At 30.9% G+C, this 133,242-nt stretch overlaps 7 protein-coding genes and 1 long non-coding RNA gene across 9 annotated transcripts; 1 reads left to right on the top strand and 7 right to left on the bottom strand.

Annotated features, from left to right (window-relative positions):
- Positions 1-1,507: 1,507 nt before the first annotated feature.
- On the bottom strand, positions 1,508-2,847 carry LOC145306045 (uncharacterized). The gene has a single exon (XM_080147976.1). The coding sequence runs from the start codon at positions 2,650-2,652 to the stop codon at positions 1,633-1,635; it is 1,020 nt and encodes a 339-aa protein (XP_080004102.1). The 5' UTR covers positions 2,653-2,847; the 3' UTR covers positions 1,508-1,632.
- Positions 2,848-24,212: 21,365 nt separating this feature from the next.
- On the top strand, positions 24,213-25,281 carry LOC145306096 (uncharacterized). Its single transcript, XM_080148041.1, has one exon. The coding sequence runs from the start codon at positions 24,273-24,275 to the stop codon at positions 25,158-25,160; it is 888 nt and encodes a 295-aa protein (XP_080004167.1). The 5' UTR covers positions 24,213-24,272; the 3' UTR covers positions 25,161-25,281.
- Positions 25,282-47,955: 22,674 nt separating this feature from the next.
- Positions 47,956-49,686, bottom strand: LOC145305769 (uncharacterized). Its single transcript, XM_080147562.1, has one exon. It carries the CDS (start codon positions 49,493-49,495, stop codon positions 48,299-48,301), a length of 1,197 nt encoding a protein of 398 aa, XP_080003688.1. The 5' UTR covers positions 49,496-49,686; the 3' UTR covers positions 47,956-48,298.
- Positions 49,687-83,054: 33,368 nt separating this feature from the next.
- On the bottom strand, positions 83,055-99,790 carry LOC145306455 (uncharacterized). Of its 2 annotated transcripts, none has more exons than XM_080148552.1 (8): positions 99,675-99,790; positions 86,856-86,923; positions 85,963-86,003; positions 85,532-85,680; positions 85,003-85,266; positions 84,153-84,521; positions 83,341-83,414; positions 83,055-83,240 (listed from the first exon to the last, which is right to left on the bottom strand). In XM_080148552.1, exons 1-8 carry the CDS (start codon positions 99,775-99,777, stop codon positions 83,163-83,165), a joined length of 1,146 nt encoding a protein of 381 aa, XP_080004678.1. In that variant the 5' UTR covers positions 99,778-99,790; the 3' UTR covers positions 83,055-83,162. The 2 variants fall into 2 exon arrangements, with proteins under 2 accessions (XP_080004678.1, XP_080004677.1); XM_080148551.1 differs by lacking the exon at positions 99,675-99,790 and adding an exon at positions 87,458-87,588.
- On the bottom strand, positions 87,654-96,055 carry LOC145306454 (oplophorus-luciferin 2-monooxygenase non-catalytic subunit-like). Its single transcript, XM_080148550.1, has 11 exons — positions 95,827-96,055; positions 95,327-95,400; positions 94,578-95,088; positions 93,966-94,058; positions 93,625-93,693; positions 93,084-93,123; positions 90,409-90,557; positions 89,672-89,950; positions 88,739-89,107; positions 88,155-88,228; positions 87,654-88,024 (listed from the first exon to the last, which is right to left on the bottom strand). The coding sequence occupies exons 3-11, from the start codon at positions 94,585-94,587 to the stop codon at positions 87,947-87,949; spliced, it is 1,161 nt and encodes a 386-aa protein (XP_080004676.1). The 5' UTR covers positions 94,588-95,088; positions 95,327-95,400; positions 95,827-96,055; the 3' UTR covers positions 87,654-87,946.
- Positions 99,785-107,622, bottom strand: LOC145306453 (uncharacterized). The gene is made up of 8 exons (XM_080148549.1): positions 107,509-107,622; positions 106,360-106,427; positions 105,942-105,982; positions 105,501-105,649; positions 104,564-104,848; positions 101,217-101,585; positions 100,660-100,733; positions 99,785-100,339 (listed from the first exon to the last, which is right to left on the bottom strand). The coding sequence occupies exons 1-8, from the start codon at positions 107,609-107,611 to the stop codon at positions 100,262-100,264; spliced, it is 1,167 nt and encodes a 388-aa protein (XP_080004675.1). The 5' UTR covers positions 107,612-107,622; the 3' UTR covers positions 99,785-100,261.
- Positions 107,619-111,778, bottom strand: LOC145306456 (oplophorus-luciferin 2-monooxygenase non-catalytic subunit-like). The gene is made up of 6 exons (XM_080148554.1): positions 111,745-111,778; positions 111,276-111,418; positions 110,059-110,337; positions 108,450-108,821; positions 108,152-108,225; positions 107,619-108,035 (listed from the first exon to the last, which is right to left on the bottom strand). The coding sequence occupies exons 3-6, from the start codon at positions 110,324-110,326 to the stop codon at positions 107,958-107,960; spliced, it is 792 nt and encodes a 263-aa protein (XP_080004680.1). The 5' UTR covers positions 110,327-110,337; positions 111,276-111,418; positions 111,745-111,778; the 3' UTR covers positions 107,619-107,957.
- A 455-nt stretch (positions 111,779-112,233) lies between these two features.
- Positions 112,234-113,192, bottom strand: LOC145306452 (uncharacterized). The gene is made up of 2 exons (XR_013875004.1): positions 113,079-113,192; positions 112,234-112,368 (listed from the first exon to the last, which is right to left on the bottom strand). It is a non-coding gene; the product is annotated as an uncharacterized LOC145306452 (long non-coding RNA).
- Between the last annotated feature and the right edge of the window lie 20,050 nt (positions 113,193-133,242).

The raw sequence follows: 133,242 nt of genomic DNA, 5'->3' as shown, positions 1-133,242 counted from the left end.
AAAAGTCTGTCTCTGTATAGATTTCATCACACCTGTACTCAATAAAAATATGAATAGTCAGTGTTCATACAAAATGTAAGTATATTTAAAAATATTTTTTTACAAAAATTAAAACAAAATTTTAAACCTTATAAATGTAATAATGATACCTAATGATATATGTTACTTTAGCTCTCTTTCTCTCTGACTCTTTCTATCTTCTTTTTTTCCCTGTCACTCTCCCATTATCTCTCATTCTCACTCCCTCTACCTATCTCTCTCTTTCTCTCACTTTATATATATCATTTTTTTCTCTCCTTTATTCATTATTTCGATTTATCTTTTTCTCTCTATCTAATTTCTATTTCTCTACCATTATCAATATAATTAATACATTAAAAAAGTTTTATTGCAAATACAAGAAGTCATTTCGATAAAGAAACCTTAGTTAAACAGTAGCTATTCTTCTAACAAATAAATAATTTCTTTATATTTGCTAATGTAGATTATAAGCAATAATGTATGAACTCAATTATATAGTAATTAATCCATACATATTCAGAACATATCAATTTTAATAAAACTCAATTCCCTACATCACTTAACCCCTCCCTCCCCCCAAAACTTATGATTAACCCTCAAGGGAGGAGTGGAGAGGCTCTCTGGCGCCCCCCAAATAAAAGTTAGACGCCAGTTTTGTTGCTACTAAAGATGATGACGCCTTTTTATATCAGAGGTCAAAATTCATATTTAATAAATTTGCAAATATTAAGACTTAGTAGAAAAGATTTGATATAATATGACGATTTTAACTTGCCTTGTCTTGAAATTTGTAAATTGACTTATTTCCATATTTTAAAATTCACGCAACCTCATATATTGTAATAAATGTTTTTATTTTAACTTATATTTCCATAAAAGCTTTAATTATGCTATTTGGAAAAAAATAAAGGTTAAGAAATACACTTTTTTTGCCACTAACTTTTTTCGACAGTCAAATATACGGTCCATAGCATCGTGTATTTGGAAATTTAACTTAAAACTTAAATACTTCCAAAAGAAAAGAAGTATATTTTTATGCTTTTATAAAAACAATATCAAGTATTTGTAAGAAAATCCTCTTAATCAATTAACTAACCCCAGTAAAAACTCAAGCTATTTCATTTCTATATTTATTGAAGGATTGCTCTATACTGTTAAACATCTTGTAGTTTTTTTTTCAAGATTGAATTTAAACTTTTTTCAAAACATAGAATAAATTTGAACAGATTTCTATGTCAAAATCTTTAATTTATTGATAAATTTCATAACCAACAAGGATGACAATATTCACAAAAGCAAAGCTCAAACAACTAGAAAGTCAAACAAACTAACTTATTTAAATAAAAAGTAAACGATTTTTAGATTTAATTTTATCAAAAATCGATATCAATAGTTTGTTTAATTGCCGTTTAAGGACGTACGGACGTTCGGGCGGACTGTTCCTAATTGCAGAAACTTTTAAAAATTTTATATAAAAAAGAAGATGTTTTATTATTGATAACATATCAAATTCAAATTTATTAAACATAAAAATATGACAAAAATACAATAATATAATGATAATCACAGAAGAGAAAAATAATAAACAAAAATCAAAATAAAATACAAAAATTAATAAGAATAATATTGCTGTTGATAATTATAGAAATTATAATAATTATTGTAAAAATTATTATTCGCCTGGCTGGCAAAGTCAGGGCTCGAATTTTGGGATAAAGTTTCAGTTCCTGGGAGGATATTGAGCTTACTTTCAGCTTTGGACTGCTTTCTTTTGCGGGTCTGTAGGCTTTCTTTCTTCAAGGTTATGGGACGGGGTTGGTTGTGCACTTTCTCGTACAAGCCGCACGCATTACAGACCGTTTTGCCGTTACCGGTACGTCTCCATAGGGTGGTGGTTGCAGTATTGCAGTTCTGGCAGGTTGTACCTTCCAATTTTGAAGTTGCTGCTACTCTGGTTTGAGATGGCTTGACAATCGGCCTGTTGACGCCGTTTGATTTGTGATAAAGGCCGCAGGCATTACAAAGATAATTGCCCATGGGGTCTCTCCGCCAGAGGGGCGTGCTGGACACGCCACAGTTGATGCATTCGTGGCCGGTTTTGGCAGTTGTGGCTGATGAGCTGTTGCTAGATGAAGTGCTGGAGGCACTTGGCGAGGTTGCTGAATCATTTTTCATCAGTGAAAAATCTCTGAAGGAGAAAAAGCTACCTGAACCGGTGCTTGAGGGCCGTGAAGCGGTGGGGGAGTAGGAATTGTCAGAGAAGCCGCCCATTGATCCTGTACTGCTGGAGGTAGGGCTGGGGGTGGTCGGGTACACGTCCATATTGCTGCTCATGTCCAGGCCGCTGGGCATTGTCTGCTGAAGGGGTTGGTAGCCGCCGGAGGCGGCTGTGTTATAGCTGCTATTGTCAACATTACTATAACTGTTGCTGTAAAAAGAACTGTTGTAGGTATTTGTAGCAGCGGCTGTGTTGCTGTAGGTGTTCATCTGCTGACATCCATAGCTGCTGGTGTTGTAGCCGCCGCTAGCAGCTGCTGTCTGGCCGCTGCTTCCATAGCTGTTGTCATAAAAACTTTTCTGATCATCTTGTTGGTAGCCGTATGGGTAGAATTCGTTTGTAAAGCCGTCCATAATTGTTGGCTTTTTGTTTCAAGACGTAAAAAAATCACTAAGTATTTTTTTATTATCAGCTAAAAAATCTTTAAGATTTAAAACTGATAAAGCTAAAAAAATGTGCAAGTATTTTTTAGCTTTAAAATCCGCAAAAAATGCTTATTAGTGGTGGTGGAAAGTTTGAGATCTTTACAAGATGAGATTCAAACAATAACTGATTGTTAACTATTGGAAATGTCAGGCAAGATTTTGAGATAATAAAAATTTCTAAAGGGTCAATTTCTAAGGGGGAGGGGGGGATTGGAAGAGACCTAAGGTGGCTAATAAGGTGGTTGGTTATAATACACCTGGAAAGGGGAAAGTATAATAAAGAAGGGGTGGGGGTGATTGATTGATTTTATGAAACAAAAGAGGGAAGGCAAATTATTAGAGCTAAATTATTATATTGACTAATAAAGAAAGGGAGGGGTTTTGAGGGTAGCTGTAAGGTGGTCTTATATAATTGCTTCAACCTCATTGGTTTAAATAAATGACCAATCATAATCTTAATTAGTGGTAAAGTCATAAAAATCACCAAATTTTTTATATAGCAAAAAATCAATGTTTTAAGTAATATTGTGTTTACAAAAAGGAAGGATTAAAAAGCAGCCACCTTCTTTCCTTCTATCTATCCTTTCATTTTCTCTCTATCTATCTATCTCTATATCAGCAAAATTATTTAGTGAAAATACCATATTTACATCTGCCCCCCCCCCCCTCTGTTGGCCTTAAAAAACTTCATTGACACAGAATTGCTTTCGGGAAAGAAAAGTTATTCATTGTATCGTGTTATAGACAGTTTTCCGTGGATAACAAAATAAAAATAAATGCCCAGAGGGGCCGTAAACTGGTATAGTTTTAGGATTTTTTAAATTTAAATATTAGCGGAAAATTTCTGTAATAGAATGCTATACCTGATTTTTCAGTGTGGCTGGATTCAGTTCTAATCCAGCGAATATTGATCGGTATCGAAGCCCTACTGGAATATGCAACCTAACATAAAATGTCACATTTTTTTCTATTTACAAAATGTCAAATTTAGTGATTTGTTGACAATACCTCCAAAATATTAAACCATCAATTACGTTGTTAGTTTGTTTTTCCTATATACACTACTTAAGAAAATATAAGTACAATTGTCATCAATTTGGGTTGCTAACATGGACAACACATATTGGTTAGTTCGTTCATCCAGTAGAAGGGAAGGGATTGGATACATATTTATTTTAGCCAGCTACAATTATCATATTATTAGTGTACATGATAATCTAGTGTAAGGTCCAAGTTATAATACATCCATTTATTTAACACAAATTGATAATTTTTTCTTTTGAATACTTATTTATTTTAATAACCATTTGGACCTTAAAGTTTTAAGATTTGCAGTGCTGATAAAAATTTTGATTCTGCTGATAATTTTTATCTTCAAATCTCACCCCCTTCAACCCACCTACAGCCACCAGGGAGGGAGGGGACATTGGACTGTAAATTATACTGGTACCAAAAGTTCTCTCAAACACTGGCTAAAACTGTCTGTACTTTTATTGGATCTCGCTTAGTTCGTTCAACTTGCAGTGTCCAAACTTTTTAACCAATAATTTTAATCTACAGTAATGGTAATTTTGTTTGTCATGAACATCAATTTATCATCCATTGTCTAATCCATTAAGATCCCTGACCTACAAGCCACACCTGCCCACACGTAGTTATTGTTAGGGGTAGAAAAATGGTAATGCTGGAAAAAAGACCAATTAATGTTAATTACCCTTTGAAAAATACAATTTAAAGGTTTATTTCGACTATATGAAATTAAATAAGAGTGGTAATAATTGCTGGCATAATACCAAAATGCAATACATACGAAAATTTTGATATATATTAATAGCAAGCCAAAAATCTTATTTTTTTATAAAAAAAAATTAAACAAAAAAATTAAAAGGCAATTTATTGCAACATACAATAATAAACATCAGTTGGTACTAATTCTATAGATAAAAATTCTATAAAAATTACAATTAGATAATTATTGATATTTTATTTTGTAGTACTGTGACTTGCTATGGTTCTTTGAACCACCTATAAGTAAGGAATTAAGATTATAAGCCATTATCTGTAGTATATTTAGAGCATTTTTTACTCTGGATTATCAAATTCTTGTTTGTTTTTTATTATCATGATCATTATTATTACAGCGATAAGCCATCAATAATAAAATGGTTTTGGGGTTTAAATGTTAAATCTTATAGGTATTTTTTTTTTTGAGCTAGCCGGTTCTTTTAGTAAGTAGTAGATGTAAAATTTTTCATAGAATTCAGATATGCAATCGTTTTTTTTGTAGACCTCTTATTTTTTAAGTAATTTAAGTTTAAAAAAAAAAAAATTAAGTCGATTTTAAGGTACTAAAATGCAACAAAAAAAGAAAGAAAATGGCCATTATGAACAAAAATAGTAAGATCTTTAATTTGACACCTTACTTTTTCAATTCTGTCAGGTAATTATTGAAAAAATCTATTTTTTTAAACCCACGAGAATAAAAACTTTAAACTTAATTTTATCATTTCACAGGTAAAAAAATATGGGTTCATATATACCTTTAGAATCAGAAAAATATTACAAATCCATTGTTAGCAAAATTGAAAAAAAAAAGTTTACAATATAGTATATAAACTACAATAAAAGGAATTATATGAAATTATCATATTATATTATACAGGCAACGTCTTAATTCTTGAATTGAGTATAAAAATGGGAAGGGGGTAAAGAGGTGGTAAAAAAGGGAAGACGAAAGTGTTGCCTGAACAAAAAATATAATTGGCCATTTGTTTATTTTTTATTTTTTTACTTTTTTTCAATTTTGCTTACAATGGATTCGTAATATTTTTCTGATTCTAAAGGTATATATGAACAGGGGCATCCAAGCTTTTTATTTTGGGGGGGGTAAAAAATTTTTAGGGGGGGGGTAATTCGTGTTTGGGGGGGGTAAAATGGCGCGCGAAGCAAATTTTTTTTACCCCCCCCAAAATTTTTACCCCGGGGGTAAAATTTGCTTGGGGGGGGGTAATTACCCCCCCCTGAAATCTGTTGGCAGGGGTATTTTTGTGGGGGGTAATTTAAATTTTATTAAATATATAGTATTAAAAATGCGCGCGAAGCGCGCAAAAATTTTTTTTATTAGAGATTTTTTATTTTGGGGGGGGTATTTACCCCCCCAAAATTGTTTGGGGGGGGTAAATACCCCCTCCTAAATGGTTGGGGGTGCCTACGACACCCCCAGGGTAGGGGTAAATTTTGAATGGGGGGGGTAAAGTGAAAAAAATTTTGGGGGTGCCTACGGCATCCCCAAAATCGTTTGGGGGGGGGTAATCGCCCCATTACCCCCCCCCTTGGACGCCTATGTATATGAACCCATATTTTTTTACCTGTGAAATGATAAAATTAAGTTCAAAGTTTTTATTCTCGTGGGTTTAAAAAAATCAATTTTTTCAATAATTACCTGACAAAATTCAAAAAGTAAGGTGTCAATTTAAGATCTTACTATTTTTGTACATAATGGACATTTTCTTATCGATTGCATATCTGAATTCTATGAAAAATTTTACATCTACTACTTACTAAAAGAACCGGCTAGCTATAAAAAAAAAGTTGATACACCTTCTTTGAAAACAAAACATTTATGAACAAGGATGACAACATACATTCACGGACTGACTGAAATTTACTTTTTTATTAATGACAAAATGTAGTTTTACTAACAAAATATCTCCTAATCCTATGGTTTTAGGCTATTTGCTGCACACCACTTTCTTTTTCGAATACAATATGTACATGATTTTAATATATTTTTTTAGTAGCGCGGCTACTCTCTAAGTCAAAACTTTTTGTACGTCTGTCTGTAATGCCTTCCAGTATAAATACTTTTACTTCATCATACCAACTTAGTATCCCACGTTAACCTTTTCTCTCTACATTTAAAAGTAAAGCTTACAATTTTATTTCATACAGCCTTTTTTAATTTATACATCCTTGTGTGAAAATTATGTTCATAGATTTTTTTCCTATATCCCCTCTAAAAAAGCCTAACAAACTGAATTATATAACACAATTGAAATCGGAAATAAGCTTTTTGAAATGAGAGAGAGAGAGAGATAGAGAGAGAAGAAGGATAAGAAAATGAAAAAAAAAAGATAAGAAAAAATAGAGAAAGAACTTCTTTAAAACGTTTAGAAAGGATAGAATTGAATAAAAAGCAGAATTAATTAATGTTTCATAAACACATTCTCTCATTTGTTGGCGTTAAAAACCTGGAGTACTTTTATATTCATTGTGTTTTCTACTTAATAATGATAACCTATAAATTTAATCTAAGAATAGTTATTTCTCGCATCGTATTATAAACAGCTTTCCATGGATATAGAATGTACAATTATAAGATTAAAACCAGTTTTTTAGTCCCGAGGTGCCGAAGGCACGGGCTAAAAAACTGGTTTTAATTTTATGATTGTACATTTTTATATTTGTAGAAAGCTGGATATAATACGATGTCAGACATAGTTTTTTCGTATGGATGAGAACCGGTTCTTATCCACCGGATTCGAATGAATACGAGAATGGAGTATCTTTTATCATTATAGGGGGTGTACATAGATTTATCGTCCATTGTCTTATTCCTCAAGATATCTGATTAAAAGTCGCAATTAATTATAGAATATCGCTAATTAAACGTTTGAAATAAAATATTTGTCTACCCAGGGAACAATAAATACTTAATTAAAATATTTCTCATTAAATAATTCTTAATTATATCTTTTCTAAATGTTTTTACAAATTTAAGATTGATTTATTTGAAAATTGGGTTTTATACATCTAGTAACAGTTTATCGAAAAGACTTAATTATATAGATGGTGCGCTTATTATATTATGTCTTATTATCCTAGGAATTAATAATCTAAACGTCAAGGAATGAATTATTCCAGTATGGCTTAGATTAGAACCGGTTCTCATCATATTTATAGCATCTTATTACAGACAATTTTCAACGAATGTTAAAATTTAAAAATCAAAACTAGTTTTAATCGTATAATTTTTTATTTTCCTATCCCCGGAAAGCTGACTATAATACGATGCGATAATTTACTATTCTTATATCATATAAAAAAAATATTCAAATGTTTATAATGGACATAATGACTTACTTAAAGGTATTATTTTTAGAGTTGCTACGCATTTTAAATTGTACTTAACTATTACAGGAATCATTGTTTAAAGTCGGACTTATGGATAACCTTTATAAATTGTTTTAATGTTTTAAGTTTTTAATGGCAAGGGTACAATAAATAGTTAATTAAAACATTTTTCTTAAAATAATTAAATTACTAATTACATCTTTCTTAAATATTTTCAAGTGACAATTTAAGATTGATCTATTTTGAATTAACTTAATGGGAAAATGTTTATGGGAAAATAGATGTTTTTTTCAGATAATTATAATATAGAATCACTCTGTTTGATTCAAACCTTAATTTTATGTGTGTTTTTTTTAAACTTAATAATAAATCTAAATGATAAAATGTTTCTTTTTAATCTTTAGCTGCGTTAATATAAAAATTTCCAGGTGATCTAAAGAGATAAAACAATGGTTGATAAATGTCCAATGATTATACACAAAATTGTCTCTTCTGTAGATTACAATTATTGTTTGAAACGTTTGGACACTCAACCAAAATTTGATAGTCCCCAAAAATGTTTTTGCCATTGAATAAGAAAACGTAATTATAAAACTTTGGGGACTAGTGTAATCAACAGCCCTATGTCTCCTCCCTCCCTGAAATTTTCCCCACGTTGCTAAGAACCATAAATTATGGTATAACATGGAAGAAATTTGAAAATCAATTTGTGCGACAACATTTTTCATTCCGTTTTGTATGTGTGGGAATATATGTAAATAAGTTCAAACACATCTATAGAATAAGACAATGGCCGATGAATTCACGAATAAATCCCCAATGATGATACACAAAATTACTCATTCTCTGGATTACAATTACTAGTTGAAACGTTTGGACGCTCAACATAATGAAGCAACCAATCAAAATTTAAGAAAAGTCATCAAAAATGATGAACCAACGAATAAAAAGACGTAATAATGAAACTTTAGGGACTAGTGTAAAAAACAGCTCATTATCCCCTCCCTCCCTGCAACATTTTTAATTCTGATGTATTTGTAGGAATATATGTTAATAAGTTCAAACATCTTTTTGTTGTGTTATTTAAAATTCTATTCCGAAAAGAGCTACGTACGAATCTGTTTTCCTTCTGGTGGATTTAAACCATATTTGAGCCATGCTGATAAATCGTGTATCGTATTAAGGATAGTTTTCCATGAAAAATGAAATATGATCACAGAAATGATACACATTTTGTTGTTCCAGGATTTGGCCTCTCTCGGCTAACAAAGCCGAAGCGAAACCGATAATTTTACATTTTCTTATCCACAGAAAACTGTCTAGAAATGCGTTTTAGTTGGATAAAACCGGTTCCGAGACTTTTAAAGAAATATTTAAACATTGTTTTCCCTGCGTGTCGTAATTTTATTGTTTTTACTGCGAAATTTCCAATTTTTCCATGTATAATTTTACCAGGGATCTTAAGAGATAAGACAATGGAATATATATATTGTTGTCATTATCACCCATGTCAAAGATGTTGGCAAAATAAGATTATAACCAGTTTGTAGTGGTTAATCTATGATTTTTCATTTAAATATTCGTAGAATATTGTCTGTAATACATGATTTTTCAGCATGGCTGATTCTAATCCATCCAATATTAATCGTTTTCGAGACCATACTAGAAAAGTGGTCACAGATGACATAATAGCGATATATTACTTTTGACATTATGACTACACATAACTATGTTTGCAGTATGGCTATGAAACCGATTAATATCCGCTGTAATAGAACCGGTTCTCAGGCATTACAAATGGTTTCAAAATTATGATTTTTGATTTTAATCTCCGTGGAAAGCTGTCTATAATCTGAGATAAATAACCAATTTATGAGTGAGATTGTGTCATTTTATGTTAATAAAAAGAAAATATTTAACAGGTTACTGAAACTTTATTTAAAAAGTCAGATTGAAAAGAAAGGACGTACCTACCATTGTGATGCTAATTATAGATTAGCCACGCTTGTAATAATAATAGTTTCTGTAACGAATTTTACCAAAACAAAGATTAGATTTAGTATTTATGGCACGCGTCTCCCCTCCCCCCCTCCCCTTGAAAAAAAACTATCCTTGGATAGAGACAATGTTTCTTTAAAACAGGACAGACAAACGTATACATCTTAAGATTGACATAAAAATATGTAAGGGATTTGGTTATGGTTGTCATTCCCTGTACCAATGCGCATCTAGCATATCGTCAGTCAGTTCGGACAAGATTTTTATAAAGATTTTTCTTTGGTAACTAAAAAAATTAGCGAAGTAAGGTATGTTGATTAATTTGATGTTGTGAGTATTGGTGTAAAAAATATGACGTAACAAAAAAAATTAGCCAATGAGAGTCCACTATAAATTTTACCATTGGTCAATAACGGCCTCTCATTGGCTAATTTTTTTTGTTACGTCATATTTTTTGCACCAATACTCACAGCATCGATTAATTTCACCTTCATGATGATGTTTGATGTATGTATTTTGTCCATAATTACAGAACTGAAATTCCCGATCCCAATCAGGGATTAAAATCCCTTAAATTGTCCCAGCCCCCCCCCCCCCCACAACAATTATTTTTTTATGTGACATTAAATTTTAAACAAGGATCATCTGAATCAGAGCATGGGAGATTAAAATGTATTCATTTCTTGCAGAATTTGTAAGACAGTTTATCAGAAGAAAAAAGAAAAACTATCGTTGTTAGCTCCAAGTGGCCAAATGCATTTTTTATATACGTTTTCGTAGACATTGTATATTAAAACAGGGTTGTATCCAGTGAAAATAAATCGAATCGGTATGTGTATTTTAATATTTTTTTCTAGTATATATATTTTTTTTTACAGGCATGGTAAGTTAAAAAAAAGCTACGCTTTTCTAATAAAGTATGTAGGTTGAAATAAACATGTAAAATTCTACATAACTTTCCTATTGTTAGCCTTATTGTTCGTTTATTTCTGCTATTTTGAAAAGCGAAGCTTTTCTAAAATTATAGACTATACGTTACTTAAAGGAAACTGTTTTTAAAAAAACATTATCATTTACCAAAAACTAAATTTTAATGTTTCGCTCATGGATTTATGTTTATATTGTCAACAAAAAGAATGTTACATTTAAATGTGGTTTAATATTAAACAGATATTTTATAATAATTAAGTCAACCAGTTTAAAATCTATCCCATTTTATGGCATTGACTTTGTCATCCTTGTTTATATAGTTTCGGAGATGGACTCTAAAGATTTGAAAATCTGCACAATAAAACTAAAAATCAGATAGTTTTATAAATAGAAAACTTTTGTTTTTAGGTTTTTAAAATGTTAATTAACATTTTTAGATAATCCTTTTCAAAACTATTTTCATCCATGTCCTAAACTTTTCTTTAACTGAAAAACTGAAAAATATTCTTTCTGTTTTTAGTTTTTTTAAAGGGATTAGAAAGGGGCAGAAAAAAAGGCCTAAAACCATCTCAAGGTTTGAATCTAAAATTAGAATAGACAAAAGCTATCATTAAACCTAATTAAATTTTCCCGAAAAGGAGAACTCAATCAGTTCAGTAGTTATTGAAATTTTAGCTTCATAGAACCTTACTACTGAACTATACACTTTCTTGTATACTAGCGGCTACGCCCCTAGAGGCCTCTTGGGGCACTTAAGGTAGGAGGGGGAAAAGTCGACCTCATTCCATTTTAAATTTGAGTTTCAAGAGTAAAAAAAAATATTTTTTTGTGGGTAGGGGGGGTGAAGACACCCTCCCCAAAAATAGTTTAAAACATTCCTAGGACCTATAAGAAGCTTCACTGTAAAGAAGAACAATGTCGGTTCAGCGGTTAGCGAGATCCTTCGTGACAGACAAAAAAAGCTTACTACTTTATATAATAGGATGGGCCAAAATTACAATATTTTTTTATTGGAGATGAATGGGTTGATGGGGTCGAATCTTGGCCCAAACCGCGTTATAACAAATGCCATTAAAAGATTAAAACACGACATGAAATTAAGGTTGGCGCAAAAATCACAATTAAGACTTTCATACAAAGGTAATTTAATCAAAAGGCTGGTTGTCTGTGATAGTTAGTATAACACACATTATTAAACAAATCTAACTAGAAAATCGACGCTTTGATAGCATAACCATTATCTGGAAGTCCTAACTGTGCATGGGTATGAGTTGCGCGTCTTTTTAATGATCTAGTCATCACTTTATAATCATTACTAGCGGCTACGCCCCTAGAAGCCTCTAGGGGCACTTAATGTAGGAGGGGGAAAAGTCAACCTCATCCCATTTTAAATTTGAAATTTAAAAGAGTAAAAAAAATTTTTTTGGTGGGGGAAGGGGGATGAAGACACTCTCCCCAAAATAGTTTAAAACCTTCCCAGGACATATAAGAAGCTTCACTGTAAAGGAGAACAATATCGGTTCAGTGGTTAGCGAGATCCTTCGGGACAGACAAAAAACGCTTACTACTTTATATAATAGGATATACTATTATAGTCACGCCTAAGACATACCTGCTTTAGCGTGCGTTACAATTTAAGCCAAAGTCAATTTTACAGATATTAATTCTTATTTTGACCATTTAAATCAATAAGATTTAAGACAAATAAGTCAAAAATCAAATAGTTTTAATCTTTTTGAATCTTGAAGAAAGCTTTGCTTAACTCTATCTACTATATCTTATTAAAGATAAAGTAAATTGTAAACCCTTGATAAGTTAGAAAGACACTCTTTTTCTTACCTACTTTGTCTGTCATATTTGAAATTCAGGCAAACTATTGGACACGGCTGGTTTTAACCAAACAATCAAGATTTTAATGAAAGTACCCAAAGTTTTTATCCAACGATCAAGAGATTATGTTTTTAAAACATTGGGTACCAAATTAATTTACAGTCCAATGTCCCTTATCTTTAAGAATAAAAGATATACCTCTAAATAAAAGTGAAGAACTAGTTTTGGCTATAATGAAATTTTTTTAAAAATACCATTAGTTTTTAAAAAGCGTAGTTTACCTTTATCGCGGTTTTGTTCTATAAGATTACATCATCCTAGAAGAGAGATCTTGTAAGTAGATTTTTAAATCTTGACTTTTCTATATGTCTATCCGTTTGTTCGTCTGTCAGTAGTGTATAGATCTGTTAGTTCATGAATGTTAGAATAGTCCTACTTATTTAATCCTTTTATACAACTAAGCCTATTATATAACTAACCTTTATTGTTAAAATGGTGATTTTTAGAACAGTTTTGCAAATTACAATATGCGAACCAATTCTCCTAATCTATCCTTTTTTTTCTACTGCATTTAAGAAATTTGCAATAAATAAAATTTTTTAAATCAGACTTCTAAACAATATTATGATGACCCTTCCATAGGCGTCCAAGGGGGGGGGGTAATGGGGCGATTACCCCCCCCCCCATTCAAAATTTACCCCTCCCCAACCATTTAGGAGGGGGTATTTACCCCCCCCCCCAACAATTTTGGGGGGGTAAATACCCCCCCCAAAATATAAAATCTCTAATAAAAAAAAATTTTTGCGCGCTTCGCGCGCATTTTTAATACTATATATTTAATAAAATTTAAATTACCCCCTCCAAAAATTTTACCCCGGGGGTAAATTTTGGGGGGGGTAAACTAGATTTACCCCTGCCAACAGATCTCAGGGGGGGTAATTACCCCCCCCAAGCAAATTTTACCCCTGGGGTTAAAAAATTTTTTTGGGGGGGGGTAAAAAAAATTTGCGGCGCGCTTCGCGCGCCATTTCCCCCCCCCCCAAAATAAAAAGCTTGGACGCCCCTGACTCAAGGTTTTATTGTTCGTTTCTTTTAGATTTGTGGAGCTCAGCTTCTTTGGATGTTGTCATACTTGTTAAAGTTAAGTTCACCATCCATTCGATGATATAGAATAGATTTATTCTGAACAAGTAAGAGAAAACCAACAATAGCGAATATATTAATAGTTATTTATCGCATCGTATTATAAACGGCTTTCTGCGGATATAGAATGTACAAGTAAAAGATTAAAACTAGTTTTTTTTAGCCCCGAGGTGCCGAAGAAAAGCTGGACATGCTAGACATAGTTTTTTCGTATGGATGAGAACCGTTTCCTATCTACTAGATTCGAATGAATACGAGAAAATAGGTTCTTAATGATATGGTTGTACTGTACTTAAAGACATGTTTATAACAATAATCCTAATCGTTATTAGAATTAAAGTTGACTAGACAACTTTATCAACTTCGTGTACTGAAGTTGCTACGCTGTTGGATCTATCAAATATAAGAAATTGCAAAGAGGAGATTTATTCTCCATTGTCATATTCTTTGAAATCCTAACTAACCCCCTATAACAATGCCTTAACGACGCGTTTAAAGATGATCTCGATTATTTCAATGGTATCTACTCTTACAATCAATACACAGGATGGTTAAGGGATAAGACAAGGGATAATAAATTGATTTATATTCCCAATTATGATAAACAAATCTATTCATTCTGTAGTTTAGGACCAAGCAATCAAAATTAGATTAAAGTACCCAAAGTTTTTTAGCCAATGAATACCCAGGGATAGTAAGGGATAAGACAATGGGTGATAAATTGATTTATATTCCCAATTATGATTAACAAAAGTACCCAAAGTTTTTTAGCCAATGATTACCCAGGGATATTTTGGGATGAGACAAAGACAATGTATGTTTATTAAAATTAAAACTTTGGGTACCAGTGTAATTTACAGTTCATTGTCCCCTGCCTCCCTGATCAAAACCACTTTCTGACACCTTCCCATTAATGAGTTCTAGAGTTGCTACGACACAGGCGTATAACAGTACATTTTAGAAATCAGTGCTGCCAAACCAAAAATGCTTGTTGTTTGTTTTTATAAACAATGTTTTGTTCTCATTTGAACTACTGATAGAAATATTTGGTTAAATTATGTTTTCTTTAAAAAATCATAATTACAGAGGCATGCAGAAGTGTTTGTAGGGGGATGTATCCACCCATCTCGCAAAATTAAGGGGAGTGGATACAGGTCCGGATACTAAGTGTCAACTTTTCTTCACCTCTCTACAACCTCCCCCCTTGATGATGGTCTACACTACATCTTCAAATGTGTCATGTAGTCAGGGTAAAAAAGGAACACCACAATTAAAATTGAGGGAGGTTTAAGAAACAAAAAATTAAATAAATGAAAATAGATCCTTTAAATTTGTGTTCTATACATGTATAAGGTGAAATTTATGGCTCTTATATTTTTAAAAAATATTTCGACTTATTACTGTGACACAAGTATATTGTATAACTTAAGAAACCACCATCCCTTCCGTCTATCTGTTTACTTGATCGTTACAAAAATCTTCGTTATGAACATATCTTTACATCAGAGAATAAGTTAATGCAAAATAATATCTTCACATTGCATTGGAGAGGGAGAAGCATTATGAAAAGACAATGGACGATAAATTGATGTACATCCTTAATAACACTAATCAAAACTATCCCTTCTGTAGATTAAAATTTTCAGTTTAACCAAAGTTTTTGAGCTTATTAATTAGATAACGTGGTTTGGATACCAGTATACTTTACAGTCCAATTTCCTCTCTCTCCCTGCTGGTTGAACCAACCAATCAAATGTAATAAAAGTTTCCAAAGTTTTGAAAACTACATTGAAATCTATGTTCCAAAAATATTTTCAAAACTATCTGACTGTTATTGAAATCAACATACAAAATTTGAAATCGATGAGTTAGATATAAAGTGTCTAAACTAATAATCAGAGCTTTATTCTTAACCATAAATATTCCAAATTATCAACACATTCCTGTTAATTTTTCTTCAGAACAACCCTCCCTTCTAACAAATATTGTGGTCATGTTTTTCAAGAAAATCCTTGCAAAATCTTAAAAATGATCAGTAAATGAATTTGGATTGTGTGTGTTCGTGCGAAATCACGAAAAACTGTCTAAAAATAGCCTAAAAAATGTAATAAATAATACACCAACCTAATAATTTTTAAAGCGACTAAAATTATTTTTTAAAAGCGATCGAAGCTTTTAAATGACTATGGTTTGTACGTTCGTTTATTTACGCTTGTTAAAGTTGTCCTATCGATTTAAAACTTAAGACTGTGATTCTTTTAACATTTAGGTAAAATTTAGAAAGCACAGTCAGCAAGTCCATTTGAAACATGCAGATTTTTAACTTTAAAAAATCAATTTTCTGTTTCAAAAAGATAGGATGGTTCTTTTGCTGTTTTTTAAGCACAATCATTAGAATCTGATTCTGCATCTTGGGAAAATACCCAGGGCAGAGCAAATGTTAATCCTAGAGTTGCTCTACTCCTAGTATAACAGTAGAATTAGTATGTAAGCTGGTATGATAGTGTACTGTTATATTTATGATGCATGGTGACTTTAGTGTTAAGGTTGGACCATCTGACCGATCATCAGAGTGATAAAGATACATGTCACACTAGAGATATTAAAGACTGTTCTTTGCCATATTTTTTGTAGCATGGCTTTACTTCTTAAACTTTATATACCTATATGCTGAGAGCCAAACATGTAAGAGCTCTAAAAGATTGTATTCAAATTTAAACCATCCCAAGACATAAATATAAAAGTTAAAAAGCCAATTAGCCCAAAACCATACCAGGATCCATATAAAGTTTCGATAAAAAGGAGAACTCAATAGGTTCAGTAGTTATCAAAATCTTATGCTACAAAAAAAATCATTTTAATAGCATAGCAGTTTTGCCCTTATTATTTAATGTGAGAAGGCAGTAATTTAGCCTAAACCCATTCCAAGACTTTAATAAAAAAAAAACTAAAAGAACTCTAGTGTATCACTTATGAAGTTTCTTCAACCAATGGGTTCAGTGGTTTAAATTGCGAGATCTTAACAGACAAACAAAAATAGATATATAGAACAATGAAATAACATTTGAAGAATAATAATTGCAATTTACTGTACTTAAAAATATTTGTGATAGGTCTATTAAATATAACTCTAAATGATATGTATTTACATCTAAACTCATAAGTTGACCTCATATGGTGATATTCAGGAAGGGGGAGGAGCCTAGGCTGATATTCAGGAAGGGGGAGGAGCCTAGGCTGGTTACATTCTTCATATGGTGATATTCAGGAAGGGGGAGGTGCCTAGGCTGGTTACATTCTTTCATATCTTATTGCAGAGTATAGACAGACGTACAGATTTTTAAGAACTAGAAGATGCACTCCAAATAGAAAAAAATCTATAATTTTTTATTTATATTATCAATATTTATAATTTATTTGACAGCTTTATCTATTGTTAATACCTCTTACATCATAATTTTTATTTCATTGGTTTAATCCTGACTTAAAAATAACACGATGTTGGTCTGTTTGTAGCCTAAAATCTCACTTACTGCTAGACCCAAATAATTCCTCTTTACAGTGAAGCTTCCAATAGGTTTATGAAAGGTTTTAACTATCAACCCATTCAAAGAGATATCGTCCCAGAAAAAATGAACTCCACCAAGAAAATTTGTAAATCTTTTTTTTAAAATTAAAATTAAAAAAGGTAAGGCCGACTTAATGATCATCCTTCCCTTCAAACAAGAGTCTAAATTAAAGAAGGTCAATTACAGAATTGAGAATTATAAATCCACGAAAACAATACCAACCTAACCAAAAAACTAAAATCTAAAAAATCTAGGAAATATATTTTGAAAATTAGGTGGGTGTTTTGTTAGGGGAGGGAGGGGTAGGGAGGGGGGGAGGGGTTGTCCACCCATGAAAATATTATTGACGTGTGCCTGAGTTGCCACTAGATCCATAGATAACACCATTCTAACCGCGGGGGGTTAACACATGACCCCCCCCCCACACCCCCCACCAACCCACATCCCATCAAGATGGTAGATGTTGTTGGCGATGGTGAGATTTTGGGGAGGGAGGGACGACCCACCTGAATATTTATGTACCCCCCTTCTTAAAAAATGAATGGTTTGGCGAACAGTTGGAGTTTTCAAACTTTGTTTTTTTCTATCTAAATAAGGACAACTAAGTATTTTTGAAAACAAATATTAGAAAATAACACAGACTAAGATAAAAGCTTAAAATAACTTTAAGGAAATAAATTCATTTTGGAATTATATTTTTGTAGCTGCGATGGCTGAAACAATTTCGGTTATGATTCCAAATTTTTAATAGTCTTTTTGTAAAATTATTATATTAGTTTTTATAAACTTATCAATATTCTTTCATATGAAATACTATAAGGACAGCAAAAAAATTAACAAAAAATTTTGATAATGTTTTTGGTATATACTGATTCTTTTTTGTATTTGAGTCCATTTTGTATCAATATAAACAAAGGTTATATAATTAAATATATATCTTCTTATGGGATAAATTATGCCGTTTAACATGCCAAGGCATGACAAATACTTGTACTATTAATGTCAAATACCCAAGTTTCAATGATATAATCATCCTACTTATTTTATAAAGAAATAGTGATTCCTACGATAATAAATTACAACGTTATAAGTGATATCTAAATATATCCTTAAATAGTATCCATTACTTAATCAGTCTGCAACAAATTGACTTACAATTTTTTTTCAGACTGAAAAATTGATATTCTGCTGAAACAGCGAATAATGTCGAATAAAAATAACGTCATACTGTAACTGTACAAATGCCCAATGATAGGCCAGGATACAATTAACCATTTGTCAATTAAAATGTATACTGGCCTATCATTGTTAATTTGTATTATATGACGTCATTTTTCATTAGAGACTCTACGCTGTATCTATTATGCTTATTCAGTTCTGACACTCTAATGTTAATGTTAATGATCGTTAGTCCTACCAAATTCAAGGCTTAGCTTTTATGGATGTTGTCATCCTTGTTTATGAGAAATTTGAAAATGTTGTGCATATTGAGCCCTGTTTTGAAAAAGTTTGGATAAAAATCTTGGTAAATATGTATCTCCAAAGATAGTAGCAATGATAGGAGGGGCTCCCATACATACCCCTTAGCCCCCCCGCAGAGACACTAAAAATCATTAGGGGGGCTCCTATCTCCTTCCTCTACCCTTCCCGTGGTGGTTATATCCCATTCTTGTACACATATACATATATTTCCAGAAAAAAGGGGGTTTTGACTTTGAAGGAAAGTCTTTTAATTGGAAATATTGTATTACCTAATTTTAAAAAAGGCATTTCTAAAACATTTATAGACAACACAAGCACGATAAGTATGCAAAAAAAACAATAAAAATTTTGTTTCAAAAAAAAAAATGCACTAGGTCTTTGACTAAGGTCAAGAAAATATCTTAAAACCTCACCAAAACATTCATAAAGGTTCTTTCAAACATACAACCAATTTGATACTAGCGGCTACGTCCCTAACATTTAGGGTAGCTATATTCTAGAGGGTAGAGAAGGACTAGAAAAATAGCTTAAAACCACCCCAAGACTAAAATCTAAAAACAAAATACCCAAAACCATCACAGTATTTATGTGAAGCTTTTCTAAAACAGAAAACCTAATCAGTTCAATAGATACTAAGATCTTAAGCTTCAGACAAAAAAAACTTACTACTTTATATATCTATCTTTTGGAGATTCCTTTAAGTTAAGGGTGTATGTTATTTATTTGCCAGAAATATTTAGATCTCTCCCATCGATGTTATTTTCAACTGATTTGGGTGGGGGTGTTATTTTTTAGATTCACTTCAAATTATAGGGGGGTGGGCCTGGGGGTGTCTTATTTTTTAAGGGGGTAAAAACAATGGGGGGTAGGAAGTTATTCATTACCTTAATTATCCCCCACTTGTCAAAATAGTAAGAATAATTGGCAATTTAAGTAATTTTTTTTTGGTTTTTATAGATATTTATAATCATAATATGAATAAGCAAGGATGGATACATTTGTTTTGTTTGAACTAAGCTTGAAAACTTAATTTAAAAGCTGTATATGGTATATACTTATCCTAGTATATAAAGTAGTAAGCTTTTTTGTCTGTAGCGAAGGATCTCGCTAACCGCTGAACCAATAATGTTCTCCTTTGCAGTGAAGCTTGTTTGTTTATATAGCTTCAACTCTTACTGTCCAAGCATATAAAGTAACTAAGTAATTTGTCTTTTAAGATCTCGCTAACAAATGAACCAATTGAGCGTCATTTTAGGAAGATTTTCCTAGGTTTTGGGATGGTTTTAGGCAATTTTATTGCACCTAACTCCCCCCCCCCCCCTTCAAATGCAGAGCCCTTAAAAGCTATGGGCGCAGTTGCAAGCATATATGATATCAAATCAATAGCAAGTAAAACTTTTGTTTTTATAATTATGTACAGACGAGATGAACCCAGTAAAAGTGTCTGACTATGACGTCAGAAAAAATTTACAATTAACCAATGAGAGACCGCTATATATTTTACCATTGGTCAATTACAGTGAATACTGGCTTCTCATTAGTTAATTGTTATTTTTTTCTGACGTCATAGTTCGACACTTTTACGAGGGTTAGACGAGATGCCCTATTTATAGAAAAGCTACGCTTGTTTGAAACCAGAATGGTTTGTCATTTGGGTTTTGGGGTAATTAAAATTGGTTAATTGAGTAATATTGTTTTATTTTGATTAATTAGTTAGATTTATGTCAATTATTATGCTTTGTTTAAACAGGAATGACAACATCCATAACAAAAACAATGGGCAATAATACAGGGATCTAAAGGGATAAGACAATGGCCTATAAATTGATGTACATCCCAGGTGATGATACACAAAATTACAACTTCGGTAGACTAAAAATAGTAGTTTAAACGTTTGAACACTTAATTTAATGAATCAACCAATCAATATTCACAAAAGTCCCCTCTCTCTCTCTCGTAATATAATATAATCATAACTTATTCTAAAAACTCAAAAAATATTAAATAATAAAACCTTTTTGCCTCTTGAACATATTTAACTTAAGTTTAAGAAGCCAAAACCCATTTTGGTTAAATTTAGTTTATTTTTAACTTTCAGTAAGAATACTAGGCTCGTTAAGAAATCGACATTTCAACAGATTTTATACAAATTTCCTAACATATAAAGTAGTGTTTTTTGTCTGAAGCTTAAGATCTCAATAACTACTAAACCGATTGAGTTCTCTATTTTAGGTAAGCTTCGCATAGGTTCAGTGATGGTTTTATGCTATTTTATTTTCAGATTAAGCCTTGGGGTGGTATTAATCTATATTTCTTAAAGTTTCTCTTTATAATTAGATAATGTACGAGCAGCTACCTCTAAAGGCTTTAACGGGAGACAATAATATAGCCTAAAACCATCTAATATATAAGGCTTTCTCAAACAGCAATAATATTTATTATTGCACCTCTAGCATCCATAGGCTTTGTGTTTAAAATAAGAAAAATATTTTAAAATTAAAACTTTCCAGGTTCCCTAACATTAAGAACTTAATCGGTTGAATGTTTAACATGACAAAAATAACCTTACTACTTTATATAATCGGATGGTTAGATTTGTTCTAAGCCTAATCTTAATGTCCAGAACAGTAAAATGTCCCAAAACAAAAATGATAAAATCCAAAAGTTACGAAAAGTTACTTTTGCTAGAGATTTGGAATAATCTTTTGATCCATATACATATATTTGTTTTAGTGTAAGCCATTCAAATAGTTGCTAATGGTTATTATCTATGTAGATCATTTTAAATTAACAACCAAAAAGGAGAACCTTTGTCTCAATGTCCCAACTTTGTTTAGTAAATATATACCTGTATTATGCCAATACATTCTCATTCATTCATTTTATTAACGTTTTGGTTATGTTGCGGTAACGCAAATAGCCAATAGAATAGCTAAAGGTACATACGGAAAAGATAAACTATTTAGTAGCTGCGAAACTAAAACCACGAAAGCCCCAGGAAAGGGCGAAGATAAAAATCAACCAATAATTTTTCAAGACCAAAAAAAGACTGACAAAAGTCACAGAAATGGGTTCATTTTCGTTTTAAAAAAAGATTTTGGCCCACTTTTTATTTTGAATTGTTTTAATTCAAAGCTTTTATAAAATCAACTCATGGTTATAGCAAAAAAAAAAGAATTATTAGTATGGTATGAAAAAATTTTAGGACCTGCTCTAAAATTAAAACCTTAATCGGTTCGGTGGTTAATTTGGCATAATGAATTATTGACAAAATGTCGCCATAAAAATGTAAATTACTGAAAGTACATTATGTCGATATTATTTCAGTAATGGCTACATTTTTTTTTCAATGTAGTATAGACGTTATATATTTTTAAATTATCATTTTGAAGCTTCCCTAAAAATCACAACCCAATCAAACTTGTTATTTCAGAGAACATTCGCTTTTAATTGTATAAAACACCAATTTATACTTTAGGTTTGTATCAGAGAGGTTGGGTGAATTCTGAAATGAGAGGGGTTTAAAACAAATAATATGGGATTTACATTTTGAGACAAAAATTTTACTGTTAAAGGCGAAATGGTGAAAAATCAAGGAAAATGAAAAGTATTTAAAATAAATAAAAAGATCATTAAATAAAAAAAGTTCTTTTTATAGATTGAGTTCTTTATTTATGGTTAGCTTATTAAGGTCTCGAGATGGTTTTGGGCTATTTTATTTCCTTACCGTTTCTAGATTGCAGTAGTACATTTGTAGTATGATTTTTCATTAATATAATTCCCATTGGAGATAAACAAAATTATTTTATGTATTGAATAATTTGTTTAAAAGATTGGACACTGTTAGTTTGGGCTAACCAATCAAGATTTAATCAAAGTACCCAAAGTTTTTAAACAAACAAAAAGTTTAGACACTATTGTAATTTATAGTCCAATGTCCTCTCCCTCCCTTGCAGGGTGAATAAATAGATAGATAGAAATAAATTTCAAAGACATTTTCCTAAAAATTCTTGACAAAAAATTGTTCCTTCAGTTCGAGTTCAGCCAGTCATCAATTCTCAAACAAAAAAAAAAAAATATTTTTATTTTATTTTTTGTAAGTTTTTTAGTATTTGTATTTAAACTTCATGTGAAGTTTATTTCAGCATTTATTTTTTGATTAAAAAAACCTACTCAATATTTTAATTAAAAACATTTTGTTTTATATGTAAAAATAAAGGATTTGTTCCAGTAAAAATATATGTTTTTTGTCTATTATTGTACAATTGAATTGTACTATCGATATTTACGTTTTATTTATATTATTAACAAGGATGGCAACATCCATAATATCGAAGCTCTAAAATCAGTCGGAAGGATATACGAACATTAACATTTATAGAGTATCAGAACCTAATAAGCAGAATATTAATTCATAAGTATAAATAAAATTGTTTATAAATTTGTAAAATCTAAAAATCATTGGTGAAACTCAATAAAATAATGTATGACTGACCTAATATAATAAGGATTTTTTATGTATACTTATGTGAGAGATAGATACACCTATGATTCTACCTGTATCCTTTATTATAAAATCTAAGATTTTACATATAATGAAAAATATCTCGGTAATGTTTAGTTAGGAAGCTTTATTTGTGTCTTTAGATACTTTTCTATCCTAAAGTTTAATCTTACTAGTAGCTTCGCACCATGTTTCTAGGGAAGGACAAATTAGATCAGAAAATAGCCTAATACCACCCAAGGATTCCATAAAAAGTACAATTAATTCGGATTATCAGTATTCGAGATTTTTAGCTTCAGACAAAAAACTTACTACTTTATATTATCTAATCTAATTATGATGGGAAAATTGTACACAAGATCAGAAATAAAAACGAGAAACCTCGAACCGAATTTCCCTACAGAAAAAAAATAATAATTCCCCTTCTCATAATAAATCCCTTATACAGCAACTTTATAAGGGCTTTTGGTTCTGAAGGGAGGGGGGGGGGGAATTCCCCCCATGGTGTGTTACAGAAAAGGGAAATGTCCTATAGGGGGGAAGGGAATGGGGTATTAGTTGGATGGATGTTAGAACTGAATAGATAAGATTTTATCAAACTATTCTACCATTCTTAACACTACATATCTATCTTATCAACCTTACAACACCAAAACTCCTACATCAGATTATTTTTAGAGAACATATCATCATATAATAATCATAAAAAGGTTAAAAAATGCTTGTTTAAGCCAAAGATTGCGCTAATTATTAATTGACCAATAGCGTACATGGTGTCCTCCCCTCGCACTAGGGGGTGGGCTTACCAGGGGAGGGGAGGGGATTAGGGGATAGCTCAAAATTTTGGGATAAATACGAGGGGTTCAGCTTTAGATCCTTAGTTCTTTACTTACAATCAGATCATCAAGATCTACTAGAAAAATAATTTTAACATTAGTTAAAAAATAAAAATATTCATTATGGAATATAACAGCCAAATTTCAGCAAACAATTACCAAAATTATCTCCCCCCTCCAGCATATAGCAGCTCAGCTGCTAACTTTGACCAAATGTACGGCAGCTATTATGGTCAGACTATGTATAACAGCTATGCTAGCAGCAGTGGCATGTACAGCCCTGGAGCTTCCAGCAGCTGCCAAAGCAGCAGTGGCACTCCCAGCCCTCCACCAAGACCATCAAGCATTGATGATAACATCAAGGCCGAGCCCAACTTTTCCTTCAACAACTTTTCAACCTCCAACTTATCCATCGTTGATCCCGCCGCCATTTCTCCCGTTAAAGACAACCGCCAGTGTGTGAACTGCGGCGTGACCAACACTCCTCTATGGCGTCGTGACCCCGCTGGTAATTACCTATGCAATGCCTGCGGCCTCTACCATAAAATGAACGGCACCAACCGTCCCCTGGTGAAGCCTAAGAACACCCGTGTGTCAACCAGCAAGCGTGATGGCACCAGCTGCCACAACTGTGCCACAACAACAACAACCCTCTGGAGACGCACACCAACCGGCGAAGTTGTCTGCAATGCCTGTGGCTTGTACGCCAAAGTTCACGGACAACCAAGACCAATTTCTTTGAAAAAAGAAACTTTGTTAACCCGCAAGCGCAAGCAAAACAAATCATCATCCCAGCTGTTTGCCTCATATCTGCCAACTGATAATTATTTCTACCCCCAAAGTTCCATGACCATGACCAGTGGTATGCCCGCTATGACCAGCAGCAACCCCTTCATGACCAGCTCCATGAGCGCAGCCGCTATGACCGCACCCAACAAAGTCTGGATGGATTCATACTACTCCAATCTGCAATATTATAACCAACTTCAAAATTCTCAATTCTCCTATTAATTAGAAAATCAAAATTTTTCCAATTTTTAAGCTCCAATCTGTGATATTTTTATAAAATTTTATTGATATTATTATGTATTATATTTATGAATTATGAAAATAAAAATATAAATCAATTAAATACTTAACTTGTTTTATTCATTTTTATTTTTTTGATATGTGCTTAATCAAAAATTGGTATTGATATTCAATTTAATGGTCTTTAGAAAAAAAAGTCAACCTGAATTTTTAAACAACCATGATATTAAAATCGTCGCTATTATCCATTTTGAATTTCGAATTAATAAAAATAAAGTATTTCTTCATACTAATAATATTTTTTCGAACTTGAATGCAATAGCGTGACAGAAAGCTTAACTTTATAAATAACTCACAAAACCTTTCTTATTTTCTATTTATGTACAAAGAATATTTAATTTTCTAAGTCTCTAATAGTTTGGTTTCTATACTTTTTTTCTCTCTCTCTCTCTCTCTCTCTAACTTTCTCTCTCTCTCTCTCTCTCTCTCTCTCTCTCTCTCTCTCTCTCTCTCTCTCTCTCTCTCTCTCTCTCTCTCTCTCTCTCTCTCTCTCTCTCTCTCTCTCTCTCTCTCTCAGACTTCCTTCCTTTCTTTCCCTAAATTGAAATCCTTATCTTGATTTAAATTTTAAGTTTAATTGATAAAAACCACTATTTTGTATATTTCCTAAGGGTGAAAAAACATTCCTCTACATTTTGACAGGGATCTAAAGGGATAAGACAATGGCAGATGAATTGATGTACATCCCCATTTATGATACGCATAGTTACCCCTTCTGTAGCAAAAACTTTGGGGACTAGTGTAATAAACAGCCCAAATGTCCGCTCCCTCTCTGACATATTTATAACATTAGGTCAAAAGCATAGACGTGTTTTCAGGAATTTTAACTCGGCCGATGGTTACAGGTTCGAGCCTGGGTTCAATAAAATATTGAAATTTACTAATTATCACGGAATCTTAAGGGATAAGACAAAATTGATTTACCTTATAATCATGATACACAAGATTACCCCTTCTTCAGACTAAAGTTATTGGTAAAAAAGTTTTTACACAATGATAGTTTGCACCAACCAATAAAGATAATTATAGGAATACCCACAAATGAGACAACATGTTTCTAAAACATTGGGTAACAGTGCATTTTTACAGCCTAATTTAATTGATATACATGCAAAACTACAAGATAAATGTAGTGTAATCAACGGGCCAAAGATATGTTTCTAGGTCAAATTTTGGAACCTTTTTTCTTGAAGAAATGGCGCTTTCCATGATATTAAAAGCCAAAGTGGCATATTCCATTTGATACATATTTTCATTTTTTCTCTCAATCAATTAAAGTGACCATGAACATATTTTCACTAAAAGATCTTTTTTTTTATATTTTACGCATAACAAAACAGTAGCATCAATTATTTTATTGTCTTTAGTATAATATAACCATGATTTTGTTGCGATTAAAGAAATGAAAAAATCCCTCTTTTATCGAGACTTTTAAAAAAATATGCTAAAAAAGTTTAAAAATTGTTCACGAACACTTTAATTGAAAGGTGTCTGTCCATATAATGATCGGTAGCTCTGATAAAACCAAGAAAATAGGGGAAAGATATATTTTAGGCATATAAAAGATATTAAAATCCACTATGTTAGACCACAAACATTATTAGTAAGAGAGAATGTATTAGCCTTTAAACAGACAAAATAAATATAAAGATAATATTCTAATAAAAAACTTGAACAAAACCTTTCCCCAATAAAAGTAGCACCTTCATAACATTTTCTGCGTTGATAACATTTTAGCATGATATTTTTCAGAACAACAAAATGCAGAAAAATAATGCACATTGTTCTAATAATGATTATTCTTAGTACACAATTTTACAATTCCTTTCCCCGATGGATAAGAGTAAGATAAAGAAAAATGTATCAAACCTTTCAAAATGTTTTTATCCTAAAAATGCCAAGAATTTCATTCAATTACTAAAGGTTGGGCCGTTAAGACTTTATTTTAGTCGCAAAGCTTCTGTACAAGTTTTATGATCATAGGAATCAATACTAATAAAACCTAGTTAGTTTTATCATGTAAGCAAGGATAAAAGCGAAGCTCTGAAATGGAAGGACAAACAAACATTAACACTTAAAAAGTGTCAAAACTGAGTAAGCAGTATTTCAATGCGTAAGTCCAAACAAAATTTAAAGTAAATTTGTTGCAAAGCTGCTTAAATATATGATACTGATTAAGGCCATACCTACATTTTTAGGACTTGATTATAGAGATGCTTTGCCTATAATATTGTGCCTTGTTGTAATAGGAATCAGTATTCAAAAAATCATATGAATCGGATAATTCTAAAAAACAATTTTGTCAAAAAAGTAAAAAAATAGCATGTTTTAAATGGGTGTACGGACTTTCTGGTAACGATTATAGAGTTGCTGCGCATTCTAAGTCGTACCTAACTGTTATAGGAATCATCATGCAAAGTTTGAAATCGATTTAAATTAACGAAAAGAGTTAACCGTTAAGGACGTACTGACGGACCTATCCCAATTATAGAAAAGCTATGCTTTTAAAAAAACCGTCAAATTATCACAAATGTTTAATATGAACTTATGGACTTGCGAGTAGAGTTGCTACACTTATAAAATTGTACTTAATTGTTACATGAATCATCATAACAAGTTTAAATTTCATAGGGAAATTCTAACATGCCTAAAATAACAATCAAAGCCAAATTTAACGGATTTTAAATTTTGAAAAGGATAGCTTAAAATTAGCATGAAATTTGACATATTCTGAAATCAGATATATGTTAAGAAGCTTCCTTGTAATATTTTAATCCATTTATTTAAAACCTACATGACCCCTAGTGGATCTTTTGTTTAGCCAGCTATTTACAATATAATCTGGTTGTCTTATGGGTGTCTTGTACGTGCAGGGATAGGGGAAGTAATTCTTCTTTTAAAAATTGATAGAACGCATCTTGCAACTCAAAAAACGTTTTCCTATTATAAAAGTGGTAAGGTGGTTTTAGGATGGTTTTAGGTTATTATATTTTGAAATCTTTGTTTTATGTTGTTTTTATGGCCATCTACACGTCTTTTATGAGGGATAGCTCTGAAGTTGATTTAGGCATCTTAAAATAGTCAATGAAAACTAATCCAGAAAATTCTCGTATCTATTAGGTTGAAGCCAAAAGCGACATGGCATACTAGATAAAAGCGTAGCATTTTTATAACTATCTTTTGCGAATGTTGCTATCCTTGTTTTTATTAAAACTTATCCCAATCCATAGACGGCACCAATTATTGTATTTAATTGATTACATATGACTATTTTATCTTCTTAATACTACTCATTTCTATACTTCAGTTATTAAGGGAATTATAACTCAAAATTAGACATCAATTATGTCTATAAATTTTGAAGATTTTCTGCTACTATTTTATCAAGATGTAGAAGATTTGGAAAAAAATTTTAACATCATTTGAAAGATTTAAGTTTTCATATTTTTATTTATTTTAGAAATTACATTCGTTTCTCTATTACTGGAACAAACAAATGTTATCATTCATTTAAGCATGTTAAAATTGCCCTATCGATTTGAATTTTGGCATAATGATTCCTATATCCATTTCGTACAACTTAGAAAGTGTAGTAACCCTTAATTATCAGAAAAAGTCTTTTTAGAATATGATGATTTATATTTTATATACATTGTTATTAAAAAAGTACAACATTTTCGGCCCAAAATTTCCGAGATATTAAGCTTCAGACCAAAAAAAACATTATATTATGGAAATATAAATATTCTGTCAAAGATTTACTAATCGATATATTATTACTTGGATGTTGCACCAGATTTTCATGGTTCAGATAAAGTGATGCAGCTAGCTGAAATAACGAACCCTCCATCCACCCTCTTTACCTCATCCTCTCCTCTCCTTCTGGATGAACGAACTGACCAATAATTAAGGTTCATATTAACAAGCTAAATTGACGACAAATTTTCCCCTGTCAATATAATATATCCACTAATATCCTATATCCATAGTTTTACTTGATCTACAAAAGTAAAGGATTATTTTTGAAAAGAAGAGGATAAATAAAGGTATAGATTTATCCCAGGGAGGGAGGGGACATTGGGCTGTTTATTACACTAGTCCCACGTTTCTTATTTGTTTGCTTAACAACTTTGGGGACTTAGATTAAATTTTGATTGGTTGGTTCGTTAAGTTGAGTGTACAAACTTTTCAACACCTAATTGTAATCTACTGAAGGGATAATTTTGTGTAAGCGCATAGGGAATGTACCTCAACTTATTGGCTTTTCTCTTATCCCTTTAGATCCCTGAGAGATTTATCCAAATATAGGCAGACTTTAGCAGGGGTCAGTTGGATGGATTATAGTGTTCCATTTAACCAGGGATCTTTAGGGAATAGACAAGGGATGATAAATTGATGCACATCCCTAATTTTGGAGAACAAAAGCTTGAAAAGTTTTTGTATACATAGATGTTTAAAATAATTCAGTAGGTAATGAACAGAACCTTCAATGTCCCTACCACTTAGGAGCTTTGTATTTATATAGCCTAAAACCATCCTGGGACCTTTTTTGATATTTCCTTAAAATTGCAAATTAAAATTGCGATGAGTGGGGGGGATAGTTCACACTCGCCATTTTCAATTTAATTTTCAAAAAGAAAAAGGAAAAAATACACTCCCTCAAAATAGTTTACGACCTTTTCTAGACCTATAAAAAGCATCAAAGTAAAGGAGAACCATATCGTTCCAGTTGTTAGCGAGATCCTTCGGCACAGAAACAAAATGGAAATCCTGTTACCTTTATAAAAGGATAAATGAAACGCTCCATAAGAAAAAAGGGTAAGTAAATCCTTTAATTCTAAACAATTTTCCAGTATTTAAAGGCAAAACTAGAGTTAGTAAAAATATAGTACTACAATAATATTACAGCCTTAGCAAGCTACAATAGCCATCAAGGAGTGAGGGGACATTGTGCTGTTTTTTTTTCACTAATCCCCAAAGTTTTATAAAAATGTTTTCTTACTCGTAGGCTTAACAACTTTGGGGACTTTTATTGAATTTTGATTGGTTGGTTTATAAAGGTAAGTGTCCAAACATTTTTAACGACTAAATGTAATCTACAGTAGGATTAATTTTGTTTAATACCAATGGGGATTTACATCTTAAGGGATTTTCATTGTCTTATTCTTTAAGATACCAGTAATGTCATACTTATGTAATGCAATGTTAGATAGACTGTAGTTTATATCTAGATGCCATTATAGTTATTTATAGCATTATATTATAGACAAGTTTCCACGTATATCAAAATGTTAATTTAGAAGATTTAAACCAGTTTTGTTAGACCCGAGTGGCCAGGTTAGTCACAAATTAATTCAAAAGAAATTTAAAACATCCATCTTAAATAGTTTCCATGAAACGTTTCATACTTTTGAATAAACATACGGACATGACATTTTGGGTGAATGAGTAGCTTCGCTACTAAAAAAATGCCTATGAATTATATTCTCCAATGAAAACAATTTAATCTCTCATGTTGATCAATATAGATGAACTAATTTTTATAACCCTAAACAATCGATATATTATTACATGGATGTTGCACCAGATTTCATGTACTCTGATAAACGGATGCTCGCATATGGATAAAATAACGATACAATCTTCCATCCCTTTTACCCCATACCATCCACTCCTACTGAATGAACGAACTGACCAATAAATGAGGTCCACATTTGGAGGCTATATTGACGACAAATTTTCCCCTGTCAATATATCCACGTATATACTATATCCATTCTTATAACATAGCACAAGTATTTTACATAATAAAATTTAGAATTTTTCCTAGATGTCCTATCTATATTACTTTGGACTAGCTCAACAAAGTTTTAAATGCGCAACTTTTCTATAATTTGTATGTATGTAGGTACAGCGATTCTTCTCCATGATAGAATCTTCCTATCGATGGTAAACATGTTATCTATAAAACCGTCCAAAAGTTTAACAAAGATGTAATTTTAGGACAATTTTTAGATATATTTGCGCGTTTTTGTTTGTATATGTAGTTTATTATGGTATTAGTAGCTTCGCCTCTAGCCTTTAAGGACTTCGCCCCAGGCGAAGGTGGGGGTAAACCCCCTAACCGAAACAACAAATCAACAACTAAAACTACAAAATCAACACTACTGCTAAATATCCCCTTTTTTCATTTTTGTCCAAAGAAATAGCTTAAAACCATTCCAGGACCGGTTGATATATTGTTGATAGGTTTAGAAGTAACCGAGATCTTAAGCGTCAGACAGACAGACAAACATTGTACTTCTTTATATATCATTCCCTTAGCTTTTCTGATTAACTTCGCTTGTATGAATGTTGTCATCCTTTTTTAAAGTGAGTTTAGATTGTAAAATAAAGTATTTATTTCATTGTATAATATAATATAACATAGGCAATGTGCTTTTATTTTGGTTTTATTTGGCAGGGAGGGTACATTAGACCTTAAATCGTACTGGTACCCAGAAATTACTTATGGTTATATTTTAATTATGCTTGATTCATTGAATCAAATTATTAGTATCTAAACCTTTTAAAAAATGATTTAATATACTGAAGAGATAGTTATTTTTAATCGATGGAAATTGATTAATCGTCAATTTTTTATCCCACAAGATTTCTGGTTGAATCGTAGAGGGAGAAAGTCGCACAAAAATCCTCTACGTGACGTCTTACTTTAATCGCTATTGTAAAGTCTAAAATCTTCATATAGGTAATAACATGGGTTTAGTATTTTTTTCTGCTTCCCTAAAAGATCCCAAGATGCTAGGGACCCAGTTAATAGTATTTTGGAATACTTTTGGTATGTAATCCTTAGGTTTAAGTATCCTAAGCCATTTCAAGTCAATAAAAATTGTTTTCAAGCTTAATGCTTTAAACCATTCCATGTTATCTATTTCAACCCCCCCCCCCCTCAATCTAGAAATGTGGAGTTGATCTAATATGATGTTGAAACAAAACACAGGAAAAAAATTTAGTAGAGGTGTCGGGTTCAAGTCAATCCTGCACCACATGAAACTTAAGGTGTTAAAAATATACCTACTGCTGCTATGTCAATTGACTGACAGCAAGAGTAAGGTTATTTGTTTGCAAATTCAGTTTAGAGTTGGAGACAAAAGTTGTTCAATCAAATTGTTTGTAGTTCTGTAATGCTGCACTTTTAGAACTTTCAAGTATTCATTTTTCCACGTTTATACCCTCTTGTTGAAAAAAAATTGCTGTTGCAAAAATTTTTTGGAAAACAAGAACGTTAATGATCCATAGTCAGTTTTAAAATCTTCATCTGATAATCAGAGATGGTTAGGCATTGCTAGGGTTAAGAGAGGTGGGTGGGGGGTGCATGAGGTCAGGAATCTAAAAGGATAAGACAATGGCCGATAAATTGATGTACATCCCCAATGCTGATGCACAAAATTAACCCTTCTTCAGATTACAATAAGTTGTTGAAACGTTTGGATCAACCAATCAAAATTCAATAAAAAAATCCCCAAAGTAATTAAGCTAAGGAACAAGAAAACGTTACCAATAAACTTTGAGGACTAGTGTAATAAACAACCCAATGTCCCCTCCCTGGCATGAGGCCCAGTGCCTGTGCTGCTGATAGTGTCATGCATGCAGCGTTTAAGGAAGTTCAGTGGAGAGGGGGCTTGTAACAGCGAGGCTTTTCCACACATGGCACTGTACAATATATAACTAGAATCTTTTGGTCCTTAAGCAATTAAGTACCATTTAGATAATATAAGTATTAAACGATCCAAAGACTTATGTTTAATTATAAAATAGTCTAACACCATCTTAGGACCTATTTGAAGGTATCTTTTAATGGAGAACATAATAGGTTCAGTGGTTAGCAAAATCTTAAAGAATAAAATTTAAACCTTACTACTTAATATAATATTTCATGAACACTCAAAAATTTTTAGTAGCAAAAAAATATTCATATCATAATTATTTCTTAATGACTTATAGGGACGTTTTATAAACCGTTTTTGAGCTTTGCTATTATGGATGTTGTTATCCTTGTTAGGTCATAAGCTAATATACATTCCCATGTGGGGCTTAATGGCTCTCAGAATGTTTAGGGTTAAGTATCTCGGGACAGGGATATACCAACAAAATGTAAAAAATTATGCTTAAGTATTTTGATGTTTTAAAATAATATCTCCAAAACGGCTAACGTTCAACCTACAACTCTGTATTTAACTTTACCATTGATCCTAAACAGGTTTTAGTCTACCTTTATTTTATAAAGTAGTAAGGTTTTTGCCTGTAGCTTAAGATTTCGATAACTAATTAATTTTTATACTTAAGCTTGGTTTTGAGCTATTTTCCTACTTTTCTTACTCCTTCGAATACAGAGCTTCCATATGCTAGGAGCAGAGCCGCTAGGACTGGAGAGGGGGGTAGAATAAATAACACAAGAAAAAAAAAACTTATTGGTCAAAAATTTGTTTTTCAATATAATTGTCCAATCTCGCGAATAGTTTGAGAAGTCAGGATGGGGAGGGGGGGAGGGGGCATATGTTATTCACAGATTGAACTGATTTTAAATGAGAAATGGATTGGGGGGGGGGGGGGGGGGCGGAGGGGGTAGTATGTATGTACGCCAAATTTTTGGGGGATTTCGAAGATTTTTGTTGGAAATTTTTTTCTTGAATTTAATCTGCTTTTAATCTTAGAAAAATATACATGCGTAATCTGGCGATCATCTGGGTTAGATTGCAGTCATCTTTAAGAATGTGTTTTTTTTCAAATGGGGGGGGGGGGGTGTGGTGTTGATTTTTTTTTTACAAATGATTCACATACCTCTTTGATTTTCTCAAGATTGCCACTAAGTCCTAAATATGCACAGGAAATCTGATTTCAAATCATTAAGAAAAATAAAATTCTTGATCATACAAGGTTTTTTGTCTGAAGCTTAAGATCTCAATAATTCCTCAACCAATTGAATTCTCTATTTAGGTAAGCTTCACATAGGTTCTATAATGGATTTATAGGCTGTTTTTATTACAAATTTAAGTCTTTGGATGGTTTTAAGCTATTTTTTAAGCTCTCTTTGCCCCTTTGAATATAGAGCCATGTAGGGATCTTAAGGATAAAAAATTGGATGAATAGTTGAATTACATACCCAATAATAATATCAAAGTTACCCTCTTTATAGATTGAAATTATTGGTCGGAAAGTTTGAACACTGCTAGTTAGATCTAACCAATCAAGCTTAAATAATAGAAATGTTTTAATCCAACGAATGAGAAAGCGTAATTTAAACCCCCCTTCCCGATAGACTCTAAAATCATAATAGGTCTTGTTTAATATGTTTTCCACACTTCTAAAAGCGTAGCCACCTCTAAAAAAGTCTTTTAATTAAAAAAGTAATATATGAAGGTTTGTTTGTTCAAGATCTCGCTAACCAATCAACCAATAAGTTAAGAATCTAGTGAAGCTTCATATAGCTCCTGTGATGGTTTTAGAATATGTTATTATTATTCATAACAGTCTTTAGATTGTTTTAGGCCAATTATTTTTGCCCCAATCTCCCCCCTTTCCGAAAAGAGACAGGCTCTGTCGCTAAACTTACCAAAAGTTGCTTTAATTTATAATAGTAAGCTGTTCTATTTTCATCACTTAATCAGTTAATATTTTGTAAACAAAACCTAATTCTATTCAGGAAAACATAAATTTATTATGCATAAAAACAACATGGACAAAATGATCTCAATTCATATTCAATAATAATAGGTGAAAATAATCCTATTATTTAGTGGATTTTAACACCTGTCCTGCTACATTTAAACAACAAGGATGATAATATCCATAATTTAGTAAAGATAATGTATGCAAAATATAGATTTTTGAAAGAGACAGAGAAAAGTAAATCAATGTAGAGAAAGAGAGATAAAAAGATAGAAAGAAAGAGACACAGAAAAAGAATGAGAGAGAGATAGAGACAGAGACATTGAGAGAGAGAGAGTAAGAGAGAGAGAGAGAGAGAGCGAATTAGATAAAGAGATAGAGAGAATAAGCGAGAGAGTTAAAGGGAGATGAAAAAGTGAGAAAATACTTAAGGATAGAAAAAGAAAAATATAGAAAAAGAGATAGACTGACAGGGAGAGAAAGAAAAAAAAGAATTGTAAAGAGAGAGAGATAGAGTCTCAAGGAAGAGAGAGAGAAAAAGAAATAGAAAGAGAGATAGACTAAAAGAGACTTGAAGAGAAGAGGGAGAGAGAGATCGAAAGTGAGAAAAAGAGAAAGAAAGAAAAAAAGGAAGATATAAAACCTAGAGTAAAAATGGAAAACCAATACCTAAAATATAGAAAAGCTTCGCTTTTTAAAGCAGATTTAAAGCAAAATAAGTTGATGATACCATTTGTCCAAATTTGTATTGTTTTGGTACGGATTAACCCTTACTAACTCGGCGTGTTCTTCTATTATCTACCCCCCCCCCCCCGGGGGAGGGGGGGGCGTGCTCTACTATAATCTACACCTAGTGTTAATATTATCCTATTGTTCGCAGTGAAGTAAGTAGAGTCTATTTTGGGTTAGTTTATGAAATAAGGAATAAGTAAATAGCCTAAAGTTGAAAATACTTATGGCTACTTGGAGGGGGGATTTTTTTTAAATTTATCATGAATTGTTACACCCTCCACTAAAATGGTTATAAATCTTCCCAGGACCTAAGATAAGCTAAACAATAAAGGAGAATCATATCGGTTAAGCAATTAGCGAGATCCTTTGGTACAGACTAAAAGAAAAACATACAAACACACACACACACATAGACAGATGGACATCATTTTATTTTATCTAAGGATTATATAAGTTACTTCTCTTTAGGTTAAAAGGTTTAGACAACAATAGTTTGGCACTAACTAATCAATCAAAAGTACTCAAAGTTTTTTAGAATATGATAAAACTTTGGGTATTGTGTATCACTTGAGTCCTGGTTTGTTTTAGTTCAGTGCTGTAGTTTATTTTAGAGTGTCAATATAATGAATAGAACAACCACTATAATAAGTATCAACAACCAGGTATCTTAAGGGATAAGACAATGGAAGATAAATTATTTAAATAATATAACCCCTTCTGAAGATTAAAATTATTAGTTAAAAGGTTTGTACACTACTTATTTGGAAATAACCAATCACAAGAAGCCAAAGTTTTTGAGTCAACGAATAAGATAATATTGTTTAAAACTTTGGGTAGAGTGTAATTTTGAGTCCAGTTTATCTGACCAACAACACAGAAAACTGGAAATAAAGAGATGGTTTTGATTCCATGTAATTAATCAAGTCGATTGGCTCAAAAGTTTTGGGGACTTTTATTGAATTTGTATGGGAAGGTTCCTGACTTTTAAACTAATAATTGTAATCTACAGAAGAGGTAATTTTTAAATTCAGCTAGGGTAAAATATTATTCCATATCCCTTCTTATTCGTGTATATAGCATATTATCCTAAAAGGATTAAATTCTTTAAGTCTATTCTAAAATTATAGGTGTCTGTTTATACATTTTAGCCAATAGATTCTTGTTTATTTTTTACATTTTTTAGTAATTTATTTTCCCTATACATTTTATATTTTGTTAGTAACAAAGCCCATCTAAAACTAAGCCTTATTTGTAAATCCGACAGCAACTTAAACTACTTAAGTAATTTCATTAAAGCATGACTTTATTATGATTTTGAAAATTGAAAATGACTTAATATTGAATAATAAATGACTAATTTATAACATTTTACTGTTATTTTTCACATATTATAGTCTTCTGCTATTTTACTTCTGAACAATAAAAACTTTGCTATTTTTGGCATTTGTAGTAATACATAAACGTGTTTATTTTGGTTATTATTATTGTCTTTATTATGACAAAATTTGTCACCAGATTGCTTACAATAGCATTATTGTAATTAGGAACTTTATCAATAGAACCTTTGTTAAGGCTTACTTTTTTTCATTTAAAAATTTTAAGAATACAATCACCAGCTGTTTAATTATAGTGTGCTTCAAACAAGAATGACAACATCTAAAATCGGTACAGAAATTTCAACAACCAAGCAGATTGAGTAACACGTCATGTTATTAATTAGATGCTCTAAAATTAAACCTTAACGAACAAAATATTTTTATAGAGGGTACCATTACTTAAAACCACATTATGGATTTACATACAGACGCCGACGGACGAATAAAAGAAGTTGTTAATTCATATTTAAATCCCATAATTTTTCAACGATGTAAGGTGTTTACTTTGTCTTTTAAAACCTTGGTGGCCATTGAACCTATATACTTCTATATTTTAGGAAGCCTTAAGTTCATACAGATTCCAAGATGGTTTCACCTTTCTACCTTCCCTTCCGTAGATGCTAAGGGTGCAGTAAATAGAATAGTAGCAGCCAAGAATAAAAATTTTCATCATTCCACTCTCTGAGAAATATCAGCCTTCTTTCTCGTATAGCAGTCGAGTAAATTACATTTTTCAGAAAGATAGAATATTCTCCAAATCATTACAGAAAAACAAGTGAGTTTTACACAAGATGGTAATTAAACTATGAAAAATAAAAAAATAAATTGGTCTACCTCGAATAGCAGCCGAAACGTTACAGATGGTCATTTGGAATTTATTACAACTAAAATTTAATCATTTAAAGTAATAAGGTTTTTTAGTCTGAACCTTAAGATCTCAGAAAATTCTGGTCAAGAATTGGTTGTATCTGATAGTTAAGCTTTAAAAATGGTCTGACCGGTTTCATTTTCATGACATCTCCTGCCCTCCCCTAAACATTAGTGGTGAGGTAACTAGTAACTTAAAAGGCATATGATTTTAAAATTTTAATAAGTAACCCCTTTTTAAAAAAATGCCTTGTGAATTTCAGCAAAGATCTTCATTAAGATTGAATTTTATTATGTAAGTTGTCCCCTAGTTATAACCATGGCGTTCCCGCATTTGCGGGATAAAAAATCAAAATAATTTAGCTAGAATGTTAAAGGGTTATAAGGGTTACTTTCCATTAGTAGTGAAAACGTAAAAAGCCAGAGTGGATATATCGCAAAAAATGTTTGTCTCTTGCTATTTTGTCAGTAAAAAATGATATTTATTTAGACAAACTGTCTTAAATGAAATATTTTAAGGGAAAAATACTTTTCATTAGATCTATTAATTATTTATCAAATTAATTTTAGTAATTAGTAGAGAAGCATTTTTAATAATTCTAATCTTTCCTCTAATCTTACATATCATTATTCTTAAAAGCTACAAAGTCATTTGATGTTTTCGTCGAATTTTTGCTTAAATGTTCCATTAGTTTTGTAATCTGTTGTTGTGTATAAATATAAAGCTTCCCTGTTCACCACAGCTGTATACTTTTTATATTTTTAAATATAACTCTGTCTTACAATCATGGTAATATTAATGAAGAATAAGAAAAAATAGAAAAAATGTCATAAAAGCATCTTTTTTTTATGAAAACTGTTGTGTATTAGGTATAGCCGTTAACAAGATCTTAATGGACTTACATTCATACATACTTTATATAAAGTAGTAAGAGTTTTTTGTCTGAAGCTAAAGATCTTAATAACTATTGAAACGATTGGGTTCTATGTATATTTTGAGTAATCTTCAAATAGATTCTGTTGTGGTTTTAAGCTATTTAAATTTTTGGATGGTTCTTGTCCCTTTATCCCTTCGAATACAGAGCCTCTAGATGCTAGGGCCATAGCTGCAATAGATTGCAATTGTATAAAGACACGTGTTGGTTTTATAATACTTATTATTTACAATAAACTGCTGTGCCTTAAAACAATACAATTTTATAAATAGAATTATTACAGCTCATTTTAAATTGGGGACATTTGTTCTAAAAAGTAATTTCCAATGATTTTTTTTGAGATACATTACTCAGAGAGTGAGGGGACATTTGGCTGTTTATGACACTAGTAACCAAAGTTTTATTATAACGTTTTCTTATATGTTAGCTTCACAACTTTTGGAACTAATATTGAATTTTGATTGGTAGGCTCATTAAGTTGAGTATTTCATAATGCTTTACCTTAAAACAATACAATTTTAAAAATATAATTACATCAACTCAATTTTAAATTGGGACATTTATTAAAAAATAGTTATTTATATCATCTTATTATAGATAAGATTTTTTGGATATAATACTGAAAAATTTTAAGATTGTAACCAGTTTTGTGAGCCTTATTTTTAATATAGTTTTAAAAGTTTATTTTTTGTTCTTATTTTATTTTGACTTAAATTAACAAAGAATCTTATTATTCAAAATTATCTTCTTTACATATCTGTCAGCTATTTATGACTTTTAATCTTTCTTTACGCAAAAAAGAAAAGAAAGAAAAAAAGAAAGCCAGACCTAATTATGAAAAAAGCTACATATATACTGTTGAAATATAAATGTTATACAGGTAAATTTATGGCTAACATAAAATGGTGCAGCCATTATTTTTTTCCACAGTTGTATGTTCCTTCAAAATGAAAAAAATGTATTTAAAAAGTTTCTTGTTATGAAATCAAAAAGTTGACTTTGAAATGTTGGATTTTAGAGTAACAAGGCAGGGAGTAAGGGAGGGGACAATGGGCAATTAATTCAATATAAGAGTTATCAAAGAAAGGGCATGAAATTCAGTTTAATCCAATAAATTTGTAGGAAATTATAAAGGGATTGTTAATTGAATAATAGATTTCCATAGCGTCATGTAAAGTGAAATCACAACTTGTTTTTGATGAAATATATTGAGGTTTTTTGGTGAGATTTTTATATTAAAAGATTATTGGACCCGGCAAGCTGCTAGCAAGAATATGACTGCCCCTTTTTATTCTGTTTATTTCCCTTGCTCCTTACCCCCACCTCCCTTCTCCCTTCTCCCCGTCTGCTACATTCCAAACTAACACAACGAGTGTTTATTTCCCTTCCCCTATCTCTTCTCCCCGTCTGCAATATTCAAAACATACATAACGAGTAGCGGCATTTCATGCGCAAGTCACCAAACTCAGTCAGAAACTGCTAAATTCTTGCACATTCCCTTTAAGCCAGTCCCCAAAGTCTGAGACTCCTAAAAATTGGATATTCGATCCATTGTCCCCTCCCTTACTCCCTGGTAACAAGGATGACATCTATAAGTATTAAAGCACGAAAAATCATGAAATGAACAAAAATGTATAGACAAGATGCATATATGTCATATGAATCTACATTGAAAATTTCAGCTGTTTATCTTGAATAACAGCCGAAAAAAAATCAAATTTGTTCTAAAGCATTACGGACTGCAGACAGACAAACTGTAGAGTAATTATAGAGTAGTTTAACTACAAAAAAGAACACTAAAGTGACTTAGATAATTATATAAACTCTTATGAATGAGAAACTGCAGAAGCTTTTGACTGCGGAAATAGTGACTGCTTAAAGACTGTAAAGCAATTATTGCAGTGTTCATTGAAATATGATTTAGATTCTTAGAATGTTAATGTATACAGTGACAGTAGGGTTGTATTTTTAATTTTAATTAGATGCACATTTGCTAACAACACCAAATATTATTTTCCGCTTATTTTGAAGCCATCTTGCTTTCCATCTCACTCAGTTCTACCAACATCCGGTTTTTATGGCTCTGTTCACAGCTCTGGCTCAACACTTTATCTACTTCCAACATCAGAGAACCATTTCCGGTGTATACGCTCACAGCGGTGGCTGTCATTTAAACAACAAGCAAACTTACACTTGGCACTGGCAAAAATACAAAAATGTAAAATGGGCAAAATTGCCAGAGATTTACATTTTTGGTGTATTCTCTCACAGGGTTTCTAATAACCAGATAATTTTAACTTGGTTGTTTTGTCACTGCTAAAAGTACAAAAAGGTCGACAATTAATAATTCCAGCAAATGAGGTCCTTTTCCTGTGTATATATATGCAGGTAAAGAAATTACAACCAAACATCATAAAATATTGTTTTCAATGAAGATGGTACAATTCAAAGAGACTAAAAAAACCACAGAAAAATAGGCTCATACATTTTTGGTAGAATAAATTCACTGAACTGTTTGTAAAACCATGATTCTAGATGTTTATAAGAACTTACTGAATATATGCAACTATTTTTAACATTGCAAACACTTTGATAGCAAAACCATTGCCAATGGTTCAATTACCATGTACCATTTTTATGTACCTTTTGTCTCCAAATCCATGCAAAACATTGAATTATATTAAGCTGTTAAAAATTGCAAGGATTATTGTTTACTCCCAGACAATATATGTTGGTTTTATAAATATCCCCCCCTCCCTACACCCATTATTTTTTCAATTTGTTTTTTAACAAATTTTAATAAGGTCATGAATGACTGGGAGTGTGTTAGGAATCAGGGATCAAAAAGGGATAAGACAATGGTCTTTATTTTTATGTACATCCCCAATATTGATTCACAAAATTACCCCTTATGTAGATTAGAAGTTGAAACGTTTGGACAATCAAAGTTAAAGAAAAGACCCCAAAGTTGTTAAGCCATCAAATAAAAAATGTTATTATAAAACTTTGGGGACTAGTGTAATAAACAAATCCAATGTACTTTCCCTCCCTGTTTAGGAATAATAATATAATAATGGAGTATTGTGTATTATTTTTTGTTCAATCAGGGATAAAGTTATATTAAGTTGAAATAAAGTTTAAATGATAAATTACACAGGGATCCTAAAGGATAAGACAACATTGTTAATGATGTACACCCCAAAAGTAATAAACAAAATTACCCCTTCTGTAAATTTAATTTGTGTAAATGTTTGGACAATGAAGGTTCACCCAACAAAATGATGAACCATCAAATGGAAACTTTGGGTACCAGAATAATGTACATTGTAGTGTCACCTCCCTTATTGGAATTTCCATAACATACATGACTATGATTTATTAGTGTAAAAAAACTTTGAGGATTTTTATCAAATCTTTATTGTGCATGTTGACCAAACCAGCAGTATCCAAACTTTTCCATAAATAATTTTTATCTACAGAAGGGGTTATTTTTACTATCATAATTGGGAGTATGCATTAATTTATCAACATTAATCTTATCCCTTAAGATCCCTGTTATAACAATAAACCATCTACATAGTTTTCTGTTCCTTAAACCATGATTATGGAAATAAATTTTTAATAAAAAAATATTGGGGGGGGGGGAGGGGGGGGGAAGTGTCAAAATGATACATTTCCGTTTTAAGGCAATCAATTTTAGGATTATTTTTAGGGATGTTATTGAGTTATTATTACAGCTTTATTTTTATTCAAATATGGTTATGTAATTATTAGGTTGTTATGAAAGGATTTTATTAATTTATACGCCCCTAGCATTTAGGAGCTCTGCATTCGAAGAAGTAGGGAAAATTAATACTAGCTTTAACCCATTTTAATATTTGGCGATGGATATGCCTTTTAGAAGTTTATATCTTTTACAACTGATTTCTGCATATATTTGGTGTTAGACTACTTATAGATGTTGTCATCCTTGTTTAACAAATTAGTAAAATAGTGTACGGCCATCTCATATTTATTTACAAGTGATGAGGAAATGATAACAAGGATGACAACATCCGTAAGTGGCGTAGCTAAAAATAATGGGATTAAATCAATAATTTATGGAGGAAGTAAATATCAAATGTTTTTGGGGACCTTCAATTGGCTACTTTAAGACGATTAATTAATAATTACCCGCAATTATGATATACAATATTATCTCTTCTGAAGATTAAGGTTTTTTTCGTAGAAATGTTTGGACACTGCTAGATTGTACAATCTAATCAAGATTTAATTAAACTTCAAACAGATTTAAACCCAACAAACGACGGAATATGTTTGTAAAACTTTGGGGACTAGTGTAATTTACTGTCCAATGTCCCCTCCCTCCCTGGTTTTATCTAAGTTATCTTAAATGACTGCAATGTAGACTTCTATTTTCAGGGAAGCTTTAAGTTGTTCCTAAGCTTTATTTTGCTTTTATAAACAAGAATATATAACATGTAGAGTAGCTTCGTTCATAATATTGATTTTTTTTCTCTGTGATTTTATAAGATTGACAGTTTTTATTATGATTGTGTATTTTGCGAATTTTATTTATAAAAATAATCAATATATAGATTAAATGTCTTTTTAAATTTTGTAAAGAGAAGCTTTTCTATAATTAGGTTTGGTATGTCCGAACGTAACGGATAGCAATTTTCGTAAGGTAGGCATGTTAAAATTGTCTTATCGATTTTAAACCTTCATGGAACAGTTAGGTAGGATCTTTTGAAAGCGCAGAAACTCTATAATCGTATAGATAATTATCCTGTTAATCTGATTTTTTGGATAGTGATTCCAAAGACAACAAGGTACAATATTTTAATCGAAGTATCTCAATAATCAAGTAATAAAATTGTAACCATGTCCGCAAACTCTATTCTGTATCTTAACAATTTGGCAACAAATTTGTATACAATTTAGTTTAAACTTAATTAAAGTTCTAAAATTTGATTTAGGAGCTTTCGCTTTTATGGATGTTGCCGTATTTTTTTTTATTTTACACCAACTAATCGCTTCTGCCGTAACCTAAATTTAGACGATAAATGGACATACAGAAATTCTTTGGTGTTAGAGTAGCTTTGCTACAAAAAAATAAGTAGTATTTTTAAAGTTTTGTTTAATTCTTATCTAAGACTTCTTATTTATATTTGAAGATTCGTGTTAAAGTCATTTTGTTTTAATAGTTTGACTGAACAATACAGAAGTAATTCAGATTGAGATTCTACTGTAAAATATCAATATTTAATAACTCTAGGACCATTCTTTCAGACGTTACAAAGAATTAAGATCTCTAGATAAGATATACATAGAACCAAGGTTTAAATAAATTTTTAAATATTTACCATCTAATATATATAGATATATATATATATTACCTCTATATGTAGCTTTTTAGTAAGGATCTCGCTAACTGCGGAACCTATATGGTTCTCCATTACAATAAAGCTTCTTATAGGTCCAGGGGAGGTTTTTAACTATTTGTTTTGGTGGTATTTTCCCTCTCCCAATAAAAGATGCCCCTCCCTTATTTTCATTTTCGTAGCCCTTAGTATTTTATAAAGAAGTAAGGTTTTTTTTGTTTGTCTATTAATCAGGTATAGCTATCCACAGAACCGATTGGGTTCTTCATTATTAAGTCCCTTGATGGTTTTAAGCTATTTATTTTAATGTGATCACTAGGTTTTAAGCTTCTTTCCTTTCGAATGTAGAGCCTCTAGATGACTGGAGTGGTATATAATTATATAATAGTCTAAAACCTGCAATATCGTTCTAAACATACATTAACAAAAAAAGGAAAGCAACCTACTACTTTTTTTTCATACATTTATAATGAATTTTTAATGACTTTTTAACTTTAATTTAAATAGTTTGAAATTATGTAAATTATATTTTAAAAGAGTCAATATAATTCCTAAAGTAAATATATTCTCCATTTATTATGGTTTTACATTTTCTGTTAAAACAAGGATGATAATCGAATAATAGCGAGTCATTTTCAAAAGCAAAAAAACTCTCCATCAAATTTACTAGCTCTTGGAGATTAGTTCTTAGATTATTTTCTTGTTCGTGGAAGATTGTCTTTAATACTCAAGGATCTTAAAGGATAACACAATGGACGATAAAGTGATGTACAACCGTAGATATGATAAACTGAATTATTTTTACCAACCTATCAAACTTTTGGTACCAGTATAATTTACAATCCAATGTCCCTTCCGTTCATAATAATACCATACATCAGATTTTTATCCAGCTAAAATAAATAAAATTCTGATCTATGGTTATCAAATCTTTTTTGCTTTGTAGTAGAAACACTAAAATTTGGATGAAAAATGCGCTAACTAATTTCAATTCCTAAAGTCTTCACTTATAATGCTGTAACAGTAAAATTATAACCTATAAAGAACTAATATTCAACTGTAATAATGTAAATTTAGATCATTTTAGAGAACCATCTTTTATTTATGCAAATCTTTGTACAAATAGACTTACAGTCATATAAGACAGTGATATATTACTCTTTAAAAGGACTTTCCAGGTATAAAATAATGCTTTATTAAAATTTAGTTGTGTACAATCCTTTTTTGGTAGCTTGCAGGGATAAGACAATGGACGAAAATTTGATGTTCAACCCTAAGTATGGAAAACAAAAATACCCCTTATGTAGAATAAATTATTGATGGGAAAGTTTGAACATTGTTATTTTGTATCAACCAATAAAAATTTTATCAATATTCACGAAGTATTTAAGTCAGCGAATGAGCAAACATGGTACAGTAAAATGCCTTCTTCTTAGATTTGCTGCTGATATTTCTTTTGAAGAGTCCATTAACTAATGAGCATAATATAATGTATTATATTAGCAGCTACGATCCTATCATCTAGGGTCTCTGTATTCGAAGAGTTAAAGGAGGGCTATAAAAATAGCTGAAAACCATCCTAAGACTTAAATCTGGAAATTAAATAGCCCTAAACCACTACAGGATCTATGTGAAGCTATCGTATGTTATTTAATGATTTAAAATATCTGATGAAAAAGCAAAATCAAAATATTTTTTTCTGTATATCAAATACTCCTCTCACTCTCTCTTGGGAAGATTTAACGTTAATAGGATCCTCCCATCCCCCTACCTATCATCAAATCTAGATTATCACTTTTATTTTTCACATTTTCCAGGGGACGAAGCCACTCTACAAGTAATTAGTTGGTTTAAAACATTAAGCCTATTGCAGAATTTAAGGTGCTTTCATCCAAGTGCCTAGTTGAGCAAACAAAATCCTCCTTCCCCTTATATTGAAATAAACTGAAGATAATGGGGCGTGAGGAGTTTTTTTTCTGTTTTTTTTTCTATTGTAGGATGGTAAGGGCATTGAAGGTATATGTCCCTCATAGTCATGGGCCCAAGCTGGGTGGGTTAGACCTGAAATTTTCTAAAAAAGAGCCTTAGAATAGTGATTAATTTAATTGACCTTTTCCCATGAAAATAATGTAAATTTTCAAAAAGAGGAATAAAACGATTTCATTGATTAAACTCTTAATTGCTAAAATTTCTATGGGGGTAACTTCCAAAATATCTATTTTGAAGTTAATATTCTGATTTTGACGGATTTATCCATGCATGGCTTAATATAAGATGAAAACATACAGAGATTTAGAGAAAAAGAATATTTAAAATATGTTTTTTTTTATTACATGATCTTTGTCTAAAAGTCCTAACATTTCAGTAGTCAAAATATGTATGTTAAAATTAATTTTAAGGTTTTTTGTTACTTCCCCAAAGATGATGTACAAAATTATCCTTTCTGTAGAATAAAATTACTTTTTATAACGTTTCAATACTCAACTGTAAGAGTCAACCAATCAAAATGTCATATGAGTCCCCAAAGTTGTTGAACCAACGAATAAGAAAAAGTAATTATAAAACTTTGAGAAGTAGTGTAATCACCCGCCCAATGTCTCATCTCTCGATGAGAAAAAAAAATATAGATCTAATTGTTATCAAACTAAGTTGTATATGTATATAGACATGTTTATCAAGTTTTTAATAGGATCTTCAGGGATAGCACAGTGGACGATAAATTTATCTACACCCCAAATTATGTAAGACAAAACTATCCCATCGATGAAGGTCAAAATTATTGGTTGAAAACTTTGTAACTGCTTGCATATATAAACCAATAAATATTAAAAGCAAAGCTTTTCTATAATTAGGGTCGGTCAGTTCGTCCGCCAGTCAGTCCGTCCGTCCGTAACGGATAGCTTTTTCGTTAATTTAGGCATGTTAGAATTGTCCTATCGATTTCAAACTTTGCATGATGGTTTCTGTAGAAGTTAGGTACGATTTATAAAGCGTAGCAACTCTAATCATTACCAGAATGTCCGTACGTCTATTTTCAACATGTTGATTTTTTAACTTTTTTAATAACAATTTTTTATGTGATAAAATCATCCAATTTATCTGATTTTTGGATTACTGATTCGTATTACAATAAGGTACAATATTAAAAGCGAAGCATCTCTATAATCAAGTATTAAAAATGTTAGTATGTCCTTAAACTGAATTCTGTATTTAAGAAGTTTTGCAACAAATTTACGTATAATTTTGTAAAACCTTATATTTTTATATTTTGTTCTGACACTCAACAAAAGTTAATGTACGTCTGTCATATCGTTTCAGAGCTTCTCCTTAAGGATGTTGTCATCCTTGTTTCATAAAAGCTTACTATAATCAAGTACTTATGTATTTAAATAATTTTGTTAGATACTTACAAAATTGTTTAGACTTCTAAATACGTTGAATATTTATTGCAACGGTTCTCTATACTCGATGTTAGATTATATGACGGTATGACTGTTGAGCTTCGTTTTATTAATGTTGTCATTCTTTTTTATCAAAGATAAAGTCATATTACTTGAACAGACATCTAACTACTTTGGGCAGATTTTCTTTCGTTTCTTTTGATACTATCTAGTTCAAACAAAATGCCCTTTATAATTTAGTATTTAAAGTTTTATCTCTAGTTTTTCTAAACTTCAAGCTGTAAAATGGACGTACAACCACAGAAAATTATAGAGAAGTTTCACTACCATGAAATAAATAAAACAAGATATGCTTCATTACAAAAATTTATTTAAAATAAATATTAAAAACTAGTTTATTTTATTTTATTCATACATATCATTATTTAATTAATATTCCATTATACAATTACTTTAATTTTTATCACAGCTCATTTTACAAAATAATGTACTTTAATAAGAGATCAAAATTTTAATATTTTTATATTAAACCTTTGTTAAAAAAGACTTAATATAAATAATACATAAATTATTAGGTCATAAAAATGTATGAGTGTATAGCTCTTGTACATAAAAATACTTTTCACTTTTTTTCAAATATTTGAAAACGTTTTTAACCAAACCAATTTGGTTTTTGAACTTGTTTATAATGTTTATTTAATAGTATGGATTTGGATATTGTAGATTTGAATAAAATTCCAGGGGATTCGAACCCGCTTGGTATTGATTAGCCGTTGAATATGCTGACAGATTGTTCCAGGACTCACCAGCAGCGGCTGCCATTCCGCTGCTATACCCGCTGAAACCATAGCCAGCCGCAGCAGGATGAAACAACCCGGAGCCGGCCGCCGAGCCCTGGAAACCGCCGCCGAAAAAGGCCCCAGAAAAGTAGCCTGGCCCCTTTTTGTTCTGCTTCCGTTTTCTTGTCTGTATACTTTCTTTCTTGAGTGAAATCGGCCGCGGCTGATTGTGAATCTTAGCGTACAAGCCGCAGGCATTACAGACTACCTCACCGCCGGCCGACCGCCGCCACAGCGTTGTTGTTGTTGTACTGCAGTTATGACAGGCGGTGCCGTCACGTTTGCTTGATGATACGCGGGTGTTTTTAGGCTTCACTAGCGGTCGGTTTGTACCGTTCATTTTATGGTACAACCCACAAGCATTGCACAGATAATTACCCGCCTGGTCCCGCCGCCATAACGGCGTGCTGGTAACGCCACAGTTTACACACTGACGGTTGTCCGGCTTACCGCCGAGGCCACTTCCGTTTAGGCTGAATGAACTGCTGCCACTAAAGTTTAATCCAGAGTTGTGGGGCAAAAAATGACCACTTGGGTAACTACTATTCATAGCTAGGTTAACGGCAGAGCTAGATGACAACGGCGGTAGCGGTGGGGTGTTAGAGCCGGTGGAACATGGCCGCGGCGGGGTTGAGGCGTCGCCACTAGATGCAGATGAACTTGGCGACGGAACTTCGGCGAATTTTCCCCAGGCAGCGGCGGTTGGCGGCGAATGGACGGAGCCTGCCCACATGTTTTCTAGCTTTAAATTTGATGGCAGTGAAACGTTATTTTGGCTGCTAACATGCGGGGCGGCAGTTAGCGGGGGTGGGGTGGGGCTGCTGTAGCTGCCTTGGCTTAGCAGCTGACTGCTTAATTGATGCTGATTCGTTAACTGTAGCTGTTCTGCAGATCCTAATGGGCTAGAACCATTATTTGTAGAATGAAACATTTCTGATGTCAATTTTGTATCAATGACCGGTTTAATATCGGTCATGGCGTTGCCCGCTCGAAACATCCCGTACAAATTTTCCTGGCTCCAACCATTGCGACCAGTCATACTAAAATCGGCCATTTTGTATTTTGATTGTCAAAACAATTTTAATTTTAAATCAAGCACATTTATATATTTTCAATTCACTATATATTATATGATAAATTTATATCAAAATAAAGTCTTTTTAGTCATAAATGATGCGCTTTTTAGACGTTGGTTGCGTTAGCTGGCAAGTATTTAAGATAACTGGCAGCATCTATATTTGATAATGTAATCCTATCTCTCTAAAAAATCTCTCGCTCTCACTCTCACACGCTCTCGCTCTATTTCTAAATTTCCCAAAGCCTCCCCTAAAAAGGATTAAGATGGGGGTGTGACAAAAAGGGGAAATCTATAATTATATTGGGGGAAAATAAATGCGGGAAACGTAATTCTCTCTCAATCTACAAAAATCTTCCAAAACCAGTAGCCCCGAAGATTTGCCGCCAGCGTCGGCTGATTGTAAGCCAATCAGAGGCGATAGTGTTGCTTCGCCTCGACCAATGAGAAGCCCCGTGGTCAGTTTCTATCTATCTATTGGCGGATACGTGTGGGGAATAGTTTTAGAAAGCGCGTTTTATGTATCTATCCGATTGTGTGTGTGTGCTTGAGGGTGTGTGTGTGGGATTGGGAACAATTTTCCACTTCTTCTACTATATTGTATTTATATCCCTCCCCCCCAAAAAAAAATTCCCATAAGAAAAGAAATGCGCTTGCAACCAAGATAAGAAAATTGTCTCATTTTATTTGCCAAAAAAATTACTTTATTTTTTCATTTACCTGGTAAATAATGAATAAAATACTATTTTGATAATATTAGTCATAATAAAATATTCTAGTATTTAAAAAGTATTTTTTTTTTGCATGACCGATATTATCTTTTTTACCACTGAACCGATAAAGTTCTCCACTTTAGAAAAGTTTCATTTAGGTCCTGGGATGGTTTTAGGTTATTTTGGACCTATTTGTAATTAAAGACCCTAGTTACTGGGGATATAACCACTGTTGTTTTAAATAATGCATTATAAAATATTAGTTTAATAGAAGTTTTAGCTATTTTTGTAGTTTCTTTTGCTTTTAAACTTATTTTATATTTTTATCGAATATTATTTTCATATAGCATATAAGGGCACGAAAAAATAGCCCAAAACCATCTCACGACATCTAAAATACCCTAATATTACTCTAGTAAGCTTCCCTAAAAAGGAGAACTTAGATTGTTGTTGTGGTTATTGAAATCCTTAGCAACAGACAAAAAAAACATTCTTCTTTATATAATAGGATACCTATCATTTTTATTGATATAAACTATTGTGAATTATATGTAAGCAAAAATTGTGTCTAGGCTTAACCAGAGAGGTGGGAGATATTAGGCTGTTTTTTACACTAGTCCCCAAAGTTTTATAAAAACGTTTTCTTATTCGTTGGTTTAACAACGTTGGGGACTTTAATTTAATTTTGATTATTGGATAATTAAGTTGAGTGTTCAAACAAATTATAATCTATAGAAGAAATAATTTTGTGAATTATCATTGGGGATGTACATCAATTTATTGGCCATTGTCTTATCCTTTTAGATTATTAGAGACCATCTGGATTTCAGATAATTAACCCTTCGAACCTGTCAAAAATTATCTAATAATCTCGCATAATAAGCAGGGACATGGCATGGGATGATAAAAAATGTTCCTGATATCGAAGCTTTTCTATAATTTAGGCATGTTAGAATTGTTCTAATGTATTTAAACTTGGCATTGTGATATCTGTAAATTTTAGGTACAATCAATAAAGTCCGTAGGGTCATTTCAAACATATGTTACATAATTATTATATTCGAGAATGCCTAAAATGCTGCTAAAATGTCACGTGTGACGTCATAAAAATCCAACCCTTTTTGGGAGGTTTCCTATCCCACTTCTCCATTCACCTTTTCCTTTTTATGATGTCACACGTGACATTTTAGCAGCATTTTTTGCTTTCTCTCTTATTCGTCTGGATTTTGGATGTTATTACTCTTATTTTTATTAAAATTAAATCAAAATGAAGTATTTTACCCCATCTTTTGGATGCAATTCAGTTTATAATATGTTTTCTCTTCAGATTACATTTCCTTACCCTTTCCCTAGGGATAATTTACAGGGAGGAAGGGGACATTGTGCTGTTTATTACACTAGTCCCTAAAGTTTTAATAATAACGTTTATTTGTTGGCTTAACAACTTTGGGGACCTATATTGAATTCATTGAGTTGAGTGTCTAAACGTCTCAACCACTAATTGTAACCTACAGAAGTGTTAATTTTGTGTATCATCATTGGGAATGCACAATTTATCGGCCATTTTGTTATTCTTTAAATCCCTGGCGATAATTTATCTACCAATCTATCATTTTAATTGGCCTCAAAATCTTAACAAAATATTTGGTTTGTGGTTCTCTGATAATAATCAGGGATCTAAAGGGATAAGACAATGGCCGATAAATTTGTGTACATCCCCTATGATTATACATAAAATTACCCCTTCTGTAAAGTACAGTTAGTTGTTAAAAGCATTTGGACGCTCAACTAAATTAACCAGCCAAGCAAAATTCAATAGTCAGACCCAAGGTTGTTAAATCTACGAATAAGAAAACGTTGGGGACTAGTGTAATAAGCTGTCAATTGTCCCCTCCCTCCCTGGATAATAATCATGGATTGGTAGGGAGAGAGAGGGATGGGATAATGGAGTTAAATTTTATTCTGCACTATTTTCTCGTCTAATTTAGGATGCTTTCATTCTAAGTGCTTATCGAGCACAACCCCCCCCCCCCCCCTCCATGATGATTTAAAATAAATCGGAAAATTGTAACCAAAATAACCTAACATAACTTGAAGTAAAATATTGACACATAAATTTACTCTCCTTCCCATGGTTTAGAAATAAGGAGGGTGTTTATGTGATCAACTAGGCACTTTAAGGGAAACAGCCCAAATTAATACCCACGAGCAGTGTGTGGATTAACCACCATCTAACTAATGGTCTTAAACCTGTCCTAGACCAACATCGAGTTATTACAAAATTTATGAAACATACTTGTAAATATACATTCAGTAACGTTATGATATGTAAAAGTTGCTTCGAAACTGCCCTTTAGGGGATTCATTTGTTTTTGTTTTTATAAAAAAAATTAAATGGGGGAGAGGCATTTTTATCTTTCAGGAAGGATATTTTTTGTAATATTAGATTCCAAAATCTTAAAATTTCTGAATTTTTGTCACCCTTCTTGTTGGTGGTTGATTATTGGTTGATTTTATGGGTTGATTAGATAATTAGCCAATCACAAAATAGTATCCAGATAAAATTTTGTAACTTTTAAGTTTATTTTAATAGCGATATTACTGGTAGATTTCTTCTCTCTTTCTCTTCCTCTCTTTCTCTTCCCCTCTTTCTCTTCCTCTCTTTCTCTTCCTCTCTTCCTCATTTTCTCTTTCTCTCTTTTTCTCTCTCTTTCTCCTTTTCTTTCTTTCTCAGTCTCTCTCTCTCTCTCTTTCTTTCTCTCTCTCTCACCCAAAAAAATTACTCTTCTAAAACTAAGTTGCTTTTATCTTTCACGGTTGGACCCTCAGATGTCAAAACTTTATTTTAGTGTTTGGCCAAAATGACTTTGCAATTGTATCTGTAAGTACGTCTAATAACACCTTTTGCTATTTTTAAAATCCTAGAAATTTTTTTTTGCAAGAAAATTGCATAAATTCGCAACCTTTTTTAGAACCACTACATAACTCGAGTTTTAAAACTTTTTATATAAACTCCTTTTTACAAAAAATATCAATAATTACTTAAAATTAAACCTGAAAGAAAAAAAATCTCATTACACGTGTTAATTTGCATGTTTTAGGTCTTTTTTTGAGGAAAGTATAACTTCCACATTTTTGACAATAATTATATTTTTTTAACATTTCAAAGTAAAACATAATAAAACTTAAACGATTTTTCTTGAATTATCAGTTGAAAATTTCATCAAACATGCAATTTAAGTGATGAAAATTTAATAAAATCATTTTTTGAATGTTTAGAATTACCAATTTTCTACATTTAAAACAAAATGTTAACAAAATTTAAAAACATTTTAACATATAACTTCAAAAATCAATAACATTTTATAAAAAGATGTTTAAAAAAATAAATCATTAAAAGGTATTAAAATGCATTTCAAATTACTTAAAATTAAAACGAGAACATCTTTTTACACTGTATTCTTTGTAATAGAGTTTAAATGACATGATTAGTGAATGAAATATTTCCTAGACTCATTAAGCCTTTTTGTGACTATATTAAAAATAATTTATTTTCTTTTATATTGTTTTTTTATTCAAATATTTGACAAAATTTTCCCTACGTCAATAAAATAAAGTCAGTTTTTTACTGTTTCCAGGTTTTTCTTTATAATTATAACAATTAAATATAATATAAATCTTCATTATCTTTTATTTGAATTATCATACACATTAAAATGTAAAGTATAAGCTAGAATAGCACTTTTTTTAACGAATATTTTAATGACATTATATCAAAATAATTCCTCTTAAATATCACACAACATATGATTGGGAAGTATAGCCATTTCTTGGAGGTATAATATTTACAAAAATACCATTAATTCTGTTTTTATCAGAAGTTAAAAAAATTGAACAATTCTAAAACAATGGATGGCTGTCTAGATATTGAGTACACTAAGACTACGGCTCTGTTCTATTGAAATAACGTTGCAAAAAGAGGGGTTCTGAAAGTAATCTACCTAATTATTTTTAAAGAACCAACAAGTACTGTCAGTATTTTTTTTCTTGTAATCTAGCAGACAATCAAATCATAACACAATTTTCATGATAAAATATTCAGGTTTCTACTTCACATTTTAAAAAATATACTGATCAATAAAATGTTCAAAATTTTACTTTGTACTAATTGAAAAAATATGTTGTAATTCTTATTTTAACCCTTAACAGTCGGGGGGGGGGGCGTTGAACGCCCCCCCCTCCGGTTTTTTCTATCTCATTTTCTGTGTGTGAAAGATAAAGAGCCCAAACTGCTTGACTTTTTAAGTATAGGTATGACACATAACTGAGAGTTGGAATTTTTTGAATATCTCTCCATCCTGGCGGGCACAGGATGCCAGCAAACCTGGCAGGGTCATCCAGGTAAAGAGCAAAAATATTTTTTTGACTAAAACAAAGCATTTTACCATACCAAAATACTAAAAAATCCTCTAGTAGTACATCCTTATATAAAATACAGGTGTTCAAGTCACTTTCAGGTTCCAGGTATGATCCTGCAGGTCCTGATCCTCCAGGTCTCCAGAAATCTTTAAATGGCTCCTGTGGCCGCAATTTTTGACTTAGAGACTTCAAATTTTAAACTTAAGCTTTTCTTACATGTCTACATAACGTAATAAAATTTCATGAAGATCCGCCGCCGTTTTCCCGCCGACCGCCGACTGCGGCGGCTGGCAGCTGCCAAGTACAGCTGCGGCCGCTGAAATTTATATTTTGATATTTCTAATGTAAAATTTACATAAAGATAAACATTTTCTGGGAAAAATTTTTCTTCTAGCTTCAAAAATAAGAAAATTACAGCCGTTTGCAATTTTTAAGTAAAAAAAGACCTAAAAACAAAGGTTGTTAAATAAAAGGGTGAAGGAAGCGAAAATTGACTTAGACTTATAAAAGGTCGGAAATTCATTATCAAACAGGGGACTTGCACAAAAAAATTTAGCCCTCTAGCTCTAATAGGAACTGAGATAATTAGGGGGGGCGTTGAACGCCCCCCCCCCGACCGATTAAGGTGCGGCAAGGGGCCCAACTGTAAAGGGTTAAAGTTACATTTTTATCCCTGACAAAATCATAGACGACTTTTAAAGGCATCTTATCTAAACTTTTTGAAGAAAAACTTAAAAACGTTAATTAAGTATTAAAACTATTTTCTTCGATTTTTCTGAAGTTATTATCGCATTCTATGGGTTTTTTATTATCATTTACTTATATCGAAAGTGCCAAACATTGTACCCTAACTTATTCATTTAATAAAAAACCAAGCGTGTTGTCTTTATTCCTTTTGATAGCTCCTAATATTTTTATCTTAATACCTATAGTTCTAATATTACAGTCTCAAGGATAAGTGCCAAATATTATCAAAAACAATGATGACAAACATCCATAAGTAGCAAACTCATATAGAACAATTTGGAGTCGGACAAAGTGTCTCAAAAATTAGCCATGTGACGTCATAAAAATGAGGGATTATCCATTATTTTAGGGGTTTACTTTCCCACTACTCCTTTCATCTCCCTCATTTTTATGACGTCACAAGGCTGATTTTTTGTCTTACTCCAACAATTTACTTAAAATACAACGTAATTTACAGACAGATGGACAGTTATTGGTCAGCAGAATCTTTCCAACAAAATTCAGACACCTATCTTTCATAAACAGTAGATATTTTATGTCCTTGAGAGCATTACAAACATAACAACATACCTCGTCAATTATAGAGTAGATGTATATGTATTAATCATAGGAATCTTCACAAAAAATCTCTCTAGGAAAGTCGAACGGACAGATTTGTTTTTTAAGAATGAGAATACCCAAAATTTTCCCCTCTTAGAAGAATATATATTACTAAATCCTTCGAACAAAGTTAAGGATAAAAAGGGATAAGACAATTTACGATAGATTGATCTTCATCCCCAATGATGATAAACATAATATCCCTTTATAGAAAAGAGTGATCGCTGCTAGTTTGAACCAACGAAATTAACGAAAGTTTAAAGCTATCGAATGAGTTTATAAAACTTTGGGTACCAGTATAATTTTCAGTCCAATGTCCCCTCCCTCCCTGTATATATATATATTACTAAATCCATCGGACAAAGTAAAGATTATATAAGGGACGGGGGACATTTATACTCAAAATATATTTAAACTATTCACTGTTATTCTCCGTTTTAATTTAATTATTTTTTAAAGTGAAGCTCTTCTATAATTAGTGTCGGCCAACCGTGCATAGCTCTTATTAATTAGCTTGTTAACTTAGGCATTAAGATTGAACAATTGGCATGATAATTCCTGTAATATTAACCCATTAGTGACGAACCGGCTTTTAACGCCCGGTTCCAGAAAATGCCGAAAAAAACCGGTTCTCAGTTTTAGGATTGCATCATTCTCAGTATGAATCCCCCCTCTACTACCCTGGTTTTCATTTCCCCCTGGAGCAGGCAGATTTGCTTACTTCCGTTTTCCGGTATAGCTCAACAAAATTTGAAAACCAAGAAAAACAAGGGGATTTTAAAATACCCCTCCTAACTTTTTTGTTTATGAAGTAAAGTTAGTGATTTTTTTCGTGAAATTTAAAGTTTATTGGCATTTACATTCATTTGTGAATTCGTTTTATTCAAATTATTATTTTTTATATGATTTTTTTATCGTTTTTTTACGTTCTATAGACCCGGCTCGGCATATGGGGGGAAAGTCTGAAATTTTCATTACCCGGTTTTACTAATAGATCTTTTTTACAACAACAACAAAAACCGGGTTTATTAACCAAAAAGGGGTGGTACCTATAGCCAAAATCTTAAATGTGATATAAATTGTTTTGTATGTTAGTTGTAGCTCTATCAATTACATGAGGTTATGTAGTTTTCAATTACGGATCGTATCGTAGTTTTAAAAAGTGTTCATCTCACTTTGGGCGTTCAAAAATTACATTTTTAATTTTTTGGGCCAAATAACCGGGTATTTAGGTCGCAAACGGGCTTTAATGCCGGGGGAAAGCACCAAAAAACGCCAAAAACGGTTATTAATGCCGCAAGGTTTTTTTACTCGCGCCGAACCGGGTTTTATTGCAACTTTCCTGTGCACGCCACTAGAGCAAAACAAAAAAATTGGAATTCCGTTTTTACCATTATAAAGCTTCCCTGAGATTTTCAGCTCGATCGGTCCATAAAAGTGGCGCTCGGCACTAATGGGTTAAGGTAAACTTTAGAAAGAGTAGAAAATCTATAATTATTACCAGAATGTCCGTATTTACATTCTAAGCGCTGTTAATTTAAATTTGTCAATGTTTGTCTGTCTGTATGTCTTCGCTTTTATGAAAGTTATACTTTTCTTTTTAGAATAATTATATATGTCTATAAGATTATATAAATAAACGTGTGACTTTTTACAGACATCAGGGAAATGTAAATAGATAAAATAATTTAAATTACATTTTGGTTGAAATCTAGCATTTAGGGGCTCTGTATTCTAAGGGGCAGAATGGGGCAGCTAAAAAACAGCTTAAAACCATCCCAAGACTTGAATCTAAAAATTTAATAGCCTAAAACCAACAAAGGATCTATGTGAAGCTCACCTAAAATAGAGAACCGGTTCTCAGCCATACTGATAAATCATGTACTCCCTCTTATAACAGACTATTTTCCACGAAAAAAATATAAATCTTAAAATTAATATCAGTTTATTTTTATTTTAATTTTTATTTTGAAATTCGCAGAAAGCTGTCTATAATACGATGCGATAAATAACTATTCCTTTATTTCCTAAATATAAAAGAAAAGAAAATCTTTATTAATCTATTTATTTGTCGAATATATAAGAATATAAGCTTAATAATAAATATAAGATTTAGGAGTCAAAAATAGTATCTTTTATTTCTCACAAATAGGGAACATGAATCCTCCTATTATATAAAGTAATCGAAGGGAATTAGCCTAAAACCATACTAAGACTTAAATATAAAAATAATCTCTCACCATCCATGGACCAAAGTGAATCTTATTTAAAAAGAAGAACTCAATCGGTTTAGACGTTACCGATATCTTAAGCTACACACATATAATATAATACTGTTTTTTGCCTGATTTTTAATGTTTCGATTTTCTAAGTTTAGTTTTAGGTTATTTCATCTTTAAAAATTTAAGTCTTTATGGTTTTATGCTGTTTTTTTTAAAAGTCCCTAGATTCTTTGTTCTTTTTTACCAAGAGTGCTTAAATGGAAAAAAAATAAGGATGGCAAAATTCCATAGTAGTGATTCTGAACAAATTAGACGGACAAACAATTATCGACAAATATAAAAAGAAAACGTGTCAAAAATTCAACAATAATCAGTCAGTCTAATGTACAATTACTTGGATACCGGATGCTTAATAAGGAAAAACAATGATGATAGATATGCTATACCTATAAAATTGTACCTAATCATCATATCTAGAGTACAATTCTGACATGTATAAAAGTCTGCCTTTTAATAAGGAATTTTTGCCGCTAAATGTTAAATATTATTTATGTATTTATTTTGGTATCTTAATATTAAATCATTCTCTGACACGTGACTACAAGATTACACAGAGAGAGGGGGGGGGGGCAATGGGCTGCATATTACACTAGTCCCCAAAGTTTTATCTTAACGTTTTCTAATTCGTTGGCTTTAAAACTTTGGGGGCTCTATTTTGATTGGTTATTTTATTAGGTTTCAACAACTAATCTTAATATACAGAAGGAAAATTTTGTGTATCATTATTGGAGATGTACATCAAATTATCGGCGATTTACTTATCCCTTTATATCTTTGGCAAGATTAACTTTTTGAGTATTATACATACATGCACTTTGAAAAATAGCAAAACTTTTCTATATTTTAGGAGTGTCTGTTTGTATGTACTTCCGTAACGGTAAGAACGAGATCTATTTCTAGGTTTGCTAGAATCATCCTTTAGATTTTAAACATTTAAAAAATAAAGTTTAATTTAAAAAACATAGCAACTGATATAATCATTACCAAAAAGATTTTTCTGTTTCAACTTTTTAGAGAATAGTTATAGGATTAGTTTAATTTCTTTAAGGAAGATTCCTAGTATAATTTGTAAATTTTCGTGATATAGTTTATTTTGTACTTTTTGACTTTAACAATGCGCTTGATAATGAAATTTTAAACATTATAATACAATAGATACTAGCTCTATGGATTTAACCTCTGTAAGAGAAGGGGGTAGAAAATAGTAATAAACCATCAAGGGGCATAATCAAACAATAATAAGCAATGTTTGTTTTTTTGTCTGCTTTGGGAGAAGGGATTGTCCCTAGAGCATTTTGGCGAAGCGACAAGGTAATAATGACCCAATATAAAGCTTTGGTAAAAATTATCTCTAAAATCAAGTTTTTTTTTGGAAATTTTTAATAAGATGATTTTATAAAATTTGGGAAGAGCTATAGAAAAGCTGCACTACTTGTAGTACTTTCATAACTCATGCAACCAGTAATTAAGCAAGATAAGGTCTACAGATTGTGAACAGGGGGAGGGGTGGGGGTGTGGGATTTGGGGGTTAATAAAAGTTTGGGGGATATATACAGTAAAGGAATATTCAGGGAGGAATTTTTAAGGTTCCCAAAGTTTTATACGTTCACTTATTTGATGGCTGAAATACTTTGGATACTTGCAATATATTTAGATAGGTTAGTAAGGTAAAAACTAGCATTGTCAATATGATGTAGTTATGATAATCATTGGGGTTGTACTATTATGCATTGTCAGTTGTCTTATCCCTTAATATCTCTGAGAATATTGCAACTAAGAAAAACTAAACAAAGGCCACCACCTTTAAATTGTTTCTAGTGTACAATTGAATATAATTATGTAATGAATATACTCAACTTCAACCCAGTAATCTTATTATTTTCAGTGAATATATCCCTCCCCAAGTTGTTCAATAATTATGATTTTGATAAGAATAATATTGGTAAAACAAGGGGGGGAGGGGGGTAGTTAGACCAATTATGGCCCTGATAAAAGTTGAGATAGTTCAAGACAGGTGCAAATAGTTCCCCCCCCCCTCGACACACCTAGAAGCTTTTATACAATTAGGTTTAGTCCACCCGCCCGTTAGACTGTACGTTGGTTAGTCTTTTTTGAAATTGACATGCTGATTCCTGTAACAGTTATTCATGATTTAGAAAGCATAGCGACTTATAGCATATCTAGTTTTGATATTATGATTTTATCCCATTTAAAGAAAATTTTTGTATGATATAATTATTAAATTCAGTTTTTGGGATTAACGATTCCCAGGATAATTTGGCACAATATCAAAAGTTTTACATTATGTATGTCCTTATAAGCATCTATAAATAGTCTGATAGATTTTTGCAGATTTCATTTTCTAACTTATAAATAATTTTATTCTACATCGAATAATATTGGTTTGTCTGGTCGTCTGAATTTTTTATTTCGCTTTTATGAATATTGTCATCTTTTTTCCTTTCCCTGTAATAAACATTCTCGAGTTGCTAAATAGATATTATGATATCAGTTTTGACTAAATATAGCAACAATTTTCAAAAGCGAAGCTTTTGTATAATTAGGGTCGGTCCGTACGTCACGTCCGTCCGTAACGGATAGCTTTTTTCGTTAATTTAGGCATGTTAGAATTGTCCTATCGATTTCAAATTTTGCATGGTGATTCCTTTAGCAGTTAGGTACGATTTAGAAAGCGTAGCAACTCTATAATCATTACCAAAATGTCCGTACGTCCATTTTAAACATGATGATTTTTTTTACTTTTATAACATCGAATTTTTATGTGATCTAATTATCCGATTGATCTGATTTTTGGTATATTGATTCCTGGGACAGCAAAGTATAATGTAATAAACGAAGCAACTCTATAATCAAGTCCTAAAAATGTAAGTATGTCCATAAACATTATCCTGTATCAAGCAGTTTTTAAACAAATTTACTCACAATTTTGCTTTGACTCTTATACATTTATATTAGGATTATTCAGTTCTGAAACTATACAAGTGTTAACGCCCGTTTGTCCTACCGTTTCAGTGCTGTGCTTTTGAGGATGTTGTCATCCTTGTTTTCCAGTATGGAATTGAACGGGTTATCAGCCTTACTGAAAAATCATGTATAGAATCGTATTACAGACAAGTTTCTATGAATATTAAAATAAAAAGCATAACATTAATGATGCTGTGAGAATTGGTGCAAAAAATATGACGTAACAAAAAAAATTAGCCAATGAGAGGCCGTTATTGACCAATGGCGGCCACTACCATTGCCGCCATTGGTCAATAACGGCCTCTCATTGGCAAATTTTTTTTGTTACGTCATATTTTTTGCACCAATTCTCACAGCATCAACATTAATACCAGTAGTTGAGCCGGGGATGTCGACCCCCCTGGGGCTAACAAAACTGGCTTTAATCTTAAAATTAAATGTGAATTTTTTTTTTTATAAAACTTGTCCCTATACCATTATCGTTAGTTGCATTTAAGGTCAACTGATTCTAAAGATAAATTTATATACCGTTCCTACTTTCTGAACTAAAGTTTTCTTGTTTTTGTAGCGAATAATCTCGCTAACCGGCTAACCGATATGGTTTTCCTTTACAGTGAAGCTTCTCATAGGTTTATTGAAAAGCGTACTAAAGGGAAATATCTTAAGTAAAAAGCTCTAAAGATTTTAAAGAATTAGAAGATTTATTTTTTGGTTAGAAGATTTTTTTCTTCGTTTCAAAATTAATTTTGGATAACAAAATAATGTAAAACAAATGTATATTTTACTAAATCTTATGAAATTTAATATCCTTTATTATAAAATTATCAATGTAAATATTTTCAACGTTATTACATGAACATTTGTTAGTTAGTTATTAACAATTATAAGGCCAATTAAATATATTATTACTTATAGCAATGACGTCACAAAAATTCAATAACTTTCAGGGAGGGGACTTTGGGGACTTGGTTGGTTCTTTAAGTTAGGTGTTAACAAATTTCAATCTACAGAAGGGGCAGTTTTGTGGATTTTCTTATCCCTTTAGATCCCTGATATTTTTAGTTTCCAGCATTGATTCGAATGCGATTAAATTCAACTGGATTAGAACCGGTTCTTAGCAATAAATCATTATATTTTCGTATTACAGATAATTTACCACGAATAATGCGCGGAAATCTGTCCATAATACGATGCGATGTATTAGTTATTTCTCGCATCGTATTATAAACGGCTTTCCGCGGATATAGCTTTTTAGCGGGTGCCTTCGGCACCTCGCTCGGGGCTAAAAAAACTAGTTTTAATCTTATGATTGTAAATTTTTGTATTCGTAGAAATCTAGATATAATACGAAGCTAGACATAGTTTTTTCGTATGGATGAGAACCGGTTCCTATCCACCGGATTTGAATGAATACGAGAAAACTATTTATATCTGTTAATTTTCATAAAATCAATTCCTGTTTTGTTATACCGGGCCTGCGGCAAAAAAATACCACTACTACTTATAATATAATAGGATAAAGTTATTTATTGTTGGTATAAAGTTATATGGAAGTATATAAAGACATTATTGGTTTTGTTTGTTTTGCTAAATTTTATTCTCTTGTTTTTTTTAACGAGATAAAGGGGGAGTTATCAATGGATTTGGAATATGCGTGGAAAAATATGGGGAATAAGGATAAAAACATCCATAAAAGCGAAGCGCTGAATCGGTAGTACAAACGGACATTAACACTTGTATAGTGTCAGAACTGAATAATCAGAATATACATGTATAAGAGTCAAAGCAAAATGGAAGTAAATTTGTTGAAAAACTGCTTGATACAGAATAATGTTTATGGACATACTTACATTTTTAGGACTTAATTGTTAAAAAAGTAAAAAAATCAACATGTTTAAAATTGACGTACGGACAGTCTAGTAATGATTATAGATTTGCTACGCTTTCTAAATCGAATCTAACTACTACAGAAATCACCATGCAAAGTTTGAAAACGATAGGACAATTCTAACATGTCTAAATTAACGAAAAAAGCTATCCGTTACGGACGTACGGACGGACCGACCCTTATTATAGAAAAGCTTCGCTTTAAAAATTATCGTCAATCTAGTTTGCTAACATGAAACTCCTTATTGTCCCCAAATATTTTTATCCAGAGAAATTTTTTTTGGGACCAGTATTATTATCCCAACCTTAAAACAGCCTTAAACATGCTCAAAGCCAATGATAAGCTTTCTTTATCATTTGAGTCCATTCAGTTCAGTAGTTTCTGATATCTTACTGTACAAACAAACACATACACATGCGATAAAAAAAAATTATCGAATTTCTGGATCATTTAAATGCTCCTAAACCCCTGAATTGTATAAAGTCTGTAAAACGAAGTAATAAATTTTCTCGTATTCAATCGAATCCGGTGGATAGGAACCGGTTCTCATCCATACGAAAAACTATGTCTAGCATCGTATTATATCCAGTTTTCTACGAATATAGAAATGTACAATCATAAGATTAAAACCAGTTTTTTTAGCCGGTGCCTCCGGCACCACGGGGCTAAAAAAACTAGTTTTAATCTTATAATTGTACATTCTATATCCGCGGAAAGCCGTTTATAATACGATACGAGAAATAACTATTCTAACCCTATAAATTCTAAAAGGCTTAAACATATAAAATTACATTTCTGTTTTTTGTTTTTTAAGCTTTTTGTATTTTTTCTACACTTTGATAACATTGCAGCCTAATATAAAATTTACGTAAACTTTTGCATTTTCAGGGATAAGACAATGGAAGATAAATTGGTATGAACTCCCAATGATAATAGACAAAATTAACTCTTCCAAAAGATTAAAATAATTGGTCAAAAAGTCTGGGCACCTCAAGTTTAAACTAACAAATCAATATTTTATAAAAGTACCTAAAATGTTGAAGGTAAAAAATAAGATTAATTTGTTTATAAAACTTTGGGTACCAGTTTATTTACTATCCAGGGAGCCAAAGAGATAAGGCAATGACCGATATATTGATGTACATTGTACATCCTCACAAAATTACCCCTTTTGTAGATTACAATTAGTGGTTGAAACGTTTGGAAACTTAATATCCGACCAATCAAAATCCAATAAAAGTTCACAAAGTTGTTAAACCAACGAATAAGAAAACGTTACTATAAACCTTTAGGGATTAGTGTAATAAACAGCTCAATGTCCCCTCCTTGCCTGCTAGTTATTTTTTTTATTTTGCTATTCTTTTTAAATATCATTTGCAAAGCAACGAATAAATTGTTGTCCTCGTTTTATAATTAAATTCTTTTTTAAATGAAAAAAACAAATCATCACGCAATGTACTTTATGGACTAAATTTAAATTTAGAATCAATTATAATTTCTATGCTGCTACTCTGTAATAAGGGTTTGTTGGTTGTTTTTAGTAGCGAAGCTACTCTATAATTCACTTTGTCCGTCCGTCCGTCCGTCCGTCAGTCAGTCCGTCAGTCAGTCCGTCCGTAACGCTATGGGGGAAATGGGATTTACTCAGCTCCTACAAAAGACAGAATTCTGAAATTTTTTGACAACATTCCCATCATTAAGGAGCACAATTAACTATAAAACATCACTGGCGGTCGGACGGCTTTTTAGCAGGTTTTAGGCTATTTTTAGATTTTCTACATTTTCCCCCATATCTTTGGTGTTTATGGTCCGATTTTCAAAATTCTTTCAGTTAAAGATATCAAAATTAAATTTTCCGTCGTTTGAAGAAAACAACAATAACGGTAAGACTGCCTTTTTGCAGGTTTTTAGCTATTTTTACATTTTCCACCATATCTTTGGTGTTTATGAACCGATTTTCAAAATTTTTTCAGTTATAGATATCAAAATCAAATTTCCCGTCGTTTGAAGAAAACAACTATGAACGTCAGACTGCCTTTTTGCAGGTTTTTGGCTATTTTATATTTTTTTTACATTTTCTCCCATATCTTTGGTGTTTTTAGTCCAATTTTCAATTTTTTTTCAGTTAAAGATGTTAAAATTAAATTTCCCGTCGTTTGAAGAAAACAACAATAATGGTCAGACTGCCTTTTTGCAGGGTTTTGGCTATTTTCAAATTTTTTACATTTGGTGTTTATGATCCGATTTTCAAAATATCTGTTTTAGATATCAAAATTAAATTTCCCGTTGTTTGAAGAAAACAACCATGACGGTCATTCCCATCCACGAAATTTTGTGCTTCGCTACTTATGGATGTTGTCATCCTTGTTTTTTATTAAAGTATTAATGACTGTAACTTTTCTCTCAACCGATGGACATAAAGACAATTAAATTTTACTTAAAATAATTTTGAAAACCCTTTTTTTATTGCACGACCTTTGTTTGGAAATCCTTACTTAGCACGGGGGTGAGTTACGCATTTTATGGGCAAATGCATTCCCACAACTCTTCATACAATTGTCGCGCATCTGTCATAGCAGCAGAAGGTAAAATTTTTTATTGTTTTTAGACCTCCTTAAAAACAATGTTACGCATGAGCACTTTAAGGCTAGGGGCGTAGCTACTGTTTAGGTAAATCAAGTGTTTGATATTTTGTTCATTTATTACTATAATGCACCAAAATATCAATTGTTTACTTAAACTTTCTAATGCAAAAAAATATTAAACAAGGATGCAAAAATATCAATAATCAATGTTTAAAATACCCCAATTACAATGAACAAAATTACCCCTTTTTAAGATTAAATTATTTGCGAAAAAGTTTGACAATGAAGATTGAAAATTTGTACAACCTAATGAAGATGTATAAAAAGCCCAAAACATATTAATTATAATAAACAGTCTAATATCTTCTCCCTATGGAATTGTATCAAGGCAGTTTCTTTAGTCTTAATAACTACTGCAGAATTTAGAATTATCTTTGATAATTCTGGCCTAGTCACTAGCCTCTAAGGGGATGTCTGAAAAATAGCCTGAATCCAACCAAAGACATTCATAAAGCTACCCTCAAAAGTATAATCAACTAGAAACAGTATTTGCCGAGATCTTTTTGGCAAAAACTGGCATTTAAAATATATAAGATTTCCAATAGTAATAATAACAGACATTCAAACAAACAAGATATTATTATACAGTAACTACGATACTAAAAAATTAACAATTAGGGCCACAATTTATAAAGTTTCACTGAAAAGTACAACCAACTCGGAACAGTATTGCAGACATTTTAACTTCAGATTAAAAAACGTACTACTTTATACTTCCAAAAGCAACGAAAAAAATAGTACTTAAAATGTATAAGCCCTAAAAATAATAGCAAAGTAATAACAGGCGTACACACGAACAAACACTATCATAGAGTATCTGTGCTACTAATAAAAATTAACGGTTAGGGCCACCTAGAAATATCTCCCGCAGGGCCTAACCCAGTGGGATCACATTTTATTCAATAATATTTTACAAAGTCATAAAATAATATTTTTAATTCAAATTCAGCTCAACAGTTTTCCCACAAAAGATCTCTTAAACTACAGGGTTCATTTAAATCATAATATTTAAATCTAAATATAAAGTAGCCTAAAACAAGACAGGAAATATGTGAAGCATCCTTGAAATAGATAACCCAATTAGTTCTGTAGTTATTAACATCTTAAGCATCAGCCAAAAAACATTACTACTTCATATAATACTACTAGCGGCTACGACCCTAGACGACTTTAGGGGCCATTGAAGCTAGGGGAAAGTCGACCCCTACAATTTCAATTGTAGTTTAAAAAAAGAAAAGGTAAAGAAAGAGTTTTAGGAGGGGGCATTAATTCTAGGGATGATTTCTCTTGTGAGGGTGGGTGGTGGTACCCTCCCTCAAAATAGTTATAAACCTTGCAAGGACCTATGAAAAGCTACCCTGTAAGGTTCAGTGGTAAGCGATATCCTTCCTTACAGATAAAAAAAGCTTACTACTTTATATAATAGGATAAGATTCATTCTAAAAAAGCATAATATGATGTATATAGATCAAAATAGTATTGTCGATGCAAATAGCAGCTTGTCGATAACATTTCAGCCATTATCACTTTTAAATTTTTCTTTATTTTTTTATTTGTTTAAATTTTAAGGGAATCAATTGTTTACTAATTGGGTGGTTCTGCTTTTTAATGTCATACTATGTAATCAACGAGAAAAATATCCTACGATTGTATAGGGTCTTTCAGATGATTTTAAAAAATAATTACACGTATAGTATAGGAGCTAAGTGGTAAAATGTTCCAACTTACTTAAACTGTTTAACCCTTTTCTCAAATTTCACCTCGTAACTATACTATATGTAGCATAGAAATGTGTTTTTTTTACATATTTAAAAAACTAAAGCTTATGATGATTCTAACCGTATGCATAACATTTGTCTACTATTAACACAAGCCGCGCAATTTAATTTAAAAAATGTGCGTAATTTTTGCACAACCTTTAAATCCACAAATCTTCAAAAATAAGGCCTTTGGAAAAGGGCATTATTTGTTGAAATACTAATTTCTCTTGAAATACCCTGTGCTATGGCTTTAAAGCTGTAGCCTTGCTGCTATTAGCAGCCCTAATGTCAGCCGCTAAAACTTAATTAACTCTTTTCTAATAATTTCATTATTGCACAGGGATCTTAAGGGATAGGACAATGGTCTGAAAATTAATGTACTTCTTAATTACGACAATTGTCCCCTTCCTCTCCTAATTTATTTTACATAATGTACAAATATCGGAATTAAGCCTTGTTGGAATAAACCCTAGGAGTTAATTTTGATTTTTCAATTTGACATATTCAAAATGTTTCAATAATAACCCTACAAGTTGACCCATACAACAAATAACGTAACGACTGTTGAATAACGGATACCAATAGAAAATATTAAAATATGAATTATTACATTTTTTTCTGGCGTTAAGAGTATTAAATAAAAGCGGTCATGGTTTAAGGCTGTTTTTACTTTAGATAGTATGCTTCTAGAGGCTAGGAGTGAAGCTAAATAAAAAAAACTATCTCAGAAATGGCTGCTCTGATTGGATTGGTATTTAAGTAATGTCTCAAGATAGTTTTTGTCTACTGTATTTTTAATTGAATTGAAATTATTAGTTATAACAGAAATATTTTAACAGAAAAATATCTTATTTAAAATCTAAATAAAATTCAAAACTTTGCAAGAATATGTCATTTTGATTTTGATTGAGGGGTAAAAATTTAAATTAAAATATGCTTAAAGCCATTAGAAATATAGATAATTTTCTGAATAATGCAGCTACTCACTAATTATGGTGTGTACGATCTTTTTCTCTTGAAGTTAGAATGTTCTCTAAGGTTGTAAAAATGTCTATATACTAGCGGCTACGCCCCTTAGTGGTGAATTCTCTTTGGAACCCTCCCCCCAAAAAGAAGAAAAAGAATCCAATGCAAAGGAGAGAAAGATAAGGTAGATAACAAACACTCAGACAGACATCTTGTTACTTTAAATCAGTATCGCGACTAACTTAATCACTTAAGAATTACATTTACTAAATGTATCACAAGATTGTCTATTTTTTGTATTATTGACAGTCAAACAAACGGACATACATAACAAATTAATACAGAAAGTATTCGCTTTAAAAATGTCAAATGTAGTATTTCAATTACAGAAAAATATTTCTGAAATTCTATTACTTTAAAAGGTGTTCTTTCAATAACCTCCATATAAATAATAGCTAAGATTTTTAAAACATCCATGTCACCTTAAAGATTCAGCAATTTGAAGAAAAAAAATATACTTTAACAGGTTAGGTTAGGCTCGATTAAGGGTTAGAAAAGCCCCACAGTGAGGAAGGGGACACTCGGCAGTTTATTTCACTAGTTCTCAAAGTTTTATAATAACGTTTTCTTATTCGTTTGCTTAACAATTTTGGGGACTTTGATTGAATTTGATTGGTTGGTTCATTAAATTGAGTGCCATACATTTCAACCACTTACTTTAATCCAAAGAAGGGCTAATTTTATGTATCATAATTTGGGATATACATAAATCTATCGACAATTGTCTTATCCCTTGGGTTTTATAGAGATAAACCTTTAATAACAGGGCGAATTTATATTAATTTGCTAGTATTCTGCGTTAGATTTTAGGTGATTTTGAAAAACAACCAACTTCACTTAAAGTATTTAAAAGTAAATATTTCGTTGACAATTTGGTATTCTGGTTTTACCTTTAATTATTTTTATTTTAAGCCAATTTTAGCCTTGCTTTTCCCCAAGGAGGGAGGGGACATCAGCCTGTAAATTATTAGGGATATTCAATGAAAGAACCCATTTTTTTGAGACAATGAATACAAAAACGTTGTTAGAAACTTTTGGATACTAGTTTAATGTTAATTATACTGTTTAAGAATCATGAATTAGCATTTGAAATCGGTAAAAAAAACCAGAAATTAACGAGCGTACATTTATACCCTAGTTATAATGTAGAACTGCTACTAAAAATTTAAGAGAAATATTTAGAAAGTCTTAAAATTTTTTAAAGTCAAAGTAGTTATTTATATTTGTCATAAAAATAGCAAGGATTGCTTTAACCAATTTTTTTTTGCAGGGGTCTAAAGGGATAATATAATAGCCGATGAATTGATGTACATCTACATTGATGATTTACAATAAGTGGTTGCATTGTTTGAATTCTCAACTTAATAAACCATCCAATCAAAATGAAAGTCCCAAAAGGTGTTTATCCAACGAATAATAAAACGGTATTTGAAAACTTTGGGGACTAGCGTAATATCTCAATGTCCCCTCGCGGTTGCTTTTTTGACAATATTTCTTATTTCCATATTCATTCCGTATGACTGTGTGCAGGATTGGAACCAGTTCTTTGTCATACTGAAAAATCATGTATAGCATCGTATTATAGTCAATTTTCTATGAATTTTAAACTAAAATACTAGATTTATTAACCCGGGCTAGACAAATATGGTTTTAATCTTGAATTTTTTAAAATTTAATATTCGTGTAAAACTATCTATAATACGATGCATTAAATAGCTATTTTTAAATTCAATTTAGTCTACATAAACAACAAAAGTTCGATTTTGGAAGTACAGGCGGACAGACAACGTTAGTTATAGAGAATCCTCGTTATCTTATTTAATAGATATTTCAAAAGATTTTTAGAAAACTTGTCACTTTCCTGACACACCAGCAGTTGAAATATCTTTACTCTAGGGAAAAGGACTTCTGCTTAACTGGCTACAACCCCCCCCCCACTCCCTACTCCTGCAAATTCTAAAATTTACCCCCTGTTGTTTTAGACACACCCCCCAATTAGAAAAAAATAGTTATGGTAGGGGGGAGTTTGGGGGTATGTCGCCCCCACAAGTTGAAAAATTAAGTGGTTAAATAGTTTTTGTGAGTTTTTTGACAGGTTTTTAAATAAAGTATTTGGTTTGCGCTGGCTAAAATATTTTAACCTATTTTTAAAACAAGGATGGTAACATCCATGAAAGATACATTTTAGTTCTTCAAATATTGTAAATAATTGAAAGGAAACTTCAGGTTTTAGGCTATTTTACGTTGTAGTAAGTCTAACCTTTTTTTTTCTTTCTCAAAAATGTATACCTTTCTCGTTCTTTTTTTTCACTCTTCTCATCCTTCCCTTCTATCTTTCTCCCTCTCTCTGTTTATATTTATCTATCTATCTTCTTTTCTCTATCTATCTACGATTTAGCTCTTTATCTATTTAACTATCCTCTCTCTTTCTCTCCCTAGTTTTACTTTTCATTTATGTTTTGCTATTTCATTTAATTGTTTTACTTTCTTATTGTTCAGCTACCTTAGACATAATTCTCCTCGTTTTGTTATAAGCATGCATGCGTAGCAACACTACAACTTACTCTACAGGTTTGTACGTCCTATGTGTGTGGGCTCAGTACCACCATGAAGATATCATACTTTTAATTGAATTGTTTTTCTACTGTTTGTCATATTCAAATTTGTCTCTAGCTGTTTAATACAATTAGTAGATGTTTTAATAAAACCACCTTTAATAAAAAAGAGCATGCCTCGCTTGCAGTATAAAAATGTACACTCTTAACATTAAAGTAAAACAATAGATGGGGAAGGGGTTAGATATCTGTTTGTCCCCACCCCGTGGACCCTTTGCTGACTTTCAATTGGGTCTTTGAATATCAGCCAATAGTATCATAAATTTTAACAGCCAAGTCGCTACAAAAGAGCAGAAATAAATTTGGTAGCAGACAAAAAAAGCTTCTTAAGACTGAGGCTATTTAGTTGTCTTGTTTATACATACTTCCATACTTATTACATTTATTATTTAAACCATACCTCGTCAAAATATAAGCATAATAAATGAAATTATATTTATAGTAAATGCCTTGATCTATAAGACGAAAGTTGTACAGTCTAATAGACGTAGTTAAATTCTATAAAAAAAATTAGATTTTTGAACTTTATATTTAACTACTTTATATTTTGTTTAGCTTTAAAGTATAACGACTAAAATTATGACATTATTGTTATTTTGAAGGGGTCTTCTTTATTCATTTTTCATATGATTTTACAATAAGCACTGTTGAATATAGTTGTAGTTTTAAACTGAAGCTTTTACACATCTCTGTGGAAAACTATAGATTTAAAAGGTTCCATGAGGATTCTTTTAATAAAAAGGTATAACGTTGAAAGCGCTTGTAACGTTTGTAGTGGATGTACAGAGAATATATGCGTGGATATTATGACAGGGAAAAAGTTCGACAGTTTAGGTTGCTAAAATGGAACTCTGTTTATTGTTCAGTTAATTCATCCAGTAGGAGTGATGTAGAGGATAGGGTAAAAGGGGTGAGTTGGGAGTATTGTTATTTTAGCCTGCTACAAATTTCACTTTATTAGAGAACATGAAAATCTCGTGTACGATCCAAGTATTAATATAGTCAATACCAGAAAGTCTTTTTCTTTGAGCTTTCATTTTATGGTTAATTTTAATTAATGGAAAATATCTATTTTCAGAAGAAAAAAAAATATTTAAAAATTCCAAATTATTTGCATTGTGCCTATTATGTTTTGGTTATGTTTTTATTATTCGCTTGTTTGTCATATATGTTGTTGGTCCTATACTGATTCCTAGGACAATAATATAATACTATAATACCCTACGATCTTAACTGAAAATATACTGTTATTCTAACAAAACAGAATAATTTTAGAAATTGTCATAGGTGATATTTTGAACTGTGCCCCATTCATATGTTTGACATTATAATTGACTTATACTATTCAATTCATATATTATAATCTAAAAAATATGAAGAATTTTAATTTTTGAAATTTTGCATATTTGTATGTGTGTGTCCCTGTCAAGCTTTTGTGCTCATTTCATTGTATAAAATTAACAAGATGTCTGTCTATGTGTGTGTGTGTGTGTGTGTCTGTCTGTCATTCTGTACCGAAGGATCTCGCTAACCGCTGGACTGATATGGTTCTTTTTTACAGTGAAACTCTACCTAGCCCGCCACGTGAAATATCTATTTTTATATATAAAAAAATGATAGAGTGTTGATCAACACCGCAAGGCCCCATGAGGCTAGGGTCGCAGCAGCTATTGAAAAATTAAGTAAATAAACTCTGTTGTTATTTCAATTTTTGTTGATTTTTTTCTGTGAGTGTATTTTAAAACAATTAATAATGTTACAAGTCAAAATCAGAATTAGGAATAAATATTCCCAAAAAAAGATTTGTGAGGGAGAGGGAGGGACTGTAAATTAGTACCCAACACTCTATCTCGTTAAATCTTGATTGGTCGGTTCTAATTATCAGTTCTCAAACTTTTCCATTGCTAATTTTAATTTACAGAAGGGTTAATTATGTTTATAGAAGCACATGAAAGCGCCAAAAAAGGAATATTTTACGCGTGTTTTCTCTAGCCAAACACCTATAGGTATCATTAATTCTCGGCTATTTCAGATTATTTGAAGTCTTTCGTATTTCGATATGCGAACATAAAATGGGTAAAAATCAGCCGTTTAACCGCTAGCAGCCAGTAAATTACTTTGCTTTTTACAAAGGATTGGATACTTTAATATTTTATATTTCTAAAACCATTCCATGTAAAAAAAAACTAAGTGGGTAGTTAACTTGGCTTATGGATTTAATTTATTATTAACTTAAGAGAAAATAAAACAATTAATCTTAAACTTTTAGCCCCCTGTGGGGATCTCCCCCCTCCCCTTAAAAATATACCCAAGGCCCTTTAAAATTTCTCACACTACCCATTATTTTATAACCCCCCTAAATCCCCCCCCCCCCTTAGAATAAAATTCCCATACCGCCTATTAATAGATTTCTCGTAAAACCATCGTTTTACACCCCCCCCCCCCCCATCCCTCACAAAACATGAGGTGGTCGTTTGGAAGGAGGGGTCGATGACAAATTAATGCCACGCTGTATCATGGGATGGGGGCGTGATTGAAATGTGTAGTATACTCCTTTGATTAAACTCAATTTACGGGTTTTTATATAATTGCAACGTAGTTATAAGACTTTTGGTAGCAATAAATTGAGACGTTGGGTATCCCTCTAACTGAACCGATTTTTGATTAGTCAACGGTCTAAATTTGTCTCGGCCAGGATATGATTAAAAGCCTAAATCGGCCAAGGAATAGCCGAGTACAATATTTTTAAACTTAAAAAATTAAAAATAAAGAGCTAAATGATTTATTGCGTCTTTCTCTTTTTATCGACAGACGCACTTGGATATATTATTTTCATAATTAATTATATGTATTTCCCATGTTAACGTCACCTTATGTGTAAATTTGGTGAGCTACATTATTGAATAGCGTTGTTAAGTTAGGATGGAAGAATTTTGTAATGAAAGCAAAAGTGGGGTAGAGGATAAGGGATGGGGTAAAACGGGTTATCATAATGTTTTATTTTCTTGACTTTAAGTTAAACTCTATCGGAAGGAGGGGGAGGTTAATATCGGAGGCGTTCCTATTAATAAATCTTGGCGATTAAATTGGATTAAAGACATTAAATAAAATCAATTCTAAAACTGAACGCTGAAAATCCTTTTTTTATTTTCATCTTTTCTTTAGTTTATTATACTTTTATATTTAGATGAGGTTGATCATTAAAGTAACAAGGATGACAATATCAATATAGCGAATAATAGAAGGGTCTGTTTTAGTTTATGAAAATAGCCCAAAACCAACCATAAATTTAATACTTAAACGGTTCAGTGATTAGCGAGATCTTAAAAAACAGCAACAACATTACAATGTTTTATAAATATCGAACAAAATATTAGGAATACAAATAATCTTCCATTAATCTATCCCCTCCTTTATATTTCTTTATCATTTAATCCCTTTTTATTGATTTTATGACTTCTTGAGTCTTTAAGAAAGAAAATAAAAAGGTTCTCATAAAGGATTAGGTTTAATCACGGGGGATGGGGAATTGACATTGGACTGTAAATTATACAGGTACCCAAAGTTTTAACTTGTTAACTTAAAAACTCCGATTACTTTTCTTAAATCATATTTTATATTTGTTCAAAGAAGCAATGTCTATAATTTTCAACCATTAATTCTAATTTAATTTTCAAAGAATTATAATTTCTGAGTGATTTTCTTATTTGAAGCTTCTGTAAAAAAACGAGAACTCAATCGGTTCAGTGGTTAGCGTGATCTATGTTACAATTTTACTAAATTATTGTCTTAAAACTTGTGTGAGTTTACAAAACACATTTTAATGTCTTGGGAAAGTTTATTTTTATCACCCCAAAATTAATATTATTATCCCACTCCCCATGAAATTACTAAAACCACCCCCGTTGATTAATTTTTATTGATTATTTGTTCTGATTAATCAGTAAATCTGTGATAATTTTGATTAATTATTATTTTTCAGATTTATTACACCAAGCATAACAACATCCATAAGTAGCGAAGCTCTTAAATACAAAAGTAAAAAGATACATTTGAGTATACATCAGAATTTACATTTAAATCTTCACCAAAAAAAAAATTGAGACGTCTTTATTTAATATCAGCCTAAAAAATCAGGTACCTTGATTTTTAAAAATTGCCCGTAGTTAACTTAAAACATATATGAAGCTTACCTAAATTTGAGAACTCGATCGGTTCAGTGGTTGACAAGATTTTAACTGACAAATCATAATTCTTCCTTCTAATATAAGTATATAATAGAAATAAGATGAACATATGTTAAAAAAGAATAGGAACATTTTTTTAATTGTACCATATTCTTATCCTTTACGGTCGGACAGACACAGCCAAATATAGAAAAACTTCTTTTTAATAGGGCCATATATAAATTATAGGGCTATATAAAAATATAAATCTTGATAAGTGGTTTTATTATTTACCAATTATAGATGGGAATAAAAATAGGGTTCTGGGATAAATATGTCAAGGATGACAATATCCATAAGTTGCGAAGCGAAAAGGGTCATAGGAGTTATAACAACAAAGTCCAGACATCTATCTATAAATGCGCTCAAGAAATCTTTTTTTGTTTTTAAAAAAAATATTTTAAATGGATGTAAATTTGTCAAAAGTTGGATATTTTTCAGTATTAGATTATCTTTGTCATTATTTTATTTATGCTAATTTTGATTTATTTTTGTTAATTTTTATGTATTTTTTATAGTGTTGTTTGGATTTTTGCCAATGATAGATGTATTTATGGCTGTTACTTTTAAATGCTACTGTAATTTTGGGAACACAGTAATAGTGTCTGACTCATTATGACGTAACAAAAAAAAAGCCAATGAGAGGCCACTATAAATTTTACCATTGGTCAATAACGGCCTCTCATTGGCTAATTTTTTTTGTTACGTCATAATCAGTCAGACACTATTACTGTGTTCTAATTTTGGAAGAAATTCATAAAATTTGTCAACCAATTATACAAATCTAAATTTATTAAATACCCATCTACTACAAAAGTGGCAGTTACTTTAAATACGACTGTATTTTTTGGCAAAAGTTTATATATTATGACAAGAAAACACTAGCAGTCTAAGGCGGTGGTTAATGTATTTTTGCCGAAGTTAAAACATTTTGACAAAAAATAAGATGTATTTCTGCCGGTTCTAAAAATGGTAGTGTCCTAATAGGTATGACTTAGTAAATTGTATCTAAGGCATCGCGGCTACTTGAAATATTAATGTACTTTTGCATTGGCAGAAGTTTATATATTTTGTTAAAAAAACTGCTGTATTTTTGCCAGTTGTAAATATGACAGTATTCAAAACTTTTCTCCCCAGTAATAGTTTTTCTCAATGGAGATATTTAAGTAGATATGGGAACATTTACTTTATTACTCTTTACTTTTATAGATTTTAATAACTTTTATTGCTGTTTAATAGTTTAATCTTCTTGAAAAAAGGTTTGATATTTTATTAAAGTAACTGGTGGCTATCAGGGAGGGAGGGGACATTGGACTGTAAATTACACTGGTACCCAAAGTCTTATAGCAACGTTATCTTTGTTAATAGGAGACAGCGTAAAGAGGCACCAAAAAAATGACGTCTTACAATAAAGTTGACCAATGAGAGGCCAGTATGTACTAAAATTGACCATTAGTAAAATTTATACCAGCCTCTCATTGGTTATTTTATCGTATGACGTCATTTTCTGGTGCCACTTTACGCTGTCTCGTTTTTAGCCCCTAATTTATTTCAATATTCGTGGAAAATTGTCTATAATACGAAACTATACGTAAATTTTCAGTTTGGCTGAGAACTGATTTTAATTCTATTGGAATCGAAGCCACTCTGGAAAAAATATTATTAAACATTTATTAACAGAAAAACAATAGGTATATAAATTCTTAGAGTTATTTACTTAATAGTTAATCTTAAATGCATAAGTGTATTTTCAAAACAGCTAAATCATAAGATAAAATGACGAACAATTTTTTAAAAGGCAAAGTTCTACAAATAATAAAGGAAACAAACAAACTTTTATCCTATTACATAAAGTAGTAAAGTTTTTTGTCTGTAGCGAAGGATCTCGCTTACTGCTGAACAGATATAGTTCTCCTTAACAATGTAGCTTTTCTTAGATCCTGGATAGGTTTATAACTATTTTTGGGAAGGGTACCACCAACCCAAAAGAAATCACCCATAATAAAACCAAACCCGAAAAACCCCAAAAAGTTAAACTATTTTGAAACAAAAAATTTAAAATGTTGGGAGGTTCGAACTTCTCTCACATGCATCAAGTTCCCCTAGAAGTGTCTAGGGGCGAAGCCTCTAGTAATTAATAGAGTCAGGGATCGGAAGCCGCGCGTAAGCCGCGTGTAAGCCTCAGTGAAATCTTCATGTTATCACTATAAAATTCAGCTGGCTTTATAAAACTGCTCTTTAGCAGACAATCCTTCTTTCTGAAATTTTTTTTTATGCTCAAAAGCAGGTTTAAAACTGAGGCTTATGCGCGGCTGAGGCGCGGCTGCCGATCCCTGAATAGAGTAACAGCGCTTTTAATGAATAAACATAATAATTAGGAACTCAACAAAGTTTCTAAGTTAATCTACCGTAAATTTATTTTATATGTCTTTACTTATTTTTAGAGATACTATACGCTCATAACATATTTCTTAATCATTTAATGATTCACCTTTTTGAACTACAATTTTCTAAATTGTTCTTGCTATTAATTTGTATGAGTTTATTTGCAAAAACACTTTTTAATCTCTATACATAACAAATTAACATAACTTCGATTCAACTTGAAATGTTTTAATACTACTATTCCATTTACAAGAGAGTATAGATACAAATTCAAATGTAATATTATTGTCTTAAATAACTCTAAAACCAACCTTAAACTTAATCAGGTGTTAACATAAGCAATGTTAACAATGCAGCTTATAATGCTTAATATGAAATGACATCATACCAAACAAATGACCAATGATAGGCCAGTATACATTTTACAATTGGTCAATTACAATGTATACTGATATTTGTTTTGTATGACGTCATTTTTTATTAGGTACTAAAAGCTGCTTCAATAAAAATAATTAAGGAGTATTAAATTAAAAGTGGAAAACAATCATTATTTAGACCAAATGATTGTTTTTCTGCTCTTTGAATTGACGCCTATCAAGAAAATTTGAATGTAATACAATATGATTAATGACTAATGGTTTATATAATTCTTTTTTATGAAGTTTTAAGGTTTTATTTGTCCGTTTAGATCTAAATCCACTGATCTGATATTTTTTTTCTTTTAGGGAAGCTTCACATAGGTCCCAAAATCCACGGCACTTCATTAGGGATAGTTATGGATATTAGAGGCTAACTTAAATTCTTTATTATGCATGTTTTTAATAACAGAGCGAAAAGTTATTTTTTTACATACAATTTTCAAAATTGTATTTCCCTCCAATAACATTATCTTTACGCCATATCTATGTTTATATTATCAGTTCCAGTACAACAGATTAACGACCTTTTATTTGCGTGACCTTTTTCTGGAAGTCTTACTGTGCATAGTAATGAATTGCACCAGTTTGTGTATCATGGCGTTCCTTTTCCTTTTACATAACAGCACTAGTTAACGTCTTATAAATGACGGGGTTTGGGCAAGACTTGTTTTTTTTTATATGTAAAAGTCACAGTTTTAACTTCTATTTCTTTTGATAATAAGTTTTTTATTAAAGACTATAGATGCAGCTTTAACATAAAAAAGTTTTGGTTCTCTATCCTATTAAATTCCATAATATAGTTGTTATGTTAAAGAGAATTAACAGGTGTAAGTATTAAGTATTATATGTTTTAGTTGGGTATTTTAGTTGAATACAGTAAATTAATCAAGAACACAAAAAGAGACCAATCGCCTTTACAATGGTCCCCAAAGTTTTCTTAATCGGTGGTTCAACAACTGTGGGGACTTTGATTGAATTTCAATTGGTTGGTTCATTAACTAGAGTGTCTAAACTTTTAAATCACTAATTGTTATTTACAGAAGGTGTAATTTTGTGTATCATCATTGGGGATGTAGACCATTTTATCGTTCATTGCCTTATCCCTTTAGACCTCTGATTAACTACAGTCAATAATTTTGTGTATCATCATTGGGGATGTACATCGTAGATTCCTGAATTTTACGCTTAATTTTATTCTTTTTATTTCAATTTTCCTACTTTGTTAAGTAATGTTTAATGTAAATATTAACTTCTGGAATGATAATCTAGTAAACTACAGGGAAAAACGGATAGGTTGCAAAAGTATTTTAATATGTATCCAAAATATTTATTAAACTAGATGTAATTCAAGCTCTAAATTAGTATATTGAACCAAATGTTAAGCTTTAGTTGACAATGAACCCTTTAATTACACACACTTTGTCTTAGATTATTAACAATTAGATCACATTAATCGTTAGAAAATGTACATAATTTAGAAGTAATATATGCATGTCTTTAAATAATAAGTCATTTATGGTTGAATTCCGTAGAATATAACTTTGATTGAAGAAATTCTATTATCTAAAATTGTATACCCTTGTTTTTCAGATTGAATCATTTGTGACAGTTAATTAAGCAGTAAGAAATTGCTGTATATGAGGTTAAAAAATCTCTCATGTACCTACTCCTGATCCCTGTATAAATTGCCAAAAGCAAAAAAAGGATAAAATTGTTTTTGTTTATTAATTTTAACGTGAAGAATAATAAGTAAATAAGAATAAATATTTAGAAATACATTTTATTATTATTTTTGATTATTTCAAATCAAAATATATACAAATTAACATTCGACCCTTTTTAATCCTATCAAATTAAGGTTTTTTTATTGTCTATAGCTTAAAATTTAAATAAATTTTGAACCAATTGAGTTCACTCTTCACCTGTAATGGTTTTAGGCCATTCTATTTTCAGAATCAAAATTTGTAAAATGTTATAAATCTTCTTCTCTGAGAGGGATTGGACATTGTTCTGTAGATAATGCTAGACCCCAAAGATAATAATTTAATCTAGGGAGGAAGAGAACATTGGATGTTGAAATATACCGATGACCAAAGTTTTCTAAAACCTATGGATACCTTTAGGAAATCTTGATTGGTTAGTTCAAACTAGCAGTGTATAAACCTTTTTATGTTCTTTAATCTAAGGAAGTGGTAAATTTGTTTATCATCATTGGGGATGTATATCAAATTATCGTCCATTGTCTTATTTGATATGATTCTGTATTTAAAGATAACATATGAAACGATTTTCTTTTTTTTTACTTTGTAATAGTTTACTGTTCTTTGTTATAGTATTGTTGCTGTGCTACTTATGGACAAAACTATCCTTGTTTTATATTTTTTTTAGTTCGCAAAAGACTAAAGTTACTTGGTACTTAAAACATAGACAATTTAACCAATATTTTTACCTTAACAAAATGGTGTTTTTACTTAAACCTTTTTCTTGGCCTCCGAATACATTCCCTTTTTCTCAATCTTTGGAAAAAAATCATTTTTAGCTACTGGGATTGTTGAAGACTCTTAGTATTTTTCAACAATAAAATTGATCTTCAGGAGGGGCAATTTTGTCTATCATAATTGAGGCTGCGCCCCTAGTATCTAGGGGTTTCACTATTCAAAGAGGCAAAAAATGTTGCCTAAAACTATACAAAGTCTTGAATCTAAAATGAAATAACCTGAAACCGTCCTAAGACCTGTGTTAACCTTCCCTAATGTGGAGAACTCGATTGGTTCAGTGGTTATCGATATCTTGAGCTTCCGACATAAAAACGTTACTAATTCATATAATAGGACTGTTCTGATAATTATGATCCCTGCTAAATTTAGCCTTCTATCGTTAATAAGAGTCAAGAAAATCATGTATCCCCGTTGCTGTAGGTTCAGAGTAGGCTGTATAGTAGCTTTGATAGTTGCTATATATTTCAAAAAATGTGTTTCTGAAAGTTTCAAGTCGATAGGACATAACTTAAATTTCTTTTTCAGTACATAATTTTTTCCGTTATAAATGAAGAAGCTTATTTGTCTCTGATATTGGATAAGACTTCTCTTATCTTAATGGAGTTTATTGCTTGGGGAAAATGTCCCCCCGGGGGCTACTTACCAATGCAATTCAAAGGTTGGGGGGAGGGGGGGTTTACAATGTTGGGGGGGGGGGGATTATGGTGTAAGCAGAGATGTAGGTATATTTATACTAAAGACAAGTATATCAATAAGTAGCGATATTAAAACTCTATTGGGTAGGGCAGGTGCTTAAAACAGTTCCCTCTTAAAATATTTTTTGTCCCGATTGAATATACTAATAGAGTATTTACCTACTGAAATATCAAAATCATTAAAAATCGAAAGTTTTATTAAAAGGAAATTTCTCAAAAAAATTTTTTAACAATCATAATTATAAAATTAAATTAACATTGAATCTTTTTATTTAGGATTTTCAATTAAAAATACATTATAGAAAAAGTATCCAAAAAGAAATTGCAAGAGTAATTAATAATTTTGTAAGAAAAAGTTGAGAATCGTCTTCATTATTTATATTTAATGTTAAAGTTTATATAAAAATCAAAATAGCATATTAACCCATTAGTGATGAACCGACTTTTAACGCCCGGTTCCAGAAAATGCCGAAAAAAACCGGTTCTCAGTTTTAGGATTGCATCATTCTCAGTATGAATCCCCCCTCTACTACCCTGGTTTTCATTTCCCCCTGGAGCAGGCAGTTTTGCTTACTTCCGTTTGCCGGTATAGCTCAACAAAATTTGAAAACCAAGAAAAACGGGGTGATTTTAAAATACCCCTCCTAACTTTTTTGTTTATGAAGTAAAGTTAGTGATTTTTTTTCGTGAAATTTAAAGTTTATTGGCAACTACATTCATTTGTGAATTTGTTTTATTCAAATTATTATTTTTTATATCATTTTTTTATCGTTTTTTTACATTCTATATAGCTCCGGCTCGGCGCGAGTAAAGATACCTGCTAGTTTTATTGCCCTGCTCGGCGCGAGTAAAGATACCCGTCCACATATAATATCAAAGTTTTAAAACTTCTAGGAAACGGGCTTTTTTAACCAAAAAGGGCGGTACCTATAGCCAAAATCTTAAATGTGATATAAATCGTTTTGTATCTTACTTGTAGCTCTATCAATTACATGAGGTTATGTAGTTTTCTATTACGGATCGTATCGTAGTATTAGCTACTCTACAACTCACTTTGGATGTTCAAAAATTACATTTTTAACTTTTTGGGCCAAATAACGGGGTATTTAGGTCAAAAACGGGCTTTAATGCCGGGGGAAAGCACCAAAAAAACCCAAAAACGGTTATCAATGCCAAACGGTTTCTTTACTAGCACCGAACCGGGTTTTATTGCAACTTTCCTGTGCACGCTTCTAGAGCAAAACAAAAAAATTGGAATTCCGTTTTTACCATTATAACGCTTCCCTGAGATTTTCAGCTCGATCGGTCCATTAAAGTGGCGCTTGGCACTAATGGGTTATTTTAAATTAACACCTTACATAGCTATTTGACTGAAGGAAAAAACAAGTTCTATAGAGAATTCAATAGGTTTTTTGATAGACATAAAGAAAATTCTAGGAGTTTGTCATATTGCTTAGCTTTATAAAGAGAATAGCCAAATTCCCGCTATTTCTCCCAAGAAGGAACGGTCTGGATTTCGTAAGAATCATAATCTGAAAAAGTCCCAGATAGCCTTCTTTTTGAAAAAACTGTTTTCACCTTATGGCATCCAGTGATTTTAGAAAATCTTACAAAAATTATTACAGTGATTTGGCTACCAAAGACAAAATAGTAATACTACTTTTATCAAACCCACATTAGTTATCCTAATCTCTGAAATCCTATTTATTTTCAAGTGAACTGTGAATAGAATTGTGTTGAACACTAAAAGTCAGGACATTCAATTTCCAAGAGCACAGGGTCCACATCAGCTAATGCTCTGCCATCTACACAGTAAGCATCCTATATTATGAATGAGATAATGTTAAGATTTGATATTAAGATGAGAAAAATTTACGTTCACAGTCCCTTTAATTGTAATCAAAATTAATTCAGTCTTTACCTGGAATATTTGTAGACCATCTCTGAGATCTACCACCAACCACTTGATGTCACATGAGCACTCTAGTGGATTTCCTATTTAACAAAATAATAATTGCTTTATTTTATTAGTAGAGGTTTCGCCCCTAGCCTATAGGGGCTTTCTTTGCACCAAGAGATAATTAAAAAAAAATAAAGTACTACTTGGTAATGGTGGTGATCATAGTCTAATGTGTTTAATTTTTTTTTGGAAGGGGGATTTACATTTTTTTTTTGGGGGGGGGGGGGGTTGCGAAGAAAATAGCTTAAAACCACCACAGGACCAGTAGGTATATTCCTTGAAGAGTAGAATCCAATCAGTTCAGTGGTTACCGAGATCTCAAGGGACAGAAGACGGACAGACATCAAGCTACTTTGTATTATAGATAATAGAAAATTCCTATTAAAATCATTTAGTCCATGTAATAAAGTATTTTAGTATGGGCTACTATTTATTAAAAATTAAACTTTCAATTTGCTTAATGACATTTTTCATCAGAGGAACCTTTGGAGCACTGAACCCTTCCCCCCTCCTTTTTTTCAAATGGTTTGAAAATAATAAAGGGGTAATTTTTGTTTCTTGTTCTAAATAGGTTAAAGCCCCTCAAAGGTATAGGCTGTGCAGAATTAGGGCCCCTTCAACTACTGTTTTTTTCCAATTTTTTGTAAAACAAAGGGGAAGGGTTGTAGGAGCGTGATAGATACATTGTTTAATGTCTGAATAATTGGATGCTATAGACATTATAAAGGTGTTTTAAGTTCCATATAAAAATATATTTAAACTTGAAAACTTACCATAAAGATTAACACCTCCAAAGGCATTAGGGGTGTACAAGATATTCTCAACAAACGGTCTGAAATTCTTCTCTGGCAACTGATTGATTTGGTTGTAGTGTAGATCAACCCAGGCATTAGGATTAAGACTTCCCAAATCAATGGATTTAATTTTATTTTGGTACAACCAAATGATCCTGCAAGAAGTTACATAGGCAAAAAAGTCGTCAGGAATTTTTTCTACTTCACTATCTTGAAGCTCAAAAGATTCTAACCCAGGAAGATTGTACAGCATATTAGAAGGCAGACTTGATCCAGGGTAGTAATTCAAATACAATCTTTTCAAGTTAGGCATAGCTACATATGAGAAGGTTGACAATGCTGTCTCTCCTGATATAAATGGGTTATATAAGTTGAAGTTATACATAAATTTATAAATCTTGAGAAAGTCCACAAAATGGTCTCTTTCTTTAAATTACATCATATCTTTTATGATCCAAACTTGCACATCTATAATAGTAAGTGTAAGTATTTCTTTATTCTTTTATCAACAGTACAATACTAGAGCAAATTTTGCAGTGCAGGCTATTCTAAAACTAGGGTCAGTAATCTGTAATTGCAATTTAGATTCTTAATAATTGTTACCAAAAAAATACCATTTAACAAGAAAAAATTGTACTGAACTATCAAAATTAAACCTTTTTTTATAGCAAGCTTAACCATCTACTTCATTTTTTAAAATGAAATAAACAAGTTAGTACTCCATCAAAACAGCAAACAAGAAATAAACTTGTTGTGTTAAAGACTTAGATTTTAATATCTGTTGTATATTTTTTCATTTGTGTTTTCATCAAATTATTTTTACCCATGCCTGTGAATGTTAGATCTTGCAATGATAACAAAACTGATGGTGGGAATGGTTCAGAGTCATAGTTATAACTTTGAAGATTCAGATAAGTAAGATTGTTCAGGTTAACTAGAGTGCCTGAACCAAAGTCCCAATAGTGTCTAGCATAGACATTTAAAGAACTCAACACTGAATTAGAGTTTTTAAAAGCAGTTTTTTTGAATAGCACTGGTGTCTCATGGAGATCATCATAAACACTAACTTCGAATCTGTCCATTATTAGTTTACCTAAATTAGTTATTTATCAATACTACATACATTTAACGTGTTATATACCAACATGATGATCAATTTCTGTTGGTACTTAACAAGGTTAGAAAGATATCATAAATCATTAAAAATTTGTTTGAATAGTAAACAAAATATTTTTAATATATTTATTTAAAAGAACCATGGCATGTAGCAATAATCACTTAAATTAGTTTTGAACAAGATTCTTTCATATTATTTTAAATTGTAGTCTTAAATTTTTATTTTCCTAATTTTTATATACCTGTTGTATTTTCATCAAAGACAATGTGGGCTAAAGAAGATTTTGCAATGTAAACATTATAAAATTTGTTGTTTGTTTCATTAAAGTGTGAGAAAATTTCATGAATCAACTCAAGATCCTCATTCATCCAAAAGACGCAAGATAAGAATCTGTTGTAAAGGATAGGTAAACATTTTAGAAACAGAGTGAGGTTGTGGTATTGGTACAGAAATTTAGCTTTGGCAAATTTGTAATTGAAGGATTTGTATTTTTCATACATTTAAAAATTAGCAAAAAAGAACTTATTTTGTAGATTTGCAATATATCAATTTATAAAGTTACAGTTTCATAACATAATTACAAAAAAAACAGAATATCAATCTTTTCATTTACAATTAACAGACCTTGATATATCTAATTATATTAAAATTTTGTTGACCATTAATCCTGACCTGCCATAATATTCATCTGTCACATAATCAAACTGATGCCTTTTGATATTTTATTTTCATTTATTAAAAAAATAGTAAAGACTTTATATTTTGCTATTACATTATGCTATTGTACCTTCTTGTTCTATGAATCTTTTTTTCCAGAAAACAGATGAATAAGGTATCATAAAACAAGGATGACAACATCCATAAAAGCAAAGCTCTGAAATGGTAGGACAAACGAACATTAATTCTTGTAGTGTGTCAGAACTGAAAAATCAGAATATAAATGTATAAATGTTGAATCAAAATTTTAATTAAATTTGTTGAAAAACTGCTTAAATACAGGATAAATTTTAAGGACATACTTACGTTTTTAGAACTTGATTTTAGAGATGCTTCACTTTTAATATTGTACTTTGTTGTCCTAGGAATCAGTATTCCAAAAATCAAATCAATCAGATAATTTTATCATATACAAATTTGTTGTTAGAAAAGTTAAAAATCAACATGTTTAAAATGGACGTACTGACATTCTGGTAACTATTATAGAGTTTCTATGCTTTCTAAATCATATCCAACTACTACAGGAATCACCATGAAAAGTTTGAAATCAATAAGACAATTCTAACATGCCTAAATTTACGAAAAAAGCTATCTGTTACAGACAGACGGACGTACAGACGTACAGATGGACCGACCCTAATTATAAAAAAGCTTTGCTTTTAAAAATGACTTTCTGGTATCAATTATAATATACCACACTTTCTAAACTATTCCAAACTGTTACAGGAATCATCATGCAAATTCTAACAATTCTAACTTTCCTAACTTTAAAATTAATTATTCTGCTACATATGACCCAAGATATTGAAAAGCTTAATTTTAAAAAGTTTGAAAATAAATTTTTTCCTACAATCGCAATTTGGACCAATTGATTCAGGAGAAGGATTTGTACATTGAACATCTCTACTCTTTACACCTGAACAATTTTATCAGTTGAAGATTTACTATTAGCTTTAAAAAATAATAAAACCTAATTAGACATTAAAATGGGTAAAAATGGACAATTATATCCATAAGAAGCACAGGAAAGAATTAAAAATTAAGATAAAACTTTTGTCATGTGATGTTAGTTTTATCATGTCAAATTTTGAAGGGGTTTTTATATAGAAAAGAAATTGATTGAAAATGTAATCATTATTTATCTGCAATGAATAAAACTCATTTCTTCCAATAAAGGATCAACCTGACAACCAACTTTATTAAAACATAAAACATCCCCCATTAATCAGGGGATCAATGAGAGAAGCTGAAAATATTTAAATTATGCAATATGTGAAAGTGGCTAAATAGCAGTCTGAGTGCAATTTTTGAAAAATGATTGTATCAACCTCATAGGTAGAAGAAACTAAACAAAAAAAACTTTCATAGTTTATGTGGAAATTATATTTTTATTCATGTATTTACAAATCAAAATTTTAGTTGTAACCATCAAAAAAATATATGTTCCTACCTAAGTCTTTGTTGTAGTTGGATTGAATCTGAATGTTGAAAGCAAGAGTTGTTGAACAAAGACAAACCAACAAGAGAACATCAAGGTAATCAGGTAAAACCATTTTTCACTTCTGAAATAATTATTGAATAAATATTGATGACTGTTTTATTGCATGTTTCAACTTTCTTTTCAAAATTAATTTTTAAAAATGAAATTAGAAGAATGACAGCATTTATAAAAGTCAAAGGACAGAAATATTAATGTATACAAAGAGGATTTTTAAAAAAGAAATACATTATTAAAAATCATAGAGTTATTAACATAAGAATTTATCCATCTTTTGAAGATTTTAAATATGAGTTTGGAAGATTTTTGCTGAAATACTTTAGGTGATTTGGCTACCAAAGACAAATTAGTAATACTTATTTATCAAACCCACATTAGTTATCCTAATCTCTAAAACCTATTTTATTCTCAAGTGAACTGTGAATAGAATTGTGTTTAACACTAAAAGTCAGGACATTCAATTTCCAAGAGCACTGGGTCCACATTAGCTAATGCTCTTCCATCTGCACAGTAAGCATCCTAAAGAAAATATATAAGACTAGTCTTTACAATTAAAGTTACAAGATTTCCCTTACCATTCTCTTAGTGTCAGAAATTTAAATATTTTTTATTGTAATTTTATTGTAATCAAAATTAATTTAGTCATTACCTGGAATATTTGTAGACCATCTCTGAGATTTACCACCAACCACTTAATGTCGCAGGAGCACTCTAGTGGATTTCCTAGGAAATAAAATTATATTTGCTTGATTATATTAGAAAATTGACATTGAAATCTTCCAGTCTGTGTAATAAAGTGTTTTTTTGGGTTATTATTTTTTAAGTATTAAACTTTTAATTAATTAATGACATTTTTTCTCAAAGGACCTTTTGGAGCACTGAATCCTTCCCCCCCCCCCTTTTTATCAAATAAATTGAAAGTAACAAAGGGATAATTTGTTTATTCATTTACTAGGTTTGGGCCCTTCAAAGGTATAGGCTGTGCAGAGTTAGGGTCCCTTCAAGGATAAATGCACTGCAGGTTATACACAGATAAAACACAAAAGACAAATCCTGCTTTTTCCATTTTTTTGTAAAAATAAAGGGGACAGGGTTGTACAAGCTTAATAGATACATTGTTTATTGTCTAAATAATTGGACGCTTAAGACATAAAAAGGTGTTTTTAGTTCCATATACTTACTGTTATAGTTCCATATAATAACTGCAAAAAAGTATTTAAAATTTAATCTTACCAGCTAGATAAATACTTCCATGGGCATTAGGAGTATATAGGACGTTCTCAACAAATGGTCTGAAATTCTTCTCAGGCAACTGATTAATTTGGTTGTAGCCCAAAAAAAACCTGGCATCAGGGTTAAGACTTCCCAAATCAATAGTATGAATTTTATTTAAATCCAAATAAAAGCTCATACAAGAGGTTACATGGGTAAAGAAGTTGTCAGGAATTGTTTCTACTTCACTGTAATGAAGACTGAGAAAATCTAATCCTGGAAGATTGTACAGCATACTGGAAGGCAGAGTAGATCCAGGATAGTTAAGTATGATTAAACTTCTCAAGTTAGGCATAGTTACATATGATAAGGTTGACAATTTTGTCTCTCCTAATATAAAAGGGTTATATAAGTTGAAGTAAATAAGTTATATATAAATCTGCAGAAAGTCAAAAAATGGTCTATTCCTTATAATTTCTGTAGGTTTAAGTGTATCAAACTGATATAAAAAAAATTGATAACTTGTTAATGTCTGTTTCCAAGTTCTATGAAATAAAAAAAAATTTCAAAGTTGCTTAACGTACTTTTTACAATAGCTTAAAACTGGGTTGAAAATACCCTTTATTTTTATGTCAGCATATCTTGTAGGATCTATACTTGCACATACATTTTAGTATTGTGTAAGTATTTATTCATAAGATAAATTTGTACTGAAATATCCCAATTTAATCCTTTTTTATGTCTAGTTTAACTTTTTAAAAATGAAAAACAAGTTATTACTTCAGCAAAAAATCAAAAATTGCATGTTGTATTATTCCAATTCTTTATGTTACAGTAATGTAAAACTATATGATTTTAAAACACATAAGAAATAAACTTGTTGTATTAAATACTTAGATTTTAATATCTGATGTATATTATTTCATTTGTGCATCAAATTATGTTAACCCTTGCCATTGAATGATAGATCTTGCAATGAGAACAAAACTGATGGAGGGAAAGGTTCAGAATCATAGTCATAACAGTCAAGACTAAGATAAGTGAGATTGTTCAGGTTATCTAGAGTGCCTGGACCAAAGTTCCAACAGTTTGCAGAAATATAATTACCAAGTCCGACAGAGATAGAACCCAACACTGATTTAGAGTTTTCAAAAGCAGTTTCTTTGAATATCAATGGTGTCTCATGGAGATCATCATAAACATAAGCGTTGAATATCTCCATTATTAGTTTACCTAAAATCAATTATTTTTCACTTTCAAAATCTTTTTAAAAATGTCTTTGGGAGCATAATATGTAGCAATTATCATTAGAAGTGTGCTATTCTATAATAGCTTATAATTTTGTCAAGCTCTCTGTCCGTCTGTCTATTTATTTGTCTGACTGAGGTAATATAGACATTTCCTTGGTTGCTATTGGAAATAGATGGGTGAGTCCTTTGTAAATTTTTCACTTGAAATCGTCTGTCTATTTGTCTATCTGTCTCTCTTTCTGTGTTTCCATCTGTCTGTCTGTCTAGCATTCCATCTGTAATACTGTCTGTCTGTCTATCATTCTTTCTGTAGTAAGATATAAAAAGTAACTACAGATAAAAACCAAAACAGTTCTTTTTCTCAATTGCTTTTTTGAAACTTAAGATGGATGTAGCATTAAGAAATTAGGGCTCATGCTGTATGTTATTATTTTAATTTACCTGTTGTATTTTCATCAAAGACAATATGGGTTAGAGAAGACTTTGAAATGCGAACTTCATGAAATTTATTGTTTGTTTCATTGAATTGTAAGAAAATTTCATGAATCAACTCAGGATCCTCATTCATCCAAATATCGCAAGATAAGAATCTATTAGGAAAGGTAAACATTTTGGAAACAGAGTGAGATTGTGGTACTAATAAAGCAATTTAGCTTTGGCAAATTTGTAATTGAGGGATTTGTATTTTTTAATAACCATCTTTACTCCTTTATAGAAATTAAGTCTCATAAATTTATAAAGGGGGGGGGGGGTTTAATGCAACCATCTAGTAATCAATGTTTAAAGGGCGAATATAGGTTTGATATGATATGAGCTTATTTCAAGCGTGCAATTATATAGATTATAAATAACTTAAAGACATTGACATATTTAACTGTATAAGTCCGTTTCTAGCCTAAAACCGAACTGATTCGTCAATATAATTACGCCATTTCGCGTAACTAGTGTGGTTCCCTAAGAAATCCAAACATCCCTGCATCACACAAGGCTGCGTCGGAAGCTTGTATTATAAAGCTTTTGTTCAATCATAGTCATAATGAAGACAAAAGGAATGGGGAAAAAAAGGATGCTGCAACTTTTACTTTTGATCAAATAAATTTTTCATAACATAATTTTGTAAAAGTACATTGAAAAAGGGAGGGCTGAAAACTAATTTTAAAAAAATATTTCAAAATTAAAATATTATTTTTGTTTGCTAAAAGTTGTATCATGTTTGTGGGCTTCATAGGGTAAATATATTTTACATATTATATATTTTTATATAAATATATTGTATTCATCATGAATCAATCTAAAATCGTAGTAGAGAAAAAAAAATTAAAAACTTAATATTTATCTTTATGATGCACTATAAAGCAAAATTTTTGATGCTATTTAAAATTTGAATAAAATAGTTTATAATTAAAGAAAATAAACATTAAAATTATCATTTAAGATGCATGCCAATGAAATAATCAATTAATCTTAAGAAAACTAGTCAAAAAAAGTCTTGTAAAGGGCTAAAATAAACGATTTTGTAGGCCATCTGATTTATTATATGTTTAATTGAAACAGAAAATTGCAAAATTTACTTAAGAATTTTTTTGAATTTTTAAATTTGGCATAGATATTCTAAAACTATGTAATGGCACCTTTGATATAAGCTCATATCATATCGAACCTATATTTGCCCTTTAAATGGCACTTAGAATTAGAATTTTGATCTGAAATTGTGCATGAGTAATCCTTGGTAGGTCTATTTTCCCTAAATTGAACAAAAAGTTGGAAAAGTAGCGGCTAACAGCTGGTGGCTCATCCGTTTAGACATTTGTTGGGTATTTTCAAGCGAAATCCATCACGAAACCTCTCTCCACATAATGCTCTTTTCTGATCCAAAACGTTTTCAAACGGTTCTAGCCGGAAATTGCTGGTACTAGAAATCTAAAAAATATTTTTTTTGTATCATTTCACATGATTTAAAGGAAGCATGCAAGAAATACCACGCTTTAACTGCTGAAAGACTGCCACGAGTAGACCAAATACCCCAAATTTGAAGCCTTCATCTTCTATAACAAAAAAGTTCTAGGCATTTTAAAATGACATTTTATGTACAATGGAAATTTTGAAAGAATTGCAATGCTCATGTTGAAAACTTTAAAATTAAACTACGTGGCCTAGAAACAAAATTATAAGCTTATTTTTGTCATAAATTTAGGTTTCCAGTAACTAATTATATTTTTACAATAAAAATACCCATTTTTATAGTCAAAATCATTAAAAAAAATTAAGTTTTACTTGCGTTGTACCGAAGGTACTGTAGCCAATCAGAAGGCTGAATCAGCTTAACAACCAATCACAGCTAAGCTTGTATTAGTTTACCCCTTTGTTTCCGCTATGATTTTCATTTAAAAATGCAATTTAAATCAAATTTTTTTCATAGATTTTGACTATGAAATGTGGTGTTTTTATTGTAAAAATGTAATCAGTTACAGGCAATCTAAGTTTCTGACAAAGATAAGGTTATAATTTTATGTCTAGGCATCGTAATTTAATATTGTTTTTTCTTTTATGAGCATTGGAAATCTTTCAAAAATTCCATTGTACATAAAATGCTATTTTGAAATGCCTCGAACTTTTTTGTTATTGAAGCTGAAGGCTTATAATTTGGGGTATTGGGTCTTCTTGTGGCAGTCTTTCAGCAGTTAAAGCGTGTTATTTCTTGCAGGCGTCCTTTAAAGCAAAAATATGTTTCAAAAAGTTAATTTCTACGTAATTTATGAAGATTTGCCCTAAAAATAGCCAAAAAACGGCTAAACGGCTGAGCTGTTACTTTTTCAACTTTTTTTTTCAATTTAGGGAAAATAGACCTACCAAGGATTACTCATGCACAATTTCAGATCAAAATTCGAATTTTAAGTGCCATTTATACATTGATTACGAGATGGTTGCATTAAAAACCCCCCCCCTTAGCAAAAAAAGAACTTAATTTGTAGATTTGCAATAAATCAATTTATAAAGTTACAGTTCTGTGGCAGAATTTAAAAAAAAAAAAACAGAATCTCAATCTTTTAATTTACAATTATTAGACCTTGATATATTCAATTACATTAAAAATTTTGTTGACCATTTATCCTGACCTGCCCAAATATTCATCTGTCACATAATCAAACTGATGCCTGTTGATATTTTATTTTCAATATTTGGACGTTTAGTATACAATTTACAACTTTTCCTTTTGTTTACAACCCAAGACAATAAAACAGATGGACATATTCACTTGAAGACTGTGAAAGTATTAAAAGCAGAGTATCAATTTAAAAGTAGAAACAAATTTGTACAATTGTATAATACAGAATATTGTTTAGGACTTGATGACAGAGGACAGAGATGCTTTGCTTAAAATATTATACCTTCTTGTTCTAGGAATCAGATGATTAAGGTATCATGCAAAAAATTCATGATTTAAATTAATGTACAAACTTTCAACACAATTATTATGCTGCCCTCTAAACTTTACCAAACTGTTACAGGAATCATCATGGTAATCAATAGGAGAATTCTAACATTTATGAATTACCCATTATCAGTAGAGTTTGATTCGTCATACAAAAGGACTGACTCTACTTATGAATAAGCTTGGCCTTTAAATATATACAAGTTTGAAAATAAATTATTTCCAACAATGGCAATATGGACCAATCAATTCAGGAGAAGGATTTGTACATGGAACATCTCTACTCTTTTCATCTAAACAAATTTACAAGTTGTAGAATTGCATGAGCTATTAGCTTAAATAACTAATAAAACCCCATTTAATATTGAACTTACTAGGACAATTGATTTATTAAGTAGTGCAGCATAAAAAATTTATATTTTCATGTGATATAAGTTTTATCAAGTTAAAATATTAATAAATTCTTTTACAGATGAGTTTGCAAAAGTGAAATAACAAATTTTTTACTAAGCCCAAATAAGAATCCAAATATTAGTTGTAATCAAAATATATTAGATATTCCTACCTAAAGCTTTGTTGTGGTTCGATTGAATCTGAATGTTAGAAGCAAGGGTTGTAGAACAGAGACAAACCAATAAGAGAACATGAAGGTAATCAGAGCTTGATCTTTAAATCGTTTTTATGGTGATTTAAACCGGGGCGATTCAGAGGTGAACTGTATAAAACCTATAAAACATGGATTTTTAAAAGATTTTCGGCGCGGTGTTGTTAAATCGCCTGCGCACTCACTAAAATATCGATCCGCGCCAGTACAACTTTATTACTTAAGCAGTGTCAGTAAGGTATTTTATATACAATGCCGTGTCCGTATGGTATTTTATATAAAACATTAATATATAATTTATTTTGAAAATAACTATAAAAATGTTTTCACGATAGTTTTGCAATAAAATATTAAAGTAATTAAAAAAAAATATTTATTTATTAAATAAATCACCCCGATTTGGTTCGGCAATGGCACTCGGTGAGTGCCATTGCCGCGCCGGGCCCGCGCCACTACCCGATTCAAATCGCCCATGCAAATTCGATTTAAAGATTGATATTAATAATTTGATGGTGCGCCAAATGAATCGCCCCGGTTTAAATCACCTATAAACGATTTAAAGATCGAGCTCAGGTAAAACCATTTCTCACCTCTGAAAAAATCATGAGTAATGAAATTCAAATAAATACATTTAGAAGACTAATTTGATGCATGTTTTAACTTTCTTTTCCCAAAACAGTTCTACTAGATGAAATTACAAGAATGACAACATTAACATTAAATCATAGCACTAATATATTAACAAATTTAAGGTGGATTTTGAAAAAGATAATCATTACTGAATTGGAATGGTATCCAGATCACCAGCATTTATAATATTCAAATTAATCTTAAAATTTGATTAAAGATGTTTTGAATCATAGAGACTTAATAAAATAAAATTTTATGTAGCTTTAGAAGATTTTAAATATGAGTTTGGAAGATTTTCACTAAAATAATTTGGGTGCTTTTGCTACTAAATCCATATCAACAATACTTATCATTAAAAAACTTATTCTGTTCTTGAGGGAACTGTGAATAGAATTGTGAAAAACACTAATAGTCAGGACATTCAATTTCCAAGAGCACAGGATCCACATCAGCCCTGAAGAAAAAATATTATATATCAGTTTTGTAACTGCTCACTTCAAATCATTTTACAGAAAAAAAAACTATCAATTTTGAATAATCTTTCACTATATAAATAATATTCTAAGACTTCATCATATGAAGACATAATGTTGAAAAAAACATAAAGAAAATAATCATGATATTCTATCATAGTATGGAAGTCTCATGAAATTTTTATTATCATTTATCATTAAAATTTATTAAATCATTACTTGGAATACTCCTAGACCATCTCTGAGATCTACCACCAGCCACTTGATGTCACAGGAGCACTCTAGTCGATTTCCTAATCATATTAAATAATTATTATAATAATTTCCTATTAAATAATTAAAAAAGAAAATTTTAATAAAAACTTCCAGTCCTTGTAATAAAGTGTTTTTGTACAGGCTATTATCTATAAGTATTAACTTTCAATAAGCTAAATGACATTTTTCTTCAAAGGACCTTTTGGAGAACTGAACCCCCCCATTGTTTTTCAAATGAATTGGAAATAATAGGTTAGGACCCTAATAAGGTAAATGCCCTGAAGGTTGTACTTAAAAGACAACTCTACTTTTTTCCAATTTGTTTAAAGAATAAAGGGAAAGTATTTTAGAAGCTTTATAGATACATTGTTAAAATGCTAAATAAATGAATGCTACAGACATTAAAATAAGTGTACTCCTTCAATATAATTTTTATTATATTTTTTTTAAATTTAAAAACTTACCATATAGATGAATAGTTCCATTGGCATTAGGAGTATATAAGATATTCTCAACAAATAGTCTGAAATTCTTCTCTGGCAACTGATAGATTTGGTTGTAGCCCAAATCAACCCTGGCATAAGGATTAAGACTCCCCAAATCAAGGGTTTGAATTTTATTTCCATCCAATATTAAATTCTTACAAGAGGTTACATAGGTAAAAAAGCCATCAGGAATAGTTTCTACTTCACTAGACCAAAGCACAAATGGTTTCCAACCCAGGAAGATTGTACAGCATATTTGAAGGCAGAGTTGATCCAGGATAGAAAGCTATATCCAATCTTCTCAAGTTAGGCATAGTTACATATGAGAAGGTTGACAATGTTGTCGCTCCTAACATAAATGGGTTATATAAATTAAAGTTATACATAGATTTGAAGAAAGTCCAGAAAATGGACTACTCCTTTAAATTACAGCATATCTTTTAAGATTTAAACCTGCACATCTATTATAGTAAGTGTAAGTATTTCTTTATTCTTTTATCAACAGTGCAAGCTACTCTAAAACTAGGGTCATTAATCTGTACATCCAATAATATTCTTAAGATATTGGGACTAAAAAAAATATTGGCTAATTTAATAAGCTAAATTAAATACCTAGATTAACCAGCCATATAAAAAGCAAAAAATGTTGCAAGTTGGATTATTTCAATTTTGTATGTTACACAATTTTGACAGTGATGTAAAACTATTTTTAGATTTAAAACACATAAACACATAAAAAACTCCTGTTTTGAAAACTTAGATTTTAATTTCTGTTGTAATGTTGTTACATTTGTAAGTAAGTCAAACTATATAAACCCTTGCCTCCGAATGATAGATCTTGCAATGAGATCAAAACTGATGGAGGGAATGGTCCAGTGTCATAGTCATAACTCTGAAGGTAAAGATAAGTAAGATTGTTCAGGTTATCTAGAGTGCCTGGACCAAAGTTCCAGCAGTTCATAGAATAATAATCATAATAACTATAGACAGTGATAGAACCCAACACTGAACCAGAGTTTTCAAAAGCAGTTTCTTTGAATTGCACTGGTGGGTCATTGTTTTGAATATACGTATCAACACCAACTGTAAATTTCTCCATTATCAGTTTACCTAAAACCAGTTATCTATTATCAATATATCTAATGTAAGATGAAGAAAAGAAAAGGGTAAGGGTAAGTCCTTAGTAGATTTTTTTACTTGAAATTGTCTGTCTTTCTTCTTGCCTGTCCTTCAGTCTGCATGTATGTCTGTCTAGCATTCTATCTGTAATACTGTCTGTCTGTCTATCATTCTTTCTGTGGTAAGATATAAAAAATAACAACAGATAAAAACCAAAAAAGTTCTTTTTCTCAATTACTTTTTTTGAAACTTTAGATGGTTGTTACATTAAAAAATTAGGACAGATAATTCTTAAAACTGCTTTATTAGAGCTCATGCTGTACATTATCATTTTAATTTAACTGTTTTTAACCTATTTTTAAAACGTATATAAAAATATACTATGACACAAGTAGAATCAGACTGCAGAGCCTAAATTTGAATTAAATCCCCAATAAACTTTTGAAAAGATTTAAATATTAATTTTTACTGTTGCCGTGATCATTTTGACCGAAGCAAAAGGGTTTTTTTATTTGGGTAAAATTCGTAGCTTTTAGAGTGTTTTGCTTCATAAATATTGTATTCTGGTATAGAGTAAAATTAGGCCTTATGATTTTACTATAAAAATTCACTAAAAAGTTAATTCTTTATAATATATCAACGAATTAACATTAACATGTTTGTGTTCTCTCACTTATTTTAAAAACATAAAAAATGGCTGTAAAGGGTTAAATGACAACAAATGTTTATGCAATACAACAAATTTATTTTTGTCACATATACAAATGCGTTATAAAATAAGATTATTCAAACTTATTTTTTAAAATAATTTTAAAAAGAATGTATCTTTTATGTGTATGGTTTTCATTCTTTTCATTTTAATTAAATAAAAAAAATTTAACTACATTGGAAATAAGTCACTTTGTGAAAACACTCTTTTTTTGAATTGTTAGGAATTGAAATAAAAGAAGACTTCCTATTGGTTAGATTTCAGAATTATTTGTTTTATTGTAAATGTTAGATTTTTCAATGAAATTAATTGTTTTGGAAAAAAAAATTATTTCCAATGAACAGAGTAATGTTTTTTTTATTGTATCAATATAAAGTGAATTATATAAAAATGTTCTGTAAGCCACAATATTACCCGAAGTAAAAAAAGAGCTTTTGCTTCGGTCAAAATGATTACAGCAACACTAAAAATTAATTTTTAAATCCCCCCAAAAAAGTTTATTGGGGACTTAATTCAAATTTGGGCTCTGCAGTCTGATTCTATAGGTGTCCTAGTATATTTTTGACCCCCCATTCAAAAATAGGTTAAAAACAGTTTTACCTGTTGTATTTTTATCAAAAACAAAGTTTGTTGAAGTTGCTGTGGAAATGTGAACTTCATAAAATTTGTTGTTTGTTTCATCAAATTGTGAGAAAATTTCATGTATTAACTCAGGATCCTCATAAATCAAATATAAGTCGCAATATAAGAATCTGTTATCAAGGATAGGTAAACATTTTAGAAACATAGTGAGGTTGTGGTATTGGTAAAGATATTTAGCTTTGGCAAATTTGTAATTAAGGGATATGTATCTTTTAATAACCATCTTTACTTCTTTATAAAAATTAAAAACTATTAAAATCTATAGCAAAAAAAACTTATTTTGTAGATATGCAATATTCAAATTTATACAGTTACAGTTTCATGGCAGAATTTAAAAAAAATGTGAATCTCAATGTTTTAATTTCCAATTAATAGACCTAGATATATTTATCAATATGGAAATTTTATTGAACATTTATCCTGACCTGCCCAAATATTCATCTGTCTCATAATCAAACCGATGACTGTAAACATTTAATTTTCAATTATTTAAAAAATGCTATGCTTAAAATATTATATTATTGTACCTTATTGTTCTGGGAATCTTTCTTCCAGAAACCAGATGAATAAGGTATCTTAAAAAAATGACTTTCTGGTAACAATTACAATATGTCACACTTTCTAAACTGTTCCTAACTGTTACAGGAATCATCATGCAAATTCTAACAATTCTAACTTTTCTTAATTTACAATTAATTAATATGCCACATATGACATAGATATTAAAAAGTATAAATTTTTAAATGTTGGAAAATAAATTGTTTCCTACAATAACAATTTGGACCAATTGCTTCGGGAGAAGGATTTGTACATTGAACATCTCTACTGTTTACACCTAAACAATTTTACCAGTTAAGGAATTACATAAATTATTAGCTTTAAAAACTAATAAAACAACATTAGATATTTAAATAGGTATACTAATAAGAAGGATAATTATGTCTATAAGTATTTAAGGAAAAGCATCAAAAACTTTGTCATAAGATGTTAGTTTTATCATGTCAAATTTTGAAGGGATTTTTATTTGAAAAGAAATCGATTGAAAATGTAATCAATGTTTATCTGCAGGGAATAAAACATGTTTCTGCCAATAAAGGATCAACACAAACAGCTTCATTAAAACATGAAAAATCCCCCATTAATCAGGGGGGGAAAGTGAAGGTGGTATCAATGATAGAATCTCAAAAATATTTAAATAAAGCAATATGTGAAAGTGGCTAAAACGCAGTCTGAGTGCAAATTTAAAAGAAATGATTATATCAACCCCATAGGTAGGAAAAACTAACTAAAAAAAGTGAACCTCTATCTTTCGTAGTTTTTGAGAAAATTATATATATATATATAAAGACACTACTACCTAGGGCTTTGTTGTAGTTGGATTGAATCTGAATGTTGGAAGCAATGGTTGTTGAACAGAGACAAACCACCAAGAAAACATGAAGGTAATCAGATAAAACCATTTTTCACTTCTGAAATAGTCATAAGTAATAAAATGTAAATACTTACATTTAGATGACTGATTTGATACATTTTTCAACTTTCTTTTCTTAATACAGATTTTAAAATGAAATGAAAATAATGAAAGCATTTATAAAAATCAAAGGACAGAAATATCAATGTATATAAGGTGGGTTTTTTTAAAGACAAGCATTACTGAATTAGCTATGATTGCCAGATATGATTGCCAATTTTATTTAGTGCAAATAAATCTAAAGATTTTCAGTAATATGTTTCAAAATCATAGAGAGTTATTAACATAAAAATTTATGAAGCTTTTGAAGATTTTGAATATAAGTTTAAAAGAGTTTTGCTTAAATACTTAAGATGATTTGGCTACTAAAGACAAATCCGCAATACTTGTTTTATCAAATCCACATTAGTTATCTTAATCTATGAAAACCCATTTTATTTTCAAGAAAACTGTGAATAGAATTGTGTTGAACACTAAAAGTCAGGACATTCAATTTCCAACAGCACAGGGTCCACATCAGCTAAAGCTCTTCCATCTGCACATTGAGCACCCTGAAGAAAATATTAGTGATTGTTGATAATTACTATATGTGAAAATTTTAAATTTTTAATATATTTCTATTAATTATTAATTTTTAAAAATATCTTCTAAATAGTATTTAAAGACCCCATCATTTAAAGACACAAAGTTTGATTTTATAAATCACCATTAGAATCAAATCTAAAAATAAAAGTGCCACAAGACAATCTAGTATATTTACTAGCATGAGATAAAAAAGAGAGAAAAAATAATGATATTTTATCATAGTAAGGGAAATTTAAGTCTCTTAAAAATTCAAATAATTTATCATAAAGATTAATTAAATCACTACCTGGAATATTTGTAGACCATCTCTGAGATCTACCACTAACCACTTGATGTCACATGAGCACTCTAGTGGATTTCCTATGAAATGAAATAATACATATTTAGTTTTTTTTATATTAGAAAATTTACATTAAAATCTTCTAGTCCTTGTAATATAAAGTTTTTGTAAAGGCTATTATTTTTTAAGTATTAAACTTTCAATAAGCTAAATAAAATTTTCCTTTAAAGGGCCTTTTGGAGTAATGAACCCTCCCCCCCCCCCCTTTTTTTAAATGAATTGAAAAAAATAAAGTGATAGTTTTTTTTCTTTTTCTAGTTTAGGGCCCTTCAAAGGTATAGACCCTGTTAGGGCTCCCAAGAGAAAATGCTCTGCAGGTTACACAAAGAAGAAACACAACCCCAACTTTTTTTTCCAATTTGTTGTAAAAATTAAAGAGAAAATTTTTAGAAGGTACATTTAAATTATTTAATGTTTAAATAATCATAGGCTATAGACATCAATATAGTTGTTTTACTTCAATATAATTACTGAGGTTAATTTATTTAAACTATAAAGCTTACGATCTAGAAGAACAGTTCCATTGGCATTAGAAGTATATAAGACATTCTCAACAAATGGTCTGAAATTCTTCTCTTGTAACTTATTGATTTGGTTGTACCTCAAATCAACCCAAGCAGAGGGATTAAGACCTCCCAAATCAATGTAATTAATAAAATTTCCAAACAGCATTAGTTTCTCACAAGAGGTCGCATAGGTAAAAAATCCATCAGGAATTGTTTCTACTCCACTATACCAAAGCATAAATGTTTCTAATCCAGGAAGATTGTACAACATATAGGGTGGCAGACTTGATCCAAGATAGTAATACAAATTCAAATTTTTCAAGTTAGGCATAGCTACATATGAGAAGCTTGACAATTGTGTGTCTCCTGATATATTTGGGTTTTATAATTTTAAGTTAACAAGTTTATATATTTTATAGTTTCTGTAGGTTTAAGTGCAAATTAAACTGTTACAAATAATTTAATAACTTGAAAATGTCCATTTCCCCATTTCATGAAATAAACATAAAGGGGTAGTTGCACAAAATGCATTTGAACTTAATGGTCAGGTGGTGGGGGGCGTTGAACGCCCTCCCCCCTCAGGTTTTTTCTATCTTATTTTCTGCGTGTAAAAGATAAAGAGCCCAAACTGCGTGACTTTTTAAGTATGGGTATGACACATAACTGAGAATTTTTTGAATATCTCCGTCCTGGCAGGCACAGGATGCCAGCAAACCTGGCAGGGTCATACAGGTAAAGAGCAAAGATATTTTTTTTGACCTAAACAAAGCATTTTATCTTACCAAAATACTAAAATATTCTCTAGTAGTACCTCCTAATATTAAATATAGGTGTTATTTTCAGGTTCCAGATATGATCCTGCAGGTCCTGATCCTCCAGGTCTCCAAAAATCTTTAAAAGGCTCCTGTGGCCACAATTTTTGACTTAGAGACTTTTAATTTTAACGCCCCTCCCCCCAACCAATTAAGGTGCGGCAGGAGGCCTGACTGTTAAGGGTTAATTTAGTGAACCGCATATTTTTTCCTGGTTAACGAGTTAAACTACATTTATATGGCATATATTTGAAAGAATTTCAATTTTCTACCACATAGTTTAATGAGTTAAACTACATTTATATGGCATATATTTGATAGAATTTCAATTTTCTACCACATAGTTTTTAGTAGCGAAGCTACTCTATAATTCACTTTGTCCGTCCGTCAGTCAGTCCGTCCGTCAGTCAGTCAGTCCGTCCGTAACGCTATGGGGGAAATGAGATTTACTCAGCTCCTATAAAAGATAGAAAGCTGAAATTTTTTGACAACATTCCCATCATTAAGGAGCACAATTAACTATAAAACATCAAAGGCGGTCGGACGGCTTTTTAGCAGGTTTTAGGCTATTTTTTTATTTTCCACATTTTTCCTCATATCTTTGGTGTTTATGGTCCGATTTTCAAAATTTTTTCAGTTAGATATATCAAAATTAAATTTCCCATCGTTTGAGGAAAACAACAATGACAGTCAGACTGCCCTTTTGCAGGTTTTTGGCTATTTTTATATTTTTTACATTTTCCCCCATATTTTTTGAGTTTATGGACCGATTTTCAAAATTTTTTCAGTTAAAGATATCAAAATTAAATTTCCGGTCATTTGAAGAAATCAACAATGACGGTCAGACTGCCTTTTTGCAGGTTTTTAGCTATTTTTATATTTTTTACATTTTTCCCCATATCTTTGGTGTTTATTAATCGATTTTCAAAATTTTTTCAGTTAAAGATATCAAAATTAAATTTCCCGTCGTTTGAAGAAAACAACAATGACCGTCAGTCCCATCCACGAAATTTTGTGCTTTGCTACTTATGGATGTTGTCATCCTTGTTAAAATATCAAGACTTGAAAATCGTCTTTTTAAATTGCTTATATCCATACAAAAAGATGATTCTCAAGTCTTGATATTTTAAAAACTAAGTGGTAAAAAGTTAAATTTTTTCAAATATATGCCATATAAATGTAGTTAAACCCATTAACTAGCAAAAAATATGTGGTTAACTAAATTAAGTTCAAATGCATTTCGTGCAACTACCCCTTTCAAAATTGCTTCAAATACTTGTTGCTCCAAGAGCCCCCCCCCCCTCTAGTTTTTTCAATCTCACTTTTTTTGTATGTAAGATGGAGAGCTGTGACTTCATGACTTTTTAACTTTAGTAGTTATACGTCGGCAAGAGTTGATGATATTAGGATATCTGTTCTGTGTCGGTCGTGGTGTCCGGTCAAAGTCAGTTGAGTAGCACCAAAATTAGAAAAAATTCTAAATAAATCTTAATTTTTACATTATGACTTTTGTGTATAAGGTAGAAACCTAAAATTTTTTTGGTGAATACTTAGATATCAATGACCATCTGAGAAAAGTGGTGTTATGACCGTTTGACCGCTCCCTGACCGACTTTATGACCGATTTTTGTCCGGCTTTTACTACAGACATATATCATGAATATCGTGGCTTCTATTACAGCTAGAGACCTATAAATTTTTTTGGTAAATCCTTGAGCAACAATAAACAGATAAAAATATTAATTGGCGCCGCCAACCGCCGTTTTACTGCCGTAACCGCCGAAAATGGCAGTTTCTGTTATTTTTTATGAAACATAAAAGTTCGTCCTAAAATTTGGTCAGCAAAATTGGCCGCTCTACAGCTGTTTTAAAATTTAGCGGCTGGCCACTAAAAAGCGGCTAAGAAGTGGTATGACCGCTATGACTAGAAAAAGTAATTTTCTCTAAAAATACACATGAACCACCAGAATTTTACGTCTTTATCTGTAACAGGAGCCGAGATAGATGGTACTAAATAATTAATGACCAAATACATTAGATAAATTTTTGTTTAAATATAAAAATTTAACAGTATTTATAGCTACTTTAATCATTTACCTAAATTTTGAAAATGAAAATGAAGTTATTATTCCATTAAAAAAGTTTAAAATAGTTTCATGTTATTAAGATAAACTAAATTTTGATATATTTTTGTGTTAAAAATTTTTGGCAGTAATGTAATAGTTATTTCTTTCATCGTATTATAAACTGCTTTTCTGTGTATATAGAATGTACAATTATAAGATTAAAACCAGTTTTTTTAGCCCTGTGGTGCCGAAGGGTTAAAAAACTTATGATTGTACATTTCTATATTCATAAAAAGTTGGATATAATACGATGCTAGACATTTTCGTGGGGATGAGAACTGGTTCCTATCTTACGAGAAAAATATTTATTAATTTTACTAAAACAAAAAAATCATCAACTTGTTTCACTTTCATTTTAATTTCTGTTGATGTATATTTATTTGTGTCAAATCATAAAAACCCTTGCCTTTGAATGATAGATCTTGCAATGTGAACAAAACTGATGGTGGGAATGGTTCAGTATCATAGTTATAATTAAAAAGTTCTAGATGATTAAGATTTTTCAAGTTATCTAGGGTGCCTTGACCAAAGTTCCAGTAGTTCATAGGAAAATATGGATCAGGACTATTGACCGAGATAGCACCTAACACTGAATTAGAATTTTCAAAAGCAGTTTCTTTGAATTGCACTGGTGGGTCATTTTGAATATACATATCAACACTGACTATAAATTTCTCCATTATCAGTTTACCTAAAACCAGTTATTTATTATCAATATATCTAATCTAAGATGAAGTCTTTTTAAAATCCCTTTATGACCATAGCATTTAGCAATTATTCCTTTTTTGTCTATTAGTTTTGAACTAGATTCTTTCATATCATTAGTAGTGAAGCTATTCTATGATTGCTTATAATTTTGAAATGTCCATGTTTTTTTAACCCTAATACTATTTTACTGTCTGTCTGTCTGTCTATCTGTCCTTCTCTGTCTTTCTGTCTGTCAATCTCTCTGTTCGTCTGTTTGTTTAAATGCTGTAATGTAGACATTTTCTTGGTTGCTATTGGAAATAGATGGGTGAGTCCTTTCTAGATTTTTTCACTTGAAATTGTCTGTCTTTCTTCTTGTCTGTCTATTTTTCTGTCCTTCAGTCTGCATTATTGTCTGTCTGTCTGTGTTTCCATCTGTCTGTCTGTTTAGCATTTTATCTGTAATACTGTCTGTCTGTCTATCATTCTTTCTGTAGTAAGATATAAAAAGTAACAACAGATAAAAACCAAAAAAGTTCTTTTTCTCAACTACTTTTTTTGAAACTTTAGATGGTTGTTACATTAAAAAATTAGGACAGTTAATTCTTAAAACTGCTTTATTAGAGCTCATGCTGTACATTATCATTTTAATTTACCTGTGGTATTTTCATCAAAAACAAAGTTTGTTAAATATGCTTTGGAAATGAAAACTTCATAAAATTTGTTGTTTGTTTCATTAAATTGTGAGAAAATTTCATGTATTAACTCAGGCTCATCATAAATCCAAAAGTCGCAATATAAGAATCTGTTATCAAGGATAGGTAAACATTTTAGAAACATAGTGAGTTTGTGGTATTGGTAAAGATATTTAGCTTTGGCAAATTTATAATTAAAGGATATGCATTTTTTAATAACCATCTTTATAAAAATTAAAAACTATTAAAATATACAATAAAATATGCAATATACAAGTTTATAAAGTTACAGATTCATGGCAGAATTAAAAAAAAAAATGTGAATCTTAATATTTTAATTTCCAATTAGTAGACCTAGATATATTTATCTATATGGACAATTTGTTGACCATTTATCCTGACCTGCCCAAATATTCATCTGTCTCATAATCAAACCGATGACTGTTAACATATAATTTTCAATAAAAAAAATAGTAAGCACTTTACATTTTTTTCATTTTGCCTAGCTTGTGTTTTTTAGTAGTTTACGACCTGAGACAGTAAAACAGATGCTATGCTTAAAATATTATAATATTGTACCTTATTGTTCTGGGAATCTTTCTTCCAGAAACCAGATGCATAAGGTATCATAAAAAAATGACTTTGTGGTAACAATTATAATATGTCACACTTTCTAAACACTTCCTAACTGTTAAAGGAATCATCATGCAAATTCTAACAATTCTAACTTTCCTAAATATACAATTAATTAATCTGCTACATATGACACAAGATATTAAAAAGCTTAAATTTTTAAATATTTGAAAATAAATTGTTTCCTACAAAAGCAAGCTGGATAAATTGCTTCGGGAGAAGGATTTGCACATTGAACATCTTTACTCTTTACATCTAAACAATTTTTCCAGTTAAAGGAAGCCTGCAAGAAATATCACGCTTTAACTGCTGAAAGACTGCCACAAGTAGAAATATTATTCCAAATTTGAAGCCTTCAGCTTTAATAACAAAAAAGTTCTAGGCATTTTAAAATGACATTTTATGTACAATGAAAAGTTTGAAAGATTTTGACTGCTCATGTTAGAAATTTTGAAATTAAACTATGTGGCCTAGAAACAAAATTATAAGCTTGTCATAAATTTAGGTTGCCAGTAACTAATTATATTTTTACAATAAAAATACCTATTTTATAGTCAAAATCATTGAAAAAAAAAATTTTAACTTGCGTTGTACTGAGAGTACTGTATTATTTCCAGCTAATCAGAAGGCTGAATCATCTCAATAGCCAATCACAGCTGAGCTTGCATTAGTTTCATTTTTTCCCGCAATTTAAACTGAATTTTTTCAGTGATTTTCACTATGAAAGGTGGAGTTTTTATTGTAAAAATGTAATCAGTTGCCAGCAATCTAAGTTTCTGACAAAGATAAGGTTTTAATTTTTTGTCTAGGCGATGTAATTTAATATTGTTTTTTTTTCTATTATGAGCAATGGAAATCTTTCAAAAGTTTCATTGTACATAAAATGTCATTTTAAAATGCCTAGAACATTTTGTTATTGAAGCCGAAAGCTTTAAATTTAGGGTATTTGGTCTACTTGTGGCAGTCTTTCAGCGGTTTAATCGTGGTATTTCTTGCAGGCTTCCTTTAAGGAATTACATAAATTATTAGCTTTAAAAACTAATAAGACCGCATTAGACATTAAAATAGGTAATCTAACAAGTACAATTATATCCAAGGTAGCGCAGGTGCAGCATAAAAAATTAGTTATCTATAATGAAATAAAACACATTCAAAAATTCATTTTAAGCTTCTCAGATAGACAAATGGACTGACCTCAATTATATAGTAGAATGCACTACTAAAAAATAGCTACTTATTTTTCCAAATAAGTTTGCAAAAATAAAATAACTAATTTCAAACAAGGCAAAAAAAAATATCAAAAAAATTGTATTCAATAAATACTAGATACTCTTACCTAGGACTATGTTTTGATCAGATTTAATCTGAATGTTGGAAGCAAGGGTTGTAGAACAGAGACAAACCAACAAGAGAACTTCAAGGTAATCAGGTAAAACCATTTTTCACTTCTGAAATAATCATAAGTAATGTAAGGTGGTTTTTTTAAAGACAAGCATTACTGAATTAGCTATGATTGCCAGATATGATTGCCAAATTTTATTTAGTGCAAATAAATCTAAAGATTTTCAGTAATATGTTTCAAAATCATAGAGAGAAATTAACATAAGAATTTATCAAGCTTTTGAAGATTTTGAATATTAGTTTAAAATTTTTTTGCTTAAATACTTAAGATGATTTGGCTACTAAAGACAAATCAGCAATACTTGTTTTATCAAACCCACATTAGTTATCCTATGAAAACCTATTTTATTCTCAAGTGAACTGTGAATAGAATTGTGTTGAACACTAAAAGTCAGGACATTCAATTTCCAAGAGCACAGGGTCCACATCAGCTAAAGCTCTTCCATCTGCACATTGAGCACCCTGAAGAAAATATATTAGACTAGTCTTTACAATTAAAGTTTCCTTACCATTGCATTCTCTTGGTGTGAAAAATGATAAGATTTTTATATTGTAATCAAAAATAATTAAATTGATACCCGAAATATTTCTAGACCATCTTTGAGATCTACCACCAACCACTTGATGTCACAGGAGCACTCTAGTGGATTTCCTATTGAAAAATAATAGTTGCTTTATTTTATTAGAAAATTTACATTGAAATCTTCCAATGCAGTCCTTGTAATAAAGTGTTTTTGTATAGGCTATTATTTTTAATTCTTAAATTTTCAATCAGCTAAATGACATATTTCCTCAAAGGACCTTTTGAAGAACTGTACCCCCCCCCCCTCCTTCAATATAATTTCTGTTATAATTTATTTAAATTTAAAAACTTACCATATAGATGAATAGTTCCATTGGCATTAGGAGTATTTAAGATGTTCTCAACAAATGGTCGAAAATTCTTTTCTAGCAACTGATGGATTTGGTTGTAGCCCCAATCAACCTTGGCATTTGGATTAAGACTCCCCAAATCAATGGTTTGAATTTTATTACTGTCTAACATAAAGTTCTTACAAGAGGTTACATAGGTAAAAAAGCCATCAGGAATTGTTTCTACATAACTAGACGAAAGCCTAAACTTTTCTAACCCAGGAAGATTGTACAGCATATTATCAGGCAGAGTTGATCCAGGATAGAAATATATAATATTCAAACTTCTCAAATTTGGCATAGTTACATATGAGAAGGTTGACAATGTTGTTTTTCCTAATATAAATGGGTTATATAATATATTTAAATTTAAAGGAATCCTGCAAGAAATACCATGCTTTAACTGCTGAAAGACTGCCACAAGTAGACCTAATACCCCAAATTTAAAGCCTTCAGCTTCTATAACAAAAAAGTTTTAGGCATTTCAAAATAGCATTTTATGTACAATGAAAGTTTTGAAAGATTTCCAATGCTTATAAAAGAAAAAACAATATTAAATTACCTTATTATTGTCAGAAACTTAGATTACCGGCAACTGATTACATTTTTACAATAAAAATACCACATTTCATAGTCAAAATCTATGAAAAAAATTCGATTTAATTGCATTTGTAAACAAAAATCATAGCGGAAACAAAGGGGGAAACTAATACAAGCTTAGCTGTGATTGGTTGCTAAGCTGATTCAGCCTTCTGATTAACTACAGTACACTCGGTACAATGCAAGTTAAACTTAATTTTCTTAATAATTTTGACAATAAAAATGGGTATTTTTATTGTAAAAATATAATTATTTACTGGCAATCTAAATTTATGACAAAAATAAGCTTATAATTTAGTTTCTAGGCCAAGTAATTTAATTTCTAACATTAGCATTGAATTTCTTTCAAAATTTTCATTGTACATAAAATGTTATTTTAAAATGCCTAGAACTTTTTTGTTATTGAAGCTGAAGGCTTCAAATTTGGGTTATTGGGTCTACTTGTGGCAGTCTTTCAGCAGTTAAAGCGTGGTATTTATTGCAGGCTTCCTTTAAGAAAATCCAAAAAATGGTCCATTCCTTTAAAATACATTTTAAAGTTTATATATTATCAGCTTCTATCATTTAAGCTGTCACAGCTTTAACTGCGGTAAGACTGACACAATAGCCTTTATTTTGAATAACAAAATTTTTTTAAACATTTTTAAATGGCTTTTTAATGAGTTGAAAATCTACTAAATTTTTCTAACCTCCATAAATTGATATTGCAGCTATTTGAAAGGAAAAACCATAATATCTTAATTTTTGAAAATAAAGTCAATTCTCCACCAAATCAGACAAAAATTGTTGCAAGTTAGCAAAACAAAAATTGATGTAGCATTATTTCAAGTTTTATGTTACAAATATTTGACAGTAATGTAAAAATACTTATTGATTATTTCAACAACACATAAAAAAGTGCTGTTTAAAGATTTTAATTTAATTTATGTTACAATATTACTTTGTTTGTGTATCTTATTATATAAACACTTGCCTATGAATGTTAGTTCTTGCAATGAGAACAAAACTGTTGGAGGGAATGGTCCAGAGTCATAGTCATAACTATAGAGTTCAAGATAATTTAGATTTTCCAGGTTATCTAAGGTACCTGGACCAAAATTCCAGTTCACAACATTATTTAAAATACCATAGACAAATAAAGAACCCAACACTGAATTAGAGTTTTCGAAAGCAGTTTCTTTGAATAGCACTGGAGTTTCATAGATATCATAATAATAAACATCAATTATGAGTCTCTCCATTATAAGTTTTCCTAAAATTAGTTATTAATTAATAATACATTTAACTTATCACAAACCAAAATGATGATTGATTTCTGTTGGTAAAAAGGTTAGAAAGATATGTCTTGTAAAAATTATTGAAAATTTGTATGAATAATAAACAAAAAGATAAAGATAAGTGAAAGAAGTTATCTAGGGTCCCTGGACCAAAGTTCCAGCAGTTCATATCATAATAACCATAGACAGAGATAAAATACAACACTGAATCAGGGTTTTCAAAAGCAGCTTCTTTGAATTGCACTGGTGGGTCATTGTTTTGAATATTCAACAAAATCTATAAAAACTATAAATTACTCCATTATCAGTTTACCTAAAACCAGTAACTTATTAGCACTATATTTAATCTAAGATGAAGTCTTTTTAAAAGCTCTTTAGGGTCATAGCATTTTTTAATAATACCTTTTTGTCTATTAGTTTTGAACTATATTCTTTTACGCCATAAGCAGTGGAGCTATTCTATGATTGCTTATAACTTTAAAATGTCCATGTTTTTTGTCACCAAAATACTCTTTGACTGTCTGTCTGTCTGTCTATCTGTTCTTCTCTTTCTTACTGTCTGTCAATCTCTCTTTCCGTCTGTCTGTCTATTTATTTGTTTGACTGCTATAAGGTAGACATTTTCTTGGTTGCTATTAGAAATAGATGGGTGAGTCCTTTGTAGACTTTTTTTCACTTGAAATTGTCTGTCTTTCTTCTTGTCTGTCTGTCTAGCATTCCATCTGTAATACTGTCTGTCTGTCTATCATTCTTTCTGTAGTAAGATATAAAAAAATACTACAGATAAAAACCAAAAAAGTTTTTTTTCTTAATTGTTTTTTTTTTAAACTTTAGATGGATTAAAAAAATAGGACAGTTAATCCTTAAAACTGCTTTTTTAGAGCTCATGCTGTATATTATTATTTTAATTTACCTGTGGTATTTTCATCAAAGACAAAGTTTGTTAAAGTTGAAATTTGAACTTCATTAAATTTGTTGTTTGTTTCATCAAATTGTGAGAAAATTTCATGTATTAACTCAGGATCCTCATTATTCAAAAAGGAGCAACTTAAGAATCTGTTATCGAGGATAGGTAAACATTTTAGAAACAGAGTGAGGTTGTGGTATTGGTCAAGAAATTTAGCGTTGGCAAATTTGTTATTGAGGGATTTGTATTTTTTAATAATTATCTTTACTCCTTTATAAAAATTGAAAACTGTTAAAAGTCTCATAAATTTATAAATTAGCAAAAAAGAACTTATTTTGTAGATTTGCAATATATCAATTTATAAAGTTACAGTTTATGGTTAAATAAAAAAAAAGAATCTCAATCTTTTAATTTACAATTGATAGACCTTGATACATTTAAGTATATTAAAAATTGGTTAACCATTTATCCTGACCTGCCCAAATATTCATCTGTCTCATAATCAAAATGATGCCTGTTGATATTTTATTTTCATTATTTGAAAAATTAATAAGCACTATACACTTTAACCGTTTGCCTAGCTTTTGTTTAGTAGTTTGTTAGTAGTTTACAACCTAAGACAGTAAAACAAATGGACATAGTCACTTGAAGTTTTAAAAGCAGAGTAACAATTTATAAGTATAAAAAAATGTATATAAATTGCTTGAATACAGAATATTGTTTTAGGACTTGATTACAGAGATGCTTTGCTTAAAATATTGTTATAGGATTCTTTGCTCCACAAATCAGATAGTTTAGTAGTATCATGCAAAAAAATTCAAACTATCCAAAAAATTATTATGTTGCCCTCTAAACTCTACCTAACTGTTACAGGAACCATTATGGTAATTAATAGGACAATTCCATCATTTATGATTTACCAATTATACAGACTCTTATCAGTTAAGTTGATTCATTGTACAAAAGGACTGACTATAGTTATGAATAAGCTTGGCTTTTAAAAATATAAGTTTGAAAATAAATTATTTCCAACAATCACAATTTGGACCAATTGATTCAGGAGAAGGATTTGTACATTGAACATCTTTACTCTTTACACCTAAACAATTTTACCAGTTGAAGAATTGCATAAATTATTAGCTTTAAAAACTAATGTAACCACTATAGATATTTATATAGGTAAAATTACAAGGACGATTATTTCCATAAGTAGTGCAGGTGCATCATTAAAAATTAAGAAAAAACTTTTGACATGTAAAAATTTCAAAGGGTAATATGTAGAAAAGAAATGAGTTGAAAATGAGAACAGTAATATCTATAATAAAATAAAACTAATTTTGGCAAAAAAATGAGTTCAAGATTAATCTAACAACTAACTTCATGAAAACATTAAACATGTCCATTAATGAGGGTAATCTAATAAAAAAAAGTTCAGGTACTCTCAATAATAGATGCTGAAAAAATTCAAATATTGTCATTTTAATTGGGCTAGATGAAAGCAAAGGCATGGTCTACTCTGAGTCTACCTATCAATTGTATTAAAAAGTCAAACATGCACTATAATTAAGGAAATCTACTACACCAAAAAAATCCAACTTTTATCTTTCATAGTCTTTGAGAAAATTAAATTTATGTTAATCTACAGATTTATAGACAGATGGACTGACCTTAGTTATATAGTAGAATGCACTACTAAAAAGTAGATACTTATTTTTACAAATAAGTTTGCAAAAATAAAATAACTAATTTCAAACAAGGCAAAAATAAATATTGAAAAAGGTGTATTAATTAAATAAAAGATACTCTTACCTACGTCTTTGTTTTGATCAGATTGAATCTGAATGTTGGAAGCAATGGTTGTTGAACAGAGACAAACCAACAAGAGAACATGAAGGTAATCAGGTAAAACCATTTTTCACTTCTGAAATAATTATTGAGTAAGGAATCAAAGACGTCCAAGAACGTTTTTAATTTGGGGCGAGAGAGGGGGCTTCGGGATTAGCGGTTTTAAAGGTATGAGTGGAATATATTTTTTGAAGAGAGAGTGGGGGGGGGGTCTAGCAATTTGTTCCAAGTTTTGATACTGGCAGGATCCAAATAGCATCCAGACTTTTTGCTCTAGGGGTAAAAATTCCCTTTTTTCTTTTAATATCTAAGATTTTCTATTGATAGTTTTCATATGAAATGATTATATGGATTGCATTTCAATGAAGTAACTGGACAAAGTGTCTCAAAAATCAATCATGTAAAGCCATAAAAAATGAGTGATTATCCATCATTTTTTAGGGGGTTTTCTTTCCCACTTCTCCTCTCATCTCCCTCATTTTTATGACGGCACATTTCACAATTCAAAAAATCAGATGAAAAGGATAATTATAACATACAAAAATTTGTTGTCAAAACAGCAAAAAAATAGCATGTTTTAAGTGAACTCATGGACTTTATGGTAATGATTATAGAGTTGCTACGCTTCCTGCATCGTACTTAATTGTTATAGCAAATTATCTTGCAAAATTTCAAATCGATAGGACAATTATAAAATGTCTAAATTAAATTAAAAAAAGAGCCAACTGTCACAGACTTACGGACAATCTGACTTACGAATCTACCCTATTTATATAAAAGCTTCGCTTCGTATTATTTGTATATTATAATTCCTTATGTTGTTGCATTATCATATTTTCTTATTTATAAAAAAAATATATTTTTAATTTGTTTACTTAAGATAAATAATTAAAAACTAAACTAACAAACTAAACAAAATGAACTAACTCACTTGACTACAAAAAATCTGTATCAAACGTTGCTTTTATTTCACTAAGATAAGCACCAATGCAAAGTCAACAAAAACACTACGTCAAAGTAAAAAATATCTTGTTTTCCAAAATACAAATTTTAATAGCAATTTTAGTTGTGTCTGGCAATTTTCTATTGTAATACGTGAATTATAATAATTATCAGAAATACAGATTTCCAACTCTGTATACACTGATTATTATAGGACATACGTGGATATTTTGGGTAAAATTTGTTCTTAATTAATCTTGCTGCTATGGACCTTCTTTATTGGTCAGTTCATACATCCAGTAGGATGGGATATTTTAGAATCTCTAGAAGCAAAACAATGTTCCAGCTAATTTTAAAAAACGGCAGGCCTTTGACAAATTTGATTGCTTGGCTATCTTATGATTCCCTGCAGGGTTAGGGCACCGCAAGTATAGGCATACAAAAAAAACCTTTCATAATAGTTATTTATTAAAGGCAGCTTTCTGCGGATATCCAAATAAAAATAATTAGATAAGCCAGTTTTGTAAGCACCGAGGGGCCGAATAGCCTAGCTAACAAAAAAAATAATTTTATGATATTTTTAATATTCGTTGAAAATTGTCTGTAATACGTTGATATACATGATTTTTCAGTATTTGAAACATATTAATGTCCGCTGGATTAGACTCGGGCTAACAACCTGGTTTTAATCATATAATTTTCAATTTTAATATCCACAGAAAGCAGTATATAATGCGACGCGATAAAAATTCTGACGTTTGATTCGGCGTGCATGTAGCCGCAGGTATCTTATAATATGAACTGGTATGCTCTCTAAGGAATAAAGTAGTAAGGTAAGATGACTTTTGTAAAGATACTACACTTTTATTTTAATAAAAGATAAGAATATTATTGTGATCATTGTTTGTGTTATTCACATTGAAGACGTTAAAATGTTTTCTTTTTGGAGCGATAATTTTCTATAATTAGTGTCTGTACGTCCGTACGTCACAGTTAGCTGTTTTCGTTATTTTAGGCATGTTAGAATTGTCCTATCGATTTTAAACGTTGAATTATGGTTCCTCTAACAATTAGGTACGGTTTAGAAAGTGTAACAACTCTTAATCGATATCAGAAAGGCTACACGTCCATTTAAAACAAGCCAATTTGTATGGTTAATTATCCATTCATTTGTTTTTTGGAAAAATGATTGTAATGACAAAAAGATACAATATTCTAATTCATCTCATTAAAATGTTCTGTATTTGCACAATTTTGCAACAAGTTATATACAATTTTGTCTATACTTTTAAATAATATTATTCTTATTAAGTTTTGACACTATACAAGAGTTATTGTTCATTTGTTCTACGATTTGAGTTTAGAGCTTCACTTTTATGGATGTTGTCATCCTTGTTTTTATTACATTGACGTCAAGTAAAAGTCAAGTAAAAATTAAAACAAACTTAGTAAATAAATTTATCATTCCAAATTTCCAATAATGCCAAAAAGTACAAAAGTTAAAAAAAAACTTGCCAAATAACATCAGAAACACGGATCTAAAGGGAAAAGACAATGACCGATGAATTGATGTACAAACCCAATGATGATACACAAAATTACCTCTTCTGTAAATTACAGTTAGTGGTTGAAACGATTTAAAACAAAATTCAAAAAAGTCCCAAAAGTTGTTGAGCCAACGAATCTTTGCTATAAAAGTTTGGGGCCTAGTTTGATTAACAGCCTAATGTCACCTCCCTCCCTGCATCGAACAGCCTTGAGGAAGGAATACACCACAAGAACTTAGTTGAGAGTATCTCTGAACTAAACCTTGCTTAATGTATGCATGGTTAGGTTATATGGTCATAAATCCTTCAGAAAACCAACCCTTTGATTGCACGACCTTTGTCCTAACTGTGTGGTAATGAGTTGCGCCTGTTTTATGCCTATTTTCTCTACTCTAATTATTTATGTTACGCACCTAGTAGCAGTAGTAGGAACCATTTGTAACGTCTTTAGTTATGACGCGGTGTTTAGCCGAGATTCGAACCTATCACCTCCTCGACGTTTAAAAATGCGCTTTGTGCTGAGCCAAAGTCTAATATAACTGAAACTATTTAATTAAGCAGAGATGTGATTTTTAAAAAAGGGTTGATAAATCGATCATGAAAAACAATAATACCTTTTTCGTACAATAATTTTTTTTGGTTGAAAATTTTGGACACTGCTTGTTTAAACCAACCAATCAATATTAGATAAAATTAACTAAAGTATCCAACAAATAATTTAATGTTATTATAAACTTTGATTTTCAATCCTATTTATAGTCCAATGGCCCCTCCCTCCTACCGTGTATGGTACCACTTTAAACACTGTGTATCACTGTATAACATTTATTAGTTTCCGACGAAATAAATTTTTAGTAGCGAAGCTACTCTATAGTTCACTTTGTCCGTCAGTCCGTCCGTCCGTCAGTCCGTAACGCTATGGGGGAAATGGGATTTACTCAGCCCCTATAAAAGATAGAAAGCTGAAATTTTTTGACAACATTTCCATCATGAAGGAGCACAATTAACTATAAAACATCAATGGCGGTCGGACGGCTTTTTAGCAGGTTTTAGGCTATTTTTTTATTTTCCACATTTTTCCTCATATCTTTGGTGTTTATGGTCCGATTTTCAAATTTTTTTCAGTTAGATATATCAAAATTAAATTTCCCATCGTTTGAAGAAAACAACAATGACGGTCAGACTGCCTTTTTGCAGGTTTTTGGCTATTTTTATATTATTTACATTTTCCCTCATATCTTTGGTGTTTATGGACCGATTTTCAAAATTTGTTCAGTTAAAAATTAAATTTCCGGTCATTTAAAGAATTCAACAATGACGGTCAGACTGCCTTTTTGCAGGTTTTTGGCTATTTTTATATTTTTTACATTTTCTCCCATATCTTTGGTGTTTATTAATCGATTTTCAAAATTTTTTAAGATATCAAAATTAAATTTCCCGTCGTTTAAAAAAAACAACAATGACCGTCAGTCCCCTCCACGAAATTATGTGCTTCGCTACTTATGGATATTGTCATCCTTGTTTTTTTATTTATGTTGGTCTTGATTTTAATATTCCCCATATGAGCTAATATCTAAAACAGGGATCTAAGGGATAAGACAATTTGCAGTAATTGGATGTATTATATAATGTTAACAAAATCACCTCATCTGTAGATCATTGGTGGGAAAGCTTTGACACTAAACCTTATAATAAAATTTGAAGCCAACGAATCAGAACATTTTGCTTGTGTAACTTTGGGTACCAGTATAATTTACAGTCTAATACCCCCATTTTCCCTGCAAATATTATATTAACTTCTTGATATTCATTCTATTGTGTGTGTATGTGTGTGAGTGTATGTGTGTGTGTTTGTGTGTGTGTGTTTGTATGTTTGTAGACGTAGCAACTCTATAATTCAATAATCTAGTTTCGATGAAACAGTTTACCCAAGAAAAGAATATCATAAAAAAGACTTTTTTATACAAGTAAAAGAAATAGTATTTCTCGTATTCATTCGAATCCGGTGGATAGAAACCGGTTCTCATCAATACGAAAAAACTATGTCTAGCATCGTATTATATCCAGCTTTCTACGAATATAAAAATGTACAATCATAAGATTAAAACCAGTTTTTTTAGCCCGTGCCTTCGGCACCTCGGGGCTAAAAAAAGCTAGTTTTAATCTTATAATTGTACATTCTATATCCGCGGAAAGCCGTTTATAATACGATGAAAGAAATAACTATTTTAATGTTTAAATCCTTATATAGTAGTAATGGTTTTTGTCTGAAGCTGGTGATATAGATAACTTCACATAGTGCATAGGATAGTTTTAGGCTATTCTATTTTTAGATTTAAGACTTGGAATGGTTTTAAACTTACCCTTAGATACTAGGGGCGCATGATTTTAGTATTAACTATTTAATTTCTTTGTTGATAGTTATTACAGCAGACAAAAACGATACATATTGTTTCATAATCATTATCAATTTAGATGGTCGTTTGTTGATTAAATTTTGAATTCTTAATTTAGCTTCATGACCTCTTGAAAGAAATAATAATATTTAATATTCTTTTATTACCTCCTAGCCACGCATCTATTGATTTTCTTTTACTTGTTTTGTGGTTAACAAGATGTGAATAAATTGTTCATTCGTTTGTATAGACATTTATCTTCCCTTTACAGATATCATCGGTTAACCCTCTGTAGACGAGATTTAAATAAGAATAAATATTTTCATTCTTTAACCCTTTATTGATGAAACAGCAAATCTCTCTTTTGTTTGTATAGACATTTATCTTCCCTTTACATATATCATCGGTTAACCCTCTATAGACGAGATTTAAATAAGAATAACTATCTTCTTTATTTAACCCTTTATTGATGAAACAGCAAATTTCTATTTTGTTTGTATAGACATTTTTCTTCCCTTTAAAGATATCATCGGTCAACCCTCTGTAGACAAGATTTAAATAAGAATAACTATCTTTATTATTTAACCCTTTATTGATGAAACAGCAAATTTCTATTTTGTTTGAATAGATATTTATCTTCCCTTTACAGATATCATCGGTTAACCCTCTATAGACGAGATTTTAAATTATTTAACCCTCTAGAAATGAGTAACTAAATTTTTGCTACGTTTGTATATAAACATTTATATTCGTGTAACCCTTTTTAGACTATATTTAAAACTCTTCAACACTTTATGGATGAAAAATTGAATTATTTTTTGTTTTTATAGACATTTATCTACCCTTTGCAGATATCATCGCTTAACCCTCTGTAGACGAGTTTAAATAAGAATACCTATCTTCATTATTTAACCCTTTATTGATGAAACAGCAAATTTCTCTTTTGTTTGTAGAGACATTTATCTTCCCTTTGCAGATATCATCGCTTAACCCTAGTTAGCCGAGATGAGAAATTAAATTGTCTACTCATACATTATCTTCGTGTAACCCTTTGTAGACTATATTTTAAATTATTCAACCCTCTTGAGAATTTTGGTGCGGCTCCGGGTCCAGCTCCGGCTCCGACCTAAAATCAAGAAAAAACTCGACTTATTTTTTTCCCACGTCTATTTTGACTTTTGAAGGTTTTAAAGTTCAATTTTTGATAAAAAAGGACTTGAAAAACTGAATAGGGGCATTTGCACATGACAAAACAGAGTTACCAAATTATAATTTATAAAAATCTCTTTATTTGTCTAGTCCGGAGCAGTTTTTTAACGAAAATTACGGCTCCGGCTCTAGCAGAATATTGCGGCTCCACGGCTCCCGGCTCCGGCTCCGCAACACTGCAAAAAAGCTTCGACGTCGTTGAAAACAGGTATTTTTTTTATTTCTACTTTCCATCAACAAAGGGTACAATATAATAATCTTGAATGGTATATTTTGTTTCGTCCACAAAGGGTAAAGTTTGAATGGTTAACCTCTGTGACTAAATCTTTTCTGGGAGACTGAGCAAATCTGTTTAGCAGATATTCAATTTATGTCATAGTGTCCATTTAATATAACTAAAATTTTGTTACTTAAGATCTTAACAATAACTGTACTTAATAAGTAATGATTCTAAAATTGTAAAATTATAAAAAAAGATAAAGGGAGATAAAGAAAGAGAGAGAGAGAGAGAGAGAGAGAGAGAGAAGAGAGAGAGAGAGAGAGAGAGAGAGAGAGAGAGAGAGAGAGAGAGAGAGAGAGAGAGAGAGAGAGAGAGTAAGAGAGAGAGAGAGAGAAGGAGAGAGATAAAGAGAGAGAGAGAGAGAGAGAGAGAGAGGGATTGATAGAGAGAGAGGGTGGAATAGAGAGGTGAAGAGATAGTTAAAAAAAAACATAAAAAGGCCTTTTTTAAATCGCTAAAATACAATTTACCATTTTTATATAAACTCCCAAATTCTAAATAGTATATTTGATATGGTTTCATTACAGATAGTTATCTTAGCACACGCTTATAATATTAGATATTTATAGTGATAGTCAGCATCGCAATTTGGGTTCTTTTTTAGATGGATCTAGGATTTCGGGAGGATTTTTTCATCATGAAAAATGTTCTACTATTCCAATGTTACAGGGGGGAGGGAAGGGTGAAAACCCTTTTTACAAAAATTTAACATCCCCCCCCCCCGTATTTTACCTGCTCCCCTCCCCCACACACCAAAAATAAATGCTTAAAAGTCCTAGAAATTAAATTAGTACTAAAACATGTTAATGCTAAAAAAATCAATGCAATTATAAAGGAACAGTTTTCTTCAAATCAAAGGCAAAACGTTTTTTTTTTATCTTATTTGAGCAAAACAATAATCTATTATTAGAATTTAAATCAAACTAAGATTTTTTTCTTAGGTGTTTCTTATAAAAATTCAATGGATAAAAGGTCTTTCTTAATAAAGTTACAAAATCATGAAAATGAAATCACTCTTATAAAAATAAAAATGTATAATCTTTATAGAAATTGATATACATATAAATATGTATTATAAATTAACTTATGGGTAAATGAATAAACAAAATGATTATCGTATAAAAATTAAGATATAAAGAAATATCGGGAACAATTTATAATTAAGTGTATAGATTTGCTTTTGCATGTTTTTAAAGGTGACTACACATTTTCCCTATTTAACAAAAAAAAATTACTAATCAAAGGACGCTTTTTAAAACATTTTAGTATGTCTATTATATAGGGAGATGTATTCACCACCTTGACAATAAGTTTATACCTCTTTTGTCTGAAACACTTCCCCCCTAAACCACACACCCCTATGCACCCTCCTCTATTTTAGTTTAATGGGAGGAGTCAAAAAACACGGCATTAAGCTGAGATTTGAACATTTCACCTCCTCGACGACAAGCGAATGCGCTACATATTTCTACAATTTCCACTTAATAACTTTAGTAGCCTTTATAGCTGTCATATTTTTGACAGTTATTGTCTATTAAACCGTAAGTTTGTTATTTTTTTTATTTGCTCCCAAAGAATATGGGTATTAGAGCATAAATAATTAGATTACAGAATATTGAAATTTATTCTAAAAACAAAAGTCATTATAATCATCATTGTATTAAAGTAACAGGATCTGTGTCTGTCTGTGTGTTCCGAAGGATCTCGCTAACCACTGAATCGATATGGTTCTCCCTTACAGTGTAGCTCTTCTCATGGGCCCTGGGAAGATTAATAACTTTATCATCTCTTCACTTCAAGTTCTCCTGGAAGCCTCTAGATTCTAGAAGTTGTTAGTTGTAAATAAATAATTTTAAAAAAAATTAAAATTTTAGTTAAATTTAGTAAAACAGTCGAAAAATAAGCGGTTTATCCAGTAAAAACAACAAGCTTGTCCTACTTTATTTTACCGTACAGAATCATACACTTATTCTAAATATGAACAGTGACAATAATAAAGATTATATTTAGTAGAATAAAAATTATTTTATTTAGATTTTTATTAAAATTCGTATCAAATGCTTTGGTGAAGTTAAACTGTAGTAATATTTCAGATGTACTTTTTTCAATGGATCGATGTAGAATATACGTGAATATAATGACAGGGGATAAATCGTCGTCAATTTAGCTTGCTATCATGGAACTCATTTATTGGTTAGCTCGTTCATCCAGTAGGAGAGAGGGGGGGGGGTGGTAAAGAGGTTGCAACTGGGGAATCGGTATTATAGCCTGTAAGTCAAAAATGATTATTATTCAGACAAAATATATTATTTTTACCTATTGGTGTACAATATTATGCAATAAAATTAAAATAATGATAAATACAAAAATGTTAATCTTGAGTATATATTTCCCTGCCTGTTCAACTGGAAGTAAACCTGATGTTTCGGAAGTAAAGGCGAGTTAATAATGGGGAAATTACAATATATCTATCTATCTGCAAAAAGTAATCCATCTATCTATCTAAAATCAAAATCTATCTCAGATTTTCTATTTGGTTACGTATATACCCAGAGAGGGGGGACATTGCACTGTCAATTATATTGTTACTAAAAGTTTCATAAAACGAGTTTTTTATTCGGTGGCTTCAAAACATTACTTTTCTTAAATATTAATTGGTTGGTTCAGATAAGCAATTTCCGAACTTTTGACTTTAAATATTTATCTACAGAAGTAATCTGTTTATTATCATCGATGATGTACAACACTAATCCATCCATCCATTTACTTTTCTATTAGTAGGAAGTGAAAGCGAGTAGTATTAAGGGAAATGAGAATGGTAACACGTTCCTTCACATTGATCAATAGAATGAATCAATTTTTAGTAGCGAAGCTACTCTATATCTCCAAATGTCCGTCCGTCTGTCCGTTCGTTAGACACGAAGTGGATGAAACGTGATTTTCTCTATTTAAGATAGAAGACTAAAACTTCTTGTCAATTTTCCTTTTTAAAGTTAAAATCAAAAGATCGTCGCCCCCCCCCTTAAAGTGCCCCTAGAGGCAGGGCGCATTCGCTAGAAACAAAAATATTAAATATAATATATAGACATAGCATTATTCTAATAACATTCTTTTGTTAATATCTTATAATAACACATTTTAATCTTAGAATGTAAAAAATCGATGTATTCTAATGAAGATAGAATTGACTCCGTGGATGTATTTACATGTTTATATATTATATGGTGTCCCATTCCTACCGCATAATATCACCATAGTGTTTTCGCAAATACACAATAGCCAATAGATAAAACAGAGTAAAACAGGAATAAGCAATTGATGGCTTCTCCTATATTATCCTAGGTACTCAGTATTCAACGGGGTAGGGGGGTTTCAGAAAAATACCCTAAAACCATGACTGCAATTTACATTGATTCATAAATGTGATAGAATAAATCCTCCCAAAAACTATATGAAGCTTATTTCAATGGTTAGCAAGATCTTAAAGGACAGGAAAAGACCAGGGAGGGAGGGGACATTTGGCTGTGTATTCCACTAGTCCCCAAAGTTTTATAATAACTTTTTCTTATTCACTGGCTTAATAACTTTGGGGACTTTTATTGTAATTTGATTGGTTGTTTCATTAAGTTTAGTTTCCAACGTTTTAAACAATTATTATCAACTACAGAAGGAGTAAGTTTCAGATTCATCATTGGGGATGTACATCAATTTATCGGCTATTGTCTTATCCCTTTAGATCCCTGGGAAAAACACCCTTTTACTTTATATGGTAGAAAATATGGGTTTACAATGTACGCTAATGGATGCACACCTTATTATGTAATGTATTTTGTTTAAAAGATAAATAAATAGTTAGCTTAGCCAAAAAAAAAGATAATGTTATAAGTGATTAAAAAAACTTAACCTATATTTTTTGTCTCTAGTTTATGGACTTTAAACTGAATTTGTATTCCATATATACAGAATTAAACATAGAATCAAGAAATAGGTGAAAGATTGGTGTTTAAGAATTGAGTTTTAGATTTAGATTCCTAATTTAAAATAAGAAAGATTTCTGTCACGTTAAACAGTATACAGAAGTAGACATAATGTGTACTGTTTCATAATATTGACCCTATGAAAATTTTTGAAAAGTATTTTATACAATTTACCCCTCCCTACTTCCATGTTAAAAATGTTCATCTTATTTCTACCATAAACTCTTTCAACAAACACGTTTACATTGTTCACAGGGAATGGCATTCGGAAAAAAAATAATGCGTTGAACAAAAATGTTTTACTCTTTCATATTTCATAGAGCTTCTTAAGATTCAATAAAAAAATTTTAATGAAATAATATAATAAAGATAAGATTAAATGTTAAAAAAGAATAATTAAAAGAGTATATCTTTTTCTTATCAATATTTGATAGCAATTGCTTCCCTGGTATCTAGGACAGAAAAGTAGTCTGAAACCATGCATCCAGGTATCTGAAATGGAGAACCCAATCGGTTTAATAGTTAATGAAATCATAAGCTTTTACAAAAAAAAACCTTACTACTTTATATAAAAGGATAAGCCTCCCTCCCCCATGCGTATGGTTGAGGAAATCAAGGGGAAATAGCTTGTTTAACATTAGTTTGATGGGAGGGGGGGGGGGGGATAATAACCCAAATTGAAAGGACAAGTATTAATTAAAATAATTGGGTCCTTTCAAACAGATCTTTAGACCAGCAACACTGCTTATTTTTAAATTTCTAGTCCCCAGGGGGTTGGGTATGGTCTCTATTCTAACATACAATAAGCACTAAAACTACGTTTTTTCTCAAAAAAATACGAATTAATTAAACCGCTAATAATTGTTTAAAACAGAAAAGACAAAGATTTAAAGTAATTAGATCCTAGAGGTGGTAAAAAGTTGGAAATAATTATCTACCAAATTTTCTCCGAGGATTTTAAAAGTCTATACAACCCTTTATGAAAATTCTGAAATAATTGTTTAACCGTTTGTTAGATCTAATTGGACACATACATAAGTTACACAAAATAGTAATTTGGTTTAATTTTTATTTCTGTACCTATCCTTGGGAATAATGTTCATTGATGGTTTAACATTTATTTAACATGTAATTTAAATCGAGAATTCTTAAATTGAATAATAAAAAGATTCTCTCATTCTCTCTCTCTCCGTCTGTCTGTCTCTTTGTCTCTCTGTCTCTCTCTGTCTGTCTCTCTCTCCCTCTCTCTGTCTCTCTCTCTCTCTCTCTTACTCTCTCTCTCTCTCTCTCTCACACACACACACACTCTCTCTCTCTCTCTGTCTCTCTCTCTCTCTCACACACACACACACACAATTTATCTTTATCTCTCTTTTTTTTTCTGTCTCTTTTTTTACTCTCTCTTATTTTCTCTTTTTCATTCACTTAACAAACTTTAAGTGAAAATCCCTGAAACTTAAAATCTATCTACTTTTCAAGGGAAAAGTGAGGGGATAAATATTTTGCTGGTGCTATATCCCTCTCTCTTTAAGATATGGTTTTCCCTAGCGTCAGACATCAGAGTTTAAGAATGATAAATGAATATATTTATTTATGGGAAACAAGCAAGGATGACAACATACATAAAAGCGAATCATTAGCCAGCAGGCAGCAAGAAAGGGAACATTTGACTGTAATCTATAATGGTACTCAAAGTCTAATAAAAGAAAACTTTGGGGTCTTTTACGAAACTTTATTGGGGAAGAGGTCATAGACGAGGGTAAATTTTTTTTTTGGGGGGGGGGTAAAAAAATTTACCCCTGCCAACAGATTTCAGGGGGGGTAATTACCCCCTCCAAGCAAATTTTACCCCCGGGGTAAAAATTTTGGGGGGAGTAAAATAAATTTGCGCCGCGCTTTGCGCGCCATTTTACCCTCCCACAAAAAACGAATTACCCCCCCCCATTGAAAAAAAATTTTATCCCCACCCAAAAAAAAAGCTTGGACGCCCCAGGAAGAGGTTATAAAAATAGTCTAAAACACATTTAAGTTTTCAAAAACAGGACAGGAAACAATTTTTAAGAGAGTCATTTTTTCTAGGAGCAATTATTCTAGGAAGACTGATTGTACCATCCTCCAAAATAGTTACAAAACGTCCATAGACAAAAAAGAAGCTTCACTGTAAAGGAGAACCATTTCGGTTCAGCTGTTAGCAAGATTTTTTATATAAGGATGATATACTTACAGCTTTTTGTTGAAAAGCTATGCAACAAACTATGTTATATATGTATTCAAAAGCATATTTACTATGACATAACTTTCCCTGGGGCTTTTTGAACAAGCTTAGTCTATCCAAAATAATTTTAAATTTTATTTTTCAATCTTTATGCACTTTTGATTTTACTAAAGCGTTTGATAGGTTATCTAATAGTACACTTTTATTATCCTATTATATAAAGTAGTAACGTTTTTTTTGTCTGTACTGAAAGATCTCGCTAACCGCTGAACCGATATGGTTCTCCTTTACAGTGAAGCTTCTTTTGGCTCCTGCGATGGATTTAGGTTATTTTCTTCTTATAAATAAGTCTGGATAGGGTTTTAGGCTATTTTATACCCATCCACATACCTTCGAATATAGAGCCCCTAGATGCTAGGGGCGCAGCCGCTAGTTTATTAATTAACATTAAGCAGTGGTAATTTATAGAATATTTCTTTAATACCAAAGTTCATGTATTGAAGTATTGAAGAAGGTTTGTCTGTCTACCTGCCTCTCTGTCTATCTGTCTGTCTATCTGCCTGTCTGTCTACCTGCCTGTCTGTCTATCTGCCTGTCGGAAATGCTTCTATCTATTTGAACACTGCTTATTTGTACAATACAATCAAGTATGATTTAATTATAGTATTAGTTGCTTACGTTTCTAGTCAACGAATGAGATAACTTGTTTACAAAACTCATCTAATACAGTCTAAAGTCCTTTCTTCCCAGAGAAAAATCAAAGAAACAGATTTATTATTGCAGGGAAAGAAAAATTACAAAAGATTTGTTCTATTTAAATCTACAGGAAGTTAGAAAAAGAGGAATATTGATATAGAGAGATAGATATAGGGAAAATTAAGAAGATAGAGAGATAAATCTAGGAAGGAAAAAAGAGTGAGGACGAAAAAAAGGAAAGATAGAGAATTAGATAAATAGTTAAAAAAGAGAGAGAAATAGATAAAAGAGAGAAAAAGAAAGAGAATAGATCGAAAGAGATGGAACAAATCTTCTTTCTCACATACACACACACACACACACACACAAACATACAGCAAACACACCCACACACACAAACACATACACACACACACACACACAATCTAAGTTACATAGATATAACAGGGGGTATAAAAGTTTCATAGATAAAAGGATACAAAAAACTCATAAATAATTTTCATCAATCTATTACGATTGTTACTTAAACTGTTTTTAACCTATTTTTGAATGGGGGGTCAAAAATATACTAGGACACCTATAGAATCAGACTGCAGAGCCCAAATTTGAATTAAGTCCCCAGTAAACTTTTTTGGGGGGATTTAAAGATTAATTTTTAGTGTTGCTGTAATCATTTTGACCGAAGCAAAAGCTTTTTTTTTACTTCGGGTAATATTGTGGCTTACAGAACATTTTTATATAATTCACTTTATATTGATACAATAAAAAAACATTACTCTGTTCATTGGAAAAAAAAATTTTTCCCAAAACAATGAATTTCATTGAAAAATCTAACATTTACAATAAAACAAATAATTCTGAAATCTAACCAATAAGAAGCCTTGTTTTATATAATTCTTTACAATTCAAAAAAAGAATGTTTTCACAAAGTGACTTATTTCCAATGTAGTTAAATATTTTTATTTAAATAAAATGAAAAGAATGAAAACCGTACACATAAAAGATACATACTTTTTAAAATTATTTTAAAAGATAAGTTTGAATAATCTTATTTAATAACACATTTGTATATGTGACAAAAATAAATTTGTTGTATTGCATAAACATTTGTTGTCATTTAACCCTTTACAGCCATTTTTTATGTTTTTAAAATAAGTGAGAGAACACAAACATGTTAATGTTAATTCGTTGATATATTATAAAGAATTAACTTTTTAGTGAATTTTTATAGTAAAATCATAAGGCCTAATTTTACTCTATACCAGAATACAATATTTATGAAGCAAAACACTCTAAAAGCTACGAATTTTACCCAAATAAAAAAAAGACATTTTGCTGGGATCAAAATGATCACGGCAACAGTAAAAATTAATATTTAAATCCCCCCTAAAAAGTTTATTGGGGACTTAATTCAAATTTAGGCTCTGCAGTCTCATTCTACTGGTGTCATAGCATATTTTTTATATACGTTTTAAAAATAGGTTAAAAACAGTTTAAGATATATTGAACAGTTAATAAGTTCTTATTAATTTATCTTCTATACGAAGCATAAAGTTTTGAATTGATTAGGGTCAGAAGCAAGCAAAATGGGTTTTTCCAGGGGGTTATAAACCTTCAGGTGGTGATTTTCAATTTTCAATTTAGGGGGGTTACTGATACCCTCCCTCTGCAAGTGTTTATAAAATCATTCTAAATACGCGCACTCCTTTATATGCGTGCGGAAATTAGTTGTAGGGGGGTGGGGGGTGTACAATACCTCTCCTACCCCCCTCCCCTTCTTCTTTTCATCGCCTAAAGAAAAACACTCCGCTCAAAAAACCCTGTGCACGCCAATGTTTTAATATTAAGAAAGGGTTGAGAAAAACTAGCAGAAATTATTCTATCCCTGCATGCCTGGAAAGTATAAAAGTATAAGAGTATTCCTTATCTAAATTATGTATCCCTATATACCTGGAAAGTATAAAAGTATAAGAGTATTCCTTATCTAAATTGGTTTTGGATTTGTGAGGGATTTTACTCCCAGAGTGGGAATAGGGAACTATTTTATTAAAACAATGACAATTACGTCTAATAGAAGCGAGTTTTCCACCAATATATAAAAGAATCACAAAATTTGATTGCATTTATTAATAGTTTTATGTAAAGCGAAGCTTTACTAAATTTAGGGTAGGTCCGTCTGTACTTTCGTACCTGATATATTTCATCGTCAATTTTAAGCATGCTATATTGTCCTTTCGATTTAAAAGTTGGCATAGTGATTCTTGTAACAGTTAGGTACAATTTAGAAAATGTACAACTCTATTCATTTGAACAGTATTATTAGAATATTATTTTTTTGACGATAAGACATAATGCTAAAAGCGAGGCATCTCTATAGTTAATTCTTAATATCTATGTAAGAAAAAGCCCAATCTGTCCCGATTTTGTATCACTTTTGAAAAGTGCGATTCCTCTGACGTCATATAAAAAGGGAAGGGGGGAAGAAAATCTCTTCCCATCTCTTTTAAAGAGATTTTCTTCCCCCTTCCCTTTTTCTTTCCCGAAACGTATATGACGTAACTGGAATCGCACTTTTAAAAGTGATACAAAATCGGGACAGATTGGGCTTTCTCTCTATCTAAGTGATTAAAAGATCTTTTTTTATTCGTTTGTTTGACCATCTGCTTTGTTCAGCTTCCTTTTTATTGATGTTTTCATACTTATTAATTATATTTTATAATTTTAGAATATCATTATCTATTCCAATTTTTTTTCCTTTACCCCTTGTTGGAATACTATGGGATGTATATTTGTACATTCAAGACGCTATTTGTGTCAGGCGTGTGACAAAATTGGTAGGAGAATAGTTATTTTTGGCATCGTATTATAGACTGCTCTCTAAGGATAGTAAAATGAAAATTCAAAGAATTTATTCCAGTTTTGTTAACCCCGAGTTTTATTATCTTCATTTTAATTTTTCGTCGAAAATTGTCTGTAATTCGATGCTATACATAATTTTTCAGTATTGCTCGGAACCTGTTTTAATCCAACGGATATTTACCGGATTCTAAGCCATACTGAAAATATTTTACTCATAATAAAAGACTTTTTATTTAAGGTTTGTGCGATCAAAAGGTTATCATTTTGCTCTAATACTTGATCTAATAGTAAAAGAAAAAGAATAGAGGGCTGGGGTTAAGTAATTGTGTATTCACGGGTTGGGGACTCTGTGACGACTTTCAATTGAATATTTGAATATCAGCCAAGGGCGTCGGAAATATTAGCACAGTCAAGTTGCTACAAAAGAGCTTAAAGCAATTTGGAAACAGTCGAAAAAGGTCTCCACCACTGGAACCTGGTAGTTGTCTAGATTAGACATCTATACCTTATTATTTATTATCCGATATACCTATATATTATCGCCATGTAGAATATTATTTCTAGTAATAGATATAGGAAGTTTAGATACTTATTATTTCCGTATAACATATATATATATAACACCTAATAGATTCATTACCCTAGTTCATTAGATGTTCAATCAGATAGATAATTCGTCAATTTTAAAGCAAAGCTTTATCCTAAGAAATTAAACTTTCTGTTATATAAATATACAAAATAAATCTACTTATAAGATACTCATTATTTCCGTACAACATATATAACTAATAGATTTATTACCCTTAATACTTAGATGGTCAATCAGACTAAGAAATTAAACAGTTAATATCAGACTTATCATATGAATAAACATTATAAATCTACTTTCTAACCAATAGAGTGATTGGATTGATCCTACTATGTTTACAATTGGTCCCATTAATGGATTGTTCATCTAGACTCTTATATTCATTAAGCATCTAATATGCTCTAAATAAGTGATCATTCTACATATTTATATTAGGACAGCAACATAAAAGAATAGTAAGGTGCAATACAGCTGAAATAGTTTTAAAAAGAAAAGGTTTTTGGAACTTTTTGGGAAGGGATAATATTTGCAGGGACAATTTATCTTGGAAGGAAGTAGGTACTCCTACCAAAAATAGTTATAAACCTTTCCTAAACATGTGAGAAGCTTTATTGTAAAACAGTTACAGAGATTATCGAGATCCTTTGCTAAACACACATGCAGATAGACATCCTTTTACTTTTGTTTATAAATATATGCAATATAAGTATAACAACTTAATAATTGATTCTGTCAAACCTAATTTTTCGGCAATTTAAGGCCCTTTGTTAGCCAATTATTAAAACAACCAACCCTTTCTCCATCTCTCTCTCCTTTCCAGGGATCTTAAGGGATAAGACAATGCATGATAAATTGATGCACATCCCCAATGATGATTGCCCCTACTGTTGATTAAGATTGTTGATAAAAAGTTTAAACCATGATAAAATAAAAGTTCCCAATGTTTTAAGCTCATTAATCAGAAGGCGTATAAATTAAATTTTGGGAACAGGTATAATTTACAGTCCAATGTCCCCTCCCTCCCTGACTTTAACAGAGCAATTACGTCGTCCCAACAGGGGGTCAATTTTTTTGGGGGTGGTCGCATTTTTCTAAGAACACGATGTAACAACCCCCCCCCCCTGTCACAAATATTGAAAGCCCCCCTTCAATTATAATATTTTCACATAGAGATTGCAATGAAGTCAGAAGTGGGATGGTCTATGAGTACTGCAAAAATATACGTCTCTGAAAATCTAAATTTTGGGTATTTTCGAGAGCTATTAAACTTAGGCATGTTAGAATCATCCTATCAATTTAAAAACTTGGATAAGTATTTCTTTGGCAATCCGTAATAATTTTAAAAGCAAAACTCCATAACAATTACCAGAGCTGGATCTTGAAATCATTTCAATGGTGATTTAAACCACCCCGCGCGAAATTTCAGCCAATCACAGCGGCGCATTTTAAAAATCCGCCGCTGTAATTGGCTGAAATTTCGCGCGGGGTGGTTTAGATCACCATTGAAATGATTTAAAGATCAAGCTCAGGATATTCTTATATGTATTTTAGATATGTTATTTAAAACATGATAAAATTGTGAATCCTATGACAATTAAGCACATCAGTATAATCGTAGCATATCAATAATAATCTCGTATTACGTTAGTATGTTCATTTTAACCATTCTTGTAATTTTAAAGCAATTTTTCTTCAGATTAATTTCGAAATTATTAACTTCTCTCTATTTATTTTTCATATTATGTGATTTATTAACACGCCCCTAGCCTCTAGGTCTCTGTATTTGGTAAGGTAGAGAGGAGCTAGAAAAATAGCATAAACCATCCCAAGATTTAAAACTGAAAATATGTGAAGTTATTACAATAAAGACTTTACTTCTTTATATAATAGGATTAAGCTTTGCCTTAAAATGGCTTTCTTTTAACATGAAAAAATAAGTTTTTGCTATTAAATGATTTTTGCAGTATTTGAAAAACTTTACTATAGGTAGAATAATTATGAGACCACCTTGAAAACTAGAATTTGTCAAAGTGATTAATCAAAAAAAAAGAAGTCCTCTAGAGTTCTTTATTTATCAATGTTTCCACAAAATGGTGAATCACATAATCTAAAGTAGTAAGGTTTTTAGTCTTATGAGTTTGTTTTACTTTATTGGGGAAGCAAAATAAATATCTTTTAGGTGTTTTAGGCTATTTTCTTTAACTCCCTGTCTTTCCCTAAAGGCTCGGGGCGAAGCAACTAGTATATTATAATGATGACAACATCCTTATAAGCAAAGCATAATAAATAAAAGTTACTATGCTTTTCGGGTTCCTAAATGTTTCGATCTTAGCTTTTAACAAGGACAAAAAAGTTCATAAGTACAGCAATAATCCAATACTGTAGTCACCAGAATGGGTAATTTTGTTTATTACCATAGCGGAAATACTTTTGTGTTATATATATTTATCCCTGTCAATCTGGTTTTTGGGGTTTTTGTAGTTTTGGTGGGATTACGTTAGTATGTTGATAGTCAGTTTGGATTTATTTTAGCTAGGTATCCCTCCCCCCATCCCTGGTTTATTTAAATAAATAAGGAGCTAGTCCAGTAGGCCATCAGCTGATCATATGATTTTATGTGTTATCTATTGATTTTTAATTTTATTGTATTTTAATTGTATGAATAAAAATGTGTTTTATGTTCACCTAGACTAAATATATGGATTATCTATCTAATTTTGTGTTTGTTTTGAAAGCGTAGCTTTTCTATAATTGGTTTGTCAGGGAGAATTAGGTATAACATTAGTTATTTATTCTTAGGATAAATAAATGAATTTATCTAACATTGTCTTTAGCTTCCTTCATAACATAACAGTCATCTTGAAATTCTTATGCATTATAAACTTTTTTGAATCTTTAAAGCTAAATAATCCTTTAGGTTTTATAAATGTTAAAGTAGCTAGAGAGGACATACAGACATAGGCTTATCAAAGAGAAACTGGGCTTCTGATATATTGATATCTACGCTATTATAAATGCTGTTTTTCTTGCTATACTGAATAAATACCATATTTATCTTTTAGAGAAATATTAATTTGTCAACCCCCCTCCCTCTCCTAGCCCCCCCCCCCCTCGTGCATTTTTAATTATAGTCCCAGGCGTTTGCAAATTAATACTTTCTATAATTGTATAATTATATAGTTTTAGGCGCGTAGTTTTTATTTAATTCACTTTATGTTTAAGTCCTTCTGCATCTCGGGGCTAAAAAATCTGGTTTAATCTTATAAATTAAAAATTAAATGAGAATGACAAATGACCATTATTTGGAAGTTTTACAGCCATCATTATTTTATAATGCATAACAACGCAATGGATTTAGATTGAATCAATAGAAAAGCCCCGTTTTTAATCAAATATCACCAGTAAAAAATTCCCACAG

This window comes from Acartia tonsa, chromosome 14, assembly GCF_053477335.1.
Source record: "Acartia tonsa isolate MP-2025a chromosome 14, ASM5347733v1, whole genome shotgun sequence".
NCBI lineage: Eukaryota > Metazoa > Arthropoda > Copepoda > Calanoida > Acartiidae > Acartia > Acartia tonsa.
Note: the sequence above shows the minus strand (reverse complement) of the source record. Positions and strands in the feature narration are given on the sequence as shown.

Excerpts from the sequence above, each read along its gene's own strand:
- LOC145306045 (XM_080147976.1), bottom strand. The coding sequence starts at position 2,652 with ATGGACGGCTTTACAAACGAATTCTACCCATACGGCTACCAACAAGAT.
- LOC145306096 (XM_080148041.1), top strand. The coding sequence starts at position 24,273 with ATGGAATATAACAGCCAAATTTCAGCAAACAATTACCAAAATTATCTC.
- LOC145305769 (XM_080147562.1), bottom strand. The coding sequence starts at position 49,495 with ATGGCCGATTTTAGTATGACTGGTCGCAATGGTTGGAGCCAGGAAAAT.
- LOC145306454 (XM_080148550.1), bottom strand. Across the intron at positions 93,694-93,965 it reads GAACCACAACAAAGCTTTAG|ATGAAAAGAGTAGAGATGTT; the intron begins GTAGGAATATCT and ends AAATTTGTTTAG. Across the intron at positions 88,025-88,154 it reads ATGGTCTACAAATATTCCAG|GATGCTTACTGTGCAGATGG; the intron begins GTAATGACTAAA and ends TATTTTCTTTAG.
- LOC145306455 (XM_080148552.1), bottom strand. The coding sequence starts at position 99,777 with ATGGTTTTATCTGATTACCTTCATGTTTTCTTGGTGGTTTGTCTCTGT. Across the intron at positions 83,415-84,152 it reads TGGAGGTGTTAATCTTTATG|GAAATCCACTAGAGTGCTCA; the intron begins GTAAGTTTTCAA and ends TTTGTTAAATAG. Across the intron at positions 83,241-83,340 it reads ATGGTCTACAAATATTCCAG|GATGCTTACTGTGTAGATGG; the intron begins GTAAAGACTGAA and ends TTCATAATATAG.
- LOC145306453 (XM_080148549.1), bottom strand. The coding sequence starts at position 107,611 with ATGGTTTTACCTGATTACCTTGAAGTTCTCTTGTTGGTTTGTCTCTGT. Across the intron at positions 101,586-104,563 it reads GCAAGATCTATCATTCAAAG|GAGACACACAATTGTCAAGC; the intron begins GCAAGGGTTTTT and ends CAAATATATCAG. Across the intron at positions 100,340-100,659 it reads ATGGTCTACAAATATTCCAG|GGTGCTCAATGTGCAGATGG; the intron begins GTAGTGATTTAA and ends TATTTTCTTCAG.
- LOC145306456 (XM_080148554.1), bottom strand. The coding sequence starts at position 110,326 with ATGGAGAGACTCATAATTGATGTTTATTATTATGATATCTATGAAACT. Across the intron at positions 108,226-108,449 it reads TGGAACTATTCATCTATATG|GAAATCCACTAGAGTGCTCC; the intron begins GTAAGTTTTTAA and ends ATTTTTCAATAG. Across the intron at positions 108,036-108,151 it reads ATGGTCTAGAAATATTTCGG|GGTGCTCAATGTGCAGATGG; the intron begins GTATCAATTTAA and ends TATTTTCTTCAG.